Source organism: Camelus ferus, chromosome 29, assembly GCF_009834535.1.
Source record: "Camelus ferus isolate YT-003-E chromosome 29, BCGSAC_Cfer_1.0, whole genome shotgun sequence".
NCBI lineage: Eukaryota > Metazoa > Chordata > Mammalia > Artiodactyla > Camelidae > Camelus > Camelus ferus.
Window position 1 is genome coordinate 1516824 of NC_045724.1, and position 144179 is coordinate 1661002.

General features: G+C 38.3%; 2 protein-coding genes, 1 long non-coding RNA gene and 3 pseudogenes across 3 annotated transcripts; 2 read left to right on the plus strand and 4 right to left on the minus strand.

The window, feature by feature from the left end:
- Nucleotides 1–36895: 36895 nt before the first annotated feature.
- Nucleotides 36896–40908, plus strand: LOC116660476 (rab11 family-interacting protein 4-like). The gene is given in 3 exon segments (XM_032470040.1): nucleotides 36896–39321; nucleotides 39324–39364; nucleotides 39366–40908. Coding segments are annotated over 3 exon segments (1746 nt in total). The 5' UTR covers nucleotides 36896–38702; the 3' UTR covers nucleotides 40452–40908.
- A 5141-nt stretch (nucleotides 40909–46049) lies between these two features.
- On the minus strand, nucleotides 46050–74099 carry RIPK2 (receptor interacting serine/threonine kinase 2). The gene is made up of 11 exons (XM_032469853.1): nucleotides 73750–74099; nucleotides 68656–68809; nucleotides 66207–66362; nucleotides 58688–58845; nucleotides 57915–57964; nucleotides 56932–57093; nucleotides 52654–52739; nucleotides 50875–50964; nucleotides 49529–49622; nucleotides 47684–47839; nucleotides 46050–47100 (listed from the first exon to the last, which is right to left on the minus strand). The coding sequence occupies exons 1-11, from the start codon at nucleotides 73920–73922 to the stop codon at nucleotides 46763–46765; spliced, it is 1617 nt and encodes a 538-aa protein (XP_032325744.1). The 5' UTR covers nucleotides 73923–74099; the 3' UTR covers nucleotides 46050–46762.
- LOC106730113 lies at nucleotides 64144–66192 on the minus strand (annotated as a pseudogene).
- A 5295-nt stretch (nucleotides 74100–79394) lies between the features above and the next one.
- LOC116660419 lies at nucleotides 79395–86909 on the minus strand. The gene is made up of 3 exons (XR_004315917.1): nucleotides 86874–86909; nucleotides 84751–84756; nucleotides 79395–79542 (listed from the first exon to the last, which is right to left on the minus strand). It is a non-coding gene; the product is annotated as an uncharacterized LOC116660419 (long non-coding RNA).
- A 1623-nt stretch (nucleotides 86910–88532) lies between these two features.
- LOC102504944 lies at nucleotides 88533–91676 on the minus strand (annotated as a pseudogene).
- Nucleotides 91677–136827: 45151 nt separating this feature from the next.
- On the plus strand, nucleotides 136828–137836 carry LOC102505209 (annotated as a pseudogene).
- The last annotated feature ends 6343 nt before the right edge of the window (nucleotides 137837–144179 follow it).

The following is a 144179-nucleotide window of genomic DNA, read 5'->3' on the forward strand; positions in this document are numbered from 1 at the left end:
GAGCTGTAAGTGATCGTGGATGAGAATCAGAGAAGCATACTTCGCTTTCTCCTTTTTCTAGGTACCAGTGAGCCACTGACGAGAGGTCTTTTCATTGGGACTCTATGTGAATCATTATTCACTTTGAATGGTCCAAGGAAGATCTTGAATCAAAATCCAAGTTGGATTAGATGTTTCTGCATCTTGTTTGACTCTCTTTGCTATTGTTCAGCAAAGACGGAGGGGTGGTCTGACCTCCAGGAAAGGGATAGGTTTCCTCTGATACGGCACAGTCTCTGTCCTGCTATGCTTAGTAGAGGATTGACTTCCGGGAGATTAATCATGAATTAATTATTTAAAAAAGGGAAAATATTCTTCAGAAGGTTAAGAATGTACACATTCATATAGGTGTTCCTCAAACACTAACTAAACACCTATTACATGCCAGATTCTGGAAATATAGTTATAATGGAAACAGCCCTGCTCTCAAGGAGCTTATAGGTCAATGAGGGACAAAACACAGTAATAATAACCATTTATTAAATGCTTACGCTATGTGGAACTTGTCTACATTTGACATTACTTAATGTTTACAACAACTCTATGATGTGGTTAGTATTTATTTTCACTTTCTAGATATGGTAACTAAAGCACAGAATGGTTAAGTTGCTTCTCTAGATTTTCACAGCTGGCAAGTGACAGGAGTGGAAATGTGAATCCAGGGAGTGGAATACCAAAACCTTTGCCCTTAGCCTCTTTTTTATTTTTCTTCCCAAACAGTGCTTCACTAATTTCCTGGGAGAGATGACATTGATTGCTTTTAGTGTACCAGCTTTGTTGTGGGCTCTGTGGATACCTGGTGGCTAGGATTCCTTACAAAGATGGAGGCCAACAGATAGTTACACAGCAGTGTGGTAAGTGGTAGCAGAAGTCAGCATAGAAGCCTGGTGAGGGGTTTGGCCAAGAAAAGCCTCTGTGAGAGTTGATACCTGACTTGAGCCCTGATAGGTGCATAGGGACCAGGCAGGCAGAGGCAGAGAAATGTATCTTTCAGGCAGTGGAAGCTGGATGTTTGAATGCTTGAAAGACCTTAGTTTGCTGAGAGAGTGCAAGTAATCAATATAATATGGGGCAGGGGCTACAGTGAGGAGAAGAGAGAGGAGACAATGCAAAGCTGAATAGGGCAAAGCCAGAAAATGAAGAGTCTTTTTATTAAATACTGTTAATATTTATTGTTTGTATAAAAGTGAACATTTTTTGAAAAGGATTTAAATATTGTATGTATTATAATAATACATAAAAGTACAAAGAGGTAAGAATCACCTGAGATCATCTCACTGAGATTACAACTGTTGACATCTTATTGAACATCCAGCATATTTCTATGCTGTAGATATGTATGTAATTTTATGCACATTGTTCTGTAACTTCCCTCCATTTATGTATCAAATGGTAAGAATCTTGGGCTTTATTCTAAAGAGGATAAGTGAATGATTTTCAACAATAAGATAACATAATCACATTGTAAATTTGAGGCAATATGGCGGCGGGAATACCAAGGAAACCAGCGAAGAAATGATGTTGACATGAGCCAGACAATGGTGGTGAGATGGGAAAAAAAGGATAAATTCAGATGGTACAGGAGCCAGCTCTGCTTTCTTCTGTGACTGTGAAGAGTTGTCAAGTGGTGGGAGGTGGAGGGAGAGAGAGAGAAGGAATCTCCAGTGAGTCCCAGGTTGCTGCATCATTAACTGGCAGTTGGGGGGGCCTGTGAGATGTTCAATTTAAGAGAGGAGGCAAGCACTTAAATAAAAGGTCTGAAGCTCAAGGTGGATCTCAGGGGTGAACCAGAATACTGGACATCATCAATGGTTAAAACCAAGAGAACTAAGGGACTGAATAATCGGTGACAGCAAAATGCACAGGCCAGGCAGGGCGCTTTGAGTAGGGACTTCATTTAGTTCATTGTTGTATCCTCAGAGCAGCACGTAGTAGGCTCAAAAACATTTCTTGAATGAGCAAATGAACAATAATAAACATTCATTTCTATTTCAACAGGAAAGCTCCTTATTTTTGGCAGCATAATGTTCCATCAAGTAAATACATTACAACTTGCTTATCTAGTTTCTTATTTTTCCAATTATTGATGACTGTGTAACAACCCATCCCAAATCTATTAGCATAGGAAACTACGTGGTTATGCCCACAGATTTTGGGGGTCAGGGATCTTAAAAGGCATAGAAGGCTGGCTTGTGTATTCCCCACAATGTGTGGGACCTGACCTGGGAAGATTTGAAGGTGATGACTTGGTGCCTAAGGCCAGGAGCGTTGGAAAGGTGATTTACTCATATATGTGGCAGTTCATGCTGGCTGTTAACTGAAACCTCACCAGAGCTGTCCATGGAGCATCTTAATTTCAAGAGCATGTGTCCTAAAAGAACCTGGTAGAAGCTGTATGGCCTCCTATGAATCTAGCCTAGGAAGCCAGAAGGTGGTGTTTCTGCCCTAGTAACAAACTCGGTTTCAAGTGGAGGGAATATAGACCCTCCCCCTCTGTGGGAGGAGTGTTAAGAGTCAAAGGCACATTATAAAAAGGGCAGGTGGGATGAGAGCTATGGTCATGGTCATCTTTGTAAAACACAATCTGCCACAACTCTCCAGTGTCCCTCATTATTTGTCCATTACTATGGCTTTTTAACTACCTCTCCTGACAGCCATGTTACAGTGTTGACAACACTAAGCAGGCATTTAGCTAAAGCCCCTACTTTGTCCTCCAAAGAACTGAGAAGCTGGCTACTCCCCTTTCATCTCATACTTACTTTTAAAACACAGGCTTTGTGTTAATCACTATTAAATTTAATTATCATTCAATAAATGTTTGTTGAGAATCTGTCATTTTCTAAATATCTCCTAGACAATGAGCATAGACTGAATACAATACAGGGGAAAAAAATGGTTCTTTCTCTCAAGAACTTCACAATCAATAGGAAAAAAAATAATTAAATCAGTGATTTGCTTAATAAGTGGCAGAAATTTTGTTAGCTTGCTGTTCCATCAGTCACTGGTAGGATATAATTTGTTTTCAGGGTATTGTATCATGAAAAATTTTCTTTAATGCCTTGCTGGACTCCAGACAGACACACCATGTCACGGGCATTCCCCGATCCACTGGTCTGATGAACTCCCGAAAAAGGAAGTGAAGTGATAAAGGCGTGACCTGTGCATCATGAGTTCACACTGACTTGGAGTGATCACTGCTTCCCTTTTTTTCCCCTTCTTTTTTATACTATTCTTATTTGAATAATCATAAACACCTTCTTAAATGTTTAGCATTTATTTGTATTTCATTTTTTAATAAGTTCAGAACTCCCTAGCATCTCTTGGAAGTTAATAATATGCTTATCTTAGCTCTTTGCTGTGTTCCTATACTGTGTTTCCTTGGGGTTAGATCTGTTTGTTGAGTTTGGTGCTTTTCCTTTTATCTTCTTGGTTATTTGATGATTCTTGGTTGTTTTGGCCCTATTTGTAGGCAAGATCCTAACTTGGTGGCTGGGGGGTAAGTACTCCTGTTTGCCTGGCTGGAAGCTCAAGTCTGGATTAAATCGGCTTCAACTCAAGTGGTTCTGAGTGGCACAGGGAAGGCGGGCTTTCCTGTAGCATATGAGCTTGGCTGGTTTGAGGGGTATGAAATTCTCCTTTGCCTGGGACAAGGCCCTGATTCTCTGGACCTATGGTCCATTCTGAGTGTCTCTTATGTAACTACTCCTACTTTTCACAGCTTAGGACACAGGACTGGCTCTGCCTTTGCTGGTCACCTGGCCCCTGCTCAGGGCTCACTTCCTCTTACCAACTTCTGCTTATTTTGACTGTTAAGGCTTTTGCAGAATTCTGTTGGAAAATTTGTGTTTTTGAAGTTCTCTTTCATGGGTCTGGACTCGTGGGTTGCTTATCGCTGTTGCATTTTAGCATTAGTATATCTCAGAAGTACTGGTTAACTATCAGTAACCCCCTTCTGAATTTTCTAAAACTTATTTTTTCAATTTAATTTTACTCTTCTGACATTTCTGATGTTTTTGGGAAGAGAGGTACATGCCTGTATTCAGTCAGCCAGCTTTGGTGGGGGGGCCACCCATTCCCTTCCACGGTAACCAGCAGAGTTCTGCTGGGAATCACACCAATGTCTGCCAGTGTGTGACTTCCAGAAGACAGTTTTTCCTTTGTTCTTAAAGTAGGGCAGCCCTATATCCATATCACTTGAATCTTTCCCATTCTCTGCAATTTTTCAAAGATGACTGCCAGCAGTCCTTTTGCTGAGATTGACAACTCCTTTTACTGCTCTGAAAAGTATTTCACTGGAACACTGAAAAAGGCTAAGTGGTTTTTATCATTCCTCACCTATTCAAATGAACTCCAGTTCTCTCTAAAATGTGATTGTTTTATCTTTTCAAATGCTGGAACTTTTCATTGAAGATTTTTTTTTTTTCTTGATAGAAAGAAGAAAGTCAGATGGAAGTTGCAGAGTTCAACTTTTAAAAAATATTTTTCACCTGTTAAACATAACACCATCATTACTAAGGATAAGGAATCATTTTTTGTCTTCATTATCTCTGACCTTTAATTTTTTTTTCCTCAAGGCTAAAGTCATTTAAAACTTTGGCATTCCTGGCATTATTCATAGAGGCCTGGTCACGACTCTAAATTTGTTCATGGTTTTGTACCTCTGCTACTACTTTTTGTACCTGTCCTTTTAAAGTCTGAGTGTTTGGAATAATTTCCCACACCATGTTAGCAGCTCAGGGGCATTAAATGTACAGAAAGAAATTAAAGATCAGAGAATAAGGAGTGAATTATTGGTGATGAAATATAAGCAGTATGAATAACAAATCCTGAAGAATGTGCTAGTAAAATATTCACGTACAATAGCTCCCCTGCTGAGGTGGTGGATTCCATCTGTCACCTCTGACCTGTGTGGTAATAACACTTTGCCACTAACAAGACATGAATGAGTCATCTAGACCCGCAGGTTTTACCTGACTTTCACCATGCGCAGACTTTTACAGATTCCAAAGCGCTTTTATGTATGGGATCACATTTCAACTTTCTTTCTATTGTCAAAACAAGTCTTTGAAAGGAAGGAGGGAGCTAGTAGCCAGTGGAGAATTGACTGTATTTTCAGGTCCAGAAGAAGGAGCTGGGAGGGAAGGCAAGGTGAAGTCATCCACGGGGACACGCGGCAAGTGCCCTCCTTCCCTGGCTCTCTGTCTGTAACCACTTTTTCCCCTCTTTGAAACTCTGTCCCTGGCTTCATTAATACTACATTCTCTTGATTTTCCTCTTATTTTTCTGGTCTATCTCAGGCTGGCTTCTTCTTCTTCTTCTTTTTCTTTTTTTTTTTTTTATTAAAAGTTGTCATCTTTTTGAAAAGACAAAAAGTTGAAATGGCCAAAGTGTTATTTTTTTAATGGCACTTAATTAATCAGAACATTATTTTTGCCGTGTGAGAATTACATATAGATTGTTCAATATGAAAGCTGAAATTGGAGAGGAAAGAAAAGCAACCAGAGGCTCTAAGGGTGAAAATGTGCTGAGATGGCTCCTCACAGCTCCAGAATAAAAGGGGGTTCTTAACTAAGGGCAGAAATACTCTGATGTTTTCTCGAATCTATTTAAAAATATGCTAAATATGCTTCTTATTGTATTTTAAAACAGTTTTGCTATGTTAAATTAGTGAATAAAATTCAGAATAATAATAGCCATTTGTAATAAAATCAGGGAATCTAATTGGAAGTGCTAAGAACTACCTGGTGATGTGCAAACGGTAGACCATTACCTCCCCACCAAGTCGTGTCTGTCTATCTTGTTATTGACATAAAGGGGTCGGATCTGGTAGGTCTAATTTCTGTATCTATTAAAGTCTGCTTTAATTTCATTTGAAATGAATTTTATTGTCTACCTTCCATAGGCCACTTAGCTAGTCTGGTTGACCTTTTAGACTGAGTGTGGGGGTAGGGAAAAGGAGCAGAGATATGTGTATGTGTGTAGTTGGCAGGGCAAGGGGGTTGGGCAGGCAGTGGTTGTTGCTACAGCCTGTTCCCCAATCTCGACCAGTTCTTTTAAAAAACATGTTATTTTTCCATTAACAGATGACTAGATAAAGAAGATGTGGTACATATATACAATGGAACACTACTCAGCCATAAAAAAGAATAAAATAATGCTATTGGCAGCAATATGGATGGACTTGAAGACTGCCATTGTAAGTGAAGTAGGCCAGAAAAAGAAAGAAAAATGCCATATGATATCATTTATATGAGGAATCTAAAAAATAATGACAATAATAATGACACAAATGAACTAATTATTATTTTGATTTCTTGAATATGTGTTAAGCATACCTGACTGTCCTTTATGATTGGATTACCACATTCTGTTGTTTCTTATTTTGCAGTTGGCTTTATTCCTTTGATAACTGTGTAAGTTAAAAAAGCTAGAGATCTAATCTGTTCTTAGAAGTAATAATTTGTACATATGTGAAAACTAAAAAAAATGTGCAGTATACTGTATATATGTATTTACATGCAATGTAATGTGTATGTGTGGTCAAACTGTAATAATTCTACATAATAAACCTGAAAAGGTAGAATAATGTTATTTTTCCATCAGGAAGAGGGAAAATAGAATAAATACCTTAGGGAACCCTACATCAGTATGTCATAAAGAATTAGAACACATCCTTCTAAATGTAATTGAATGTATTTTTTATAATTAAAAAAACCAATTTTTTCTCATGATGAAAGTTATCCATATTCATTTATTTAACTTAGAAGACACAGATAGGCAAATGGAAGAAATAGCACTTATAATCCTATCTCCCACAGAAATCCTTTGCATGTCCTTCCATTTTTCCTGTACCAAATGGTATCATATTATATACCATATTTGTAACATTTTTTTCACATAGCAGTGTTGTTAATATCCTTTGATATCAATCAATATTTATCAAACCATAAAAAGTGATAATTCTTAAAATTCTAGCTTTCATTCCTTTGAAACTAATGATATAACCTTCAAGGCCACTCACACACCCTTGAACAGGCTACTAATGTATTCACATGTTTATGATAAGTTTCTTGTAAAATTTGCAGAAATCAAGTATTTAAAATTTTTTAACTTAAAGAGAGCCCTCTCAAATTTTATAAGCTTCAAGTCTCACAAAATCTGCATCAAGTGATGAGTTCTTTTCTTCCTAATTTTAATTCATTCAACAAATATTTTTAATACTTACTATTAAGTATTAAAAAGCCATGCACTGTTCCAGGGACTTGGGACACATTAGTGAACAAAACAGAAGGAAACCCTTGCTTTTCAGCAGCTTCTGCTGTAGTGAGGAGAGGTGGACAGTAAACATAAGAAGCAAGTAAATTATATGGCATTTTAGGAGGTGATAAGTACTATGGAAAAATAACAGGGAAGAGGACAAAGGAAATCAAGAATTTGGCAAATGGGGGGCAGTCAGGCAGAACTGAAAGGGATGAGTCAGTTCTCATAAAGAGGAGGCTATTTGTGCAAAGACTTGGAGCTCATATTTTTCTGAGAACATTTACACATCCTTTAAATTAGATTAGCTTTACAAGAAGCTGTGAGTTCTTCATAATGAGACACTACTTTTCAAACTACATAACTTTATCGACTATCTGTATTTAAATCCTGAAATTCTTTGCCTGTTAATAGATAAAGGTCTATGTTTAACTTCTGATTAATGTGATGAATAAAACAGCATTATGAAGCTCCATCTCTGGATTAAATGCATAAAAACTGTATCTGTAACCAGTATTAAATACATGTATGCATATACATGTGCATGTATACATACAGTTTAAAATTTTGTTGAAATGCATTTTTGCTTGGTAACAACCTTATAGTTCCACTGACTTAAAAGGAATAGATTTTAAATGGAAATTAGATAAATGACTATTCTGATTTCTTGACCCTTTCCCAATAATCTACAAGAAATTGTATAACTTTGATTTAAAAAATACACAATTTAAGACTTGTCTAGCAAGCACAACTCACAGATAGTAAAATCTGATACTTTTCAGAACTGCAGGAGTACACATTTGAATGACACAGAGGTTCCCAAATTTACAGGCCATTGGTGTACATCTTGAAAAACAAAGGAACCTTTCATCAGCTTAATGCAATTTCTACTAAACCTAAAAATTGATGACACTTTTGAATAAGCCTGATTTTTTTTAAAGGCATCTATTTGTGTATAGATTTATGTATAAAAAGCCTGGAATAATGAGCAGCAGAATAAGAGCACTTATTTTTGTGCGTATCTGTAGTGAGCTTATTTTGTGATTATCTGTACCTTTTCCATAATGTGCTTGTATTACTTGAATAAAGATACAATTTTTTATGTTTTGAATGCATCCATATTTAACCTTCTTTTTTTCTATGCAGCCTCAGCTGTAATCCTCACTGCAGAACTTTATTGGAAAGTACCAAGGCAGTGTCTTTCTCTTAGCTTCTTGGTGACACTTTTGAACAATTCTGCTCCTTCTATCTTTCAACAACCTGTCCTCGAGTCATATCACTTCCATTAGTCTCGGCTGACTCTGACCTTGGGGAAAAGAGGTGACCATAAGGACACCGGGATACCCTATGACATTTCTCCTTTTGTTGATATGCTCAGCCTTAACCAACTGTCTGTTCTTTATTTTCACACCTCACAGTGGAGCTTTCTGTGTCCAACAAGGCAACCCAAATGATACAGGAGAGAACCCAGAGTAGGCACGTTTTTTCTTTTTCCAGTTCTATTGTGTAGAATTATTACAGTTTGACTGCACATACACAGTATATTGCATGTAAATACATATAAACAGTATACTGCACATTTTTTTTAGTTTTCGTATATGTACTAATTACTGTTTCTAAGAACAGATTAGATCTTTAGCTTTTTAAACTTACATAGTTATCAAAGGAATAAAGCCAACTACAAAATAAGAATCAACAGAATGCAGTAATCCAATCATAAAGAACAGTCAGCTGTGCTCACACATATTCAAGAAATCAACCATCTTACTTATAAATAATAAGTAGCTCATTTGTGTCATTATTATTGTTATTTTTTAGATTCCTTGTATAAATTATGTCATATGGCATTTTTCTTTCTCTTTCTGGCCCACTTCCCTTTGAATGACAGTCTTCAGGTCCATCCATGTTGCTGCCAATGCCATTATTTTATTCTTTTTTATGGCTGAATAGTGTTCCATTGTATACATGTACCACATCTTCTTTATCCAGTCATCTGTTGATGGACATTTGAGTTGCTTCCATATCTTGACTATCATAAATAGTGCTGCTATGAACATTGGGGCCCATGTGTCTTTTTGAATTTTATTTTTCTCTGGATATATGCCCAGGAGTGGGATTGCTGGATCACCTGGTAAGTCTATTTTCAGTTTTTTAAGGAGCCTCCATACTGTCCTCCATAGTGGCTGCACCAATCTACACTCCCACCAACAGTGTAGGAGGATTCCCTTTTCTCCACACCCTCTCAAGCATCAATCATTTGTAGACTTTTCAATGATTTGTCATTCTGGCTGGTGTGAGGTGATACCTCATTGTAGTTTTGATCTGCATTTCTCTGACAATTAGCGATGCTGAGCATTTTTTCATGTGCCTACTGGCCATTTGGATGTCTTCATTGGAGAATTGCTTGTTTAGGTCTTCTGCCCATTTTTGGATTGAAATGGGCACATTTTTTCTTTTCCCTTTGAGATGATACATTTGGATTTATGAATTCTTGTCAAGTGTAATATTCCCAATCTCTAATGGGAGAAATTTTAGGCAACTTCAGAGAGTTAAGTAAAGCCTGTGAATTAAGGAAATGTCCAAGGTCACATTTCTGGACAAAGTCAGGACCAGAATCCAGTCTCCGATCCCAGTGTTCATGTCTCTAAATCATGTCATGGATGTGAAACCTATTTGAAAAGCAATCTCCATGACGTACTCTTGACTTACTCAGAGAAGTAAGGAAAAATGTGCCACATAGTTCTCTTTTAATGTTCAAGTTCCTCTTCCTAAAGGGTTTACTGAATGACAGCTAACACTCAAGTTGGATGATTCAGAAAGATTGTTGCAGTGTTTAAAAAGAAATGCCCTGGGGGTTTTCATAGAAACTTCTACTTTCCTGAAAGTCTTTTATGACCTCATCTTTCTCGTTCTGCCCATACACACAAGGGTCACAGTTGATATGAATCAACACTAGATCAGTAAATTGGAAACAAGTGGAACAATGTCATTGTTGTTAGTATTAACAAAACATTAGCAAAAGAAATTGATGTTGCTTTACTGTGAGCTACTGAAAGCAATAACTACTCGAGGGTAGAGCTATAGTTTCATCTACTTATTGACTTTTATGATTGTAATGCTACTTAGCAAGTTGTTAATTAACTCCTTAAAATCGTTAAGTGTATGCCCTTGATGTTAGGTAGGCATCCTCCAGCCCAAATGATAGATTTGCATGTAAATTCCCTGTAAATTTCACATAAAAATAAAGAAAAATAAGTATAGAAGTAAACATATTTGACAAAATTGCTGGTCAAATATCTTAAAAATTCCATGTGAAAATAAAGAAAATTTAATGTAAAAATAAAGAAAAATTGGTATAGAAAAAAAATGACATGTAAAAATAAATTTTCATGTAAAAATAAGGAAAAATAAGTATAGAAATAAAAATATTTAACAAAATAGCTAGTCAGATATTTTAAAAATTCCACCAGTAGAAAAAAATAAAAATAAATAAATAAATAAATAAATAAAGCCGAGCAGAGATGGAATACTCACAGTATTATAAAAAAGGAACTGATGGAGAATCTAGGCTATACTAAATTCAAGCCATTTTTGAAAATAGCACATGAGTGTAAAAACCCATTGACTTCCACTTAGATTTTTCCTTTTTCTTGTCCATCTTCCAAATTCCTTAGGCAACAGTAGCATAGTAACTGAATGTATTTTGTTGTTGGAGCTACAACATACACAAAAAAACAAAACATGGGAAGTCACATTAATGAAATACAATTTTGGGAAATATTTACTCTAAATATTTTTAACAACGGTTCCTAGAGGCATTCTGATGGAGGTTCTCCCCATCATACTGTGTGATGTGACAGATTTTTTTATTAAAAATCCCAAGGAAAAATTTTCATTATTTCCCTTTGGGGAAAACCCCCCACTATTTTAGTAACCTTATTGTGCAAAGTGCTTCCATCCTTCATCTTACATGGTGACATTTTCTCCTTCCTCTTTGGAAGTAGAAACGATCTGGTTATTACCTTTTGTAACTATTTAAGGTTGTCTTTTAGAGAAACTAAGAGCAATAAGTAGAATCACATTCCTGAGCTACAGCTCAAGACAATCATTTGCCCTTAAAAATCATGAAACTATTTCCTTGTTTTAAGTAAAAACCTATGATTTATTACTTGACATGCTCACAAGTAAGTTATCACACTTTCACTTTGAATATAAAAATTATCCCACACTTTCCTGGACTGAATTAATACCAACATTCATAAATAAGACCAACAGTAGAAGTGGAAATAATAAATCATTAACCTTGTGAGTAGAAATTGTTCATTGTTTTTCCCTGTTGTGGTCATTAGCTAGAGTTTTCTTATCTGTAAAAATCACAAGTACACTGTGTATTGTGTTTCATGGGATAAAATGACTTTCTAAAACAATATCTTGGGTTAACTCTCACAACACCTCTGTTCGAAATGCATGATCACCCCCACTTTTACTGATGAGCAAAGTCATTCCCAAGAAGATAAGCAAGTAGTAGAAAGATGATTTCAACTTATCATCTTGACTCCAAACTGTAGGCTTTTCCCACAATGTCATAGTATTTCCTTCCTTTTCAAAATTTTGTGTTCTTCCTCTCAACACCTGTCATTTCCAATTCTGAGGCAAAACAGTTGCACGAATATATTCCATGATGATTATTCCTTGTCTCCTCTTTTGAGGATCTCCAAAGCTGAGGGAGGAAGGATGTTTCTGATCAGTTTTTTCTATGTTACATAGCATTTCCTTTCCCCTAACCTCAAGAAATCCCACAAACAAGAAATGAAAGCTTACCCTCCACTTTTCTTACCCTTTATCTCCTCTTCCTCCTCCCCCTTCTCCATTCTGGTATTGGAAAAGAAATGGAGAGCACAGCCTTACAGACATAGTCTTTTTTTAGTGTGTCCTTTACATTTTTTTTTTAATTTGGTAAAAATCATGTAATAGAAAATCTACCCTCTTAGCCAGTTTTAAGTGTACAGAAGTGTTCACTGTATTCACATTGCTGTGTAACAAATGTCTAGGACATTTCATTCTTCCAAAACTGAAACCCTATACCCATTGAGCATCTCTATTTCACCCTCCCCCCAGCCCCTGGCAACTAACTACCCTTCTGCTGTCTATTTCCATGACTTTGACTCCTCTAGACATTTCATAAAATTGGAATTATGCAGTATTTGCCCTTTTGTGACTGGCTTGTTTTACTCAGCATTTTGTCCTCAAGTTTTATTTGCATTGTAGCATGTGATAGAATTTCCTTATTTATTTTTTTTAAGGTGTGTGTGTATAACATTTTTTCTTTATTCACTTGTCAGTGGACATTTGGCTATCTCTTGGCTATTGTGAATAATGCTGCAATGAACATGGATGTGCAAATACCTTTTTGAGATCTTGCCTTAAATTATTTTGGATATACACCAGAAGTGGGATTGCTGGATCAAAAGGCAATTCTGTTTTCAGTGTTTTGAGGAACGTCTATACTATTTTCCACAGATGTTGTGCTATTTTATATTCCTAACAGCAGTGCACAAGGGTTCAATTTTTCTACATCCTTGTCAATACTTAACTATTTTGTGTTTTTCTGATAGTGCCCTTCCTAATGGCTCATTGTGATTTTGTTTTGTATTTCTCTAAGGATTAGTGAGGTTGCCCTGTTTTTTAAATTTAAAATGTTTTCTTTTTATCATTAAGTATATATTAAGTGCTAGGCACTGTGTTAAGTGCTTTGCATGCAATAGCTCATTGCTTTTTAAAAGCCATCCTATGTCCTAGCCATCTTTACCTGATGGATATGAGGAAATTGAGAATTTGAGTTTAAGTAATTTTCCAAAGACAGAGAGTTGCTAAATGATGAAGCCAGAATTCAAAACCAGATCTGACACCAAATCTTGTATTTCTAACTACTGATCTATTCTCTCTCCACCTTTTGTTTTCCCCATCAATTCCCTAAGTCCATGATTGGTAACTGATACACAGTCTTACACAAAAGAAAGGGAAAGTAACGTTCACTAAGTGCCCATTTTGTGCTGCACATTGCTACATGCTTTCAAATGTGTGTATGTGTTTTGGAGGGAAGTCCTCGCATTTTTACACATACAAGCATTTATTTCATTTACATGGTTAGCATTGTAAGTCAAATAGTGCAATGGGAAGAAAATTGAGTTGGACTTCTTACCACAGTCTTTGCAAACTTGAAGGCCTTTTTGCCCCCCACTAGTAAATATACGGCCAGAAACTCCAAAAAGAAATTCCAATTCTAATTAAGGAGTTGATTATATAAAGAAGGAATATCATCAGGAAGAGGGTGCATAAAAACAAACTACAGGAAAGAAGATAATTAACCAGGAATAAAAGGAAAAATGATAAATGATTATGTAAATATAGGAGCTACCAGTTGGCCTGTTCTCTCTGACACTTGCTTTATTCCTGGTGTAAGATGCTTACAACTGCTCCCAGACAGTCTTTCTTGTTCCCCTCTATTGTGTGGCTGCACATCTTATTAGCTCTAAGAGAAATAGGTCAAGAATTAAAGATGTCATTTTGCTTATGTAAGTGACAAATTTAGAGCTGATTGTGACATTAATGGCGACCATAAACCCAAGAAAATTGGGCCATGTAAGATATGATTCTTAACTGTCTATAAGAAGCCCTCAGTACTGAAATCTTTAGCCCAATCTTCATTTAGTCATGAAAAGCATCAAGAGAATAGGAAACCAAAAAAAATTATACGTACGTTTATTATTCAATCCATTTCATCTGTTTTCTCTACAAACTTTTTTTCATTCATTTTGCTTTCTTTTCCTCTTCTGTGTGATTTATTAGTTCCTTCTTTCATACGCTACCTCTCAAGTTTTTGAATGTAATGTCATGATATCTTTTTTTTCTTTTAAAGAAAATGGCTTATGATGGCAAATAAGAATGCAGTGCAAGTGAATGAAATAAGAACCATAGCTTCTCTGAGCACTTTATTTCTCTTGCTTAGTCTTAGTTCATTTTCACGTGTGAATAAAAAATACTGCAAACAACATTGGTAAACAAGGAATGCTGAAGCCATCAAGTCATCAGCAGCTGCCACCACCCCCCGCAGTGAGGACAAGTAGGCAGCCCGGCCTCTGCAGCCTGAGTGGACTCAGGATGTAAAATGGCAGGACACTGGCCCTGGATAGCTAGGTGCTTGTCACAGGAATGAATTCAGTGAGCCCAAATGTTTGCTTCCTCCCATGCATAGGAAAGCATTAAATTCTTTTAACTTGAGATGCCTGGTTTTCTTCAGTTACCAAGTAATCTTTTAATGTTCCAACCACCCGTTCTTTGTTGTAAAGCTCCTGTATATCCTGGCTCCTCCCCTACCTCTTGGGAGCAGTCCCTCAGGGAGATCTGAGAGGCTGTCATCCCAGCTCGAATCCTCCTGCCAAATAAAACATAACTCTCAACTTTCAGGCTGCGCATTTATTTCAGTCAATACTTTCGGCGACCTCACGAAGGGACCCAGAGCAGACTTCTCTCCTTCCACCTGACCTCTACAAGGAACCAGAGCCTTGGCACCAGCAGAGGCCCTTTGCGCCCATCTGCCTCTTTGGGGAGTCCAGGTGACTTTGAGTCTCTCCTGGTTCTCAGATCTTCCATATTTGTTGAAGATCCTTATTTGGCCGTGTATCCAAGGTACCTGGCCCTCCTGTTGAAAGATACTGGGGTAAATACCTACCCAGTGGAGATGAGCTGGGTGGGGCCTGGCTGAAAGATACTGGCATCTGGACTGAGTGGTTAGGTAAGAGGCTGGTCTAATGCTTCCCTCAATTTGGCTACCTCTGTTGAATTTGTTGGGATAAAAGTAAAATCTTAAGAGAAGCCATTCGATTCCAAAGATGGAGCCCCTCCTCTTGGCCAGCAGGGCTTTCTCAGGGGACTAGGAAACTTGAGGAGTGGTAGAGGCAAGGACCTCATGCCCTGCAGCTGCCCCTGTGGGGAAATCCACTAGCGATTTTATTCTGACAACCTGACTTTAGAATGGGGACTGGAGCTTTCAAAAGAAAAGAAAAAGAAATGAGAGATTACCAGCCTCCAACTAATACCCCAGCCAGGTTTATGTACATACAAAACTTACAACTTAATTGGGAATTAAAGACAATCTCACCCTGAAAATAACCAAGCCAGGGCTCTTTTATTGCATATGCAGTTAAGTTAAAAGACTCTGGCCTGATAAAAACAATTAAAAAAAAAATTCTGACCTTACAAATACAAAAGCCCTTTTAGGGGTGTTGACTGAAATAAATGTGCAGCCTAAAAGTTGAGAGTTATGTTTTGTTTGGCGGGAGGACTTGAGCCGGGATGACAGCCTCCCAGATCTCCCTGAGGGACTGCTCCCAAGAGGTAGGGAAGGAGCTAGGATGTATAGGAGCTTTACAACAAAGACCAGGTAGTTGGAACATTAAAAGATTACTTGTTAACTGAAGACATTTCAAGTTAAAGAATTTAACGCTTTACTATGTATGGGAGCCGCTGATGACTTGATGGCTTCAGCATTCTCTGTTTACTGATATGGTTTGCAGTATTTTTCATTCACAGTGCTCCCTCTTGGTCCTAATTCGACCAATATTTTGGGAGGAATTTCATGACCAATTTTGTCCCACGGTGCTAGCAAGGCTCATTCCTAGATCAGGCAAAGATTCTGTTGACATGCCACTCAGTGCTAATTTTGGGATCAGGCCCTGTTGATACTCAAAAATTCTCTGGATCTCCTATCTTTCTAGTCTATTATGATCCAGGAAATATTTTTCTCTCATTGCTCATTCCCATACCTAGAATCACACTATTACGATTATTCTATAATGTGATTTTTTTTTCCCTAAGATATTTAGCCATCTTGTCAGAGGCCTAGTTACACATTGGGAAATATAAGAAACAATAATTTTATAAAATAGAATAAGTAATATTGTTAGTAACGTTAATAAAGTCATAAAAGCATAACAATTTAGAAACAAAGAACCCATTAAAACAATGATTAGTATAATTTAGTTGTAATCTGGTTGCAATAACCATCAAGTCCACAGGGGATCCAGCTGGGGAAGTTAAATTCTAAAAGGATCAGGTAGAGAGAGGAAGATAGATGTTCCATCCTTGTTTACAAAGGCGTACTTCATCAACTTGTAGATCATACCATAAGAGTAAAGGTTTTTGTTTGTTTGTCTGGAAAATAAAGAGTAAAGGCCAGTATGTTTCTCAAAAATCTCAAAGAAAACATAAGATTATCATTCATATTTATCAGTTCATTCAGTTTTATATAATTAATTTCTATATAATTAATTTCTATTATCTGGATGAAGTCATCAGGTTTCCATTAAAGTTTCATAGTTTACCCAGTTCAGTGATATGATCTAAAAGTTATCAAGAACATATTTGCTTAAAAGTCCCTTTTTTATGAATCTACCTGAAGATCTTCATTTTATAAAAACATCAGAGTACAACAATGACTTTATATAAATGACAAGACTTAAAATGGCACAGTTAAAGATTTGATTATAATGCAATTAACAAGCAAATTGGATATTTCTGAGATACAACATTTTAAGATAATAATTAGCATTATGACTGATACCAGGACATATTAGATTCTTAGGAATTTTATACAAATTTTAGAATAGCTATATTAGTGACTTTTCCCCCACAATATAACCTAAGTGTTATCCCCAATTACTTGACAATTTTTTAAGTAAGTCATTTAATATACCACATATGCCTAGTTAGTTTAATAACTTTGGAATGTTTCAGGGACCCTGTGAAGCATCCCAAAGTTAGGTGGAAGTCAAAAGAACTTTAATCAAAATTTGATATTTGGGAAGCTTGTTAACAAGTTTTAAAATACTTGGTCAGATAAAATTACAGGTCACTGTGAAATAATAGTTATTCACTTAACCAAAGTGATAATGGTTTTAAAAACAGATACAAATCATTTAAAGCACACTCACATAATCTGTTATCAAAAGCAGCACTCTTAGGAACTTTGTTTTCTTAACATAGAGGATCAAAACCCAGTCTTATAGCAGCCTACTTGTAACAAAATCCATTTAGTCAATCCTGACCATACACAAAACTCTTTTCTCAGAATTTCTTCTCCACAACCTTCTATCACTTTCTGTATCCGTATTATTTTAACCCTTAATTCTCCCATTGAGAAACTACCAACTCTAAGTAGCAAAATGCAGTTTTATCTTTTATACCTTTTTTGCTGAAAACATGCATTTTATTTTTCTGCTGTATACCAAAACGTTTTCTTCATTATTTATAGTGGCTTTAATTATATATTTAAATTAGAACACTTAACTCTTAAAATCCTTAATTTCCAGTGAAAACTAGGAAATAAGCAACTATGAGCTGGTCTCTACAGTAGTGTTCTACAGATTGACAAACATAAATACCAATAATAATTTCTAAAATCATGTGCTTCTTTATAGGAAATCTCTTAGGGTGGCACCAAACATATTTATCAATGGTCCCAAATATCTTTAGCTTCTCTGTAAAGGAAAACTAACATTTAGTAATTAATTCTGTCTGCTGTCTGATTGGGTGACTTCTGTTATCCTCTCTTCTAAGTCACTCATTCATTCCTCTGCAAGGTCTAGTCAGCTTTTGACAACCGTTAGCTTGGCTCTTATCTCTGCCACCGAGTTTTCTGTTTTTAATTGGTTCCTCTTTATAGTTTCAGTTTCCTTTTTGAAGTATTCTCTGTCTCTATTCACAATCTCTCTTAGTTCCTTCAGTGCTTTGATCACTCTCTTTTTCTACTAGATCTTTTTCATGGTCTAGTAGACTGGCAAGGCCTATTGCATTGATCAGGGGATTTCAGGGGATTTCTCTTGTTCTTTTAATTGGAAGTAGCTCTTCTGCTTCTTCATTTTACTTCTATCTCTCTGGCTCTATGGATTATGGACAAAGTCTATTTTTGACCTAACATACCATACTATTAATATTATATTGTATTATGTTATTTTCATTTAAATAGTTTGTCATAAACTATTTCTCTAATAAAGATATCATTTTTTAAATCTTTTTTTTTTTTTGCTTAAGGTATAGTCAGTTTACAATGTTGTGTTGATTTCCGGTGCATGGCATCATTTTTGGGGTATAATTTTTATATGGATATCATTTTTATTAGCTATACAACTCTCCATCAAGTTGATGAATATTTTCTTTTGTTACTTGTGTTTGCTCTTACAAATAAAGGTGTAGTTGACATTGTCAAATATATCTTTTCATCCTTATTAAATTTCATCCTTAGGATAAATTCCTAGATATATAAGTGTTTAGTAAAGAATAATTTTTTAAAGTTGTCTTTGTTTCTGATAGGTTATTTCTTTTATTTAAAACATTTTCACAAAAATGCAAGTGATGCATAAATACATACCAGTTGAAAAATCTTTGAGCAACATAGTGAGGCACCTCCAAATAGTGTATATTTTACTTATTCTGGCTGGCCTTCATCTTTCAGGCTGTGTTTTCCTTAAGTATATTAACCCTATAGTGGAGAAACTGACACAGAACTAGTAACTGAAGAAATGATAGTTAATGAGTTGAACAATATCTTCTATCAAAAGATACATCATAGCTACGATGCCCTACTAAGAAAAAAGTACATATACTGTTATACAGATGAAATTTGAAAATAATTGGTATATTTTTCTAGGATTTCACAGTGAATACATTTGCAAAGAATACAGTCATGTTTGCTATGTTAGGATCCTTTCTTAAGGACCTGTAATAATTTAGCTCTTCATGAATTATAATTTGTATCTTCATCAACTCAGCTTTCTATTCTGGAAAGCCCTTAAACTAATCTTATTTCTCCTGATCATGAGCACTCCTCAGCTTTCTCACTCTCATGATGGTTGTTCATCCATTTATCCAACAGAGTTAAGTCTCTTCTAGATGCTGAGAATGTAGCAGTGTCTAAGAGACAGATAAAATCTCTCTTTCCAAAGAGCTTATATTATTGTTGAAGGAGACAGATAGTACAAGGCAGATAGGTGGACATTGTTAGGTTGTAATAAATACTATGAGATAGTAAAACAGGAAGACAGAGACATTACTTGGGCCATAGGTTGGGGAAAGAGGGCTGTAATTTTAGGGTGCTAATGAGGAGGCAAAAGATTTGTCCTGTAAAGTAGAAAGGTGACCAGAGGGACTTGGGTATAGTAGATGGGCAGAGACTAGCCTGCAGAAATTGTTGGGGCCTGATCAGGTTGGGCACCATGGGTTATGCTAAGAAATTGGATTATATTTTGTTTGCAAAGGCAACTTTACTTGTTAAGTAGGAGAGTGAAATAATGTGCTTTACTTTTTAAAAAGGTCATCTGGCTGCTGTATGTCTTGTCCAAAGTCAGTGATGTCTCGTGATGACATCCAGTGTGTAACATATATTAAATGCTGAACAACTGATTATCCATTCTAAGTCCAGTATCTGCTCCTATATAGTTTCTCCTACTTAACTGTGTCTTTTACCCACTCCCCTTACCACAAGGAAAATTCCTATTCTTAAAACTCAGCTGGAGCATTACCATTCTGGGAAGCCTTCCTAGTCTACGGGGCTGAGTGAAGTACCCTCCTCTGTACAGCTTTTGGATTTCGTGTTCACTCTGTTATAACATGACTATGCCTTATTGTAATTGTTACTTGTTGGATGTCCCTCCCTCTATACAATGCTTAGCCTGTTTCTTTTTCTCAATGTTTATAGACTATGTCAGATGATCTGCACATATTCTGTTCCATCTAAACTGCCTTTAACTGTCAGTGTATTTCATTATTTACCCAACTTTGAAGCTGACTCTAGAGAAGGCGACCTCTCTAGAGAATCTTTCTGGATCAGCTCAACCCAACTATGTACCCCTTTGACACTATTATAGCTTCACTCTAGATGATTCTTATTTTCTACTAAACAGTTGGCTTCTAACTACCTCCAAATTAAACCTATTTTTATTATTAGACATGAGTTATTTGAAGAAAGAATTACATCTTACCTATCTCTGAGCTCCTGGTCCCTATTGCTATGTCTGGCCCTTAGCAAACACTCAATAAGTGGTAATTATTGTGAATCTGAGATTCTTAGAGCAGTGATCACTGATATTTTCCATAAAGACAAACTAAATCATGAGAGATTTAGTTTCTCCATTCATAGTGTTTCCAAGGAACAAATACTTTTTAATTAGAAAGTATACTTCTACCTTTGCAATGATTCATAGAAATAAATCTTCACATGTGAAAAACTGGATAGTCTAGAAAGTTTAGTCTTATACACTAGAAAAAACAAATAACCTCTTTTTAGTAGTTGCTAAGAGCAATATATCTAATTTTTCCTAACTGGCAGTGATTTTGGTGATGATGTTCAAATGTAAATGCATAGAAATGAGTTTTCCTGCCTGTGCTAGAAGGTCCATCTCTCAGACTTGGAAGTTCAAGAAGAGTTCAAAGGGACTGAAGTGAAAATTAGAAATGTTCACACAGAGATGAGTCTGCGTTTTTAAAATTTTTTTATTTTTGAATACATGGACAGGCATAATAGGAAATTCAAAATTCAGCCAAATGTATGTCTGCACTGTCCCCCTTTCTGGTTAAAGGAGAAGCAGCTGAATGGCCCTCTGGGCAGGAGATCGGCATCCCGGCACCCACTTCCCTTTCCCTCACTCTCACATTCCTAAACCAGCAACAACCACAACCACAAAACAAGTGTAACTGGAAAGGATAACAACTAAACCAGTGCGCTGGCAGGGGAAGATGGGATTTTCAATCACAGTTATTGGAGAGAGACCAATGCTGGCATGGCCATGCTATAAGCTTACAAATCAAACACTCTTGAAATCTTAAAAAAATACTCAAGAATAGCAGAGGTGACCTTGCTTCCTTAATGTTCCATCAAAGGGGAGTGCAGAGGACCTGAGAAAGTCTGTGTTGGTTCAGGATTCATTTCTTCTGTCTCTGGTCAGTCTCTAGTCCTGAGTCTTAGGTCCTTCACAGGTTAAGGTGCTTATGCTTTAAGGAAGCATAAGGTGCCCGGTCTTCTCTGGCACTAACCAAGGCATAAGCCTCTGCATTCTTTCCATTAACACTGGGTGGACGCGTGTGAATATTCTCAAACAAATGAATATATAAATGAGTGGGACAAGAGAGGAATTCTTGCCAGTGCCAGTTCCTGTAAGATACACTTACGATTTCATTACACTGAAGAGACAAGCAGGGACTCGTGTGAATCACTCCATGTGATCATGCTTAAACTGCACCAGGGGTGTCTTTATTGTGAGACCACACAAAGAGCCTGAAAAATGGGTGTGAAGAATGAGAGGCTTTACTTGTCATCAGCCAGATGCTCTACAAACACAAAAAGTGGTATTTCTAATGTAAATCTGCATGGCAGGAAAGAGAGAGAAACTTAGAAGGAACATGTTATAGGTACTTTTTTTTTTTTTTTTCTGATTACTCCAGCAAAAAACAAAGACCACATAGGAACAAGATAGTAGGACAACAATTCCTCCAGACTTGCAATTTTGCTCAGTCACTTATTAGGAGTAAGAAGAGTGGGATACTGGTCGACAGGAGCAAGTGTGGCCAGCTGAGATTTAGCACAACCGGCAGACCAGATAACCAGAGAAAATGATGAACTGCAGCCCAATTATCTTAAACTGAACAGAAGTAGATCTCCAGTCACCACTGGCAAGAGGAAGCGTGATGAGGTAGAAAAGCCATGGAGGCTGGAGTCACAAGACAAGATTGAGTCCTGAGCTCTGCTACTTACTACGATCTTGGGTAAATCTGGCAGGTCACTTTGAGCTGGTTTATTCAACTCAAAGGAAAGGCTAATGATGCCATTAGCAGCAATACCGTTACAGGGTTGCCTATAGGAAATGTGATAAAATGAGCAAGGCTAATTTGTTATTACCATTTCAGTAAAAATAGATTCCACTCAAATGATCATAAGAACTGCTGCATCACTATGACTCACAGTCCCAAATTAGAAACATTTACCCCAAATCTTCTTGCAAGCACACCCACACCCTAAACTCTTCTTCTCCCTTTGCAGTTAGTTTGCTGAACAGCTGTCTGATTTCCCACCATGATTCTAGCCAGCTGTTAAGCCAGCTAAGACAGCCAATCAGGGGATCTGAAGTCTAGGACAGGACGGAACTTCAAGTACTTTGGGAAAGGCGATGTGTGTTAGTATTGACTTTTCACAGCCTGTTTTCCTGTGCTCATCAGTTGGCTCTTTCCCCCGTGGATTCATCCCCAGAGCACTTTTCCACATTTGTACTTCGCTTTGCAATTATCCTGACTAACAACTATGTGTAGTATGTGACTTTGCTGAGCTGCCTGCATGTAAACCTTGCTTTCCCACATCTTGGAAAAGATTGACTCTTTTTAGAGTCAATTTTAAAAAGATCATATTGACACATAACTAGTGGAAGACAAACATGACCAGAGTCCCTATTTTACATTTGAAACCCTTGAACTAGGTTTATGGTTAAAAGCAAGACCAAGAGATAATCAAAAACACTTGGCAGCTGTGCGTTAGCGCCTCTGAATATAGGAAACTGTCGAGTTCCCATAGCTTTGAAAACAGCCCACAACAATTCGATTCCTAACCAGATGCCATAATGATTGATGAGTTCAGTTCACTGAAACAAGGCATGGCCACTTTAATAGGAATTAGCCCTGAACATGGCCAAGGACCTTATTACCAAATGTCTGGGGTGAAAAAGTAGGGAGCAAGGAGAATAAGAAAAGAAAATGACTGTAAAAAATGTTTTCATCTAGATCAGACATGCCACATGACCCTGAAAACTCATTGAACTAAAAGTTAATGGGAAACATATCATAGCAGTAAAAATACTTTCAAAGCAATATAGAAAAGTATAGAAGTGGTACAGAAAACAGCATAGTTCTTGTTCTATTTTAATAAAAGAAAAATATCTATTCTTAATAGCCAATACAAGGAAACCATCTCAATGTCTGTCAATGAATGAATAAAGATGTAATATACATACTGAATATTATACACATATACAATGTTCTGATTGGTAAAGTGCAGGAAAGTAAATCCATATTTTATTCAATCTTTTTATGTTCTTTTCCAACAATCAGAACATCTGGTCATTTAAAGCATATTCTCACTCTAACCACATAAATCAGTAAAGACTCATGTATTTGAAAGACAAATGAAGACTTCACAGAGCAAATACATTAGATATGCCACTTAGTTTTACGAAAAGCTATTAGAAATTCCAGAAAGGAAAGATATAAAGCCTTGTGCTTTTCTCTCTGTTCAAACAATCGAAGAGTTCTGCGGCTGTGACTAGTAACTGATAGATACAGTCAAATTTCCTCCGGGGGAAATTCCAGGCCTGACCCCTCTGCCTCTTCTAGTTTGAGAATGCCATTAGCAGAGTCAGTTAGCAGTCCTGTGTCAACAGGAAGTTCTCTGATTAGCTGAAATGGAGCTCTCTTCTCAGGCTTGACTTGAGCAAACCATAGTTTCCACCTATGATGTTGCTGGAAAGCCCAGACCGTTGTATCTAATTGCTTGGCATTGTTCCAGTAAAACAGGGCATATGGAATCTTGTATTTATATTTAAGGAGAAAGGGTGAGAAAGAGTGGTTGTGGTTTGGGATGGGAAATAAGGAAAGAAGATATGAATTTTCCCTGCGGGAAACAGTTTTGGTTAGGGAAACATCTTAACCAGTGTGAAAGTAGTTGTCAAGTTATTTCCTTGGGAATTGAAATCTTCTTCCCTTGCCTGATTAAACGATGTACTAACCTCCCTTTTTCCTTTCTGTAGCTTCAGCTCTGTCTTAGTCCTTCTGTATTGACTTCTAAAAGCCAAAGCTCCTTTTGAGGCTGGTAAATATGGCTAGCATTGCTTAAGGGTACTTTACTCTGAAATGGACTAATTCTATTCCCTAATGATTGTTACATGTGCACAAGATAAAAGATATTAGCAAAGAGGGAGGTTCTTTAAACAACTGCAACGGAGGAGATTTCTTTTTCTCTGCTGTTAAAGGGATACCAATTCTTAAAGAGTTTATCTGAAAGGCATTGATCATTTCTCACCATGAAGAAACTACTACATCTACTTGATATTCCTTTGGTAGAATTCTTACATTATCTTAGTAAAGGATGTGTTCATTCTTTGCCCATCACCCATGACCACACAAAATATTTAAAAGAGAACTAAATGGCAGGGTACAAATCAGGGGTAGAGCATATGACTGAAAAAGAGAACTGAAAAAAATGGAGCTTTTCAAATTTCATCTCCCCCCACCACTGGAAATGAATGTCCCCTCCTTACTTACATAGTTTTTTTTTTCTTATGAAGAGTAAGCTGTTACAAATAATATCATTCTCCATTTTAAATTTCCTGATATAGTTCCAGAATCCTGGCTAACTTAAACTTTTTAAAATAACTTATAGATACAAAAGTATATATTGTAGAAAGGGGAGTAATCTTCAGGTTTGTCCATTTATTATTCTTTGGTTAGTCATTATCTGCTTACTGTCTTTCAGTAACATTTTCTTTATCTAGTCTTCTCTTTTCTTGTTCTTGGTGATCTCATCAATTTTTATAATTTTAAATAATGTCTATATGCCCTCTCTATTTTGATGACTCTCAAATTTATTTATCCAGCTCACATTTCTCTAATCACAGACTTGCGCTTGATATTTTGGACGTCTTGTTGCAATCTCAAACTCTTGGTATTTTTCATGCCAAACCTGGTTGTTCTCAGTTTTTTGTATATCAAAAAATGACAATATTATTTGACTACATTTAAAAGCTAAAAACTTGAGGCTCACCTTGACCCCTCCTTCCCCCCATTCCCATAATTCCATAGTCACTATGGGGACAAGACTTTTTGTTCTATCTCCAAAATATATCTTGACTCTGCCACTTCCCCCTATCTCCACCACCAAGACCCTCATCCAGGTCACACAGCCTCCCACCTAGACTACTGTATTGTAATAGCCTCCTAGCTCCACCTCCCTTCCTTCACTCTTGATCTCCTAAAAAATCTATATTTGCATGGAGTAGCCTGTGTGATTTGAAAAATAATTCAAATCATTGCATGACTACTCTTCTAAAAACCCTCAGAAGAGTTCCCTTTGCATTTAGGATTATACACACACAAACACACACACACGCCTTTCCATGGCCTGTATTGGGGCCCAGGGTAGGCCACCCCGAAATATGTACAATTAATGTTACTTAGAAAATGACTAATGCAAGAGGGACACTTTACCTTCCTTTCTGTCTCCTTGAAACAGGAAATAAACCTCCCAAATGAAAGGCACACTCCCTGCATCTGGAGGTGGAAACCCTTTATCACCAGAGGTAGGAATTTGGGGCAGAAAAGCCTGTATAAACAAACCTTGTTATTTCTTTACTAATTTGCTACCTGTTGCCGAGTCCAAACTCATTCTGCTCACTGCATGACAGGCCAATAAATCAGGAGATGAGGTGTTGGGACAAGGAATAGTGACTTTAGTCAGAAAGCTAGCAGACCGAGAGGATGGCAGACTAATGTCTTGGAGAACCATCCTGCTCTAGTCAGAATACAGGCTCCTTTTATACAAAAAAAAACAAACAAACAAAAAAAAAACAAAGGAGAGGGCGAGGTTGGTTGTTGCAATCTTCTTGCTGCGGGCGTTCTTTGTTCTTGCAGCTGATCCTGTGGGCCAGGTCATGGTGTCCCTGTAAACCTCCAACAAAACAAAGGTTACTCTCTACCACACACCCAAGCCCAGACTCTGCTTCAGCCCCTTACTAAGTCAGCAATTAAAGCCAAAGTGTCTTTGTTCTCATAAAGTAATTTTTCCTTTGTCTAAAACGTGTAAAAGCTCCCTGTTTTCATCACTTCTCGGGCCCCATTTCTGTAAGATCTGTGTGCACGCAATTAAAATTTGTTTCTTTATCTCTTGTTATTCTTTCTTGTGTCAATTTTTACTATCAGTCTGGCCACAAGAATTCAAGAGGGGTAGAGGGAGAAATTTCCACCTTCCTGACACTTGTAAAATCCTATATGATCTTGGCTTCCCCACCCCATCTTTTATAGTTTCAGTCACACTGACCCCCTTCCCACTGCTTACTTAGAAAAGGCCATGATTTTGCCATCTCAGAGATTTTGCATTTCTTACTGTCTCAGGCTGAATGATCATATCCTAGCAAGGCTGGTCCCTGCTTCTCATTTAGGATTCAATTTCAATGATGCCTTTTTATCAGTTACTCTAAGATAAGTTTCCACTGCTAACTCATTATTACTATTTCCTTTTGACCATCAAAGCTCATAACAATCTGTAATTATTTAATATATTTATTTGGTTGTCTTTTTGCCCCACTATAATGTAAGCACGCTAAGGATGGATATGATGCCTCTCCTTATTACCACTGAAACTTATAAGCTCTAGTAATAAATAATAGGCACTAAATAAATCTCTCTTAATATGAGCACTCTCACTTTGTTAAGTATTTAGGTAATGGGGATCCCCAGGCAGAGAAGGTGGAGGAAGGGGAGGATGGTCCAGAAGATGGTGGTATGCTCTCCCTCAGCATAAAGAGGTTTTCCTTCCTCTAAATGAATGCCAGCAAGAAACCAGTTAGAGCCCAACAGACGCAACTGGGCGGTAGTGCAGCTGCATGGTACGGACAAGGACCTAACCTGACATGATGCATATACAGTTAGCATCGCAGTTTAGCCCCTCCATGGATTTTCCTGTGTGCATCATGGGTAAGGACATGCACAAAATGGGATGAGCATGACTAAACACTCCAGGGACAAGAGCTGTCAATCAATCAAGAGTCCATCTCTAAGCAAGGCTGTAAGAGGAGGGGGAATGCTGACCCCTCCTCTCTGCCCTTGGAATCAGCCTGCCTCCCTTTCTTGGGGGTGAACTTTCTCTTTGCTAATTAATCCTTTAAAATCTTTTGCTACTGAACGCTTCATCTCCCGTCTGAATTCTTATTTTTGGGGTATGACGAGAACTGGGGTCTTTTCACTTCTGTTTTCAGGGTAACAACTTCACACCAAAGTCTTGGTTATTTGGGTTGGTTTTTCAGCACAGTAAATTTATTGCCAAAGGCAATTCTATGTACCCGATGTACTGTGAGGCCGAACAAAACAAAATGTTGGAGTTTGGAGCAGAGAAAAGTTTATTGCAGGGCTAAACAAAGAGGACAGGTTGACTCATGCCTCAAAAAATCTTGAACTGCCTAAAGGATTTCAGCAAAACGTATTTAAAGGCCAGGTTCCTTTGGGAGGTTCTGAGGGGATGATCAGTTTCTTTGCCTTTCAGCTTCTAGGACTGCATTCTTTGTGTTTCTTGGCTTGTGGCTCCTTCCTCCATTTAAAAGCTAGCAGCAGAACATCTTCAAATGTCTCTGCTTCCTTGGTCACATACTTTCTTTTCTTCTGCAGTAAAATCTCTGTGTTACTTCCTCTTTAAAGATGCTTGTGATTATGTTTAAGGCCCTCTACGAAATTCAAGGTAGTCTCCCTGTCTCAGGATACTCAGTTTAATTGCATTTGCAAAGTCCCTTTTGCCATTTGAGGCAACATTTCCAGGTCCCAGGGATTGGGATTGGGGTATCTGCAGCAGCTGTCATCCAGCAGTAGGGGGCCCATGGGAGGAGACTTAAGCCTGGGGGCCAGGGAAGGCTGGTTGCAGTGGGAGATGCCAAAGATGAGACCTTCCAGAGAAGGCTCGATTAGCTAGTAAAGGGGAAGAGAAGAATGGTCTTTTTAAAGTAAAATAAATCAGAGAAAGCTGAGGCCCAGAGGACAGCTTGGGTTTATGGGAACTCTTGGTAGCTTGGGTTGATCAAGTTGAACAAGAAGAATTTGGGGAGAGGAGGGAAAGAAAAATAGAGGCCATAATGTGAAGAGCTTGTGTCCTGGGGTAACGGAAAAATAATCAAAGTGTTTCAGAGGGGGGAGGGACAGACCCAGCTTGTGCTCTAGAAAGATAACTCTGGTTCCAGTTTGGGAAATGTACTGGGGAAGGAGCAATCATTCATTTATTCAATACTCAACAAACATTTTTTCCCAAACTACTAGGTTTTCAGCTGGATTTATAAAATCTATTTTAGTAGGGATAAGACAAAAAGAGGGTGATAAATAATTAAAGCAAATGTTTACAGTTTGAGAAATGGTACAAAAGGAATATATGGAGTGATGTAAGAGAGACTAACTCGGAACCCAGCTGTGGGTATGGTGCTAAGGGAAGGCTTTTCCAAGGAGATGAGATATGATCTAAGATTGGAAGGGTAAGAAGATGCCAGAAGATACCTGTCAAGAAAGACATTATTTGTGAAAGAAAGAGAATGGATGCCAGTAAAGCCAGCAAGAAGGAGAAGCCAGTGTGTGTTTTAAGTCAAAGAGTGACTTGGATCTGTTGACTTTTAAAATACTCGATAAATGTATAGAGAGATGCAGTTTATCTGATATATGATAATGCAATGAGGATGGAAAAAAAATCAGATTAAAAATATACCTTTGGAAATAGAATTGACAAGACATGATTAACAGGATATAAATGGTGGGGGGTTCAAGAATAGAGTAAGGAGAAAGCTAGGGACAGAAAAGTAAAGCTTATCTGAATAGATGGTGGTGTGATTCACTGAGATACGAAAGCCAAGAAAGAAAGCGAAGTAGGTTTTGGGTACATGGTGCCATGAGGAAAGCAAAGGCCAGTTTTGGAATGTGAAGTTTTCTGGGGAGCATTCAAGTGGGCAGGCCTACTATGAAGCAAGTCTGGAGTTTAGGAGAAAGGGCTGGCTTTGAGAGTCACTGATATCTAGATGACAATGAAGACCATGGATGGGGGATGAGGTAGGACAGAGGAGGGGTACAGCATAAGAAGATAACAAGGCCCAGACTGAACTGAGTAAGAACTTGACAATGAGAGGACCAAATGCAGGAGAAAAATAAGGGATGTGTGATGTCACAAAAGGGAAGAGGACCCCTCTAAAAGGAGGGAAGGGTGAGCCACATCAAACAGAAGGACTGAAAAACTCCCCCTGGAATCAGAAACTAAGATGTGCTAGTCATTTTTGGCAAGAGACATTTCAGAAGAGTGGTTAAGACAGAAGCCAGATTAAATGGGCTAAAAAAGTGACTAGACAATGACTATGGAGATAAAAACAAACAAGAATTGCTTATACTTTTAAGAAGTCTGGCCACACTAACTTAAACTATTGGTGGGAGTGTAAATTGGTACAGATGCTCAGGAGGGAATTTGGCAATATTTACTAACACTTACAATGTTCATACTCTTTGATCCAAGTAGTTCAGTTTCTGGACATAATACTTAAAAATTGTGTGGAAGTAAATATATCTTTTCACATTGTTTCCAATAGCAGAAATTTGGAAAAAATTAAGAATCCATCAATAGGGAATAGAATAGATATTGGTACATTGCATAATGGAATATCATACAGTGGTTTAACATAATGATGTAAATTGATAAATACTGACATAAAAATGTTTATGAAGCAAGTTCCAAAACAGTATGTGTAAGTAGTTTATGGGAAAAAACAAAATCTGGAAACCGAATCCTGGACTGTGAACTGTGGTTATTTGGGTGGGGTGGGGGGGGGTGGGGGGATCACTGCGTTCTCTCACTTTGTATACTGCATATGACTGGAATTCTTTATTTTTACCTGGTTACTTTAGAAAACAGGAGGAAAAAAAAGAAATTTGGCTGTAATGGAAAGAGAAAGGGGAAAGAAAAAGGTAGATGGAAAGGGAAAAAAACTTTAAATATATGAGAAAGTCTTGAGCCAGTTTAAGTCATGTGGGAAGGAACCTGTAGATGTGAGCAGTGGGAGTATGGTGTGAAGGAAAGCCACTCCAACAGGCAGGAGGAGAAACACAGAAACAAAAAATTGTTCTTAGGAGGAGGAGTGCTTCTGATATCATATTGAGAGAGTAAGAAGACAAAAAAAAAAAGGGTTTGATTTAAAATTGTCTGAGTTATCACCTAAAAGCATGAGGGTCATTTAATGATATCCTCCATTATTTAATATTTTTATGTTGTTTCGCACTTTTTATTGTTTTGGGCCAGCATTTCTCAAAGTGTGCCACTGAGACTTCCTGTGACCCTTTCAGGGGAGCGCATGAGGTCAGACATATTTTCACTATAATTCTAAGATATTCTTGCATTTCTCACTCTTATTCCCTCACAGGTGAACAATGGAATTTTCCAGGGGCTACATAGCACATAACTGCAACTGACTGAATGCATACACAAGAACCCACCTCTCTTCTATTTACTTTCTTTAAGCATTTAAACATTTGCAAAAATGTCATTCTAAGTGAAGTAAGCCAGAAAGAGAAAGAAAAATACCATGAGATTGCTCATATGTGGAATCTAAAAAAAAAAAGAAGAAAAAGAAAGAAAAGAAAAAGACAAATGAACATAAATACAAAACAGAAACAGATTCATAGACATAGAATACAAAGTTGTGGTTGCCCGGGGGGAGGGGGGAAGGGACAGACTGCGAGTTTGAAATTTGTAGATACTAACAGGCTTATGTAGAATAGATAAACAAGATTATACTGTATAGCACAGGGAAATATATACAAGATCTTGTGGTAGCTCATGGTGAAAAAGAATGCAACAATGAATATATGTATGTTCATGTATAACTGAAAAATGGTGCTCTACATTGGAATTTGACACAACATTGCAAACTGACTATAACTCAATAAAATAGAATAAAAAACAAAAAGAAGATTTTTTTAAACTAAACCTATTCATAAACTGGAAATCTTCTGAAATAAATGCTGTTTTATCTCAACTGAAAGAATAAAAACATTTTGCAAAAATGTAAAACAATACCACTCTTCTCACCATTTTTTTTTTTCATTTTGGAAAATATAGTTATTTTTCATAGAGATGTAACAGGCATATTACTGTAATTCTAAAATAAATGGATAAATATTTAAACTTTTTCTCAGTTTTAGATTCTACTGTGGATTGGTGAACATCACTGTGGAGACTTCTGCCTATGATTACTACCTTAGAGTATTGTTGGATGTTGCATTACTGAGTCAAAAAGTGCGGAGACAGAACTAAGTGTAATGTGGTATTCTGGATGAGATCATGAAGCAGCAAAAGGACATTAGGTAAAAACTAAGGAAATCTGGATCAAGAATGAATATTAGTTAATAATAATGTATCACATTGGTTCATGAGTTGTACCAAACGTACCATACTGATGTCAGATGTTAATAGTAGGGAATACTGAGGACTGAGGATAAGGGAATCTATATACCAGTTTCTAAATTTTTCTAGAAATCATAAACTATTATAAAAAAAATAAAGTTTGTTTTTCAAAATGAAGTGTATTAGTGCCCTAGGGCTGACACTAACACATTACCATAAATTTGCTGGTTTAGGACCAAAATAGAAATTTATTCTTTCATAGTTCTGGAGGCCAGGGGTCCAAGATTATGTTGTTCAGAAGCCTACATTCCCTCCAAACGCTATCAGGGAGAATCCTTGTTTGCTCTCCCAGCTTTTGGTGGCTTCTGGCATCCTTGGCTTATGGCTGCATCATTCCAGTTTCGGCTTCTGTCTTCACATGGTCTGCTCCTCTTCTATCCGTGTCTTCTCTTCTGTCTTTTATAAGGACACCTTGTCATTGGATTTAGGGCTTACCAAATTAATCCAGGATGGGCCTCATCTCAACTTCCTTAATTTAATGACATCTGTAAAGATCTTTTTTTTCTAAATAAGGTCACACTCACAGGTTCCAAAGTTTAGGGCTTCAGCATATCTTTGTTTTAGTCCACCATTTGACACAATTCATGAAGCAATAACAATAATATAAAAGAATGTACCAGTCAAAAGCTGGGGAATAGTGCAAAAATAAGTTTGGTTTTAGAATGTACAATCTGGGTTCTTCTTTCTTACTGTACTTTGCCCACTGGGCTCTTTGCCCCAGAGGAGCACTCAGATTTAAATGTAACTTTCTTATACATGTACTTTTATAAATGTAAATTCTTTTACATTTACTTTGGTAAAAGACCTGGGAAGAGGGAATGGGCTGTAAGAGATTAAAAAGACTAAAGAGATTAGTGCACGTGTGTATTGTTTCCTGATGTACCTCTATGCTAAGTCCTGAATTGTGGCTGGAACACAAAGGATTTCAGTAAATTTTGTGACTCAGTGGTATGTCTCTGCCACTCTTTGGCATATGTATCTCTACATCTATCTATGAATCTATCTATGTATCCATCATCATCATTTTTAACTGTCCTAGAGGTATATATTTTCCTCTAAAACTAGAGTATAAGCAACTTGAGAACACAGGTCCACGATCATAATTCTTTCTAGACTGCACAGTCCCAACACATACATTTCTGCACGATGGGCCCAATAAAGATGGATTAATTCTGATATCACCCATGACTGATTCATCTGTGAGTCTTGCTCGTAGTTGGTATTCCCCCTTTTGGTTGGGATGACATTTCTTTTAGTGTAAAAGAATACAGTGTTGAGTTTCTTATAGAAGCTGCTCAAATGTGTTATCAGGGATTTGGCAGAAGAGAAAGGAAGAATCTATTTAGTAAGAGAAAGAGTTCCAGAGCTAATTAAGGAAGTCAGGGTGGTCAGAGCATCTCTGTTTGACACAGCAGACTTCTTCCTACACTGTGCAAATTAATACCTCGGGAGGCCTAGGGGAAATCACTTAGACCTCCATAACCTCCCCTAATCTCAGCTTCCTCATCTATATGGTAGGGATAATAATAGTTCTACCCTCATAGTGTTTTCAGAATTAATGATATTTGCTCAAACACTTGGTAGGGTAAACCTAGTACAGAGTAAGCATTCAAAAAATGTAGCTACTATATTACTGTTAACCAATTCCAGTTACAAAAATTACCTCTCTGCTAAAGACTCTCACATTTAAATCTCATGTCTGGTGTTCTTTCATGATTTTCAGACCACTGCCTACTTGATATCTACAACTGGATGTTCAAAAGACTTTTCAAATTTATTATATCCGAAACAGAGCTCTTTATTCCATTCCCTCCAAACCAAGCATTAATCAAAACCAAACTGAATCAAAACAAAATTTCTTCCTACTCTCTTTCCTATCTACTAAACCACTCAGGTTCAAAACCTAGCAGTAACCCTTTATTTTTCCCTCCCCTCATATCTAATCCATTACTAAACTGTATTGGTTCTAATCCTAAAGTGCATGTTGAATCTATTCATCTCTGTCTAAACCATCCCACTCGAGTCCTCACCTTCTAAGTGGAATCTCATTCTTGCCCCTCCCTTCCTCCACAACACACTCTTCACAGAACCATCAAGTGTGCATACATTTCTCTTAAAAACTCTTCAGCCATTTTCCATCATGTTTGGAATAAAATTAAACTCCTAAAGGCACTTCAGGTTTTGGACTGTGTTTGATCTTCAATCATCTCCTATCACTCTTCTCCACAGCCTTCTAGCCATATTGCCCCCAGCTCTTCTTTTTGCCTGGAATGTTCTTGCCTCACTCATCAGCATGGCTGGCTCATTTTCCTCCATAATATTGAAGTGGGAGGGAAGGGGGCAGGCACAGCCATTGAAGGAATGTCACAGCCATTGAGGACAGGACAAACTGGTTGGGACCAAGATGGCAGAAGATCTGACTTCCAGTAGACCTTGAGCCTCATGGTGCTCCCACAGGGCCATGACAGTTCCTAGGCTGACCACAGAAGGTCAAAAAGTGGGCAGGAGGGCATTTCCTGGAAATCCTCATCCCTTCCTCAAAGTAGTTGGAATAATCCTGCTACTCACTAGCATGTGAAATTACTGAGCCCATAAAACCTAATAAATCTACACCTCTCAGTCTCGCTCCCTCTCACCTTTCTGAGATGGCCCACATTCAGCCCATGGAGTGTGTATCTAAGCCATTTTCCCTTCTGAGTGAGACAGACTGCACTCCGCCCATGGAGGGTGTACCTCTCTAAATAAACTGACTTTCACTTTACCAGGCCTTGCCCTTGAATTCTTTCCTGCGTGAGGCAAGAACCTATTCTGTTCCAACAATATTGCATGGTGAAGTGTCACTTGCTACAGTGCTTCCTACCACCCCAAGCAAATTAATTCTTTCCATCTCTCAAATCCTTTCTCTCTTGAGACTTTGTTCATTTAATTTTTGGCTCTTTCTATAATATGTAATTATCTTCTTTTTTAATTTGTTTGTTTGCTAAATCATTGTTTTACTCAGTCATGAAAAGCTGATTTTTTCTTTTTTTAGTTAAGGTTTGAATTAGGTTTTCAAAAATGCCTAATTTTGGGTAATTAGTATCAGGACAAATACAGATTTAAGAAAAAGATGCTTCTCACTGTTGGAGATAATTTCCTCCCTTCCTTTTCTTTTTTTAACTCAGAGCATTTACTTTAGAAAATTTTCATTGTAATTACTTTCTCATTACTTTAGAATGTATTTAAATCCTTTTGGAGACTAGATAGGCCGTTGGTCATCTCTCGAATGCAGAAGTGTTTTTCTCAAGAGCTGGGGGGCCATCTCTTAGAAATGCAACACCAAGGAAGACAGTGTCCTTCCTATCTCTTAGTTTCTGTGAAAGGATCAGGGCCTAGTCTGGGGAGTTGGGTGCCTGGCTCCAAGTTGCTAAACTATCTTGTGTCATAAAGATATAAAAAGTTTATTTCTTCCTTTGGGTAAGAGCAATTAGCTAACACTTTTACCAGGTGAGTTCAGGACGATACATGTATGACAAACTGTGCTGTCAAGTCCTCTCACTTGAGAACTAGTTAATGTTTATCTTGAGAACATATATGAATAGGTTGTATTTGTTCGGCTGCATAGAAGGGTAACACTTATTTCTGTCTTCTAGCCAGCAGCCTGTGACACTTATTGCATTGTGATTTAATGCTTATCCAAAACTAAACTATTGTTTTTCTACTACGTTTGTGGGGAAAACTTGTGGGCTGAGAAAAGATTTTATTTTTAATTCTATTTCCCCAACATCAGTGGTAAATATACTTTAAATTTAAAGAAAAAATTAATTTTTAAAAAATATTTTATTTATTTATTATTGTATTATTTTTATTTTGGCAGGGGGGGAGGTAATTAGGCTTATTTATCTTTCGAGGAGGTACTGGGGATTGAACCCAGGACCTTGTGCATGATAAGCATGCGCTTTACCACTTGATCTGTACCCTCCCTCCAAGAGAAAAATTAATTGTTAAGTGATTAATAAAGTTACATCACCATTGGCAAATATGTAGTTAATTTTTTTTTTAGAAGTTCTAATTATCTTTTGTGGTGACACAACAGCTTCAAGGCAATTTTCAGTGTTCCAATCAATTTTCTTTTCTTTTCCCATTCTTTCATAGAAAATGCCTGTGCAGGTATAGTTCTTTAATTTCATTTGGCAATCAGTAAAATAATAAAAATTAACCCATAATAGCATTAGGAAAAGTGGTTTATGAATTAGTGACAAAATAAATCTTCTAAAGTAGTTTTATTTAAAGAGCATATTTACTAGTAAATAAACTAGTACAGAGATATCTGACTTTCTCCACATTTGCTTTCATCACAGAAATATAGTAGACAGTTCACTTTATTCATTTAACAGCATAATTTTCTTTACACAATGATAGTGGCAAGACTGATAATACGACTTCCAATGGAGAAAAAAGTAATCTAAAAGAAATTTTATGTAGATTAGTGATTAGGAAATAGCATACCTCAGATAGACATTAATTTAGGAGTAAAGTAACTGGGTTATCTCACAGAACTTTAAAATCAACACCTTGTAAGGGAGGAAAAAGTTTTCCTTAACCTTCTTTGTTTTTTGTTTTTATTTTGTTTTTGGTTTTTTTTTTTGCCCATAATAGTATCACTATTTCATTCAATTATTATTATTATTATTATTATTATTATTATTATTTATTGAGTTATAGTCAGTTTACAATGTGTCAGTTTCTGGTGGACAGCACAATTTTTCAGTCATACATAAATATACATATATTAATTTTCATATTCTTTTTTACTGTGAGCTACTACAAGATCTTGAATACATTTCCCTGTGCTATATATAAACTTGTTTATCTATTCTATATATACCTGTCAGTATCTACAAATCTCTGACTCCCAGTCTTTCCCTTCCCACCCACCTCCTTTCCTCAGCCTTCTTATGGCTGGATCTGAACATTAAACTGACAAACATGGTTTAATAGGAGAAAAGCATACCAAGTCTATTAAATTGTTACATGTACATGGGAACCTTCTCAAGAGACTGAAGCACTGAAGAAGTGACCAGAACAGTGAGATTTCATACCTTTTAACAACAACAACAAAAAAAAGTGAAAAAGTGATAAGAGTTTGGGTTAAGAGTAATAAATGGTGAAGAGAAGACAACAGTCAGTTTAATGTCTGGTTTGTATAGATTTTTTGGTCCCCAACTCCCTGTCTCTGGTGAGAGGCCCTTCCTTCCTCCTGGTACAGGGAAGATGCATTTTATGTGGGAGTTTTGTGACCTGTTTCAGCAAAGAAGGGTGAGGCCTTCAGAGTGACCTTCCTGCATCTGCTGTTTGCTCCGACTGCTTCCGTTGAAGATACTCACTACGCTGTATTTTAGAGTAGCGTGTCCTGAACCCCATCCACCTAAAACCAGAAGCCTCTAAAGTCTGCATCTCCTGCAGGTTCAGAATTTTAAAAACTGTCTTTTTTCCCCTCCAACACTGCTCAAGGGGGAAAAAAAATCCCTGGGATTGATTATGCTGTCAAAGACTGAGAATAACCTGTAATAGAGGCTATTTCTTTCCCAGGATTTTATTTACTCCTGAAACTGTCTGTTTACTGATGTAAAAGATGAAACATTTCTTTTTGTCAAAAAGGCTTTTCTCCAGTAAGCTTCTGTATCAGGAGGGATTTTATCTATAACATTCAGGAACAAGGTACAGCTATTCATGTTTCTAAATTAATTGAACTGGCTCAGGCTCTTACCGGAGAGGGTTGGTGGGAATTCTGAATCTCGCTCACCCTTCAGAGCCCTAAATGCTTGTGCCCAGCCTGGCAGGTGGAATGGCGGGAACGCTCAGGCTCCAAGGACCACATCTGTACCACATCTGCGGTACTCACTTGCTCTTTCGCTACCTGAAGTGAACAAGCCCAACTGTCCACTGCTATCAGCTCCTCCTATCCCCACCCCTCATCCTGGCAACTCTCGAGGGCTGTGCCTGCGTGGGTCCACTCTTTTCAACCCAAGAAAACTTCTCAAACCACTGTCTACCCTCAGAGCATCAGGAAAACTGCTTCTCAATTGGGGCTTAAGACTTTCATGGGCATCGTCCTACCAAAAAAAAAAAAAAAAAAAAAAAAAAAATTAGAAAATGTGTATTTTACAGCTACATTTTTACAAAGATTGGTATAATCCTAGATGTATATGTTGCTGTTATATTTACTTTTTTTCCTCCTAATTTTAAAAGACATTAAAGTTCAAGCATCGTCATGGGCCTCAGGCTCTGAGCTGGCAGGTAACAGATAAGTGGATCAGGCTCCAGGAATCGGGATCGTTTCCATCTTCTTCCCTTAGGATAGATTCAGCTCCATGGCTCATGATGAGCCTAAAATTCTAAACTGTTGAACTCACTTCTGGGAGTAAAAGATACTTTGAGTTTTGAGTATTTTTAACCTTTGTGGGAGGCCTGGGTGAAATATCTCTCCTTTGTTTGTGACAAAGTTATCCCCCCCAAAACTTGAGACAATTTTTCAAAAAATTTCCCCTTTAATCCTCATGCCATTCTGCTAAGCGGGAGAGGTGGAAACAAAGGGGGTGGCCATCTGCCAGCTGAGACCTTTCCTAGCGATTGCATCCTTTTTTCAACCCTTCTCACTGAGTGTTGAAAAACTACTAGGAAGAGAGCCTTGGAGGCAAATGTGAGGGAGGGAGGGGTAAGGTGAGAACTCAGTGGCCTTAGTGAGGGGGAAGAAACTTCAGACTGGAAGTGAAACATACTTGTGGTTGTTTTGTTGATAGGGTCCCTGTTCACCGAGGGTCTCTAAAGACCCTCAAAAAGGAATCAACCAAAGATTAGGGGAGTTAGAACTTCGGACAGTTTATCCACCATAACAAACAGCCTAGGTTAGCAGTTGAGAAAGAAGTGAGACAGTTTTCAAGAATGAACAGTTACTGGATTATTTCTGCAGCAGGACGTCCAGTTCTCCGAGGACGCCGTGAGGCTACCAGAAATCCTACCGATAAGCCCATCGTGAAGATCCGGGTTCACCTTTATAATAAAGATGGTTGTGTGATTTAAAAAAAAAAAAAAAAAAAGCGGCAACGGGAGCGGGTGGGGGCGGGGCCGGCGCCTTCAACCAATGCCCAGTCCAGCGAGCAGCCGCGGCTCGGACTGGACTGTTCCTGCGCCTTTCGCGCCGCCGGCTGTGTCTCCGTCTGCCCCGCCGACCCGCGCCCGCCGGCTTCTTTCCGCAGCGCACCGACCTGCGGCCGGACGGGGGATGCGCACCCCGCCGGCCTCCGTGGGCCAGGGCAGCGAGGTGCCAGACCCCACCTCTGCTGACGGCGAGCTCCTCCTCAGGGATCCCGGCTTCTTTCCCGAGGACGAGGACGAGGCTATGACGCTCGCCCCACCCGAGGGTCCCCAAGAGTCGGACATGGACGGCCCCATGGAGAGCACCCAGGGCCTGGAGGGGGCGGTCAGGATTCCTGCCGAGGAGAAGGACGCGGGCCTCGGGGCCCTGTTCCTGCCGGAGGACAAGTCCCTGGTCCACACTCCGTCTATGACGACGTCAGACCTCTCCACGCACTCCACCACCTCGCTCATCAGCAACGAGGAGCAGTTTGAAGACTATGGGGAGGCGGATGATGTGGACTGTGCCCTCAGCAGCCCCTGCCCCGACGACGAGACCAGGACCAATGTCTACTCGGACCTGGGGTAGTCCGTGTCCTCCAGCGCGGGGCAGACGCCTAGGAAAATGCGCATGCGTACAACAGCTTACTGCTGGATGTTTACTGCTCTCCAGTGCTGTGAGAATATCAACCTGCTCAATGACCTGGAAGCCCGACTCAAAAACCTGGAGGCCAATAGCCCCAAACGAAAGATCTCTAGCACAGCCTTCGGACGGCAGCTCACGCACAGCAGCAACTTCCGCAGCGGTAACGGCAGCACTGAGGACCTCTTCCGGGACAGCATCAACTCCTGTGACAACGACATCACAGAGAAGGTGAGCTTCCTGGAAAAAAAGGTGACAGAGCTGAAGAATGACAGCCCTACCAATGGGGACCTGAAGAGCAAGCTGAAGCAGGAGAACACGCAGCTGGTGCACAGGGTGCACGAGCTGGAGGAGATGGTGAAGGATCAAGAGACCAAGGCTGAGCACGCCCTGGAGGAGGCCCGGCGCCACCGTGAGGCCTACAGCTGGCTGGAGCGGGAGCGGGGCACGGAGATCGAGCTGCTCAACACCAGGGTGAAGCAGTTAGAAGAAGAGAACACTGAGCTTAGAACGACAGTGACTCGACTCAAGTCACAAACAGAGAAACTGGATGAGGAGCGGCAGCGCATGTCTGACCGGCTGGAGGACACCAGCCTGCGGCTCAAGGATGAGATGGACCTGTACAAGCGTGTGATGGACAAGCTGACGCAGAACCGCCTTGAGTTCCAGAAGGAGCGGGAGGCGACGCAGGAGCTCATCGAGGACCTGCGGAAGGAGCTGGAGCACCTGCAGATGTACAAGCTGGACTGCGAGCGGCCAGGCAGGGGCCGCGGCTCGTCCTCAGGCCTGGGCGAGTTCAGTGCCCGGGCCCGAGAGTTGGAGCTGGAACACGAGATCAAGCGGCTCAAGCAGGAGAATCACAAACTGCGAGATCAGAATGATGACTTGAACGGGCAGATCTTGAGCCTCAGCCTCTACGAGGCAAAGAACCTCTTTGCCACCCAGACCAAAGCCCAGTCTCTGGCTGCGGAGATTGACACGGCCTCTCGCGATGAGCTCATGGAAGCCCTAAAGGAGCAGGAAGAGATCAACTTCCGGCTGAGGCAGTATATGGACAAGATTATCCTTGCCATCCTGGACCACAACCCCTCCATCCTTGAGATCAAACACTGAGGCGAGGGGGCTGGCTGCAGAGTGGCCTCAGGACCCCTGGACCCTGGGATTCAGGGGCAGACCCCGCATCAGAATGCGGCCCGGGTCAGGCCTCACACACACACACTGTAAATGTTTTGAGGATCACAGTTTAAAATTTTTCTAGTAGTTTCTATTTCATAGTAACTTCTAGTTTTAAAGATATACCTACCCAAATCTCTCTATGGGTATTATTTATACTTATTTTAAGGTTGTCTTCTGTTTAGTCTTTAATTTTCTTAGTTTTTTTTTCTCCAGATGTTAAATTTGGGGATCCTTTATACAACTGGTATCCTTAAATGTAAGACTTTGGTGGGTATAGTGCCTTGCACCAAGATTTTGTAAGCAGGGCCTGAGCAATACCATACTGTTTCTATGTAAGGAGAGAAGACATGTCTCTTATAATATTTTACTGTACTTCTTGCCAAGAAAAAAAAAGGTGTGCTTACATTGAAATACACATTTTAGCTTGAAAAAACAAAAGCCAATGCTTTAAAAACAGACCTGGACATAGAAATTATTTTGGTTAAACTTGTAGATTTCATATTTTTTCATAATAAATGATGTGTAAATACTTAAAAATATTTCAGTTATGTTCCTTAGTGACTAGGTGAATGGCTGTACCTAAATAGCGATGATTAATTGAGTTTCATCAAGTTGAAGGGAGGAAGCCTCTGGTATTTTGTAGGCTTTTTCCCTGGCCCAGCACCATTCAACATTTTAATTAGTAACTTAGAGGAAATCACAAAAGGTAACTTTGTCAAATTTGTGGACGACAAGCTGGGAGATTCCAGATTTAGGAATCAAAACTGCACACTGAATGACTGGAACTAGAGATAAAGTTAGGAAAACTAAGAGTGATGAAGGCGAAATGTTATACATGGGCCTAAAAACCCAAGGAGGAATAAGGCAAAACAGCATAGATATAAAATACAGAGGGTTTTTAGCTAAGGGTTATGTATCGATTCAGCAGTGAAATGTGACTGCTAAAAATGGGCTTTTAGTGTGTTAACAATGAGGGAAGAGCTGTCTCTACTGTGCTGCTAAGACCTAGCTGGATTGGCAGCACTGTGTGCAGTTCTGGGTACCATACTTTGAGAGGAATGGAGATTATGCCTCTTAAATAGCCACTGAAGGAAGGAGGGATTATTCTGCAGCAGGAAAAAATAAAATAAAATCATCAGAAACAGAAGTTTCCTGGAATCATGGGAAGTGCTGCCATATGGAAGAGGGGTTAGATTTACTCAACAGCAAAACTCACCTGAGTGTATTTTAAAGATCTAATTAGTTTTATTAAGTGATTCAAGAGTGGGGCAGCATCCCACCTAGTTAATAAAAGGGGCTTCAAAGGGCTACAGAAAAGGGGGAAGGTTTTTAAAGGCAGGACAAGGAAGTTGTAAACAAAAAGGGTTGTTTTGGGTGAGGTCATTTCTTTTTGGGGGACAAAAGGGGTGTATGTGAGGGACAAAAAGCAGACGGGGGAGGTCTATATGGCAGATTACCTCACTGGTGCTGACCAGACAATTCCAGATGGACATTTCTAGAGAAGGCTGGGACTGCAATTAGGTTAGGTATTAAGCCCAGTTTGGTGATGTGAGCCGGGCTCAAGTGACTGTTTTGGGCCTTTGGTTTTCTTTTTAACAAAACTATCCCAAGGTTTGGACTAGGACCAATAGAGACATACAACAGGGAAATAAATGTTTAAATCAGTGTAGATGTTGGTGCCATCAAAAAAAAAAAAAAATCAATAGTCAATCTAAGAGAGAAATGGAAAATTTTATTTTAGCCAACCTGAGGATTATAACTTGGGAGACAGTCTTCCAGAAAGCCCTGAGGACTGTCCTGTCTGTTAGAGGTCAAAGCATAATCATAGTAAGCTTTTGAGACAAAGGGTTATACATCAAAGTTACATATTGAGAGTTTACATAGTCTAACAAGGCAAGTATTGTGTCATCACGACCCCTTACAGGATTGGGAAAGGAATATTATCTCCTAAGAAGTTACTTTGTGGGCCCCAGGAGAAAATAATAATAATACTAAAATAAATAAATAATAATCATAATAATTATTATTATTTGGAGAGTAGGCATTCCTGTGTCTTCTAAGGAGATCGAGTTACTGTACAATGCAGATGCATAATTCATAGTACAGGGGAGGGGGTAGTGGCTCAAATGATCAAAGAGATAATTTTATGTTTAAAAAATTTCTTGTCTTGCCTTAAAAATAATTGTATTTCATATAGGAAAGAACTATCTGGTAGAACTACCTGGAGATGAAGTACATTACCTTGACAGGCAATAAATTCCCCCATCATCAATGAAAGTTTTGATCACAAGATAAATGTCCAATTTAACATCATTATTGTAGAGGAATTTGAGGCATATCTGATGAACAATTATTCCTTTCAACCCAGAGATTCACTGATTCTGACATCAAATTTTAAATGGTTAAGAACAAAGTTGGCAACAAGGGTAGAGGCAGTGTAGAATAATTTTTCAGAAAAAAGGATTAGAAGGGAGAACAGGTCAAGCAAAGGAATTTTGTTGTTAAAGGAAATCTGGGTGTAGGGATTGGACAAAAAAGATCCGCTGGAAAGAGAGAGAAAAGCAGGAGGTAGTTTGGGAAGGAGGCTCTGTGGGAGACGGGAGGCACAATTTTAGGGAAGAAACACATTTCTGAAACCAATGTTTGTGAGGGGGCTAAGCATGAAAGAAGTCTCCTGTTCTCCCATTGGTCCTACTTTTTCTTCATAAATTAGTAAATTGAGTAGTTATGTTGCTGAAAGATCAGCCCCTGTCCCAGATGGGCCAAATAACCGAGAGACAAGGTTTGGAGCTTAGAAGAAAAGAGGCAGCAGCTTTATTGCTTTGCCGGGCAAAGGGGACTCACCGCAGGCTGGTGCCTTCAACACTGTGAGCCCACCTAGGGGATGGGGTGGGGTGGGTGTAGAGCCAGAGCTCAAACAATAGAGCATCGATAACAATCAGCAGAATCATTTTCTCATTAGATGACTTAGAGTGGCGTCATGATGGCTCCAGGCCACCAAGTCTATAGAGGCTAGTGGTTGTCACTTTTTCAATCTCTTTACCTCATAAACACTCAAGGCGTGGTCTTCTTGGTGTTTAGCCTACTTTGTAAGGTTACAGTTCTGTGCCCTTCTCCCTGGAGATCGACTCAGATTCCTAGTATGGTTATTACTTTTGATTACTGAAATAAAGTAGAAACAGTAAGATTAATAGCTTTAGTTTCAACAATGGGCCGGGAGCTGTGAGTAGCAACAGGTTGGTCTTGTCAGTTGACCGTTTTAAGGGCAAGCCTAAGAATGAGCAATCTGTTAGCCTAAGTGTGGCCATCTTATTAACCTTCCTTCAAAAGTTGACCAAGGGAGAGTAAGGGCAGGCAGAGGATTAATGAGAGAGGGAAATAAAAGCCACCTTCTTCTTTACTATAACTTTCAGCATAATTTAGTCTTGCTTCTTGTCTCGCCCCACATCAGCTCAGCTCTTCCACCGTTAGAATTCGTTTGTCTCTTCTGAAGTTCTTCCTTAAAGAGCTGAGTTGTAGATTCTGATCTACTGATCTGATTGCTATGTTTAAGTGAAGTGATCATTTCAAAATGCAAAATGTGACTAAAATTGTTCTGGAAATTGAAGTTGGATGAAAAAAAAGTAAACATTTCTAGTTAAACTTCAGTCCTGAAGCTAGATTCTGAAGACGTGACAATCAGACAGAAGGAAACAGATCTTTGAACCTAAAGAGAAATTATTTCACTCAATTCTGTCGAGTTTCTTGAAATAAAGGACCTTAAACTTTAGCATGCATAAATGGCCTGGAGGGTTTGTTAAAACAGATTCCTGGACTCACTACCAGATTGATTTAAAAGGTCCGAGATAGGGGCCACGAGTTTGCATTTCTCACAAGCTCCAGGAGATGCTAATGCAGTTGCTTTGTGGACTACTCTGGGTAGCACTGTCTTAAAATACAGTGCAAAATGTGCCATCTTTACCATTATCTATCATTGTCTAGTTAAAAAAAAATACTATAAAATTTTGTTTTCTTCCTAGAGTGATTGAATCTTAAAATCATTCTCTTACTACTTCTGTGGCTCACATTCAGGTGTACTACCTATAATTTAGTACTTCAAATTGTCTTTTTATTTGAACACTACAAAATAAAAACTTTACATACTATAGAGATGTAGGTCACTTTCAAATGAAATACAATGAAAAGAACTGTAAAATTCTTGCAGAATATTTTTCTGTCTTCTTGTTAATAACAGATGATAAAGGGGATAAAGGATGATAACACAACTCCTTTACTTAATTAGAAGGCTCAGAATTAAAAAGAGCTTCCTTACTAGGTGACTCAAATGTTAATTTAGTGGTTTGCATATTGCCTACAACAATCCTATTTACTAGCTCTAATTTGCTTTACATCTTGAATATGATTTCAAGTATCTTCCTCCTCCCTTCAGCTTTCATTCCACTGAACCATTAATTAAAGAGATTCTTAGAAAGTGTCTGTGCCAAGCCCTATTCCATACTGACAGATCATACTCGGAATACCCTGTTGCAACTCCCCCTAAACATCGTGTTGTCAAACATGGGTTACAATGAAAACTGGCTGCTGAGATGGCAGCAGTTCTGTATTGGATGGGAGCTCACTGTAGATTCATCTTGATCCTTCACACCACCTTCTCCATCAATACATTGATGTTATCTGTGCAGGTAAAGTTGGCAGAGCTGAAACAAAGGATGGCTACATCTATGCCTCTCTTATATTAAGTTATGGGAGAAAGTGGCTGGCATGCATGGAGCCACAGGCATATAGGCTGACTGGAAACCTGTCTTTCTAGAGCTGGGCAAAGAAAACGGAAAAAACTGGGCAGAGCTCACTTTATCTAAATCCAGATACCATGTCATCAAACTGATATAAAAATCAATTTGAAACCATCAAGATTCAAAATAATTTAAAAAAATGTATAAAGGGGAAAACCTCCAAAAGAGGTTTTTTCCCTCATTTGCCAAATTAAATCTTTATCCAAACACTTTAAAAACAAGCTATGATAAAAGATAACTCATATACTTAGTTTCTGTCTTTCCCTATTAATTTCCATATTTCTCAGAGGAGCAGTAATGATGCACCACAGGTTAATACCCAGCTCCAAAATGGAGATTACAATAGTTACTTAAAAAAATATTTAATTGCCTCAAGGCCATTTACTCATTTTTATTTTTTCATACTATGGGTCATACTGTAGAGCCCAACTTGAAAGTCTGCACTTTCAAATGTATCCTGTATCACACGTTGTACTGACAGACATTTTCAGAAAAGGGCTATTATTCCTTCTAACTTTTCACTTTAGTGGCATAACCCACTAACCAGAAAAAAGAACTCACACTATATCTTTATTATTGGCATGAACAAGTTAAAATTTAAAAAGCAGTTCCGATAGTATTACGCAGCAATTAAAAAGGAGGAGTTATATCTGGACATGATCTGGAAGGCTGCATATGATGCAAAAATCAGGCTGCAGGATGATACAATGATGATAATATTAAGAAAAGATCTTTTCCCAAATGAACGTATACTTTGTTTTTATTCTTTTTTTTTATACACTTTAAATATGAGCCAGGAAAAAAGGAATAGAACCATACACATCTGCTGTTAACTTTGGTTACCTTGGCTGTTAGCTGAGGCTAGAAATGGGGGTAGAAACATATATAGAAAGATTAATTTTTTTCTTTATATACTTTGTATGGCTTTATCTTGGAAACAATTTTAAATAATTCAATAAATAACATTTAGAAGTGTAATGTGGATAACAGTTTAATGAACAATGCTTTTGGGAGGACTGGAACCAAGGACTATAGGGGAGGAATGCTGTACTAACATTTATTTAAGTATATAAAAGGTACATGTCAAAAAGCCAATTATCCTAGGAAAGTAATAAATAATCCACAAAGAAAGTGAATATGAAAATGGCTTCCTGAAAAACACATGAAACCTAAAGACACTGTTATGTACAAGAAAAATATAATTATTATATTAAAAAGATAGTTTCAATTAACCAGACAAAATAATTGAACTATGTAGCAAAATGTAAACTTTCTACTGTGTTAACTTAAAAAAAATACTATAATGTCATGAAAAGAGACTAATATTTATCTGAAGAAGAAATTTCATTCAAGTTTTTAATACTCATGTGGATCTTATATAAACAATATGATCAAGGCAATAAAAATACAAAATACACTTTTATAAACTGAATTTTCTTCTTGAAAAAGAGTCACTTATAAGCTTTTATTCTGAAATAAATTTAAAGATGATAATTGAGAAACCACAAGTATCTCTGGGTAAGGCTGAAGACCCATTTGCTTGTTGTCCTTCAACTTCTGTACTATAACCTTGGCAAATTCTTCCCCTTGGATGTCACTGGTGTCCAGCAGTTGTCTGACTTTTGAGGTCCTTGTAGGTTTAGTACTAATGAGCTCATAGTCCTCCTTCATGATCAGATCCCTGGACAGAAGGGCATCCAGTGACTGGTTAAGGCAGGCTTCAGTCATCTGGCTCACAATGTCTTCTCTCTTACTCTGAATCCACTGCTGGGCTATACCAGTCTGAAATCGCTCTGTGGGAGGGCAAGGGATGACAAGCAAAAAGGTGGGGACATGTATACGGCTATGAGTAAAATCAGATGAAAAATGAAATAATAAAGCATAAAATCTAATTTTACTAAGATTGTGCTAATATGGAACATTACCAATATTTTGGCGGATGCTATTAATTTTCAGGAAACATTCAGATACCTGGGTTACCTCCTCCCTTCCCCTCCAAGAGAAAGCACAGCCTTTTTATATGCTATAAATCATGGGGGCAAATATCAAGATTTTTTCAAGTCTTTTTTTTTTTGAAACATAAAGGATACCTGCACATTTGTTAAATAAAAGTATATTTACCTTCAGTAACATATTAAGTCACATCTCCTCTTAGCACTCCCTTCCTAAACAGAGGTTCATGGAATACCATTTAGCCCTATTATTACATGTCAACACTCACATCTTTTGGAGTTGGAGATGCTTTTCTGCTTATGGTACATATTTATCATACTGAAGAATTAAAAACAAACTGATTGCATGGCAAATCTATAAACCTACTGAACATATAGCTGTGAGGTGGCACCATTTATGAAGGGTTTCACAGTAGATATCTACCTGAATTTCCCTCAGCTGAGAGTGGATTTATTATTGCTAAAGAACACGGGGCAGTCTTGTGATCACAGCATGCTGCCCTCTGAGCCACAGAAATGTTACTGTTCCAACTGTGATTTACTGGACACTGACGCAGCACAGAAAAATCTTGCGTTTTTCCTGTAAAACAAAAACATCTTCCTTAGGGGGTAGTGTAATCCCTTAGCTATTACTATTGGCTAAAATATAAACAGCTGAGTCATACAGAAGGTAATATTCAGTGTCTTTAATTTTTCACTGCATAAGCTGGTTCATAAACCTAATTCTACAAGTAAATATTTTTTTAGAACAAAAAAGGGTTTATGCTGAATGTTTTTACCATACTCCTGTCTATGCCTGCCTGTCCTATGTACATCATAAACCATGGAACTTCACTTCTTCCTCTAGTCCCATATTTTTTCCTTGTGTCATCTTCATCTTTTGCATTTTGAATGTATCCTCTAAATTTATATACATGACACGTGTCTTTCCATACTCTCTTTTGGTCATCTTATTTAACCTCAGGGCCTCAAATCACCTCTCTTCCCAAATCCATGGAATTAGATTTTCTGTCTTCACTGAACCTTAGTCTTACATTTTTCAACAGCCCACTGGCCATCACCCTCATATGTGCTGCTGAGCACCTCAAATTAAAAAAGAAACATTAAATTATTCACTAATTATTCATTAAACATTAATTATTCATCTTAACCCTAAACCTGTTTCAACTCCTATTTCTATTAATAACATCAGTGTTCTCCCAGTCACCAGGCTAAACAACTTGTTCAGCTTTATCTTTTTGTCTCTCTTTCGTCCTGCAAGTGAAAAATCATCAAGTCCTATCAGTGTGTCCTTGTAACATCCCTTACACCATTCTCACCTTTCGGACTCTGGGGCAGGTCTCATGACCTCTCACCTGCACCACAGTAATAGACCAACAGTCTCCTAACTGCTCTCCTCACCTCGGGTCTCCTTTTCTTTCCAAAATATCCTACGTATTCCAGCCAGGATGAATCTTCTTAAAGCAAAACATTTTAACACATCACACCCTTGCTCAAAAATTTGCAATAGTTGCTCCCTACCCCGAGCAAAAGAGCCGGAATGGCTTAGCCTCGCGTCCTAGAATTCACAATGCTATGACTCCACCCTCTTGATCTTTTATCTCCTTCCATTTACCCTCTTCACCAGCTAAACCCAACTACTCACTGTTCTCTGTGTTTTCTTGCTTCTTTGCCTCTATGTTGTTCGTTCTGCCTGGAAAGCCCATCCTGTATAACTACAGGATGTCCAACCTTCAGCCAGATATAACTTCTTCATGATGACAACATGGTGTAGTAGAGTGACATGAAAATATTTATCAAAAGACCTGGCTTCGAGTCTTGGATTTGCCAGCTACTAACTATGATCCAGAAGTCTTGATCCTAAGAATCTGTAAAATGAGGAATATCTCCCTCACAAGGTTGTTGTGAAAGTACTTTGTAAAAACTGTCACTGTCTCACTGTATCACCATAGTCCTGTATCCTTACCCCTTTCACAACACATTGCTTGCTATTTCATACTATAATTACTTTGAAATGTTTCTCTTCTTTCTTACAAGAGATTCTTTTTATATCTTTCTGTAGTGTCTAACATAATGATCTTTATATTTAAATGTATTTGTTTAACATTGCACTACTATTTCCACATCTTTAGACTGTCATTTTTTAAAAATGAGTTATGAATGCAAATGAAAGACATGTTCCACACAAACCATGACTGTTTGCCAAGAATATGACCTTGAAAGAAAATGAAAAACTTGCAAGTAATACTGATTGGAAAAATTTACATACTAGGTAAAAAATCATTGTCTTGAGGAGCTGACAGGAACCCCGAGGTTCTAGGAGAACCAGTAGTTTTACGGAGCTGAGAGGAGTCACATGATTCCTAAAGTAAATGGAAGACAAATGATTCAGGTTAATGAGAAATCATTTTTAAAGTAATGCAGCTTTCATTTTTAAAAGGTTCTTTTGGCTCATTATAAACAAAGAATTAAAACTACTAGAAATTAGACCTTACAAAATTAAAGAAACACACATATAAAATGACAAACAAAAATGAACTTGATTTATCAAGTCAAGTTAGGGAGGGTGGGGCAGTGATTAAATATATTAGAAATCATTATTTTTAATATTTTATACATAATCTCAGAGGCTCTGTCCAGCCAAAGAGAAATTTGCAACCTGCAACTCTGATTGCCTGCCAATTTAGAGCAAATGCCTATTATCAATGCCTTGGTTTCCTTTAATATCCAGGAGTGAGAATCCATGGAAAAAGTAATGCAGAACTTGGCCCCAAGCCTAGCTCTGTCCTGGATATACTGCCTAAGCTTTGACAAGGCATTTAAACTCTCTGGCTCTCAGGTTCTTTTTCTGTAATATCTATCTAAAAACATGCACGTGTGGGTCAAGGATCCAATGAGATACATAGAAGGATGTATACATAGAAGGATGATTCAAAGACTGTGTACTGTGCTTTAAGGTTCATTTTGAAGGTATTATGACTTTTCTAGAATCTGTAAAGAGGACATATCTTAAAAAAAAATCATTAATGTGAAATAAATGTGAATGAAAGCTACTAAAGAGATCTTTCTTTTTGGATATTAATCATCGGAAGAGGTAAGAACAAGGCAGGTATTTTAGCTCTTTTACATTTGGATAAGAAGGTATAAATACAGTGGCCGAACTGTAATCAATGACTTGCCTACGTAGCATCCTGAACACCATCCATTATATAAAACAAAGACAGGGACAGAAGTCAATGCCTAACAAAGAAGCAAGAACTGCGATTAGTGAGATGAACAATGAACTGAGAATTAAAGAGAGCTGGATTTCAGACTCACAGACACAGGACACAGACTTGTGGTTACCCTGGGGGAAGGGGGTTCGAAGGGATAAACTGGGAGTTCAAGATTTGCAGATACTGACAGGTACATATAAAACAGATATACAAGTTTATACTGTATAGCATACGGAAAGGTATTCACTATCTTGTAGTAGCTCACATTGAAAAAGAATATGAAAATCAATATATGTATATTCATGTATGACTGAACTATTGTGCTGTACACCAGAAATTGATACAACATTGTAAACTGACTATAATTCAATGAGTTTATTTATAACATAATTTTTTTTACCTCCTGTGGACCATGATTTACAGATATGTTCATAGATGACTCCATTTTCTTCTTGTCACAAAGGGGAATGGTACTTGAAGCACTCTGTAACTGGAATGAATGCACACATGTATGTACTTGAATTAGAGGTGATTAGAAAATATATGAGTGAAATACAATCTGCTTAACATATTTTATATGTTTATACAAAATCAATAGAAAGAAAATGTCAATCAGTTCAGAATATAATATATAACTTAAAGGTAGAGACAGTGTAGAATAGGGGAAGTAACTTTAGTGACACAGGCTTTGAACCCTGCCTCATATTAATTGGTTACCTTGAGCAAATTTTTCTCTTAAAATGGAATAATATCCACATGCAGGATCGGTCTAGAGATTGAGATAATGAGTATACAGTACCTGGTTCAAACAAGGTACTTAATAAATTTCAATCCGTGTAGCCACCCATAATTACTAAGCATTTACTTTACTTTAGGTACTGTGATTGTATGTACTATTATTATTTTTCTTTTTCTAGATAATAAATTGAGGAAGCGGAGTGCCTCAATGGAATGATGGGTGCCAGTAAGATCTGGTTTAGAATCCCACGATATCTAACTGTTTGTTTTTGGACATGAGACCTAATCTTAGTTTATTTATCTGTAAACTGGAGATAAGAATGCCAATTTTACAAGATTCCTATAAAGAGGATTAGAAGTAATATATGCAAAAAGGCCCTAAGATTACTTTGTAAGCATTAGATAAATTATAGCTATTAAGCAGCTGATTTATTTAAATATTATACCTTTGAATTAAAATTGTTTAGTGATTTACTCCGGTCTCTATAAACCAGGCTTGAATTAGCTGCCATCACTATTGAGTGATTTGAAACAAACCCACCTGTATGCTTTTCTTCCCCAAACCAACATAACGTCAACTTCTCTACAGAACTTTAGAAGCTGGCTGTGTAGGGTGTTGTGTAATGTACTTCCCTATACTTCAGCATCTTGTCTATAAAACGGAGATGGGCGGTATTCTCTCCCTAACAGCTTTACAGAATTGACACAAGGATTCAAAAAAGAAAAAAAAAACAACAAAAACTACAACAACTCTGACTGAAAACAATACAGCAACTTAAAAACACTGACTGATGAAAGTAATGCTACTGTTAAGTGGTATTCAAGTACTTGAGAACATCCATCTTAAAATACTTAATTTAAAAAGCAAACGTTTCTCCCCCAAATTAAGTTTTAAACAGAGACCCTAGTATTTAAATTGGTTGGGGACAAAAAAGGAACTGAACTGTTTCCTCTTGCATTTTATAACCAAAGTACACACTGGGCCTCTATTATTAATAAAAGTTCTACAGCCTAACATGGCAATAAACCTTAGAAAAACCCAAGATAACTGAATAAAGAGAAATCCAATAATCCAGATGGCTTTTACTCCGTGTATATCAAGGCTTTAGGGAAATAAACAAAGATTTAAAAAGAAAAAAACCCAAAACTAGTGACTTAGGGCATTCATTGTACACAACTGGCATTTGTTACATATTTTAAATCTACATTTGACATATGGGAGGTCTGGAAATGTCTCTGAAATCTAGAGGTGGCCATTTGAATGAAATGGAAAAACTCTTTGGAGACAGATTAAAGACAGTATTCACAATCTCTGGTGAACGTGACTGCCCCAGTTCTGTAGCCTGTATCTGTGGAAGGCATATGGATAAAAACTATAAACTAAACCAAAAATCTCCATGGTTTACCATTCTAACTTTCAGCATTCCATTTACCAATTTACCTTTGTTTTCTTTAGCTGAATAACAGCTTCAAGAAAAGTTATCTCTTCAAATGTTCTCATAACGGGTTCAAGTTCTATTAAACATTCTAAATAAGAAAAAAAAAAGTTAAGTTCAGATTGCTTCTAGCCATTAAAATGAAAAACATAAATGTTAATATTTAACTGATAAGGCCCTAAGTCAATTTTGCCCCAAACTGATGACATTCCATTGTCTTCAGACCTTTATTACAGGTATACAGATGGAAATATAAACCAATGGACTAGAATTGAAAGTCTAAAAATAAATTACGGTCAGTTGTTTTTTGACAAAGCTGTTAAGGCAATGCAATGGGGGAAAGGACACTCTTTTCAACACATGGTACTAGGACAGTTGGATATCCACATGAAAACAGATAAATTTACTCTTACCTCACACCGTACACACAATTAACTTGAAATAGACTGTACATGTAAATGTAAATATAGGAGAAAATCTTCATGGCCTTGGGTTAGGCATGATTCTTAGATATGACTTCAGAAACAGGATCCATAAAAATTTTTTTGTAATTGGGCTTGAAAAAAAATGGAAAACTTTTGCACTTCAAAAGATGTTATTAAGGAAAATGAAAAGACAAGCCCCAGACTAGGAGAATACTTTCATGTGTCATGAATCTGCTAGAGCACTTATATCCAGAATATAAAAAGAACTCTGAAAACTTAATAAAAAATTACCCAATTTAAAAATGGACAAAAAACTGAATTTCACCAAAGGAGATACACAAATGGGTATATGTAGCCATGATCTGGACTGGATCATCTAAGGCGGGGGGGGGGTTGAGATAACAAACAGTAAAAGACCCTTATCAGAGCTCTGAGGCATCCCAACAATTAGAAATTAAGTAGAGCAAGAGAAAAAGAGATTGAGGAAGACAGAGTAATAGGGAGTGTAGTCTCTCAAGTCTTGGAAGCCATCAGAGGGAAAGTTCTAAGGAGGGAAGAGTCAGCCACATCTATCTACTCTGTGGAGAGACTGAGATAAGCAGGATTTTCCAACATTCCCATCCTCAGTAACTCGAACAAATGCAGCTTTAGGGGAGATAGGAAAACAGAAGACTGATGTAAGTTTGTCAAAAAATGCATTAGAGGGGAAGAAGTAGAGACAACAAGTATAGACAATTCCTACAAGGTGTTCAGATCTACACAGAAGTAGAAAAATGAGGTGGCAGCTGACGGACAATGTGGGGTCAAGAATTTTTTTCCTACATGAAGATAGGAGATAATAATAGAATACATCTGAATGACGGCTGAATGACACAGTAGACAGGCAATACAAGAGCAGACATAAAGAACAGAATGATGGAAAGAGGAAGAGAGAGGTGTCCAGAGCACATGTAACACTGTTCACATTTGTGTTAAGTATACAAACACCTTTTTCCACTGTAAAGAGATAAGGCAAGAAAAAGATGGATCAATTATAACTAGTAAGTTTGTAACCAGCATAACTATGAGGGAGTTCTCTTTTGTGGTTTCTATTTTCTCAAAGCTCAAAAGAAATATGGCGCATGGGGTGCAGGAGGTTTAAGAAGGGAGCATGAAAGACAGTATGTGTTACCCCTGTCTTCTCTTCTGAAGTTCAGAATCCATCAAGAAAAGTCACAGAATGACAGCCGGTGATCAAAGCATCACCTTTATTACTGATAGAGCTAACTGGAATACGCCCCTGGTTTCGATGTCCAGCCAGGGGCTTGGTAACGCTTTGCTCTTGCAGGGAACAGCGTCACTCACTCAGCCACCGGCCTCACCTGCTTCCATATGAAGGAGCAGAAAATGTGTGCGTCCCTTGACAAGTCTACTTCTAAAAGCAGGAGAAAACTGAGAAAGAACTAGATAAGAATGCTCAGTTTTGCTCCAAAATTAACACATAAGGAGGAGTGCTGAGGGGCAGAGGGAAGCTGGAAATGTTCTTCCCACACTTTTCTTCTTGGGGATTGAAAAGGAATTTCACCTTCACTTTGGAAACATGAAGAATGGGGCTGTATCACCGACAGCAGCATAAGCTGATTGTCTAAGATAGCAGTTCTCAAACTTGCAGGACTTTAAGGTCTCAGAATCCTTCAAAATTAGTAAGTACCCTTTTGTATATGTCAATCATATCTAGTGATATTTACTAGATTAGAAATTAAAGCTGAGAAAACTTAAAAACGTCATTGTGTAAGAGAACACATCCTGTTGGAACAATGATATTGCCACCACACCTCATTTAGTCTGTTTTTCCAGAGGATGAGAGTAAAAAGAGAAGATAGTATCTTAGTATTTATTATTTTGAAAACAGCTTTGATTTTGTGAACCCCTTATAAAAGTCTCAGGGACTAACCCTGCCCTCTATCCCCCCACCCAGGGGGCCCTGCATTGTGTCTTAAGAACAGCTGATCTATGAGAATGGAATAGATGTATTTGAGAAGTGTAACAGGATTGCCAAGAATTGTTTAGCACCTGGTTTTAGCCATTAATGTAAAGAGAAATCAATGAATTCCACTTCTGGCCAAGACGAAGCAACCAGGACCATTTTACCCTCCTGCCTGAAGCAACTGTTATATTAGCAAGACAAGATACATGAAACAGTGTTTTTGAAGACACTAGATATCAGGCAACCAAGGACAGTGATCTCTGAGTGACAGGAGACAATTGAGGTGAGCCGTATGATAGCCGATTGCCCATGCTTACTGCCTTGAGAGTTTCCAGCTATACCACAGGGAGAGGGAAATAACATGGGGCCCAGTGGATGCTCAGAGTTGAGGAGACAAGGCTGAGAGTTTGGACAGACCAAGACAGAGTGCATAGGACAGAGTACCAAAGAAAAGAGGTCCACAGAGAGAGACTGCACAGGGTTCCTCTCAAATATTCAGCAGTACTGAGCAATGCAGGGTGGAGAAGTCAGTAAGCCAAAATCCAGCATCTTCAATGAATAGGGGAAAACCAGGAAGTCTGTAGAGAAGTAAGTATTGTCTAATGGTATGGTATGATCTCCAGAAGAGCTAGAATTTTCAGAGAATGGAGAAGAAATTACAATTTGGAAGTGACTCTGGGGACAAATCCTCTTACATGGCTCTGGGAAATAGATAAAATGTTACTCCATTATTATAGCAACTTCCGATTTTTTAAAATACAATGCCGATGAGCACTGGACATAACTTTTGAATGCAAAGTATATTTCATTGCTTTTTCAGTTGGAAAGATTCCCAGTCTATAGCTTGTCTTTTAATTTTTAAAAGCATCTTTTGGAATAAAATAACGCCATTTGCAGCAATATGGATGGACCTAGAGATCGTCATTCTAACTGAAGTGAGCCAGAAAAAGAAAGAAAAATAGCCATATGATATCACTTATGTGTGGAATCTAAAAAGAAAGAAAAAAAGGACATTATGAACTCATCTACAAAACAGAAATAGACTCACAGACATAGTAAAGAATCTTATGGTTACTGGGGAAAGGGGTTGGGAAGGGATAAATTTGGGAGTTTGAGATTTATAAATACTATATATAAAAATAGATTAAAAAAGAAAACAAGTTTCTTCTGCAGCACAGAGAGCTATAATCAATATCTTGTAATATCTTGAAAAAGAATATGGAAATGAATACATGTATGTACATGCATGACTGGGACATTGTGCTGTACACCAGAAATTGACACATTGTAACTGACTATTTCAATTTTTAAAAAAAGCATCTTTTGAAGTGCAAATATTTTCCAATTTTTTCAGAAGCCTAATTATCAAATTTTTAAGAAATGGATCTTGTTTTCGATCTCATATATAAGAGCTCTTTGCTTAACCCAGTCATGAAGATTTTCTCCTACATTTATACTTAGCTGACGATCCATTCTACCTCTAAAATAAATCTTAATTCTACCTGCTTTTTCTATCTCTAGGATTACCACCTTAATCAGAAAACTCCTACAAGAGTCTCCTAGCTGGTCTCTGAGTCTACGTTTTTCTCCAGTCAATATCCACGTAGCAACAAGAGTGGTGCATCCTAAACTTAAATGAAATCATGCCATTTCCCTGAAAAACTCACTTTAATGGCTTTCCATTGCACCTGGAATAAATTTCTAACCTTTTTATGACAGCCAACAGCCTTGCCTACTGCTCTAATCTCATCTCATAAAATAAAAACAGCACTGAATTAAAAAAACCTTTGAACTTGTCATCCAACTTGTGTAATATTTCAAGAAATATTATATTCACAGCATATTCACTATTTTTAAAATTCAAAACATCCAGATTAAAACTGTACACTAACTTAAGAAAGACGGTCTTTCATCTGGATTTTGTGCCCATCCGCTTTCTATTAGAGAGACCATCAATGCTCGATGAGGTATATCACACGGCAAAGTTTCTTCCTTCGTGTCAGGTCGATGTCCTTGTGACACACTATACATAATCTGTAAAGGATTGGTGACTTCTGTCAAAAAAAATATATTTCATTCATTAGCAGTATATTATGATCTAATATATTAAATACATTCTAAAGCCAACTGAATGAAAATGAGAGAATCTTAAGATCTTAGGAATAATTCATTACTTCCCTTTCTGTCAAAGGAATAAATATATCTCACCCACTGCCAGACTTGCTGCCTCTTGTGGGAGGAATTTTTATGTCTTTGATTTTGGGCTTGGCCATGTGACTTGATTTGGCCAGTGGAGTATCAAGAGGGCAAAGCAAAGCAGAGTTTAGAAGGGCTGAGCAGAACCTAGCAAAGCCAAGAAGGGCCACAGCAACTAATATCTAATGTGAATGAGAAAGAAATGTTTAGTTTGTAAGTGACTGAGATTTTGAGGTTGTCACACAGCAAACTGACCTAAACAAACCTCAAAATAGATAGCCAATATTATCAGAAAAATTAAAAATTATTCTTCAGCTGGTCTTATAGAAGTACTAATTAAATGTTCATATAAAGAATTTTATAGGTGGACTGAATCTTAGAAATAAGAATTCAAAATTCTTATTTTGCAGATGAAAAAATGAGGACTTAAGAAATTTAGTGGCAGAACAGAGCTAATTATCACAAGAAGAATCTACAGTTTTCTGATTCTTAATCCAGTACTTTCCAATATATGGTAGATTCACAGTGATACAGAATTCACACTGATAAGCTTTTCTAGTGTGTTTTCCACAAAATGAATGGTAGGCAGATTTAAGATAAGTGATCTTTATTTAGATAGTTCTGAGCATGGCTTGCTAAGGTTATATCACCTAGAACAGGGAAGTCAAAGTATATTTACCTTCAAAAGGGTGTTTTCTGGATAAGACTTCCCATGTGATAACTGCATAGCTGTTTAAGATAAAAATACACAATTTTTACATTATAAATTAAGTATGCATAATAAAACTACAATAGTACTGATTTTAAAAGCTGACTCTGGAGATACCATTTTTGAAAGTAGCAAGGCAGTGAAATGCTGCTTAAAGAACCACCATGTAGATCCAAAATGATGACTGTTCATATACAGCTTTGTTTTGAAAGGGAATTAATACAATTTGAAAAATTAGGAAATTACTGTAATAAAAACTTGAAGTTCTAGGCTAGGATAACTTATTGTGGATTCTTCAACACCTAGATAAGCTGTGCCCTCTAACACATGATTTTATTATTCACATAAAATAAAGACTAATAAAAAAGACTGTCTCCTGTAACCCTGTTCTGTTCTTCCTGGTGCAAGTACAGTCTCCTTTAGCAGTGTTACGTGTCATCGTCACCTTTTTTTCTCCTCCCCCCATCAAGGTCAAATATGATAAAAACCCTTGAGTATTATAAACTGATAGGACAATAAGATACGCTTTTATACTTCTTAAGGATGTAAAAGTTGCTTTAAAGCAAGACATCTTTAAATTTAAAGATTTAATATTTAAAAATATTAACCATTATCTCTAATTCATTTTCACCACACTTATGAGAAGCATAAAAATCATAAAGTGCATTTTCAAAATTCTGATTGATTAATCTTTTTCTTTTTTTAAGACAAGATTAACGCTGAGCAAAAGTAACATACTGTACCTGTATATATCATGCTTGACACTAGCCCTTGATTTTTGTCCAGGTTCATAGTTTTCAGGTGGCATGTAAATAATTGTCCCTCCTTCTGGGGCGGATTTACTACTTTGTGATTGGGAAAGGGACATCAAGCGCCATTTTGATAAACCAAAATCTGCAATCTGCAAGGGAAAAAAGAAAGTCATTTAATAATTTTCTCCTTAAAAAAGTCCAAGAATTGGTTGTCATTTAAAATTTTTCTCCTTAAAAAAAAATCCAAGAATTGTCTTTTTTATATTCATTGTATTTAGATGAGACCAGAGCAAATGTTATATATTAATATTTTATTTCTGTACATTCCATCAGTTTCTTAACAAATTGGGTCCCACAGTGCTGACCCCAGTAACTAGAAGCAATACACACTGACCTGAAGTTCAGCAAAATATCATAAATTTTAAGAGGGAGACTAAGTTTTGAGAAACGAGTATTTTTTGTCCTTTATTCTGAATGAGCATACACACCGAATACTTTTTATGACAAGTAGCTTTATAGCATGTGCTTTCAAAATTGACCTCTATCTCACAGAACTGCTAAACGACTCATTTCTAATATGATTGTCGTGGCGTGTTGTTTTACAACTCAAGTTTATACATTCTTATTTACAGTGCTACAAACAGTATCCTTAATTCTGAAATAAGTAAAATCCCATAAATCATTATCATGTAACTGATAACCCACCACCAAAAGAATCCCTGTTGACAATACTCTAGTTAGCATATGAAGCATACGTCCACACAGGGAGCACTTAGAGAACTACCAGTGACAAACATTCGGGATTTTTGATATGTCCTTTGTAGTTTTATTTCACTTATAAATTTTATGCAGATATTATACATTATCTTATAGCGTTCTAAATGTCTAAAACACCCCCCCCTTTTTTTTAAAAAGAAAGACAAAAATGTAAGGACAGAAACAATATTTAGTGGACAAAGGAGTATAGGAAAACTTTGAAGACATTTATTTTAAATTACGTAGACCTTTGCACCGCATAACTTAGGAACCAACAGAGTAGAATCAGCTCCATCTAACACACCGTTTGTGTTTCAATCATTTAACTCTTAAATATTTAATAATTTTAACAGAAAAAATAATTTGTTTACTCTTTAGATAAGTTTGAGATAAAAAAAAATTGTGGTCCCACTCCAAAAAGGGAGGGAGTAGCCTAAAAGAATCTTTCCTACATTAGCAAAATGAAAGGGTAAGTCTCAGAAAAAAATTAGAAAAGACCATGAGGGAACATGGTGCCTGTACATGGAGGGCTAAGCTGAACTGATTTCTAAGGGCAATACAGCATGGACTCTGGAAGAGGGGTTCTGGCGGCCTGGTTATTTAGAGTGATGCTCTAATTCTACCAGTTAATAAGCTGTGCGACCTTGAGCAAGTTTTCTAATTTCTCTGGGCCTCACATTACCCATCTGTAAACTGGGGATAGTAACAGTGTCTATATCACAGTGCTGTACTGAGAAAATTAAACTCGATTTTCTAAGCAAAGCACTTAGAACAGTACCTGGCACATAGTAAGTGACCCATTTATGTCGGTATTATTAATGTTTCATACGTAGGAATCAACCTCTAAAGGTTGCTCTCATTCATGTAAAGCCAGCGAGCACAGTGTGCAGTTTCAGGGCCTTTAATCACTTTTACGTGGTATTAAGACTCTGAGGACCTTATATCCCGCACTCCTACTTGCCAGTCCAAACTCTATTCCTTCCACCCATCCTCTAAAAACAAAACAGTACTCCAGCTGCACATCTGCTAGAATACTAAGCATCACTTTGAGAAGAAAAGTTTATTTATTGAAAAATGCTAAAAAAAACTTAGATGTGGTCTCATCTTATACCTGAATCATAAATTCCAAACTATTGGGCAATTCAAGCTACTGGTTTGAATATGGTATTGGACAAAAAGTATTCTGAGCTGGCTTCCTTATGCGCTCCTTTGACTTCACCTAAGGGCGTCATTCATGTGTTTTCAAGCCTCACCTAGAAAACTTCATCAGAATCCCCCCTATTAGCTAATTTAGTCTGGCTTTCACATGGAACAACATTTCTCCCCTTTCTCTATTATAAACACGATATACAAGAGACATGATTCATTAAATCTGGATGTTCGATAGAAGAAAAAACTGAAGACGGTGATGAGAGGAATACGAGTTCTGTGATTTCTTGAGGGGCTTGATAAATGTATCATTCAGCAATGAAGACAGAATAGGAGCCTTTCCATTCTGCACAAATCTTAATATGCATTTCAAAGCTAAAGGCTTTCTTTTTAATAAAAAAGACAACAAAAGCAATAAGGATTTACTGCATAGCACAGGGAATTATATTCAATATCTGGTAATAACCTATAATGGAAAATAATCTGAAAAAATACAGCTGAATCACTGCTGTATACCTGAAACTAACACAGTATTGTAAATCAACTGTGCTTCAATTAAAAAAAGATAAAAAATTAGAAGACATTAAAACACACTACTCATAAAAATCATCCATAATCTTATCACCCTACCAGAACAGCTATTTTAACACACATAATACTATCCATTTATGTAAAACTATAAACTTATCATCAATAAGAACCCATAAAGAATAACCTCTAAGTATTTTGGTTTCCACACAGGACTGACAGAATAGTAGAGAAAGTAAATATTGTACATATAAATATTTTCATTTCAAAGAAGACTACCACTGGCTCATTTCTAAGATACACTAACGGACACCTGACCAGCAGATGACCAAACTGAATGTATTCTTTTTAAAGTAGGAAAATCTCAGTTGATCTTAATTGGTGGTAAATGTTTTGCTTTTAGATACTGTGTTTCTGGTTAGCATTCCAGTAAAAAAACTTACTTCAGAAAACTACAGCAAGGTGTGAATTCCCATTTAATTTCATTAAGTATTTTTAAAGATTTTTTTGCATTTCATTTAAAGGCCTTTCCAAGAAGACAGGTAGACCAGAAAACTGGTACTTCTTCATGAGTCACTGATACATTTTGACTTTTAAGGGACATTTATAAAATAAAAAGGAGAGACACATAGGACACATGTATAAGTGTCAGTAATTTATAAGAAGGGTATCAGAAAGGTCACAGTTGTGTATGTGCTAAAATTAATAAAAATAAAAAAAAACCACAAAGCCAAACTATTTTAGATTCTATTCATTTCAAAGAAAAGACCAAGGGTACCCAACTGATGAATGAAAATGAGAAAGTAAGGACCATCACCCATTACTTTGCTTCTGTGCTCTCCACCACGAATAGTTTCTGAACTGAGATGAAGAAAAGGAAGTCAAAGGAGACTGAAAAGTTTCTAAAGTACAAATCTCAGGTCATTTAGAACATATGCAAATGCCTCCACGGTGATGCAGCGGGTACTAAAGGATATGAGGAAAGCAAACGTCATTCTGGTTTTTAAAAAGGGGAAAAACGTTGACTTTCGTAAATCTACACACTGGGAGAGGCTATCCATTAATTTCAGGTTGAGAAAATTTAGAAAGTTTATTTAATGAAAGGAATACTTTATGAGTAATTAATGAAAGAGCCAGAAAGACTGAAGGAAAAACAAATTGTATCATATGAGGGGTCAATTTCAGAGCTCATGTGACATTTCTCAAGTGCTCCGCACGTCCAGCACATCACTGTTGCTCCACAAAGTATTTACTGAAAAAAGGAATGATGAGTTTCATTTCCTTTTTTGAGAGCAGGACTGCTGTCAGAGAGTAAATGTTGAAACAGTTTGTGTATTATAAAGTGTTCTGAGGTACTTTAATAATAATACACTTGACTGTTAAGTGGTCAGACCTACCTAGTATATACAGAAGGTGTGGAACTCATTCATTTGTTCATTCAACAAATACTTATTGAATGCTTCTATATGGCATGTGCTGAACAGATGGTAGTTTAAAATAGACTAAATTTCAGTCTTCACGAAGCTTATATATTCTAATTGGGGGAGATGGTCAATAAACACATTAATAAAAATGTTATGTCGAGGGGGGAGGGTACAGCTCAGTGGTAGAGTGCGTGCCTAGCAGGCATGCGGTCCTGGGTTCAATCCCCAGCACCTCTATTAAATAGATAAATAAAATAAAATTACCTCCCCCCACCAAAAAAATGAAGTAAAATAAAATGTTATGTCAGATGATGAAAAATACTATGGGGAAGCATTTATCAAGGAATGAGGACGCAGAGGAACCGGGTGACTTGTCAGGAAAAGCCATTTGGATACTGAGGCTGACAAAGGTGAGGGAGTAAGCCACAAGGACAACTGGCAAAGCAGTCAAGCAATGACTTTTGCAATATTCTTAAGGACAAATGGAGAAATAGGGGCTGTATGACAACTCTTTTACGAGTATTCCAAACAAAATGAATGCTTATTCTCCCAAAGTGCTAATTAATAAAAGGACTGATACTGGCCTGAAGGGAGGTTTTTAGCATCATTTTGTATAGCTCTGATTAGAGCTCTGTAGTGGTTAGTATTTAATAATGACTTGAAAATACAAAAAGCCAGTGAATTAAATCTGAAGATGACACAAAGCTGGAAGACAAAGTTGAGATCCTTGGACTACAGAAATAACATTCAAAGAAGTCTTAAGAGCTGAAGTTATCACCCAAATCTAACAAGATAAACTGGTGATGTCCAGAAAGTATTCTGTAAGGTACATGGTAAGGATGTATGACTTAAGTAACAATACGTTAGAAAAAGAAACCTCTTAAATGCTTTTTGCTGACACTGAGCCCTGTCTGTTGTTACAGGATTGCTCCCCAAGAGATGAATTATTAAGGAACTATGAAGTGAAGTACGTAGGACCAGGGAAATGATACCCCCATTCAATTCTATATTCACCAGACCACATAAAGGGTACTTTGTTTTGTCCTGGAAATACAAATTTAAGACACATTTGAACACAGATGCGTGTACATAGCACCTGGGATTAAAACTCATGTAATAAGAAAATTGTGTGAATGAACTAAGTATGTTTAGAAGGAAGATGGACAATACACTAGTATGTGCGAGGGTCAGAAGGGCTGTCAGGGGAAATAAAACTGAACTTTGAACTCAGTTTATCACACAGAATAGAACTAGGACCGAAGGGCAGAAGCAGCAGGGAAGAAGTTTTGACTGATCATATAAAAAAGTCAGTCATTCAGGTCTGGATGTTTAAGACTCCCCGCCACAGACTAACCGCCTTGGGAGAGGAGGGATGTCTAAGTGTTAAAAACCATTAAACGCAAGAATGCAGATAAACTTTGTTTTTTAAATGGTATTATTTAATTGTTTTATTTTGGTAGAGGGGGAGGTAAATTAGGTTTATTTATTTTTGGAGGAGGTACTGGGGACTGAACCCAGGACCTTATGCATGCTAAGCATGCGCTCTATACCACTTGAGCTATACCCCACCCCCTAAATTTTTTTTTTTCAGTCTGTACTGGTTTAATCCATGTCAAATCTAGTTTACAAAGGGAAAGGACAAGTACCTTTGTATAGAATATACAGACACAGCATCACACCATGGGGCCCACGAGAGGGGCAAGGGAGACAACACTTTTCCTTGGGAACGGCAGCTCTAATCCCAGGAAAGGTTCTCGGCAGAAGGCTGGGCAGCCAGAAGCACCCTCATCCAGCCCGTCTCAGCCCCTGCTTCAGCTCGGCTCCCATCTCCTGTGCCTCCCCCCTCCCCCAACTCCTTACGAAGAGCCCCAGGAGCTAAGACTAAGGAGAGGATCATGTCCCTTGGGGCGTGTGCTCCATGTCAGGGAGAAGAAATATACACCACTGAACACCGAGCACATGGGAGAGGGAAGGGACACCAGAGAGAGGGAGTGGGAGAGGCAGGCACCCCAAGAGGTGGGTGGGCCGAGCCCCCAGCCAGCCCTGAAGGAGGCACTGCTTCCAGGTGTTGGTAACAAAAGAAGAAAATCATACAACCGGGGGAGGGAGAGGGCCAGCTGTCCCATTTACACACAACACTGTAAACATGCACGGCCTGTGGTACATGAGCTTCAGTCTGGTGTTTGCATGTCTGTCTGTCCATCTGTCAGTCTAGGGGCTGGATCTCAGGAGCCTTGCCGGGCTACTCCCCACCCCCGCCTCCATGCTGCACCCTGGAAACAGAACCTGAAACAGGTATGGTCCCCAATCTTGGTGGGAGCCAGCAGGCAGGGCCTGGGCCTCAGCCCCCACTCTGGCTTAGAGTCTTGTGTGTGTGCATGTGTGTGTGTGTGTGTGTGTGCATGTATGTACACGGGGAGCCTGTGTGCAAGTATGTACAAGGAGGGGTCATGTCACAGGCGGAGCAGGTGGGGCTCAAGGCAGGCCTGCCTGGGGTGGCTAGCTCACAAGCAGATTCTCCGTACGTCTCCAGGTGCTGTGATGGTGTTGCACTGAGGGCAGAGCTTCTTGGCACCCAGGGTCCGCAGTCAGCACTCCTCACAGTGCACGTGCCAACACTGGATGGATGTTAGGGGCATCGAGTATGAGTCCATGCAGATGAGGGATTTGTAACGGTCCCCACGGGAGAGCTGCCCTTCGAGTTCCCTGACCCTAGCCTTCAAGGGCCTCAAACGTGGTCACAGCTGAATCTTCAGTGATTTTCTCGATGTCGCTGTTCTTGCAGGTCTTCTGCATGGCCCCTGCTTGCAGGTCTCACCGTTGCTGGTAGATGGCATCTCATCACTGGCCCATTTCGAGAACTCAGGCGTGATGCGTGTGCTGGGAAGGCCGCCATTTAGGACTGCGCCCCGGAGTGCCTCTCGCTCCTTGGCTTCGCCAGGCTCCTCGCCCGGGCAGGGGATGACGTCAGCCTCCGTGTACTGTGGCTTCGCGTACTCTGGAGTGTCATCCCCATCCACATCCAAGGCAGCATCACTGTCCGGATTCTCCTTGCCACCGCACATGAAGCCAGAGCCTCGGAACCCACCTTCCAGGACAGTGGTGGCCCGTATCCGCTTCTGTCCACACCACTCATACTCCTCAGAGCGGTTGCAGTTCTCATGCTGGATGTCCGCGGCATCGTCCTCAGCCACGCAGGAGCCTTCCCTCTTAAAAAGGCAATGCTCCACTTGCCTACTCATCTCCTGCTCCGATCCTGCCAGGGGCGGCTGCACAGTGGACATACCTGCCCTTCATCTTGCTTCCTCCGTTTCATTTTCCCAATCCAAGCATTCAGTCGGGTCTGCCGGTTGGCTCGCACTCGCAGGAAGGTCTACTCCCTCCCTCCCGCCGGCCCGCCTGCTCCGCCGGCTGCTCCAGGGCCCTCGGCATAGCCGCCTTCGACTGCTCTAGCGGGACGCCGTGGCCGCCGCGCGGTGCCGCCCCAGCCCCGGCCTCCGGCACTGCGGGCCCCGCGGCCGCCCGGCCTGCGAGGGCGGCGATACGGGCGGATTGCCCCCGGCTGCCCGGCGGCGGCGGCGGCACCTCAGCTCCTAGCGGCGGCGGTGGCCATGCTGTCTCTGCCTAAATTTTTTTTTTTTTAAAGTAATTACCTTAACATGAAATTCATTATCCAACAAGATATTTTGAGTCTTCAGGTCGTGATGAAGTAGAGGAGGATTCATATTGTGCAAGTAATTTACACCTAGCGCAATTTCATGCAGGATGCGGAATCTCAATGGCCAAGGAACATCAGGGTATTCATTTTTCTTCACATACATAAAAGAAACAAAATAGAAATTAGTGGCCCACTTTCACTGCATTTCCACTTAGGAAAAGAAATAGTCCATGAGGAAATATAGTATAAATATTTAGTATAACTAAAGATAGGTCAAAATATACGCTCTTTTTTATTACATAGTATCAATTTGACATTGTTTAACATCCTTATATCTCATTTTCCTCAAGTTTTGGAGAAAATAATGATGACTTTACAGTACTAATAGATCCTCTTAGTTTATATTGGTAACTACATGGTATGCATATTTCTTTGGGTGACAGTTTTTAATTATATTTCATCTGTGTAATACACAGACACATGTAATTATACTCATACCCATCTCCCCATTCCATGGCTTCTGTCAAGTAACTTGTGCCCATGCACGCACACCTGAACACATACATGTACACAATTTGTTCTTATTGAAAATTTATATTTTAATTTTCCTATTAATATAAAACCAAACTTTATTATATAATAATCATTGCATCAATTAAAATTATGACTATGTTATATATTTACTAAGCATTAATATCTCATACTTTTAAATCATAAAATGAATTTATTTGCATTCCAGCTTGAAAAATTAGCCTTTGGGAGTTTTGTTTTTGAGAAGGAGACAAAGATCATCTTCATTTCTAAGTGTATATAACACAGAAACATTAAAAATGTAATGTTCTCTATTTCTTGGTACCTACAAGTGAGAGTCATCTGAACTTTCTTAAATGTTTTCTGAACATACAAGTTACTACAGCTTCCCAGGAGAATGAACACACTCAGAAAAATGAGATGATGTGGGAAAATCTCACAATGAATCATCAGGGACCATGCTACTGGGTACATTTTTCTAAATGAAAAAGTATGCTTCTACTGGAAGTTCAAAACTGTTCTTGAGAATTTGTTTTGTTTGCAAATTGGTCAGCCTACTGTTCACCGATTAACTCACTTGGTAGGGGAATAACTCAAAATACTTTGTGTTTACACTGTATTTTGATTTTTTCCAACAATCTTTTGTGAGGTTGGGGGAGGGCGCTTCAAGACAAATCCTACCCTAATAATACAATACAGGACACCAAAAGAAACACAAAACATACATGTTGACCATTACTTCCTCTTGTATATATGGATCTCCATCCTGTGGACTAATTAAATCTTTCAATCTGTGAAAAGGTATTTTTGCTGAAAATGATGCAGTTTAAAGGAGTAACAAGCAGGATCTCTCTGCTAGAGTGTTACATGGAAGCTTTTGATCATGGGTCCAAGCAGAAGAACACTCACTCTGTATTTTATGATTCCTTCTAGGAGGTAGCAAGCCCCCTGAAGGAGGCTCTAGAATTTCTACTGAGCTCCAAATTTGGGTACCAGACTATCTGCTGGGGTGCTGGGTATGACAGCATTACATACAATGTTTGCTTATATTCATAAAAAGTGGGAAATTGTGTTTAATTAGTATTTGTATCTTGACTGTTTTGGTTACACAAATCTTACACATTGACACTAGTCACTTTACTTGGTCCTTGTTTTAGGTGGTCCAGTCACAAACAGAATGTGATGTATCCTGAAATAAAGAGGAAGTCACTTCATGACTGGGTGACTGTAGCAGCCAGTCTCCCTAGTTTGCTTAGAGAATGTTGTGACGAGTCAGAATTTAGGAGTGTCCAGTGATTGGGTTTTATAGATTATGTTCCCCAGTTTCAACTAAACCAACTCTCACAAAATAGATTGAGTTATTTGAAAAATATTTCATGAGAGAAACTGCAGGGTGGAGATAATAAGATCAAACAGCAGATGAACACATACATTTTGAGAATGAGAAGCCCCCGAATTTGTTTACTGATGGGGTTTGCAGTCAAAGCCAGAGTAACTGGTACCTTGAGAGAAAGGTAAATGGCTCACGCTATTGTCTATTACAGGAAAAGTTCAAGTATTTGATACTCAGAGATAGATCTATGTGTTCTACTTACTCAGAACTTCATTACCTTGTATTACTAACATCTGATTTGAATCCTAAACTGCCTTTAACATAAAATAAAAGCTGGCTTAATACACAATAAATTGTATAGTGTGCAGAGTTTAGGTCCTTTAGAATGCAGGGGCTGACTCGTTATTTTTAACAACACAAAAGAAGCTATAAATGGTGAACCTTTACCACTGCATTTGGTTTTCATTATTCTTATTTTGATTCATTTATATATCCCCAAATAATCTGACCATATATAAAACCAAAGCACCACATAGCTTGAATAATAGAATTACAGCCACTGAAAATGTACAATACTTACCCTATGCAGGAGTTCATTTAATGATCCATTTGGCATATATTCAGTAACTATTCCCAAAAATTCAGGCTCATTGCAAATTCCCAAAATTGGAAGAATGTAACTAAATCTAGCTTTGTGTAAAATTTCAGCTTCTCTTAAGACATCAATTCTTTCACTAAAGAAAGAAAATGCAAAATTATTTCAAAGTAATGAAAAACACATAATTATTATGCCCCTAATATTAATTCACCCTGGATTTTTTTCATTCTGTAGCTTTTGGCCTCATGTAAATTACACAACTTGTCTGTCTTAGTTTCTTTGTATTTCAAGCAGGGACAGTATCTACCCTCTATATTCCACAGGTCTGTTTAGAGACCAAAATAACTTCTAAAAGCCACTGACAGAAAAAAGTGCTATGTACAGATTATTATACTTTTCCTAGAAAAGGGAAAGAACACAATACTTAACTAAGTTTATAAAGTCTATCTATATTAGAATGACAGGTGCTTGAACTAATTACACTAAGTTTATGTTGTTATTAGAATGATCAAATTTGATTAGAGAAAAGAATCAAGTTTGATATTAAATGTTTTCATTGTATGGTTGCACACCCTGGAGCTTAAAACACTTAAAGGTTGTAGATTTTAATGACTAGCTGATAACAGTTGTGTAAGGGACAATATTGCTTAGAAATTATGCATTGGAACTCAGGAAAAGTACACTGAGAACAGGTAAATGCTGTTTTAATCTGTTATAACAGATCCCTGGTTTATTTGCTTATTCACTCATAAAACAAACAAATATTGAACTTCTACTATGAATAAAGAACTGTGCACAGCTATTAAGACTATTAAGTTAAAAAAAACAAACATAGTTTGTGACCTCAAGCTGTCAGAAATCTTTTTAAGAAAACTAGATACTCATTGTGGTTTTGATTTACATTTTCCCAGTGATTAGTGAAGTTGAGCACCTTTGCATATTTCCTACTGGTCATCTGCACGTCTTTGGATGTGTTAATTATACTGACCTTGGTAATCATTTCATGATGATGTGTATGTATATCTAATACTCATGTTGTGCATTTTAAACATATATAATTATATTTGTCATGTATTCCTCAATAAAGTTTAAAAAAAAGGAAAGCAAATAAAAAATGAAAGAAAACTAAATAGTCAAAATATAAGATGGAATATGATAAGTGCCGTCAAAAACAAAAACAAAAAATAAGCAAGTAAGTAACCAAGTAAATAAATAAATACAGAACTGTAAGGAGATCAGAGAACTAGTAACTTTGGGCTAAGGATTTCTACAGTCTTGAAGGAGCTATTTCAACAGGACTTCAAGGATGGATAGAATTTCAATCATCAAAAAGCACGCATCCAAGGTGGATGTGCATTTCTTTTTCATCTGTGTATCCCCAGGATCTGGAACAGTGCCAGGCACACAGAATAGTCTCATAGATACCGTATCAAATGTATTCGAAGCAGTTAAAGTGAGGGCTATACCTGGAAAATGGCAAATTGTTTAATATAATCAATGTGTAACAGTATGTAAAGGAAGTGAAGGTGGATAGGGCAGGGTATGGCCTCACCTTAGAGCCTTAAAACTGGGTGAGGGTGTTCACACTTTATTTGGTAGTCACTGAGTTGCGACTCAAGTTGCAGGTTTTTGAGCAGGGGAGTGACATGAGTGGAACAAACTTTCAGGGTGATTACTTTGGCAGCAAGGTGTAGAATCAGCAGAAAGAGGCAGAGTTTGAAAGCCAGGTGTTAGAGGATTATAATATTGGTTAAAATGTGAAGCACTGAGAATCTGGAACCATAAAGGCTGCAGTGGAAATGGAAAGAAAAATACCAGCTGAACAGAATGCCAGGCTGTGGTGACTGACTGACTGACAGAGGCGGTTTATTTGCATACATATGTTAAAAAAAAGGGAGGGAATTGGATTTGTCATCAATTTTTACTGCAGATGACTTGGTGTTGGTAGCAGCAATGATAGAAATAGAAACATCTCTAGGAGGAGCTTATTAGGTAAGTGATGATGTAATGTAAGTTAGTTGGTGCTTAAACCACCCAAGCTCTTGATGAATGGCTGCTGGAAAAAAAAAAAAAAAAAGCAACAGATATTCCAGACCAGACTATGAGGCCTGCTTTAAAAACATACAAAACCAAAACAACAACAACAACAACAACAAAACAAACAAACAAACAAACAAAAAAAACTCAGTCATCTATATTTTGAATAGGTAGTATATTCACATTTCAAAATTCAGGAGTTGCAAAATGTATAAAGTAAAAAGCTTCTCTCCTCCTCCCTCTTCTTCAGTTACTTAAATACCCCAACTGTGAGACAACCAACTCTCTCTCTGTTTAAATTTATATTCTCTAAGCAGAAACAGTTCAGTGTTCGCCTCAAGAGATGTGGTCAGCAACACAGTTACTGAGAAGCACCTTTGCAGGGAGGCAGAGGATGGACCTGGAGGTTCCTGGAGACTCTGAGGAAGAACGCTTCAGAAGGCAAGCCGGGGGCATCTCAGTGATACTAAATGTACTCACTCCTCCTCCCATCAAGAGGCTGAGGCATCTTCCTTCTACTGTGATTCTGTTATGTGCCGGCCACTTTAAGTGGACTATCACCCTAAGATCAACCATCCAAAGCTGGTTTCACTATCTCCACTTTACACACGAGGGCTCAGGTAAACTAACAATTTTCTAATGGTCACACCAACAACAGGTGACTGGGCTGGAGCCAGATCTGAGTTGTAACTGGGGGACTCTAACTGTGGGACTCTTAATGCCTTTGTTCTTTCCATTCACTGATCAGAGAAGGAAAAGTTCTTGAAGTCAGATTGCAGGAAGAATGAGTGAGAGTGGGAAGACAGAAAAGCCAGAACAGTTTAAAAAAAAAAAAAGGTTTTTGTATTTTTAAAAATAAAAACAAAATACAGCTTCTATAGGCATATGACTAAAATTATCCAAATCAAAATTTCGGTTACAAAACAGGTATGCTGTCTACACAGGGTGTCTGAACAATTAGTCAGACATCTCATAGCTGGGAGACTGCTGGGGAAGGTCTACTTACTGGGCAGAAGTCAGGTTACAGAGAATGACTAAATCACTAAAATAAGAACACGTAACAGCACATAAACCTAATTTTCTTTCGGGCGATCCCAAAGAACAATGCAATCATCGTCCACACCAGAGCCCAAGAAGTGTATGTGTTGCTCTTCCCACTTTATAAGTGAGGAAACAGACACACTGAGAGTCAACTGCAGAGCCCAGCCCCACGCTCAGACTACATAAATGCTGCTAACGTTAACGTTCTAGGTGACAAGCGTGAGAAAAAAACGTGATGTCGTAATACCAGTGTTTCACTGGTTCTTAAATGGCTTCTTTGATGACAAAATTAATTTCCTACCCAATTTAGTGAAGAATTTTAGATTATGAAAATTGTTGGTGAATATGGAAAGGGATCTCCCTCTTCATTTCTTGGCCCCAAATGGCACAACACTTCGATAAATTAAAATCTTCAGAAGCAGCATCCAAAATGGAGGGATTAGCTGGCCTTAAAATACCTAATGAGCCCCTCAGTGCTAGATTTCCATGTATTTTCATACTTGATTCTAAAATACATCCACCGTCTCTAATAAACCTGCACCCTTCAAAGCTGACTACATACACATACTTGCCTAGAACTTGCTCCACAGAATTCCAAGCCCGGGGTAAACAGACACCACACCCTGAATGGTAACTAGACCTGGATTATGATACCCAAAAAGTGGGGACAATTTTTAGAAGTGTCTCAAATTTACTGTGAGATGTAGCCCATCCAAACCTGACAGGAAGAGAACAAAGAAAAGCCACAGGCACATTAAAGTCCAGTAACACCCAGGGCTGAAGCTGAGGAACTGATCGGATATTGGATACTGACAGCCTCCCGGCCAATCAGGCAGCGAGCATGATATGTTTTCACTTTAGACGGAGGGGGAGGAGAGGACAATGTTGCAATCATGGATGTTAACTCACTAAGAACTCAATACAGGTCCCAGTTAAATCCCTACTGGAAAGAAAGTACACAAAAATAGACTCACTGACTAATACATTTGGTCCAAAGGTTTTTCTAGAAACAGAAACTAAGTCTAGCCCTCCCTTAAAACTCCGACATTACACTAAAACTGTTCCAGGATGTGAGTGACGTTCAAATCTTTTGGCCATTTAACAGTCTTTTGATTCAGTTTATTGTTAGCAAAAATAATACACACTTCCTCTGGGGACCGGCTTCCCTGTGAGAGGAGAAACTAAACTGACTTGAGTTTGGTATCTAAACTTTCATGACTACACTGTAATAAACCAAAAACAACAGAAAGCACAAACCAAAACATTCCAGACACTAGAGTACTGCTGTTCAACAAAAATATAACATGAATCACATACACAATTTTAAATTTTCTAGTGGTCACATTAAAGAGTAAAAAGAAACACGTAAAATGAACTTTAACAATATCTTGTATGTATCCTAATGGATTAAAAAAATCAACTCAGCATATCAGTACAAAAGTGTTAATGAGGCATTGTAATTCTTTTCTTTCTTTCTTTCTTTTTTTTTTTTTTTTTTGTAGTACAAAATGCTAGAGACCTGGTGTGTATTTCACAACTGGAGTACATTTTAGTTCGGGCATCCACATTTCAAGCGCTCAACAGCCTCCTGTGGCTAACAGCTTCTTATTGGTCAATGCAATCCTAGAGACCGACCCCCCCTCCCCAAAAGGGCCAAAAAAAAAAAAAAAAATCACAGCAAATAAAACCCAATTTCAATAAAGAGGGCGTTTAGAGTTGGGCTGTGATGGCTGATTTTGAGTATCTGCAGAGAGGAAGTCCAGAAGTAAGAAAACAGGGCAGTGAAAAGAGAGGGCTGCATCTCCAGAGAAGCCAGCTCTGCCCACCAGGCCAGCCCCACGCCTGAAAGACGGCCTGGAGGTGTGGCGGGATGGGGTCGACCCCACAAGTGATCGCGGTCGTTTGGGCTCCAGAGCCCGCTTCCCCCCGGGGCTGGAGCCAGCGGCGTGGGGGGACTCAGACTTGGTGGCTTCGAGAGGGAAGCGCCCGGGCGCCTACCTGTCGAGCAGCGGGGTGTGGATGTGCAGGTGCTTCACGGCCACCTGAACGCGCCAGTCCGCGTGGCGGGCGGACGACACGGTGCCGGACGCGCCGCGGCTCAGGTAGCGCAGGTCGGCCAGCTTGTGGTAGGGGATGCTGGGCAGGGCGCTGCAGATGGCCTCGTGGTCCATGGTGGCGCGCGGCGCGGGAGCTCGGGGCCCGCGGGCCGGGTTCCGGCTGTGCCAGCCGCCCCCCGCGGCTCCGCCCCTGAGCGCGCGGGGCCGGCCAGGCCCTCCCGGCCGCAGGGCACTGGGTCACGAGGCCGCCATGCCCCGCGCAGCCCGCGCCCAGCCGCCGCTCTTCCGCAGCCGGACGGACGCCGCTCGTCTGGAGCCTGGGGCCCCTCTGCGGCGGCGCAAGCTCCCTCCCCAGGGCCCGCCCGGCCGAGCTCCTCCCTCCCCCGCCTTCTCAGGCGACGTCAGCGGTGGCCGCCAGGGCGGGCATGAGGGCCCCGCGCCCGCGGTCCTCCCAGCGGCTCCTGCCTGGCCCGAGGACGGGATCTCCGCCTGGTGGCGCGGCCCCGGCGATCTGTCCCCGCGATCGCGGGGCTCCCAGGTGCGGAAGGGAGCCAGGGGCGCCCACTTCGTCTTCTCCACCCCTCCGCTAGATTTGGAAAAGTTTTCTTTGGAGGAAAGTTGCTCTCAGCAGCCTCCTACCTGGCCAGCAAGCTCTCACCGAGGAGAGAAATCTCCTCTGGGCCGGGGCTTTCCCGAGAGGGGCCATCGGGGGGCTGGCGGGGTGGCAGGGGCGGCCAACGAGTACTGACTCCACCCCTGGGCAGAAAGCCGCCCTTGGTGAGCCCAGTGCTAAGCTCCGGTGCCTATCTGGGCTCCAGTGTCCCCCCACTTCCAGATGCTTTAGTCCTGACAGGGTGGGTGATAAACCCTGTCAGAGTTGTGAACAAAAAAATTCTGCAAACCAAACCCGTGAACAAAGAATGCTGAAGCCATCAAGTCATCAGTGGCTGCCGCCACCGCCCAGTGAAGACAAGCCTGCAGCCCCGCCTCTGCAGCCACTCACAGTGGTTGCCTCTGAGGGGACTCAGAATAAGAAAGGACAGGACACTGGCCCTACATAGCTAGGTGCTTGTCAGAGGAATGAATTCTATGAGCCCAAATGTTTGCTTTCTCTCATGCATAGAAAAGCGCTAAATTCTTTAACTTGAGATGTCTGATTTTCTTCAGTTAACAAGTAAACTTTTAATGTTCCAACTACCTGGTCTTTGTTGTAAAGCTCCTGTATATCCTAGATCCTCCCCTACCTTTTGGGAGCAGTCCCTCAGGGAGATCTGAGAGGCTGTCATCCCAGCTCGAATCCTCCTGCCAAATAAAACATAACTCTCAAATTTTAGGCTGTGCATTTATTTCAGTCGACAGAGTTTAGCCCTGTCAAAAAGTTCAGATGTTAGTTCCAGTTGAGTGCTCCTCTGCTAAGGATCCATTTTCCTCCCTTCTCTCTGAAATCCATAATTTTAGACAGAGATTGAAAAATAAGCTTGAGATAGTCCATCCTTGTGATGCCAGGTAAGACTGCAAAAATTTCTTTCTTGTAGACCTGGGAAGAATGCAATCAGTGTTTAACACCAAAACAGAACAAAACAAAACCAAAAAACTACCAACATCTCTTCATCTTTTTACCTTAAACAGACACCTTTCCCCTGAAATGACCATTTTCCAGAGTGTGAGTGCAAATATTTTGCAATACCAAGTCAATATCAAGCATTTAATGAATTCTAAGGCAACAATAATAAGGAATGCTTGACTTACTTCTGCCCGCAGAGGGGGATTTCTGCCTATAGAGAATCAATGCATCCTATATTTTTGAGTTATCTGAAATGAGAGTAGCAATGTTACATTTTACAATGAAGGGAAGTTGTAATGAAAGAGTGTGTTTTAAATTTTGATCGTTTAAAATAAAATGTTTAGCTTTAAAGATATGGTCTGATAATCTGTGCTTTATTGCTTAAGCTTTTTACTACAAAGAGTGCTGAGAAAACTTTCCCTACTCATTCATTCATCTCATCAGTTAACAAACTAAGAGTTCCAGAAAAAGAGAGCAAAAAGTAAGTAGGGAGGAAATGATCAAAATAATAACTCAAGAAATTTTGCCAGGACCAGAGAACAAAGGTCTTCATATTGAAATGGCCCACCAGCTACCTACAGTGAATGAAATAAGACCTATATTAAAGCATGTCATTAAAAAGATCAGAACACTAAGACTAAAGAGAAGATTCTAAAAATTTTCAAGGGAAGAAGCAATACATGGATGAGAATTAGAATGGCATTAGATTTCTCGATAGTAACACTTTTATGCTAAAACACTGCAGTGAAATTTCTTCAAGTTTGAAGGGCAATAACTTCCAACCTCAAATTCCATAATCAAACTATCCATCAAGTTATAAGAGTGGAATAAAAATATTTTCACATATACAAGGATGCCAACATTTATTTCCTGTCCACCATCCATCCACTTTTTTCTTTTTCAAGGAAGCTACGAGAGAATGTGCTCCAACAAAACATGAGAGTAAGTTAAGAAAGAGAAAGACATGGGATCCAGAAAACAGGACCAGGAGAATGGGAAGAGGAATCCCAGGATTAAAGATATGTAGTGGATTTAGAGAGCTGTCCATTTTCACCTCAGCAGGAAGATGGCAAGATCCAAGAAAAAAACTAGTTAAAATGATTTGAGTATTTGGATAGTTATATTGATAGGTATTTGATAGATCTAATGAAATACGTGATAAAATTGGAGAGAGAACTTAAAAAAATTAAGCAAATGAAAAAAGGGAGGCAATTATTAATTCCATAAAAAATAAAAATTATACAAGAATAGAAAAAGCATTTCTCCAAAGTGTTCTGTGGTGGTGAAAAGTTTAAGAATTTTCAGAGCTTCTGAAACACTAGTATTCAGAACATGCATCATAGAACTCTATAAAATTTATATTTTAATTACATTACTTTTAAATTTACTTAAAAATAGGTATTATATTCATGTTTCAAAATTTAAAAGTATAAAAGACAGATAATCCAATAGAAAAATAGGCAGAAAACCTAGATACCTCACTGAAAGTAACATCAAAATAGAAATAGTGAGTGAGGGTGAAAAGTGCTTGACATCATTAATTGTCAGAGAATTGAAAATTAAAACCACAGTGCAATATCACTACATGAATACAAGAATAACTAAAATTAAAAACAAAAAAACCAAATAAGAGAATACATCAAGTGCGGATGTGGTCTTGTAGCAATTGGAATTCCTGTACATTGCTGGTGGGAGTGTCAGTTGGTACAACCAATGTTACAAAGTGCGTGGCAGTATCTATTAAAATTGCAGACATGCAGGTCCTATGACTCAGCAATTCCTTCTCTAGGTGTGTGGACATGCATGTGCATATACTAGAATGTTCATAGTAGTGCTGTTTTATGCTTCAAACTGGAAATTACCCAAATATCCATAAATAGTAGAATGGGTAAATAATTTGTGGCCCATATACACAATGGAATACTAAATAGTAATGATATGGAACAGTATAATATTGATGAATCACACAAATAAAATATTGGATAAAAAAAGCTAGACACAGAAGAGTGTACACTTTATGAGTCAATTTCTATTAAGCACAAAAATAAGCAAAACTAACCCATGCTTTTAGAAATCAGAATAATGGCTACTCTTGTAGAGTGGACATAGTGATTAAATGGAACATGAAGAGGTTTCTAGGGTGATAATAATGTTGTTTCTTGATCTAGGACCTAGACGCTAGGTGCAAGTTACATAGGTATATTCCATTATGAAATTCTTTGAGGTTCTACAATGTGAACTTTTCTGTATGTATGTTATATTTCAATAAAAATTTCATAGGTTTAAATATAAAATAAATATATGTAGATATACACTGTCTCTTACTTTTTTGTAATTAATATGGTACTATAAGCCTGTTTACCTTGCCTGTCTTTTACTTAGCAGCCTCTCTTGGGTATCTTTCCATATGAATGTATAAGAAGTTAACTCTGTATCTTTTTTATTTTTTTTTAAATAATGGATTTACCATAATTTATCTCCTATTGGTGGACACTTATGTGACCAACCAGGGTTCCTGGCCTCCTTAATCAATGGAAATTGAAAAGAGAGACAAGAAATTCAGGCAAAGCTTTATTGGGACTTCCAGCATGAGGGATCAGAAACAAGTAACACATTCCCTTGCTCACTCTCTAGGTGGGGAGGTGAGCTGTTCCCTTTAATGGGGTGGGAGTAGGTGGGGGTCTGGGGATCGGGCTGGAGGGGTGGCTTAGGTGGTCTGCCCACCCCTTGGTCATGCTGTATGCAGGGATCATGCACAGTATCTTACTTCTGCTCAGGGTACCCTGCTTTCCTTCTAACATCTCAGAAGTGGCTGTTGTTCTTTGATCATTTTGTATCTTATTGCTCATAACTAACCCCACCTGCACCCTAACTGCTCATGCACAGTTATTTTTAGTCCTTTATAATGTCTTTGTTTCTGTTATTTGGTCCAGGTGCAAGCATTGCAGCCCAGGGTCCCAGGTCCCAGGTCCCAGGTCCCAAGTCCCAGCCTATCTCACTTAGATGGTTTCCACAATTTGCTATTATAAATAATGCTGCAATAAATAATCATGTCATTTCATACATGAGCAAGTATATCTACGTATGTAAGTCCAGAAGCCCGAATTGCTGGACCAAAGTGTTATGTTCATTTTGTAGTTTTTGGTTTGTATTATTGAATTGCTGTTCACTGAAGTTGTTCCTTTTTTTTTTTTTTTCTTTCTGCAGGCAAATGGAAGTGTTATTTCTCCACATACCTGCCTTTATTTCTTTTTGAGATAGATAGCACAGTGTTGGTCTGCTGGTTCCTGGAGTTTGGTGCTTCTAAACTCATTTAAATCTTAAAATTCTTTTTATTATAGCAAACCTTTTAAATATTTGGCTTCAATTTGTTTATCGAAACTTCAAAACTTTAGGTTTTATGAGTTTCACTGTTATACATGTTAAAAACATGTATTCTCAGTCATATTTATATTGTTTAATTAATGCCTATAATGAATGGCTAAAGACAGAACACTTGAGGAATACTGATGCTGAAATACATCAACTAAATGAGAAACAAAAAAATGAGAATAATAATGCAAATTAGACTAAAAAAAACCCAAACATCACATTTATATGTTGAATTCATCTATTTGAAATTCTGTAAAATCATATTAAGATACATTTTTCCATTTATTGAGAATAAAGTTTGTTTTTACCTGCATGTGCCACTTTAGGGACACAGCAGCTTGAAATGACATACTTGAAATCTACCATAGTCTTGTTACCAAGTCCAATCTCATTCTGCTCGCCATGCAACAGGCCAATAAATTGGGAGACGAGGTGTTGGGGCAAGGAATAATGACTATTTGGAAAGCTGACAGACCAAGAAGATGGCAGACTAACGTCCTGGAGAACCACTTTCCCAAGTCAGGATTCAGGCTCCTTTCATACTAAAAAGGGGAGGGGGTGTGCTTGGTTGTTGCAAACTTCATGGTGTAGGAATTCTTTGTTCTTGGAATCCTGTGTTCTTATAGCTGTCCATGTGGGTCAGATCATGGTGTCCCCATAAACTTCCAACAAAACAAATGTTATTTTCTATTCTGTAACTTGTTATCTTTGTATGAATGCAAAAGTATTAATATCCTTAAAGGTCAGAGCCTTGAGAATAGGCTCTCCTGTATATGTCAGGTTATAGGCAACATTCTTCTACAAACGGTGCAGAGCTAGCAAAACAGCCTAGGAGACAGAGTACAGGGTTAAAGCCAAAGGAACAGATCTAATATGGAGTCAGATTTGTTCTTTTCTATTACATTAGGGGTTGAATTGTATACTCAAAAAGGTGTTGAAGTCTTTACCCTCCAGTTCCTGTGACTATGACCATATTGGGAAACAAGGTCTTTGCAGTTGGTGAAGTTTAAGATGAGGTAATTAGGATGAGGCCTAATCCAATATGACTAGTGTCTCTATAAGAAGGGGAAATTGGACATAGAGACAATCAAGCTTTAAGGGAAGATATTGTGAAGACATGGGGAGAAAGCCATCTACGAGCCAAGGAACGCCGGAGGCTATCAGAAGCTGGAAGAGAAGGATGGAGAAGTCAGTTCCTTCTGAGGAACTGACTGTTAACATCTTGATTTCAGGCTTCCAGCCTCCAGAACTGTGAGACAATAAATTTCCATTGTTCAAGCCACCGAGTGTGTGGTTCTTTGTTATGGCAGCCCCAAGAAACTAACACACTTAGGTACAACTTTTAAAAACTTTTAATTTGGAGATAATAGTAGATTCACAGAAAGTTGAAAAAATAGTATAGAGAGGTCCCACATATCCTTCACCCAGTTTCCCCCAATGATTGCATCTTACATGATTATAATACAATACCAAAACCTGTAATTCATCCAATGTGTGTACATCATTCTGTGCAATTTTCCCATGTGCTACTAACTCAGTCAAAATGCAGAACTATTCCATCACCTCAAAAATTGCCCTCCTACCTACCCTCCAGTATCCTTAACCCCTGACAACCATCAATCTGATTTCCATTTCTGTAATTTTGTTATTTCAAGAATGTTATGTTAGTGAAAGTATGTGATATCATGAGATTGGTTTTGTTCATTGAGGTCCACCCAAGTTTTATTCTTGTATCAATGATTGATTTTTCTTTTTTCTTTTCCATTATAGTTTATTACAAGATATTGACTATAGTTCCCTGTGTTATGCAGTAGGATCTTGTTTATTTATTTTGTATATAGTAGTTTTTATCTGCTAATCCCAAACTCTTAATTTATCCTTTTCTCATTCCCTTTCTTCTTTGATAACCATAAGTTTGTTTTCTATGTCTGTGAGTGTTTGTGTTCTGTAAATGAGTTGATTTGTATCATATCTTAGATTCCACATATAAGTGATATCATGTGATATTTGTCTATCTCTGTCTGACTTACTTTACTTAGTATGATAACTTCTAGGTCCATCTGCGTTGTTGCGAATGACATTATTTCATTCTTCTTTATGGCTGAGTTGTATTCCATTGTAAATATACACCACATCTTGTTGATTGTTTTCTTAATAATGGATAGTATTCCATGGTAAGAGTGTACCAAAGTCGTTGAACAATTTAACTACTGAAGGACATTTTGGTTGGTTCCAGGTTCTGGTTATTACAAATAAAACTGCTAGGAACAATTGTGTACCATTTTTTGTGTGGACATATACTTGAGTTTCTCTGAGATGAATGTCCAGGGCTGTAATTGCTGGGTCACATGGTAAGGAACTATTACACTATTTTTCAAAATGAAGTATGCAATATATGAGAGATTGCCTTTCTCTGCATTACTTACCAGCATTTAGTACTGCCATTGGGTTTTATTTTGCTTATCTAATAAGTGTGTAGTAATACCTCATTTGTAGGCCCATGTTTAATTTTTGGATTCAATCATATTAAGTTTTTTTCCATATTTCTGTAGGTCCATTCTTCTAGCCTTTCATGATTCTCTTAAATCTGTATTTTGCTATATTGGCTGTCTTTTCCAGAAAGCACAATGTTCAGAATAATATAATACCTGTGTGTGTGTGTGTATATATATATATATATATATATATATGAATAATACATACCTGACTTCAGACTTCTGCTTCATCATTTATGAACTGTGACTTTGGCAGCCTGCTTAACTTCTTTGAACCCTACTTTCTCCCTCTGTGAAATTTTTACTTTAACTAATACTGTAAATATGAAATAAGATAATTTGTGTGTAGTGTTTAGTATAAGGCATGCTTTCAGTAGATGCTGTTTTTTTCTCCCCCTTCTGTGTTTTCAACTGAACCAAAATGTGGACCAGAACAAAACAGGGTCAGAATCTAGAGGTAAATACTGAAGACTTCTCTTCATTAATTAACCAGATAAATTAGTACCTGGAATATATTTTTCACTTAGGTAGTAAAACTTCAGGAAAGTTTTCCTTCACCTTTGAGGTTATAGCCTGGGCAAATTGCTCATTTTATTTGCTCACTGAAACAAATCATGTTGTTAAGCCTTTAAAATTGGTAACATAGAGAATAATCAGTCAGAAAACATGCAATTGATATATCAGTTCTGACTCAAATCATTTTACATCAGTGTGATCTGAATTATGTAGCTAAAGAAACAAAAGTCCTTTGGAAAGATTAAAAGATTTTAAAAGGTCATTTAGAGTAAGATGATCAGGAGCTAAAATCCTCAGAAATACTCCATGCAGAGAAACTTGCTTGCTAAAAAGTTCAAATTGGTAATGGATGGAGGCATTGTGGTGTTATTTGATGGCATTAGACCAAGGTACTCAGGATTAGCCACATCCTGTCTCAATCCCCCAGCCTCCTGCTGACAAGGTGCCCTGATAGATCTACACACACAAGTAAAAGTGGTGAAAGAAGGAAAACTAGTAGCATATTTTTAAGGCTCTGATTAGCTGACCAGAGCATTAGGCAAAAGGCCCAAGGAAGCTTCCCTCTTGCAACTGTCCTCTATCTAACTTTAACTGGGAAGTTTTGGATTTAAGATAGAATTGGCTGGACTATCAATTTTTCATAATAATAAAAAAAAACTACATCCAAATGAAATTACACTTTAATTCTCAAGTTACACATATGGTTTATTACGTAGAAGAAGACAGAGAAAATGATTTTCCTTAAACTGAGATACTTTGATCCCTATTAAAGAAGCTAGTATTCAGTGCCTACTATTCCATTGTCTAATATTTACTTACAAGAAACATCTTATCTTTCTTCTCTTCATGTAAATATGATCTTTTAAAAAAAGAAATACATGTACCAAATTAGCATGGTAAAACATTCAAGAATTCTAAAAAGGAAAGTAAATGCTAAGTAAGCCTTCCTGATTCTTCAGACCTCCAGTCCACCTCCCTCAAGACAACAAATAAATTCAACAAATACTATGCACCATAATGCTAGGTGCTAGAAATACAAGAATAGCAAAATATGTATGATCTCTGTCCTTAAAATGCTTTAAGTGTTCTAAGGGAGATAGAAACCTGAACATGCAATTACAGTAGAGTATGACAAGCATTCTGATAGGGAAGTCTGGGGCACCTTGGATATTAGGGGAGAGGACCATAAATGGTAATTTAATGAAAAGTAAGAGAGGTAAGGCAAATCAGCCAATGTCACACAGTGTATAAATCACAGAGGCAGGGTTCCTGCACAAATCTATTTGAATTAAGCTTATATTCTTTCCAGAAACTGCTTACTCTATCAGTAGGATATTTCATTTTCAGTTTCACTTTATATAATGACTCAGCAGAGGAATTCAGTGGCAAGGGGGGATTTCCCAGCTACAGAAAACAGTGCTGGACAGAAGTTTATTATTAAGAGACATTTCCTGGGAAGTTCCATTTGCTTTTCACATTTTACCTGGCAGGTTTCCAAGAATGTAGAAAGACAGGTTACTAGTAGCTGGGCCTGCACTTAAAAATTTTAGCCCCTGAATTTAGCAGGATATTTTGCTTTTTAAAATGTCTTCAGAGCTCAAAATCATTTTCTCCATCTGTCCCTCTCAGATTGTAAGCTAAGGTATATATATTTTTAAGCAATACACGCACAGACACACACAGAGTACTGAGAGATGGGTGTGAATGATTTGATACAGTTCAATACACTATTACATGAAAAGTTATTTTATATGTGAGCAAGGGAATCTTTTAAATAAGTCGAGTCTAGCAATGTTAAAGTATTTGATGTATCTTTAACAATGGTTTCTGTTAGAAATAATCCAAACTTTATAGAAATAATTCCATTGATTATAATTTGCTTTTTCTTTTACCTTTTTAGTATTACAGATAGGAGGAAAGTTGTCCCCTGAGACTTTTGGGTACAGTTTAGAGAGGACTATGAAGTCCAAGAATGAGAACCATGTCTTTTAGGACCACTGGTGGGTCTGCAGGCTGCAAAGGAGTAATGACATGCTGAATGAAGTCTGTACCCTGCTACATTCTGGGACAATAAAAGGTTTGAAGAGTCGGGTACTGTAATATGAGTTTGTAATATCTACATCTATAATTTGTGGGTAGATAGCAAAGGCTCTAAAAATCTGCATGATTTGTGCTTGGCTTAATCACACATATAAAACCGTGTTAATAGGATCACACTTGGTTTCAACCTCAGCCTCTATTTTAGTCTCCACATTGTTTATCCTTACTGAAACTTGCTTTTCTCACTCATAAGGGTTATGGGAAGAATGAATGAGAGAACACACTTGGAAGTGCTTTATGAACTGTGACACATTAATTAATTTCAGTTCTGAATAGTGAGTCTTCCCTAAGGTTTTCTTTTTTCCTGTTGTGTCATTTGAAGGTGTACATTGTGCTGGGCACAAATGGAAAAACACAGGTATTTCCTGCCTTCCAGGAGTTTCAAGAGAAAACAGAATGGTTTTTAGAGGCTTAGCACTTTCTCCACCCTTGGCTGTTTTCCTGCTAACGTGGTTTCTAAAATTACTCTTCTGTGTTGCAGCTCAACAAATATTTCTCCACTGACTAACATAAGACAGGCAGATCATTTAGTTAGATGAAACATTTTCATTCACACAACATAGCATGTCATCTTACACATGCTTGCACATCTTACAATGAAAATTGGCAAAAATGTGTAAAGAGTAACCAAACTGGCTTTTAGGATCTAGCCATGCCCGTCAGTTTTGGCTTATCTCTCCTAGACCTGCTGGAACTTGTGCTTGTTTATATAGTCATCGTTTGTAGCTTCTAAACTGTCTTTAGGGACTTGACATTATGGCTTTGAATGGAGTAAAGTCAAAACATAATTGAGAAATCATCTTCTTTTTTTTTAGCTCATGATGAAAAAACATGAAAATGAATATATGTATATTTATGTATGACTGAAGAATTGTGCTCTACACCAGAAATTGACACAAAACTGTAAACTGACTATAACTCAATAAAAAAAAATTACAGAAAATAAAATAAAAAGAATAACAACAAAAAAAAAGTAATTGTCTTCTAATGCAACTCTTCCTAAACTTCAAAACATTTAAAGAATTATTGAGTTCTCCATTTGCCTCAGGTACCACTCAGCACTAATGCAGCAGACTGGGTGCCTAGGCATTAGGAGCGCCTGCTTTGAGCACTGGGCTTTCTAATACTACAAATACAGCATTGATTATTCAGAAAGTGCTAAACTCAACATCTTTTCACAAAAACATTGATGGAATTATTTCATTAGTTAGCTCTTACAAAACAAAACAAGTGGGTAACAATAGGATGCCTGTTGAACTATGAGATGAAAATTCCCTTTGAACTGCATGCTAATTTGAATAGAGGAATATTGGTGCAAATACACTGGTGATAAAGTGGAGCCTATGGTGTGGGGATGAGGCCAGTGGGCAGGCGTTGTCTGAGTCAGGGCCCTGTGCTGGGTTAAGATGTGTAGGCCTTACGGATTTATTACTCATCATTGATTCTGGCAGTGAATGGCAATATCCTTTGAGATTTCTGAGTCAGTTCTGAAGTAAGTTCTCGTCTAAGTTGGGCAAACATGTAAGAGTAATGTAAAATGCTTGGGCCCTGGCCCAACCTGGAGTTGATTCTTTAGGATAAGGTAGGTGGCCAGAGACCAAGGAGCAATTTTTTAAGCCAATGAGAAAGTTGCTGAAGTAGCTTTACTTGGGGCACAGGTGAGATAACGAGGGGGAAGAATTGAGGAATGTTTTATAGTGAGCTCTTAAGTGTACTAAAAGTAGATGCCTAGTTTTACTGCGTGGTATTCTGTGTCAGTAATGATAGCCTTATATACATGTCTATCTATAATATTACATTTATATATGATACATACCACACACATAGATCTGTATATTACATTAGCTTGTACATGTGCATCATATACAATTTAGAAGAATCAAAAGGGGATAGAGTGAAAAGTTAGCTTCCACCTCTTTCCATGCCTCCAGCCACCCATTTCCCCCTCCCGGAATCACAGTTGCCAGTCTCTTACTTCCTCCTTTCTTGCTCTTTGTTCTACCTGATTAACCTCCCCAAGCCCAAGAACTGCTGCTCAGAAAGTTTCCAGTTTCTGTGTTTTCCTGTCTGGTTAAATTTATTTACCTTTCTTTCAAAGCCTCAACTCTTTATTTATTCTCCTTTAATCTCATTCTTTGTCTGGAACTATATAAATCCAAAAAGAGGCAAAGAGATTAGCTCAAAGCTATCAGAAGTTACAGTTATCTTTGACTAATGAAAAAAAAAAATCAACAGAATAAACCTTTCAAAATAAGGTCCCTAAGGGAAAAGAGAAAAAGGAGTACACGCTGGGAAGAAATTGCAAACCACAAAATGTTCATACGTCTAGTACTTATTTATTTAGTGAAGTGGTTGAGAGCATGATCTTTGAAGTCCGGGCAGACATGGGTTTGACACTATCTGTATGACTTCAGGCAATTTGCTTTATTTCTTGGAGCCTTTGTCTCTTGACAGGAAAGTAAACTGAGGCAAGTAAAGCACTCAGCACAACTCCTGCTGTAGAGTAAATGATCAATAAATGTCCTATGTTGTTATTGTTGTTGTTATATTTTATTTGCTAGTTTGTACTGTTTGTCTCCTGTGTTAGGCAGAATAGTTGCCCCTCCCCCACCTCAATGTCCACATCCTAATTCCCAGAGCCTCTGAATGTTACCTCACATGGCAAAAGGGACTTTGCAGGTGTGGTTAAATTAAAAGTCTTAAAATAGGGAATTTATCCTGGATTATTCAGGTACACCCAATGTAATCACAAGAGTCCTTTAAAAATTGAAGAGGAAGACAGAAGATTTAGGGAAGAAAATGAGACCACAGAGTCAGTGTCAGAGTTAAGAATGATTTGATGTGAGAAAGATTTAGCCTACTGTTGCAGTCTTTGAAGATGGAGGAAGAGGCCATGAGCCAAGGAAGCTGCAGGCATTCTTTGTTCTTGCAGCCATCCACGTGGGTCAGGTCATGGTGTCCCTGTAAACCTCCAATAAAACAAAGGTTATTCTCTATTCTGCAACTTGTTATCTTTACGAGAGTGCAGAGCTAGCAAGACTAAGCCTAGGGAACAGGGCGCAGGGTTAAAGCCAAAGGAACAGATCGAATATGGAGTCAGATTTGTTTTTTTCTGTTACAAACACAGGTGAATAAACTGGGTTTCCTACGGCTCCAGCAGAGAGACCCAGCAATTTGTCAGTTGCCCTTTCTAGTGGAGAAGAGGAAACCAGAGTTAGCCACAAGCCAATTCTCTTTCTAAATTGTGGATTTTCATTACACACAAGTTAAAAATACAGGGGAAAGTCCCTCTCTCACTGCCAGGGACAGATCCTAACTGGCAAGAAATTCATCTATAGCCAGTCAGATTTTCCCCTCAGTGTCCCTGCCTCCCATAGTTACTACTAGTTTAAAAGATCGGTAATAATCACTACCCTGTATTAAGTACACAGTGTGTGTCAGCCATTGTGCTAAGTGTTTCGCACACATTATTATATTTAATTACTATGGTGGTGGAAAGAAATGTAGTGCCTTGTTTTTTAAAGTTCAGCTCATGACCCTCAGTGTAAATTGAAATCAGTTTGGAAGGAGTGACCAGCAATTTTAAACAATAAAATACAATAGAAAATATTGGTAAATTGCATGAAATATGTTTTCAAAAAACTTTGGTTTCAATTACACATAAAGTGACTCTCTTAAGTTATAAGTAAGTTTTAATTGATAAAATATTGAGATTATATACATATACTTTTTTTTCTTTTTCTTCTTTTTAAATATATATACTTAAGTTATAAGTTAGTCTTAATTGATAAAATGCATGTTCTGGGTTGTGTTGCAGAACGCATCTCTTACTATGGGTCATAGTGAAAATATTTTAAAAAAACTCTTTTAATCCAATATTTTATTTTATTTGTTTTTTTTTCTGTTTGTCTTTGGTGTGTATGTGTGGGGAGGGAATTAGGCTTATTTAATTTTAGAGGAGTTACAGGGGATACAAGGGAAAAATATTTCTTCTTTTTTCCTTCCAGTGACAGATTCTTTTTTATATTTAAAAACAAAATCAACCTCCCCCCAAGTAGCCCCCCCAAACAAACAAAAAATCAGATTAAATAAAATTTACAGTGAATATACCCAGCAAACATCTGTATGTGCAATTAAATACTGTGTCTGTTACTGCGGCACAAACCTCAAACAAACAATATACAAGTGTTCTGGGGGTGGAGGGAGGCCCAAGTTTTGACTCTGTGGGGCTTGGGGAGACAGAGTGGGGTGAGAGAAGGGGAAATCAATTTCATTTTTCTTAATCTGTCCATATAAATATATTCATAAAGACCAAAAAAGAAAGGAGAGTTTGGGATGGCAAGGAAATAGGAGAACAGGGGAGTTTGGGATCCTCTCAATTCTATCTGACCAAAAATTATGAAAGAAATGAGTTTTGTGGTGAGAGAAGAGATAAAAAATGATAGAAGAGGACAGGAAGGAGAGGGAAGCAACGTGGGGCCAACCAGGGAGAAAGGGGGCCCTTGACAGAGGAGTGAGAGTCCAATGAGAATGTCAGTGTCTGTCTGTTTCCATCTTCATCCCTACTGTCTTAGGCTTCAGTTTAGTGTCTGTCACCTCCCTTTCTGCCTCTGTGGCCTGTCAGGACCCTGCGACCCCCTTCACCCTGCCCCACGCCCCACGCCATGCTGGTCCCTTCTCCTCTTCCGTTCATTGGGAGCTGGCTTGCTCCAGGATCCTCATGTCATAGTTCTTTTTGGTCACTTGAAGTTTGAAGTGACTCACGGAGTTGTTGAGGTGAAGGGAGGCATTCTGGGCAGCCAGGGGGCTGGGGAACACAGCCACGATGGTGCACAAGGCAGCGAGGTCCGCGTGGCAGCTGTTCTCGGCAGTCCCACCGCTGTCTCCCCCCCCACCAGGCAGCCCCTGAGCATCCTTGAGCCACTGGATCTTGGTGCTGGACATGGCAAGCTGAGTGAAGAGCTTGTCCACGTCAGTGATGCCCTCAGGGAGATCTGTCACCTCCAGCACCCGCCCCAGGACATCTGTTGTCCCCAGGTCAGTGGGGGCAGACTTGAGTGCTCGCCTCTTGCTCCAGTTTCCATGCTTCAGTCCACTCTGTCCCTTGTGCCCCGTGTAAGCTGACTGGCCATGGAGCAAGGGAGGGCAGATGGACAGATTGTACTGCAATGGCTGGCCCAAAAGGGAGTAGCGCCCATCACCCTGTGCTGGACCCCCAGGCTGGGGGAACTGTGTGAGGACAGGAAGGGGACTGAGTCCTGTGCAGACACTGCTGAGGCTGGTGACAGGAGAAGGTGCTGGAGACTGGGTGGGAGATGTGACAGGGCTGCTGCTCATCTGTGTGTTGGCCTGGGGGCTGCTGTCAGGGCTATACAGGTCTCCAGGCTTCTGCCCCCACTGGTCCATGTTGTAGTATTTACAGTGACTCCACTGGACCATGGATGGGTTCTGAGGGACCTGTGCTCCACTAAGGACATTCAGCTGCATGACCACCACACCTGGTCCAGAAGGTGACACTCCTGAGTACTGTTGTGGCATCTGTGGTGGACTGCAGGGAGAGGGAAGCTGAGGCATCTGGTACTGCTCAGAACCAGGAGGCTGCAGAAACCCCGCAGAAGGGCTCGTACCGTTCTGCTGAGCTGGTGGAATCATGCTGTAGTACACTGGTACGCTCCCTGCTGGAGCCCCCTGTACAGATTGGCTCACAGGGACCAGCATGGGTTGCTGGAAAGGTGGCTGGACCATGTTTTGTGAATCATTACCCACTGGGACTTGGTAAGAAGGCAGTGGAGTGTACTGAACCACCAGGCCTTGCATCTGGCCCCCAATGCTGCTCCTCTGGTTGCTGAGCAGGCCCTGGTTCTGTGGCTGCTGGACCCCAATCATGCCTTGGTAAGCCGCCTGCTACTTGTTAGGCATCATGGGCTGTAAACCAGGCTGCTGGGATGGCTGAGGCAGCTGTTGACTGCACTGGGGGCTGTAGGCCACCGGGTGAGAGAGAGGTCGATATTGCTGGTTGGAGTTAGGATACTGTCCGGGGGGTAGTAAGAAACCTGGATCTGCTGAGGGGGCTGCATGTAGCCCTGGGGTGGCAGGACTTGCGGAGTAGGTGGTGCATGGCTAGAAGTGGAATAGCTGGAAGTGGGGAGGGGCTGCCCCGTAGAAGCCATGATGAAGCCAGTCTGCTGAGGCTGCTGGGAGATAAGTGGGGGCTGGAACAGAGCTGAGGATGGGTCAGCTGCTTCAGCAGAACTTTGGCGGCTAAGGCTCATTTGTCCAAAGGGATTGCTGAGGTCATCTGCCATGTTGTACTGCTGGGGTGGAGAGACTGGCAGAAGGACTTGGGGACAGGAGCCTGGCGAGAACGGAACAGGCTGTGGAGAGGGCTTCAGAGCCGGGACTGGCTGTGAGATCATGTGATTATTCAAGGGTGGCTGTTGCTGAGGCATGGGTGGGAGAGCAGGAAGCTGCTGCTGCTGCTGGGCAGTACAAGGAAGAAGACCCCGGACAGACTGGGATGAGGTGACCTAGTTGCACACTTCTGGGGCACCAAGTGCCGTACCTGGCCTGGAGAGCCTTCCTGCACTGCCACCTTTACTGCTCCCAATGCTGTCACCCCGGGTGAGGGTAGCGATTCCACTGAAGCTGCTGGCTTTGGTGACAGGGGGCTGCATGTTCTGGACGGAGCTGTCAGAGTCCGTGCTGCTCCAGGGCTGAGGCTCCAGGGACTTGAGCTCGCTGTCTGTGCTGCTCTGGCGGCTGCTTGAGGTGCGGCTCAGCCCCTCCCTCTGATGTCATTTAGATATCCGTTCTGGCCAGTCTGGTTATCATCTCGGTCCATAATGTCATCATCTCTCTTAAGAATGAATCTCTGCTGAAATTCTGTATTCTTCTCATCCTTTATATGTTCTGAGAACCTCTGTTCAGAGATTCTTGTGTTACTGGTTTTGCTGATGATGACAGCTTTTCCAGTTTGATCAACATTGTGGTCCATTCCGAAATAGGCAGCCACCCGGTGTAATAGCATTCAGTGATATGAGGTCATCTGTGGGAACTTGAACTGGTAGTTGTCATTAATAAATTCCAGAATCTCCTGTGTTAAATTTAGCAGCATCATTCTGTCCCTTGGGTTCTTTTTCAGTGTATTTACAAGAAATTCATGTAGGTCTATTCCAGTGGAGTCCGTATATTCTTGGCTGGCGTCTCTAGACAGCATCTTCCTTGGGAAATTTTCTTTGTTTTTATCCTTGTCTTCCTTTTCAGAGACATCCTTTGTGTACTTTTCTTCCTCCTTGTCAGAGGGGCAGCTGATGTGCAATGGAATTATATCCTCGGCTTCTAGTGGTCCATCAGTAAATGCAGAGGACTCCTCACACACGGCAAGGCTGTGCACCAACTTCAGCTTAGCTCTTGACTTGGCTCTTTTCCTGGCATGACCGTGGTTGGATGTCCGCCTCTGTGTCTCGTGACGCAAACTGGTTATCTTCACTCTCTTTCTCAGTTTCTTCCTTGCTTGGAGCCTTAGATACAAACTTGTTCTTGTTTACAGATTCTCCCACCAGTTTTTTTTTTTTTCTGATTCTTTCATTATTTCCAGGGTCTCTTGAGTAGTGTTACTGTTAGACATCTTCTTCATAGGACGCAGCTGCCTCTATGGACTCCTGAATACATGTTCAGCCTCCAAGAGCCCAGGGCTGGAATGGCATCACATGTAAGTAACAAGTCTAACCTCACATGGGCGCAGCGGGGAGGGCGCCCGCGTCTCCGCCCGCCGCCCGGGCCCACGTTCGGCTGCGGCTCGGCCCCAGTGGCCCTTGGGGGCGGGGCGCTTCTGGGGGCGGGCTCTTCTCGGTGGGGGTTTCCCCTGGGCGGGGGAGGGGAAAGGGGTTTGGGAAGGAGGGGGGAGAAGGGAAGAAAAAGGTGGGAAACCAAACCCGGAAAGGGAGAAAAGAGGGGAGGGGGAAAATCAGAAGGGGAAGAAAGCGAAAAATATTTCTTATAGTGGGTTACATTAAACAATTTTAAACCCACCAATGAAGAGGTTAAGGGTAGAGGCTCTAGCAAAAAGGTTCCCTTGGTTTAATCCCAGTCCTTTTCCTTGGCGGGGATGTGGGTGCAGGGCATAATCTCCTTTACTTGAAGTTAACTGATGATGGATGTTAACCACATCTCCAAAATACCTTCGTGGCAATACCTAGATTAGTGTTTAATTAAATCACTGGGCCCTGTAGCCTAACCAAATTGACACAGAAAATTAACCATCACGAGGGCCATGGCTTTCCTCCCTCCTCTAGCCAGAAGCACTCCCAACCCCCATCCAGGTCTCAGTGTCCCCAGGAAGACTCCTGTGAGGCCCTCTTCCTCAGCCAGAATCCCAGTTCTTTATCTTCCCAGCTCTGAGTTCCTTATTCTCTCACTCAGTTCCCTCATCTCCCAAGGTCCCACCTCATAGGGTCTTTTTGAGGATTCAATGGGTTAATCCAAATAAAGCAGTTTGAATAGTGCCTTAGCTGCAAATGCTCAGTTACTGTTACTTTCCCAATGTTAATATGGTTAGCAGGTGGCAGAACTGGGCAGTTTCCTGCTCTGTCTCACAGTCTAGTCTGGAGTTTGAAATCTAAGGCAATTTCATGGTAACTTATGTTTTCCCTCAAAACAAACAAATAAAAATGACAAAATAAGTCTCCCTTTACAATAAATTACCAGCAAATTAAAAACATGGGGACCCACATCTTCTCAGAAGGTTGGCCAAGGCTGGTGGAGTCTTGTCTTTGAGATAGTGTAGCTTTGTGACATGTTCTGCTCTGAGTTTCAACAGAAGGATATGTGGAAGGCACTAGGCTATCTGATATACAGAACCAGTTGATGACTCACTCAAAACTTTACCGCAGGGGTACTGTATAAATTCTTACATCTAAAGAGAATCAGGTAAGGGAGGAAATCCTGTGAGAATCTGAAAGGAGGCCTGTTGTCTAGAAACTTAAGAGGTGACTGGGGTTCTAGTTGTTACTCCTGTTTTGTTTTGTTTTGTTTTTTCATTCCTGCTCTGTTTCCTCCCTCTGCTCCAGCAGGGAATTCAGGCATTTTATCAATCTCTTAAAAAACATTTTGATCCTACCTCCTGTTAAGTGCTTTGAGTGTTGATTAAAACCAAGACATGGAAACAGCCTAAATGTCCATCAACAGATGACTGGATAAAGGAGATGTGGTATATGTATACAATGGAATACTATTCAGCCATAAAAATGACAATGTAACACCATTTTCAGCAACATGGATGTCCCTGGAGAATGTCATTCTAAGTGAAGTAAGCCAGAAAGAGAAAGAGAAATTCTGTATGAGATTGCTTATATGTGGAATCCAAAAAAAAAGAAAAGAAAAAAAAAAAGAAAAGAAAAAGACAAATGAACATAAATACAAAACAAAAACAGACTCATAGACATAGAATACAAACTACTTGTGGTTGATAGGGTCTGGGGGTGGGAAGGGACAGACAGAATTTGTAGATTCTGACAGGTATATGTAGAATAGATAAACAAGATTATACTGTATAGCACAGGGAAATATATACAAGATCCTGTGGGAGCTCATGGTGAAAAAGAATGTGACAATGAATATCTGTATGTTCATGTATAACTGAAAATTGTGCTCTACACTGGAAATTGACACAACATTGTAAACTGATTATAACTTAATAAAATAAAATTTAAAAAAACAAACAACTCCCCCACAACACACACACACACAAATATATATATATATAGCCAGGCTATGTTGCATTCATAGGCTCTGAATGTTTATGAATTTGAAAAGCTAATAACTCTCTTAAGTTATAGATAAGTATTAACTGATAAAAATTATTCTGGGCCTTTAAAATATTGATTTTAATATTCAGCTGGCCACTGATTTAAAAATTAATTCCATACTACCTCCAATTTGCTTGACTGTAAAGTGATTTTATTGCTAGTTAAGATTTTCTTGGAAAATGTATTTCTAGGTTTTAAGATTTGGGAAGGGTGTGAATCCAACCTCTCTACCAGTATCTGGTGGGAGATGGCAGTGTTTTGAACCAGCAAGGAAAGAAAGGAGGTATATTCAGCACCCTGGCCCCCATCTCAACACATCCATTTCCCCATCTTAGCAATGGTAATCTTTCATTTGTTACTTTGGTTTGAATGTTTGTAGCATGTGGCCCTAACACCTTAGAGCTCTAAGTAGAAGAGAAAATGGTACCCTGACAGAGATGTGCTTCCCAACTCCCTGCCTTTGTTCTTGAAGAATATTTTTCTTTCACTATTTATATAGACTTTTTTTTTTTTTAGAGCAATTTGAGATTCACAGCAAAATTGAGGGGAAGATACAGGAATTTCCCATATGCTCATGACTCCTGCCATGAATAGCCTCCCCCATTATCAACATGCCCCCAGTGGAGTGATACATTTGCTACAGTTGATGAACATACATTGACAGATACGTCATAATCACCCAGGGTCCACAGTGTACATTACAGTTCATTCTTGATGTTGTACATTGGTTTGGACAAATGTATATAATGGCATATATCCATCACTATAGTATCATATAAAATAGTTTCACTGCCCCCTAAATGTCCTGTGTTCCACCTATTCATCCTTTTTCTCAACTCCAAACCGTTGGTAACCGCTAATCTTTTACTATCTCTATGGTTTTGCTTTTTCCAGAATGTCATATTGTTGGAATCATACAGTATGTAGTGTTTTTGGATTGGCTTCTTTCACTTAGTAATATACATTTAAGTTCCCTTCACATCTTTTCACAGTTTGATAGCTCATTTGTTATTAGTGCAGAGTAATATTCCATTGTCTAGATATGCCTCGGTTTATTTATCCCTCCACTTATGGAAGAACATCTTGGTTGCCTCCAAGTTTTAAAAATTTATGAATAAAACTGCTGTAAACATCTATGTGTAGGTTTTGTGTGGACACATGTTTTCCAGCAGCTTTGGGTAAATACCAAAAAGAGAAACTAGTAGGCTGAATGGAAAGAGTATGTTTAGTTTTGGAAGAAGCAGTCAAACTCTCTTCCTAAGTGGCTGTACATCTCTCTCTCTTTGATTAAGCCTATGAATAATCCTTGAGGTCAACAGTGGCATGAATGAATAAACATGTGCGTGTGTGGTTACCTGGTGGGTGTTGTTCAGCAAGGTACCCCGTGGAGCTAGTTATTAACCTCTGGGCATGAGATTCCAGCAGCTAACCCCAAGCTTCTGCAACCCCATCTAAGACGTATTTGTGAAAGGTCTAGAGTTGCTGAGCTGTGTGTCCCGCTGGCCTCCAATGGGCAGGTACGTGGAAATTGCAGCAAAGACTGGGGAAGCAGCCTCAGTAAGATGAATGTGGAGGTCTCTGATCCTCTGAAATAAGGTGAATGGTTATTGGCTTTGGGAAAACAAAGGAAAAACAGAAATATGTTGGCCTTTTAGGGATAACTCAGTGTTCCTTCATGTCAACACATTACCCTTTCATACCTGCCTTCTCAAGGCAGGGACATTTTTTTGGCCCACAGACACTCTGAGAGGAAAGGAGTTAAAAGCTAGAGCCCATGTTGGATGGTCACTGAGGACACTCTACCAGCCAACGTGGGTAAATGTAACAAGTGGAAGCCTTTCCCAGTTCTCAAAGTATTACTCCTTCCACTCCCTACAAGGTAACCATTGCTAACATTTTATGTTAATATCAATAATTACCTAATCAATATCAATGTGTTTTTCTGTGAACATAGAACATACATGGTATGTATATTTAATCATTTAAAATATTTGCTAGGTGTAAACATGGAAAAATAAAGTAGAAAAAAAAAGAAAATGAATGTGTGGACCCTTTAGGTATCCTTCTTAAATATAACTACTTCAGAGTACTCTTTTTCTTAGCTTTCATTTTTCTTTCTAATATCAGAAGACGAAAAACTCTAACATTTTAATTTTTTTGCATCTACTGTGATCATAGGTCTTAAAAGGTTTTGCATCTTTTCTTTATTCATTTATTAAGTACCCAATATTCACCAGATACTGTATAAGTTACTGGAAATGAAAAGATGAATCAGTGTTAATGTCTTTAAGAGTTCACATCTGCATTATCTTGTGCTCCCAGAAAAACTGCTCCCAGGGGCTGATAATAGCCCTTCAGTGACTCTCCTGTAATGTGCCTGATTCAGAGTTGTTTCCTGGGATGGTGTCCTGACAGCCCACTAATTAGCTGCTGCTTCTCTTGAAGTCAGGGTGACTTAAATCTCTCTAAGTCCATGTCTCCTATACATCATATTCTGTGATCTCTTTTCTTGCTCTCAAAGACAGAAGGATAGTGAAGAAATGCCACTTCATTTCTCTCTCCCTCTGAACTAGGAAGGAGTTACGTATTGGGATTACAGTACTAGCTTACCTCTTAACAGTTGAATTGTTTGAATCAGGTGAAAGGTTATTTTGTATAGAACAAATAAAAATTGCTCTTTAACTAGGATTCCAAATATTCCAACTTTTGACATAATCTACTTTGTAAAGGGTGGGCATAGTAACTTTCTTCCTGAAATAAGATGCATCAAAAATTTGTCCTTTTTTCTGTAATACCAAGTGTGGGTTTTAGTTTGACAGAAAAACTGGATTTTCCCTTGTGGAAAATTAAGGAATTGCTTTAAAGAATTGGAATGACATGCCAGAAAGGATGTCCTTACAATGGGAACTAATATTAAGTAGAATGGATTTTTTTAAACTTTTTTTTTATTGAGTTACAGTCATTTTACAATGTTGTGTCAAATTCCAGTGTAGAGCACAATTTTTCAGTTATACATGAACATACATATATTCATTGTCACATTTTTTTTTCGCTGTGAGTTACCAAAAGATCTTGTATGTATTTCCCTGTGCTATACAGTATAATCTTATCTATAGCATGGATGTTTTTGACAAACAGGATGATGGATTATGATTTATAGTTGTAGTCATACATCAAGGACTAAATGTACATTCTTTAGTTTCTCAGAACTGAGCAGAGGAAGAAGCAGGGAAACAACAGATGCCAAACGAAACCACTCAGGGTGACTGGTTTGCTTACTCGGCACCCTTTGGAATGTGGACTGAGAACACGCCCCTTCCCAGGGATCTTCCCTCCCCCCAGATCTCCTGCCAATTCTGCCTTCATTTTGTTACTTTCTTTCTCCTCCTGCTCCCATTCCATTGTGCCACCTGGCATCTGTGAAACTTACATTTTTGTCTTTAATTTCTTATTCCAACTCATTGCTTGTACATCTTTCCTTCATTTTGCTACCTCCTCTTCAGTAAGCTTTTCCCTACTTCAAGAAAGAGTACTCTAAAAATATCTAAAATAGTAAAATAAATTATGTATGTGCATATCTTTATAAGGACAAGATCTTTGACTACTTTCATTTTGGTTAAATGTGTCCAGCGTGATCTGCAACAGGGACTCATTGAGGATGCTAGGGAGGCAGATTTACTTGGACCACAGTATCTACTGAGACTCCTCACAGCTTTTTTTCTGTGCCTCTGTAACTGTGGTGCATGAGCCAGCGGCACTGGCATCACCTGGGAGCTTGTTAGATCTGTAGCATCTGGAGATCTACCCTTTCTCATTGAATCAGAAGTTCCCAGGTGATTCACATATGTCATAAAGTTTAAGAAACAACATACAGAAACTTGAGGCTTTTCTGCTATTGGACTACCAATGTCCAGAATTTCATAATTAAATGCTACTAATTTAGTATATCAGAGCTTAGAACTAAAGTCTATCTCGGTGTCCTCAAAGGGTTAATGTTATGTAGTACAAATTACAACCTAAGATGGTGACTTAGGCACAAAGGGACAGTTTTAGTGGGGGATGGGGGTCATGAATATTTTGATACATTTCAGTAAAGGGTACCTGCTGTTACAGCCCTGTGCCAATGTGCATAAACAAATGTATTTCCTTCGTCTTTATTTGAAATGTCTGACTAGTTGGAGAAGTTAGGCATGTCTGACCAGTTTAGTCTTAACAATCAAGTTCAGAACATACTACGTAGACTTCCGCCCAGTTTCTTTTCTACATAAGGCTTCTCACTGATCTGTGTAATGCTACAGGCTTCAAGAAGTTGGTAGGAGTCCAAAATTCTCTGGTTACCTTTGTGAATCACTTCTGATTCATATATGTTCCTTCACATAGTAGCTTTGAATAAATGAGGGATATTTAGAGATGAAAAGATGAGAGTGAACCTATTAAATTGTAGGTTGTCATCTTTTATTTTTTTCTGGCATGTCATTCCAATTCCTTAAAGTAATAAATTAAAGAATGAAGGATTTATTTTCCTGGTACAATGTGTTTTCTTCACTGTTTTTTGTTTTTTGTTTTCCTCCCATAAAGCTAGAGTACTGCCCTTTATTCTGAAAATGTGGACTTCTGGGGGGGGGTATACAAAAGTCCCTTATTTCGTGAAAAAATGGCAATTTTTTTAATGTGCAATTTTAAGAAAACTTTAAAAAATTGAGTTATAGTCACTTTACAATGTTGATTCTTCACTGTTTTTAATACCATTTTTGGCTTAGACATTGAGACCTCTATTCATGAGAAATCTGATGAAGTCCTTCAGCTATGTCGCTCTGTAAATAGGAAGCACAAGGTACTGCTTAGTATTCTCCTCCAGCCACGTCCCTGTTAGTGAGTAAAGGGTAGAATTTAGGCCATGATTCAGGTGATCCAGGCTTTATTTTCAAGTAACTTGACTGAAAGACTGTGGTTTTGAATGAGTAGGGAAATGCCCTCCTCTTTTTGTGAGGAGATTTTTTTTTTCAAAAATATGATCCCACGGAGAACACAGAGGATGCTAAAAATGAAGAGTTTGCATCAATCTTTAAGAGATTTTGTAAAGAACCAGGGCTGTGATGGTCCTTACAAAGAAACCTATGAGCTTCCTTATGCTTTGATCCTCCTCGGTCAGCAACAGTGTGAGGATACGTGGGGGAAGGGACACCTGGACCTGACACACAGGGCTTCTGTCCTTGATCCCTTGAAGATCTCGCTAATCACCATTGCCACAACCACCCCTGGCCCCCACGGAAGATGATGCATCACCCTCTTTAGCACCCAGGCCCAGCTAAAGCCCGGGTTAGAACTGACCACAGTGCAGCTGAGACCACTGCAGCCCCTTACTGATGTTACCAGAGGCTCACAGATAACAACAGAGACTTACAATAGAATAAGTTACCAGTAACTACTCACTAGATGTGACTTGCTCTTGAGAGCATAAAGAACCCACCCTTACCTCACAGGAGGGCTGGAAAGAGGAGAGCAATTTGGGAAAGCCTCTTCACTTTAGTCTTCCCAGGCTGCTGCCCCTTCTGTCTGTCTGGCTTGGAGGAGGAGGTTCTCTGATGACTAAGCAATCACTTCTTCACTGCCTTGAGCTGGAGGCTAACCTGACCCGAGGGGAAGAGCCTAAAAAGATTGCATCATGGGAACTGTTGAAACAGTTATTTCAGTAGAAACACGTCAAACAGTACGTGTTGAAATAAAATGCCTTGAGAGTTGAGTTTCCTATAAATGCCATTCTTGAAAGGAAAACTTTATAGGCTACTGATATTTAAAAAAAGCAAGCAAACAATGAAACAACAAACATCTAAAAAAAAAATTCCAGAATATTCTGTAAACCAGCGCTTTCACATACTAAAGTGTCATAATGAAAGGATTTCTCAGAATGAGTGTTATATCATGTGATGTTAGAGGTCCAGGTAGGGATAGTAGCTGTGATATATGTGCCCTTTCTCCTATTTATTCTCTTAAACTTTCATTTGCCTTTTTGTGTCATCTTCATTGGCAGCTAAAGGCCAATATGCTGAATAATATAACTCTGTAATTCATATGAGTGTACTTGGTTACATATTTCTGGAATTAGGTGTTGTGCACGCCATCTTCTGGCCATTATTGAGAAAGCACCTAAAATGAAATTGGAAAACAGGACGATCAGAGAAACTTTCACTTGGAGCCATGCTTTCTGAAGCCTGATTCCGCAACCACACCATAAGAAACTTCTGCTTTCTCTCCCCTCCCAAACTCCGTGTCTCTGTTGCTGCCAGTTCTCTTGCCTGAAGGGAAGCTAAAGTTGTCTGTGTGTCTTCTCAGTAGCACCAAAGCTCTTATTGTCTTGAAAGCATAAGACACCATGGTAAACCCAGCTCCCTGGCTTAATTTTAGTATCATAATAAAAATGTAAAAAGTTTTATGTTACATTTTTTAACTTAATTTCCTTTAAACTTCACAAAGCACCTTCATATACTTTATTTCATTGGCCCACACAGTTTACTTTCTATAGACTTCCTTATATGTATGAGACATGCATGTTAAAATTGAAGAAACTTCAATTTTATACATTGAATATGGGATTGAAAAGTAGGGATTGACCTCCTCCTCTAAATTATCAAATGTCCTAATGTGTACTCTTTCTAGAGGTTCCTAGATTGTATAATTCCTGTTTTTATAAGTTTTAAATTTGCAGTGAGTTCCTCAAAGATATTTTTTCTTACTAATTAAAAACTCCATAAGGTGTTTTTGTTTTTGTTTTTGTTTTTTTTTTGAGTGCTCCCCTGGGATTCTTGAACTTCATCAGTCTAGATATGGTCTCCGGGATTCAAAGGATAGATGCAGATTGAAAATCAGACTTGTCTTGGTAGGATGGCCGGTGTTCCCTGTTGAGAGGATTTATTCTAATAATGGAGCAAGCTTGTTTGTTCTAGCTTATTGTTAATTGATTCCATAAGTATTTATTGAGTGCCCATTATATACATGCACAAAGGGATACAGAAGTGAATAAAACATACAAAAATGATCAGCTCTCCTAGAGTTCACATTTTAGTGGGAGGAGACAGACAATAAACAAAAAATAGAATACATGCTATCGAGAAAACTGATGTAGAGAGGATGGCTAGGGAGTGTTGAAATGCCTGAAAGGAGAAGTAGGGCACTCTGGGAAGGCACACTAAGAAGGTGATATTTGAGCAAAGATCTGAAAGAGACAAGAGACATCTGGGGGGAGTAATGTTTCAGATAAGGGCTTTGCAATGCAAAAGCCCTGAGGAAGGAATCTGCATGGCCTGTCTCAGGTTAGTAGGGAGGCCTGCGTTACTGAGGCTGAGAGAGTGAGGGGGCACGAGTAGAAATGAAATCAAAGAAGTGACTGAGTGCCGGAATGATCATGGAATTACAGGCCATTGTATGAACTCTCAGTGAAATGGGTAGTTACATTAAAAGTTTTTTGTTTGTTTTTTGGGGGGAGGTAATTTAATTTATTTATTTTTAGTGGAGGTACCATGGATTGAACCCAGAACCTCCTGCATGCTAACATATACTCTACCATTCCAGCTATACCCTCCCCCCATTTAAACATATTTTTATTGAAGTGTAGTTGATTTACAGTGTCAGTTTCAGGTGTACAGCAAAGCAATTCAGTTATACATATATATACATTTTTTTTCTTTTCAGATTCTTCTCCAGTATATGTTATTATAAGAAATTGAATATAGTTCCCCGTGATATACAGTAGGTTCTTGTTGTATGTTAACTACTTCTTTCTTTTTTTTTTTTTTATTGAAGTATAGTCAGTTACAATACATCAATTTCTGGTGTACAGCATAATGTTCAGTCATATATATATGTGTGTATGTATATAAAAATATATATATATTTGCTTTCATATTCTTTCTCATTAGAGGTTACTACAAGACATTCAGTATAGTTCCCTGTGCTATACAGAAGAAATTTGTTTTTATCTATTTTATATATGGTAGTTAATATTTGCAAACCTCAAACTCCCATTCTATCCCTTCCCACCATTTTTCTCCCTGGTAACCATAAGTTTGTTTACTACATCTGTGAGTCTGTAACTGTTTTGTAGATAAGTTCATTAGTGTCTTTTTTATTTTTTTAAGATTCCACATATAAGTGACATCATATGGTATTTTTCTTTCTCTTTCTGGTTTACTTCACTTAGAATGACAATTTCCAGATCCATCCATGTTGTGCAAATGACATTATTTTATTATTTTTTATGGCTGAGTAGTATTCCATTGTATAAGTATATCAGAGCTTCTTTATCCAGTCACCTGTCAATGGACATTTGGGTTGTTTCCATGTCTGGGATATTGTATAAGTGCTGCTGTGAATATTGGAGTGCACATATCTTTTTGAATTTGAGGTTCTTCAAGATATATGTTCAGGAGTGGGATTGCTGGATCATAGGGTAAGTCTATTTTTAGTTTTCTGAAGAATCTTCATACTGTTTTCCAAAAATGGCTGCACCAAACTGCATTCCCACCAACAGTGTAGGAGAGTTCCCTTCTCTCCATACCCTTTCCAGCAGTTATCATTTATGGAGTATTTTTTTTTCATTTTTATTAGGTAGAATTGTTATAATTTGACTGCACATATACAATGTATTACATGTAAATACATATACACAATATACTGCACATATTTTTAAAATGTACACATATGTATTGCTCATTGTTTCTAAGAACATTTAGAGCTTTAGCTTTTTAAACTTACATAGATATCAAAGGAATAAAGCGAACTACAAAATAATAATTAATTCAAAAAATACATACACTGTGCTATTAACAGCAACATTATTTATAATTGGCAAGATATGGCAGCATCATTAAGTGCACATCAATAGATGAATGGATAAAGAAGATGCAGCATATGTATGTAATGGAATACAACTCACCATAAAAAAGATATTTTGCCATTTGCAGTCTTTCATTCACTTTTTTTTCCATTTCAAAAGCCAGAATTCTGTAAGTGGCATATACATTTCCATTGCATGAAAAAGAACAAAATACCTAGAAATAAACCTAACCAAGGAAGTTACCTATGCTCTGAAAACCATAAAACACTGATGAAGGAAATCAGAGATAATACAAAGAAATGTGCTCTTGGATTGGAAGAATCAACATTATCAAAATCTAACCAAAGCTATCTACAGATCCAATACAACCCCTGTCAAAGTACTTATGAAAATTTTCACACAGCTAGAACAAACAATTCCAGAATTTATACTGAACCATAAAAGAGCTCAAACTGCCAAAGCAATCTTTTGTAGGCTTTTTTTTTTTTTTTTTCTCTTTCTTCTTTTTGTTCTCTTTTCTTATGGCTTGATGACTAGAGAAGTTCTTTAACATTTGTTGTAAAGCTGGTTTGGTGGTACTGAATTCTTTTAGCTTTTATTCATCTGTGAAGCTTTTGATTTCTCCACCAAATCTGAATGAGAGCCTTGCTAGATAGAGTATTCTTCATTGTACATTTTTCTCTTTCATCACTTTAAATATATCTTGCCATTCCCTCCTGGCCTGTAGAGTTTCTGCTGAAAAATCAGCTGATACCTTATGAGAGCTCCCCTGTATGCTATTTGTTGCTTTTCTCTTGCTAATTTTAATATTTTCTCCTTATCCTTAATTTTTTTCAATTTGATGACTATGTGCCTTGGTGTGTTCCTCTTTGGGTTGATCCTGTGTGGAACTCTCCGCACTTCCTGGACTTGGGTGACTGTTTCCTTTTCCAAGTGGGTTAAGTTTTCAGTTATTATCTCTCCAGAAATGTTCTCAGGTCCTTTTTCTCTCTCTTCTCTTTCTGGGACCCCTATAATGTGAATGTTAGTGTGCTTCATGTTGTCCCAGAGTTCTCTTAAACTATCCTCATTTCTTTTCATTCTTTTTATTTTGTTTTTCTGTTCTGCAGTAGTGATTTCCAATAACCTGTCTTCTAGCTCACTGATCCGTTCTTCTGCCTCATTTAGTCTATTCTTGGTTCGTTCTAGTGTGTTACTCATGTCAGTGATTTTATTCTTCAGCTCTGTTTGGGTATTCTTCATGTTTTCCAACTCTTTGTTAAAGACTTAGCTCTGTGCATCTGTACTCCTCCTGAGTTCCCTGAACATCTTCACCATCATTACTTTAAACCCTTTCTCAGATAAATTGCCTATCACCTCATCACTTATTTCTTCTTCTGGGGTTTTATCTTGTGCCTTGACCTGGGAGATATTAAACCTTTGTCAGTTGCATCATTTGCAAATATTTTCTCCCATTCTATAGGTTGTTGTTTTGTTTGGCTTATGATTTCCTTTGCTTGCAAAAGTTTGTTAAGTTTAATTAGGTCCCATTTGTTTATTTTTGCTTCTATTTCCATTGCCTGGGTAGACTGTCCTAGGAGAAAATTGCTGAGATATATATCAGAGAACGTTTTGCCTATGTTTTCTTCAATGACGTTTATAGTGTATTGTCTTTTATTTAAGTCTTTAAACCATTTTGAGTTTATTTTTGTGTGTGGTATGAGGGAGTGTTCTAACTTCATTGATTTACATGCAGCTGTCCAGTTTTCCCAACACCACTTGTTGAAGAGACTGTTTTGACTCCATTTATATCCTTGCCTCCTTTGTCAAAGACTAATTTAATTAATTACAGTAAGTCTGTGGGTTTGTTTCTCGGCTGTCTATTCTGTCCCATTGATCTACATGCCTATTTTTGTGCCAGGAACATGTTGTTTTGATTACTGTCACTCTGTAGTATTGTCTGAAGTCTGGGAGTCCGGCTTCATTCTTTTTCTTCAGTAATGCTTTGGCAATTCTGGGTCTTTGGTGATTCCATATAAATTTTAGGATTATTTGTTTTAGTTCTGTGAAAAATGTTCTGGGTAATTTGATAAGAATCACATTAAATCTGTAGATTGCTTTGCATAGTATAGCCATTTCAACAATACTAATTCTTCTAATCCAAGAGCATGAGATATCTTTCCATGTCTTTAAATCATCTCTAATTTCCTTAATCAGTGTTTTGTAGCTCTCTGCATATGAGTCTTTCACTTCCTTGGTCAGATTTATTCCTAAGTATTTTATTTTTTGGACGCAATTTTAAAAGGAATCGTTTCTTTACTTTCTTTTTCTGACATGTCATTGTTAGTGTAAAGAAGCATAACATTTCTTATTTTTTTGTGTCCTTTCTGTTTTCTTGCTAGGGAGTCTGGCCAGAGGTTTGTCAGTTTTGTTTACTTTTTCAAAAAGCCAGCTCTTGGTTTGATTGAGTTTTTTCTTCTTCTTTTATTTAATCTCTGTTTTACTCATTTCCTCCCTGATCTTTATTATTTCTTTCCTTCTGCTGACTTTAGGTTTTGTTTGTTCTTCTTTTTCTAATTATTTTAGGTGGTAGGTTAGGTTGTTTATTTGAGATTATTCTTGTTTTTTGAGGAAGGCCTGTATGTATCACTATGAACTTCTCTCTTAAGACTACTTTTGCTGTATCCCTATACATTTTTTGTCATTGTGTTTTCATTGTCATTTGTCTCAGAGTATTTTTTAAATTTGTTCTTTGATTTCATTGTTGACACACTGGTTTTTTAGTAGCATGTTGTTTAGTATCCATGTCATCTTTTTTTCTGTGGTTGATTTCTAGTTTCATACCATTGTGGCCAGCAAAAATGCTTGAAATAATTTCTATTCTCTTAAATTCGTGGAGGCTTCTTTTGTGCCTGAGTATGTTGTCTATCCTAGTGAACATTCCATGAGCACTTGAAAAGAATGTATATTCTGTTTTTTGGTGATGGAATTTCCTAAAAATATCAACCAAGTCCAAATGTTCTATTGTGTCATTTAGTATCTCCATTGCCTTACTGATTTTCTGTCTTGAAGACCCGTCCAATGATGTTAGTGGGATGTTAAAATCTACTATTATTGTGTCCCCGTTAATGTCTCCCACTATGTCTGTTAGTATTTGTTTTATATATTTGTGTGCTTCTGTATTGGGTGCATATATGTTAACAAGTATAATATCCTCACCTTGTATTGCTCCTTTGATCTTTATATAGTGTTCTTCATCTTTCTTTATAGCTTTTGTTTTAAAGTCTATTTTGTCTGAAATCAGTTTTGCTGCTCCTGCTTTCTTGTCATTTCCATTTGCATGAAATATCTTTTCCCAACCTCTTACTTTCAGTGTATCTGTGTCATTCACCCTTAAGTGGATCTCTTTTAGCTTATTGTAGGCTCTTGTTTATTATCCAATCTGCCAGTCTGTGTCTTTTGATTGGAACATTTAGGCCATTGACATTTACAGTAATTATTGCCAGATATGTATTTATTGCCATTTTTAACTTTGTTTTCCAGTTGCTTTGATATTTCTTCTTTTTGTTTTTCTTTTTGTGGTTTGATAGTCTTCTTTTGTATTAGCTTGGTTTCTTTTTGGTTTTTGTGATTCTATTGTATGCTTTTGATTTGTGGTTACCCTGTTTTTAAAATTTGTTAACCCATTATATTATCTATTTTCTTTAGAGTGGTAGTCACATAGGCTCAAGCACATCCTAAAAAGAAACAAAAAGAAAGGAAGTCTACATTTTTGCTCCTCCCTCTCACCTTCTATGATTTTGATGCCCTCTTTTACATCATCATGTTTTTTCTCTTTCAGCTTATTGTAGTTACCACATTTCCATTTATGTTTTTCTCTTTTCTGTAGTTTCCTACTTCTTTTCTTTTTATGGAGTGAGACTCTGCAACTCTAGGCAGAAGTCCAATTTCATTTTGTTCTGTATAGGTACTATAGAGATAGAGGGCCTGAGAAGCCCTCAGGCATCCAATGATACAGCAGGGAAGCAGGACAAAGCAATTTTTCCTTATTTCTCTCAGCTTGCTCTGCAGAAGACTTTATGATTCTGAAGCCAAATTACTACTGAAAAATCTGGTCTCCAGATTTTTGGTTTCATTTTGGGTGAGTTATTTGATCCTTCTGAACTAGTTTTCTTATACATAAAATGGTATCAACCACATAAGGATATTGCAAGAATTAAAGTATTCAACATACAAAAACCATATACTACAACATATGGAAGACTTAAAGTCCAAAACGTCTTTGTCAGAGAGGTGGGGATTAATATTTGTCCTTGCAGTAATCTTCTAACAATATCAAAAGCTTAAGTAGTCAATCCTTTAAAAATTACATTGTAGTGTTCTGTGGCTGGTGAACATAGGGATCTGTTTACACTGCTCCCTCAGATACAAAAAGCTAATATGTTAATTTTGTGTACTGCTTCACAGCTAAATTCAACTTGACATACTATATTGGTTTCTTATTGATTTTATAAAAGAATTACCAAACTTAGTGACTTAGCACAAATTTATTGTCTCACAGTTCTTGAGGTTAAAAATCTGAAATCAGTTTCACTGGGCTGGAGTGAAGAGGTCACAAGGCTGGTTCCTTCTCAAAGCTCAAACAAGGAGAATCCTTCTTTGCCTTTTTTTTTTTTTTCAGCTTCTAGTGGCTGTCTGTATTCCTTAGCTTGTGACCCCTTTCTCCATCTTTAAAGTGCATCACTCCAACTTTTGTTTCCATCATTAGATCACCTTCTTCACTGACTTTGAGACCTCCTGCATTCCTCTTAGCTTGCTTTGTTTGTTTTGTGAAGGTAAGGTAATTAGTTTTCTTCATTGATTTCCAGTTGGAGGAAGTACTGAGGATTTAATCCAAGACCTCCTGGGGGCTGAGCATGTGCTCTACCACTTGAGCTTTACCCTTCTCCCTTTCTGCACCCCTCTTAGAAGTACTTCTGGTATTACATTAAGCCCACCCATGTAATTAGGATAATCTCCCTATTTCAAGATCCTAAACTTGATCACTTCTAGAAAATCCCTTTCGTCATATACCATAACATGTACAGAGTCTAGAGAGTAGGACATTGAGGCAATTATTCAGTCTATCACACATACATTTTTAAATTTTATTCTTACACCAGGAAGAAGTAGGCACTCTCCATTTTAGGATGTCCAGCTTTAAGCTGTGGCTTAAAGAGGTTTGGTGACTAATTGTAGTGCAGAGCTTACTTTTTGTAAACTCAGGAAGACTTGAATTGAAGCATTTGTCTAGTTAATAACAATATATATATTTATAATACTTTACAGTTTACAAAACACCTAGCTTCACACTATCTCATTTATTTCTTAAAATAATCTTATGAATTAGATTGTATTTATAAGGTTTAATTCACATTCAGTTTTTTGGGCGGGGAGGTAATTAGGTCTATTTATTCATTTTTTAGTGGAGGTACTGGGGATTGGACCCAGGACCTTATGCATGCTAGGCATGCACTCTACCACTGAGCTATAACCTCCCCCACACTAATTCAATATTTTCATTGAGCCTCTGTGATAGACCAGGCCTAGTGATGGGTGGGGATACCACAGAGACCTGAGATAGGCATGATCCTTATCTTTGCACAGTTCATATTCTACTGAGAGAGGTGGACAAAAGCACAAATAATTGCAAACTGTGATTAAGCTTCAGGGTAACACATGAGGAAATGGAAGCTCAGAGTGGTCAAGCAATTGTCACGTCTTATAATAATAAACCAGGTCCGAATTTATCCTTTTTGAAAACTTTCACTTCATGATTTTAGATTTTTGTAGATTTTAGGACAAATTAGTCCAAAATGAGGTGTACCCTGCATATGCAGCATTTTTTGGCTTAATTTGTAATAAGATATAATAGAGTCGCTTCAATGGGAACCATTGTTCATATGGCTTATGATTGGGACAATTTATATACATAGGCATGATTGTAGTTGTTTCCCTTGTGATAGCTGTGATGCTAGCGCTTCTTGTTGCTCTGTTCAGTCCTGAGCAGACTTGGTTAGTATCAGAGTAGGCCCTTATTTTTCTTCTTAGAATCATGTACTCAATAGTGTCTACCTGTCAAGAAGAAAATCTATAGCTAAATTACTGACATAATGCTCATGTAAGCAAAATTTTATGAATTATGTGTTCTGAATGATTTGTTACAGCCTTACAGTGTTGGCTGTGGCATATTTTATCCACATTTAAAATTTTGTTTAAAATAATAGCAAGCTAGAGTGCAGCTCTAGTAGGAGCTGTAGATCACTTGATTGAAAAGAAAATGTTTAGTAAGTTCTGTACACATTCACCTTGTTTTTTAAACCGATCTTAGAATGAGTACTAGGTGAGTTCTTTGTCCTTAGGAATGACACTGTTTGTTGAGATTAGCTGTTTCTGTCTAGAAGAAGCTAAATAGAGTTAAATGCAGCTGGCATTTACATATTGTGTGCTCTTGAGTATGAGGCCAGTACTCACTGCAGAACTTTGTTTTGTTATTTTGTTTTTTTCACATTTTTGTTTGCAAAGACTTGCCACTTTTCTGAGAATTTCTCTCCATGCTTGTCTGTTGAAAGCTTGGGTTCACTGAATACATACAGAGAACAGGCAGATGTAGCAATAAGGTAAATGACCCTAGAGAAGTCATAAAAGTACTTATGCACTATGACCTCAGGGCCCCAGAGATAGTCCAGCCCTCTGAAATACTCTTCTTCATACTCATTAAGATCTGAAATTATTTTACAGTGAGGTCTTATTTCACATGAAGGGATATTTCAGTTGGAAATACTTTAAGAAATTGCTTTATTAATCATGTGTGAAATAGCATGAATTTATTTTTTATTAAATATCAGAATGTAGGACCATTTCTGGCATTGGTTTGGTGGCTTAATAATGTCTAGCTCTGAAGCAGTGTCTCTGTTTTACTTGGTTTTCTCTTCATGATGGCAAGATAGCAGCTCTAGGTACCATGTCAAAGGCAAAACAAACAAACAAACAAACAAACAAAAACCCAAACTACTCTTATGGCAGCCTTTTATGAGGGAGAAAAATATTCCCTAGAAGTCTTCTTTACACTGTCAAGCTTTCTCTTATGTCTCACTGTCCAGAACTTGTTACCTGTTTGTTTTAGTCTAAGGGTCAGGTCCGCCTTCTCTGTGATGAAGGGGTACCTTGATACCTAATCAGAATCTTGATTCTGATAGCAATGGGGGAGGGGGAAGATGCCTTTTTGGGAGGCAAAAAACTACCTGCCACAGAAAGATGTGTATGGATACATATATTTGTGAAAATATAGATACATATACATAATAAACAGATAAATATATACATAGCAGATACTCAAATTTTAGTTGAATGAATGAATGAATAAAAAAAATGCAGTCTATTTTAGAGCAGTAACTTGTTAAGATTTATTTTTATAAAAGGTAAAAAATGACACCACAATTAAATTCAAGGGCAGTTGTGATAAAGAGGCTTGCTCCCTGACTTAATATAAAATAAAGTACATTTGTGAGTATGTGTGTGTACATGTGTGCAGTGCTAACAGAGAACAGAGACAGACAAAAGGCAACAGAAAAAGAAAGGAAAAAAGAAAATTTAAAACAAGGTAAAAAAGCTTTGTAATTTTGCTCAAGATAGGAAGAGATAAACAAACAAGACCTAATTAAACTTATAAACTTTTGTGGAGCAAAAGAAACCATAAACAAAAAGAAAAGACAACCTGCAGAATGGGAGAATATATTTGCAAACAATGCAATTGACAAGAGCTCAAATTCCAGAATATACAAATAGCTTATACAGCTGAATATCAAAACGAACAAACAAAAAAAAAACCAAACAACAAACCAACTGAAAAACTAAACAAGACATACAGATGGCCAATAGGCACATGAAAAGATGCTCAATATCACTAATTATCAGAGAAATGCAAATCAAGACTACAATGAGCTATCACCTCACACTGGTCAGAATGGCCATCATTAAAAAGTCCACAAACAATGCTGCAGAAAGTGTGGAGAAAGGGGAATCCCTCTTATACTATTGGTGGGAATGTTAACTGGTGCAGCCACTATGGAAAACAGCGTGGAGATTCCTTAAAAACTGAAAATAGACTTATGCTATGATCCAGCAACCTCACTTCTGGGCATATATCCAGAAGAAACTCTAATTTGAAAAGATATATGCACCTCAGTGTTCATAGCAGAACTATTTACAATAGCCAAGACACAGAAACAACCTAAGTGTCCATTGACAGATGAGTCGATAAAGAAGTTGTGAGATTATACATATATATATATATATGTATATATATATGTGTGTATTATATATATAATACACACACATGTACATACACAATGAAATACTGTTCAGTCATGAAAAGAAAGAAATAATGTCATTTGCAGCAACATGGATGGACCTAGAGATGAATATGCTAGGTGAAGTAAGCCAGAAAGAGAAAGATAAATACCATATGATATCACTTACATGTAAGATCTTAAAAAAAAATGACACAAATGAACTTATTTACAGAACAGAAACAGACTCACAGACATAGAAAACAAACTTATGGTTACTAGTGATGGAGGGAAAGGAAAAATTCGGAGTTCGGGATTAGCATATGCAATACATATATAAAATAGATAAACAACAAGATCCTACTGTATAGCACAGGGAACTATATTCAATATACTCTAATAACCTATAATCAAAAAGAATGAGAAAGAATATGTATACATGTGTATACATATAAACATATATATGTATGACTAAATCACTGTGCTGTACGTCAGAAACTAACTCATCATTGTAAATCAACTATACTTCAATATAAAAAAGGTACAAAGAGATGAGAAACAGTAGGTGCGGGGAGCATGAATTCTGATATAACATTGGAGTCAGCAATACACCACTGCATGGTTCATGGTGGTGCCATTTGCTTCATATTCTATGTAAATACTACACTCTGGAGTTGTGCGCTGCTGAATCTTGGAGAAAGAAAAGATCTTGAAAGCCTAGAGTTAAATTTAACTTTTCTATTGTGGTTTCAAATTAGAACTTACTAATTCTTTAGTATTTTTCTGAGAAGTTAATGTAAAAATGAAAATTTCTACTTAAATATGCTTTATCTTTAAAATGTGATACAGCTCTGTGACAAAACTACATGGATTATGGTCTCAGAATTTCCCCCTTGTATTGTATCTGCTTCCAAAGTCTTCAAGTATTCCCTTTTTAAAGTAGATGGTAAAATTTTGGGGGGCAGCTGATATATTTTCTTTTCATTTGTATCTTCCATGTTACTGAGCACAGTGCTACTTGCTTAGTAATTTTTTAAAAATTCATTAGCTCTTTATTATAAAATACTAAGAAAGAATGATTAACTTCTTTATTCTGGAATAAACTGAGATGATTAGCATAATTAATTTTGTCTGAATAAATTTTCTGAAACAAAAATCACCACCACCCACCTTCCAAAAACCTTTATATATTAAGTCACTGTAGGCATACAGCAAAGGATTTAACACATAAATAAAACAGACTTCTCCACAGGTTAATACACTTCTTAGGAGAAAGTCATACTTAAAAGAGGAAATAAACATTTTAGATTAATGGGGTGTCATTTTTGGCATTTTTAAACATTACTTCTTCCTTAAACCATCCACTTCCTTTCAAAGAGTGGTTTTGACATTGGGGAATTTGTCTCAATGTAACACTGACCAAAAAAAAAAAAAAAAAAAAAAAAAAAGGAGAAAGTACTGAGAATACCGTGTGAGAGTGTTTGAAAGGGTCAATAAATTATAGTGAGAAAAGTATTTATATTTCAAAATGGAATTAGAAATTATTTACTGCATACTGATTTTGTTAAAGAAGAAATTTAAAATTAATACTAAGTCATTAGTTTTCCAAGAGAATAATTAATTAAAAGAGGGAGTAGACTATTAAGAAGAGTAATTGAAAGTAGCGATATGTGTAAATTTAAAAAAGAGTACACAAAGTGTACTGAATACTCTGGGTAGACACACTGAATCATCAGCATTCCTGCCAAGTATCAGAAGCATAGAAAGAGCACATGGAAAGTAATTTTCATCTTATGTTCTCCGCTTTAGGGAAAAATTTAGGAACATTATTTCCCTAACAAAGCTGAAAAATGGTTATAGACCAATGCACACTAAAACTTAATTTTCATCATTATTTGAAAACTTATTCTTAGTAGATAATGCAATTGTTTCAGTCCTTCTGTAATACACCCCACAGCATCTCAGACCTGCCAAAATTAAATGATATGGACATGATATTTACTTGAAAATAATGTCAGTAGCTGCAGGAATTCTAAAACAAGTCCTAATGAGTTACCTGGAAATCTTTCCAAGAAGAGAGACGGAACTTTTTAGAAGTCTGCAAAGCCTTTTGATCAACATGTGGAATGTAAAGAAGGTGTCAAAATATTTCAAATATAACAACATCTACAGCATCCCAAGAAGTGATATAAAAACACAGTGTTCAGCGCATTTCTCTCTTGCTAATGACATCTTTGCCATTAGAGTACAGTGCTGGTACAGGGGGCGGCGCTTAGAGAGGCAATACCTCTTGGGGTAAAATGGAAGAAATTGAATCTGTCATACATCTACCTTAGAAAAAGCGATCAGAGTCTCTATCATACAATTTCCTCAATGTGATCTGTAAGCTGTTCCTTGAAATCAATATTTTATGTGGCCATTCAGGTTTGGAATGTGCTGTGATAGCACAACGCGTATTAAAGACTCTGAGAAACAAGTTTCCCTTCACATAACAAGAGTTCTCCCAAACTTTCTGAGCTCTGAGGCAAGGTTCCTGACCTGTAAAACTAGTGTTTCTGGTTTGGAACAATCTCTGAGAGATGTTGCTATGTTCTGTATTCACCTTCATTCTTATACCCTTAGTGGAACTGACCCCTAGAACCCTCTAAGCAAGTTTGGAAGTCTTAAGAAAATATTAAGGTCTTGAGGAAGTACCTAAAACTCCAGAACTTCTCTATAATGGATGTTGGTTTGAGTTTGATATTTCAAGTATGATTAATAGCTTTCCTTCTGCTTCTGGTTTACAAAAATGTTTCCAATGGAAATAGTCATTTTAACAATTTTTTTCTTATTGAATCAACTATTTTGATTTATATTGATAATTTTTCTACTATTAAAGCATGACTGCCTTTATGGGATAATACATACTTCCTTGGTTGATAGTTTTATTTTTCAGCTTACCAATATTTTACTTGGCTTTTGAAATTCATATTCCTATGTGAGTTTGGACTAGAGCAGTGATCACTCATGTGCAGCCACTGCATTCGGGCTAAGAAGTCGCTCTGCAGAGAGCATCTTTACTTTTATTGGCTTTATGAGTTGGTCTCCCACATACGATTTCAAGTGAACAAGGTTCCAAGGCTATATAAATGGTTGAATAACTGCAAGTTTATAATCTTTTTTTCTTTTTATGCTTTTTCAGGTTTTGTTTTCAGAGTTAATACCAGCTTCCAATGAATTGGATAGTTTTCCATTTTTTAATGGTCAGAAATATTTGTTCTGACATGGGGATTAGGTTTCTTAATGGTTTTAAACAACTCAGCAGACAAATTCTCTAGCTACTTTAAAGAAGTAATTCCTTAATCACGTTTAATTTTTATGTTTTGTTTTGTTTTGTTTACTTCTTTTTGAATCATTCAGTTATTCATATTTTCCAGATACAGTTCCATTTTAGGTAAATCAGTGCTTTTTGAAGTGTAGTTTCCATATGAACAGCATCTTTATCCCAGATTTTTCTGTGTAACACCCCAGACTAACTGAGCCATAAAATCTTGTTTTAACAAGTTCTGTAAGGGATTCTGATACATGTTAAAGGTCTAGATCTTTAAAATTATTAGATTAAATTTTGCATTCATATCTTATGCTTCAAAAATGATGTGCCTTCCAGATTTTTCACTATATTCTCTAATTTTTTTATTGAAGTATAGTCGATTTACAATGTTGTCATAGTTTCTGGTGTACATCACAGTGATTCACTTATACATATATATTCCTTTTTATATTCTTTTTGATTATAGGTTATTAGAAGATATTGAATATGTGCTATGCAATAAGATCTTGCTGTTTATCTATTTTATGCATTGTAATTAGATTTGCAAATTTGGAACTCCAGTTTATCCCTCCCCTATCCTTTCCCCCTGATAACCATACCTTTGTTTTCTATGTCTGGGAGTCTGTTTTTGTTCTGTAAATAAGTTCATTTTTTAAAGATCCTACATGTAAGTGATATCATATGATATTTGTCTTTCTCTTTCTGGCTTACTTCACCTGCTGTGACCATATCTAAATCCATCCATGTTGCTGCAAATGACATTATTTCATTCTTTTTATAGCTGAGTAGTATTTCATTTTATATATACACACACACATATAATATACATATATATATAATATATATATATATCTTTATATATATATATCTCACAACTTCTTTATCCAATCATCTGTCAATGGACGCTTAGGTTGCTTCCATGCCTTGGCTGTTGTAAATAGCTCTGCTATAAACATTAGAGTGCATGTACCTTTTCAAATTATAGCTTCTTCTGGATATATGCCGAGAAGTGAGGTTGCTGGATCATAGCATAAGTCTATTTTCAGTTTTTAAGGAATCTCCACGCTGTTTTCCGTAGTGGCTGCACCAGTTAACATTCCCACCAATAGTATAAGAGGGTTCCCTTTTCTCCACACTTTCTGCAGCATTTATTGTTTGTGGACTTTTTAATGATGGCCATTCTGACCAGTGTGAGGTGATACCTCACTGTCATTTTGATTTGCATTTCTCTGATAGTGACATTGAGCATCTTGTGACTCCCTTCTGGCCTGCAGTGTTTGTGTAGCAAAATCAGCTGAAAGCCTCATGGAGGTTCTTTCTGTTGTGTCTATTGTAACTAACTTTTTGTTTTTCTATTGCTGCCTTTAGGATGATTTCTTTATCTTTAGCCTTGGCCATCTTAATGATAATATATCTTGGTGTATGTCTATTTGGATTCTTCCTGTTGGGGAGCCTCTGAGCCTCCTGTACTTGGATATCTGATTCCTTCTTTATGCTTAGGAATTTTTCAGTCATGATATCTTCAAATACCTTTTTAAACTCCTTTGCCCTTTCTTCTCCTTCTGGTACCCCTATTATGCATAGGTTGGCATGCTTTATATTATCAAATATGCCCCTTATATTGCTTTCATTGTTTTTTATCTTCTTTCCGTCTGCTGTTCTGGTTGGTGACGTCTGTTGTCGTGGCTTCTAGGCCACTTATTTGTTCCTCTGCACTGTGTAGTCTGCTTTCGACTGCCTTAGCTCAGCCCCTAGCTCAGCCATTGAGTTTTCCGCTTTTAAATGGCTCCTCATTATATTTTCAATTTCATTTTTAAAATATTCTCTGTCTCTATTCATAGTCTCTTTTAGTTCCTTCAGTGTTTTGATCATTCCCTTTTTCAATGCATGATCCAGTAGACTATCGAGCTCTATTTCATTGTCATTCTTTCAGGGGATTTCTCTTGTTCCTTTAATTAGAAGTAGCTCTTCTGCTTCTTCATTTTACTTATATCTCTCTGGCTCTATGGATTATGGAGTATCAGTTATCTATGGTGGTCTTTTCTATGTTTTTTATATTTTTATTGAAGTATAGTCAGTCTACAATGTTGTGTCAATTTCTGCCATACAGCACAATATTTCAGTTAGATATAGGAACATACATATATTTGTTTTCATATTCTTTTTCACCATAGGTTACTATAAGATATTGAATATAGTTCTCTGTGCTGTACAGTATAAACATGTTGTTTATTTATTTTATGTATATTAGTTAGTATCTGAAAATCTAGAACTCCTAATGATTGTCTTCCCACCCTCTTTCCTCCTGGTAACCATAGTTTTTTGTCTGTGTCTGTGAGGCTGTTTCTGTTTTGTAAGTAAGTTCCTTTTTTTTTTTTTTTCAGATTCCACATATAAATGATATAATAGGGTATTTTTCTTTCTATTTCTGGCTTACTTCACTTAGAATGACATTCTCCAGACAATACTACAGAGCTCAAAACAGCATGGTATTGGTACAAAAACAGACATATGGGTCAATGGAACAGAATAGAGAGCCCAGAAATAAACCCACAAACAGTTGGTCAATTAATCTTTGACAAAGGAGGCAAGAACATACAATGGAGTAAAGGCAGTCTCTTCAGAAAATGGTGTTGGGAAAACTGGACAGTTGCATGCAAATCAACAAAGTTAGAATACTCCCTCACACTGTACACAAAAATAAACTCAAAATGGCTTAAAGTCTTAAACATAAGACAAGACACTACAAACCACTTAGAAGACAGCACTGGCATATCTGACATAAATCTCAGCAATGTTCTCCTAGGGCAGTCTACCCAAGCAATAGAAATAAAAGCAAAAATAAATAAATGGGACCTAATTAAGCTTATAAGCTTTTGCACAGCAAAGGAAACCATAAGCAATACAAAAAGACAATCTAAGGAATGGGAGACAATATTTGCAAAAGATGAGACTGACAAGTGCTTAATCTCCATCATCTCTGGATAATGAGTCTAATAGTCACTCTTTGCATTTTTTGTTTTGCTAAGCTATATTTTCTAATTTTCTAAAGTGAATGAATATTATCTGAATGTAATGAAATAATATTACATTTTTCAAAGAGATATTCTGCTTAGTTGCAATAGCTTTGCTTTCGTTTTACTTACAGGTTTTAGGTAAATTATTATCTCTTTTCCAAATTTTGCTCAACACTGAAAAATTTGAATTCCTGGAAATAAGAAGTACCCTTCTTAGTCCAGACACTTTTTTTTTAAAAAAGCCTTTGGGTACCACCTGAAGTAGATCACTCTACATCTCTCTATTTTTAGCAGAGTATTGGGAATTATATGTGAGGCCCTTTGCTACACTCTAAGGAGGATTTCTAGTAGGAATTGGAGCCTCCAAGCCTGGCACTTTTTGCCCTAACTTTATTTCATTTAGACCATGGCCCTTAAAGGAGATGAGAATTTTCAGGAGCCACATGAAGGCATTCTTCAGTTGAATCCATGGTGGAGGACAAATATCCTTTCTTACTCACTGTAAAATTGGTGGAAAGCTCTTTTTTACTGATTTATCAAGGCATAACAGTCAGCCCAAATGTTGAAATCCTGTGCCAAATTCTCTCATTGCATAAGGAATAGATTGTTGAGACGCAAGCAAAGATGAATTCTTGTAACTCATGTGTGTTAGTAAAGCTTGTGGGTTGGAGAATCACTTCTTTTGGTGAATAAACCAACAGATGATTTTCTGCGCCCCACATTACAGTACTTAAAAGTGAACAGAGCACATGCATATCAGTCTCATATAAAGAGGGTCACTGACAGCAGAGTTGTCAAGTCTTTCTTGAGGACATTCTTGCTCCCCTTACAACTGTGGCATCCTTCATGTGTGCCCTAGTTTCCAAAGGAGAAGTGAGCCTGACATAATTTAGATTCTATACGAGGTCCTGTAGTTTCAAGATTGCCTTTACCAAAGCCTTATGTGTTTAATCAGTTTTCATTTTAGCAAATATTTTATTCTCTGCAGTCTAGAGATTAACCGCGGTGATTGTATTTTTGCCTTTTCAAGTACAGCAACTTATTAGAGATTTTTTATTATTATCCTCTAAATTCCTCAGACTTGCATTTTGTGGCATTAGCTATGCAGTCTACATTTTGTGAGCTCTTTTAATTGCTTCTTTGAAGTGTGGACTTATTCTGAGAGAAGGTCACAGAAGTTTTCATTAATCCAATGTTACTTTTAGTATCTCTTGGCTTTCATTCATATCCAAAATTCCATTAGCTTTTCCTTAATTATTTCATCAAATGAGTTGTGTTTCCATTTTGTAAGGAGTCTTTCCTTTATAAAAGGTCAGCCCCACTGACACATTTTCATTTCATTTCATTTTATGGACTGTAAGTAGACGATCTCACAGCCAGCTAAGGATGGGAGGAGAGAGGCAGTAATTCTGCAGTATCTGTGGTGTCCAGTCTGTTGACTTCCTTTCCTTCATATCCCTTAACTATTGGACATCTTATTCATCTCCTGTTTTTTTATTTGAAAAAGTGTGGAATCTTGGAGATCAAGTGAAATGTCAGAGAGTTGACATTTTAGATTAAAATGAACCTTTCAGATTCTTTGTGGAATATATGCTATGCTTGTTTCGAGATAACATAATTAAGACAAATTAAAATAAAAACATTGAGAATCTGTTCTATGCACTGAAGGTAAAAAAATAAAAGTTTTTTTCCCCCCAGAGGTTTACAATATAGTGGGGAGTTATCTTCTTAATTTGTTTGTGTTTTGAATATTTTAGAACAACAGGATGGGAACATTTACTACTGTGGCAGTAAATAACCTTGATTATTTATTTAGACCCCTGTCTGTAGCTTGCCTAAAGTCCTCTGGACATCACTCTAGCTTGTGTTTGAAGGTCTTGCACCAAGTAGCTGCTACTTTCAAAAGACATGCTGGTATAAGAAATGCTCAGAGAAGAGCCAAATCAATCAATGTTAGAGTTATTTCCACATGTGGACTGATAGAAAAAGTGATGATGTAAGGGAAATATAGTTGCTGTTTCTCCACTCCCTGGATACACTCCAAACTGGGTACAAACTGGCACACCAAATACGTGTGATTTGAATATAAAGAAGCACACCAAATTTTAGAAGACTGATGTTTGCAAATCTTAAAGCTTGAAGGAGTCACTTCAGGACAAATAACAGCAAATGCTACTTTTCACAACAGATAACGGGAATCCATCAGGCTGAGACAATAAAAGGGCCTTTTGAGGCTGATGTCACGTAGGGCAACTGCCACGCTCATCTGTTAAGCATCCTTTGCCCCTACTGCTAGTGTTAGGATGTGGTACTGAATGAATATATATTATCGTTCATTCTTAGGGTTGCTATCTTTAAATGAGTTGAAAAGCACCCTTGAAAGAGTATTCTTAGATGTCTCAGCATATACCACGTTTAAATATGTTATTCAAAAGAACCAATTTAATGTGTCCTTTGTACACAACACACTCAGAGCTAGCTGAGGAAAATGTTATTTTGCCAAATACGTAGCAAACAATAACTGTTATGTTTTGCAATTTATGATACTGCATGATTGTCTAATAGAGGAATTACTTTTTCCCTAAGCACTTTCGAGGTAATTCAAAGTGTTACGCTTGATCAGTAGGTAATTATGCTTCCCCACCAAGCTTGTAATAATGGCAATGCCAGGTATGCTCCTCTTTAATAGTATGGTTCTGAAAATACTTGCTGAATGAATGAGTGAGTGAAGGGACACAGGAACATGACTGGGGTCAACATCTTTGCCCTCTTCTGCTCTATGCTCATTGAGATTAATGGACTAACCATGTGCGCAACTGGGTATTAACGGACCATGAATGACGTCCTTCATTCTTAATGACATACATGTGAGCTTTTAAAAACTGAACTCTTACTAGGAGTGGCTAAATACTAAAATATATCTTATAGGTAGTATTAAGTAAGCATTATAGTTCATTCTAAAGAATGTTGAGATATATACAAACATTATTCTTACTGTTATTATTATTATTATGCTAACAGTACTGCATAACTTCAAGGTTACCACCAATAGGCATGGAGAACACTGGTCTCCTTGTAAACTTGAGAATCTTTATTTTCTGGTCTACAGGGAACTTTATCCTTAATTTCTCCAAATGATTGAAAGACAGTTATTTGCACAGCTTGCAATCAATTTTCAAGAATGTAGTTTTCAAAAAGTTCTATCTGTAGCTAGATAAATGCCAAGATTAGTCAAATTAATTCAGAGCCCTGTTCTGTAGATTGCAGGATGGGGGTCACACAAAGCTGTGAAGGATTTACCCAGATCTGTGTGGACAAGAGTCCTCCACAGTGATTTGTATGTGATGCTGCCACAAAGTGGCTCTATGCAAGAATTAGTCCCAAGTGCCCATCACAGATCAAGTCTTATCACGTTTTTTAGCCTTTGAGCCCCTTGCCTGTTTTCCAGCTGTTGCAGAGGTTGCTGGCTTCCAATAGGGGTTGTGGTTTCCATTCAGACATTCAAGGGCTCCCTTCTAGTGAACAATGATGGAGGCACATTCTAGCAACACTTAAATCTGTGTATTCCTTTGGATGACTGCTTCTGGTCCATATTGGAGTGGGAATGGGATCAACATTTTAACATTTTTTTCTTGAGTGATGTTGTGTTGTTAATGTGATGGCTTTGATTTTTAAAACTGCTCTTAATTCCATACTTCCAAATCCACCAAATTAGTTAATTTGCAGTTGGTTTCCTATTCATTGATGCTTGTCATTCAGGTCTTCTGGTTTTCTTTCTTTAGTGTAATAAATAAACTATATTGAGATTAGTAATTTATTCCAAACATCTAAGAATTAAAAATTATGCAACATAGTACCTTTCTTTCATTTTGCTTCTCCTCAGGTAGTAAAGACATGCTTTTGGAGGGACAAACATTTTTTAAAAACTAAAGATGTGTATTGTACATGTGTTTCCTTAGTGTTTCGCAGATTTCCTTTGAATTCTTTCACATCATTTAATGGATTCTCAGCAGGTAGAGAATAGTAGTATTTTGAAAGAGAGAATGAAGTACCATGATTATTTGTTTACAAATTAAAAATTTTTTTTCTTTACGTTTTTGTGTTTTGTTTCTAATGTTTCCACTTAGTGGAAAATATTGTTTACATACAGTATGGGCAATATATCTTAGTATAAATATCTGATTTAATGAACCATCTGACATAGACACTGTATGTAAGTATAATACACTTATGAAGGACTGATTTAAGAAACAACATCGTCAGTAAACGGTGTCAATTCCAAACTTTGGCCACCCTTCCCAGATTTCAGAAACATTCCCAAGGTAGTTAGGATTAATGGTTGTTAAAACTGTGATTCAGGGAGCACTGATGCTCAGACTTTGTCAGTCCAAGGCTTACATCCATGTAACAGGCTACACATTATTCTTAGAATACGATCCTTTAGCATAGATCTTTAGTAATCTTGCTGGTCATGACCCCAACTGTCTCATCTCCTTTTGCTCTCCCCTCATTTACTGTGCTTCTGCCACACAGGCTTTCCTTTAGCTCTTGCTAAATTCATTCCAGAACCCAAAGACTTACAGTTACCCTTCCTTCTCTCCGGGGTGCTCTCCCTTCAGATCTTACAGGGCTTTCTCCTGTACGCAACTCAGATCTCAAGTTTAAATATCACCTCCTTAGAGAAGTCTTCCCTCATGACCCCTTTCAAAAGAATCCTGCTTTCCTCCACTCTTCTCATTCCATTATCTATCCCCTTATCTTGTTCTATGTTTTCAAATCCTTATCATTTTCTGAAACTATATTATGTATTTGTTTACTTATTTATTGTCCATCTCTTCCCTAGAATGTGAATTCCACGAGGGAAGAGACCTTTTCTGAATTGCTCATTGGTGAATTCCCAAGACCAAGAATAGGGTCTGGCCCAGATCGGGTCTCAAGAAACATTTCTTACATGAATGAATGTGCATAAGAAGGTATAGACTGATTACCCTGAGGCACTGAAATAGAAGAATTCTGTTTCCTCCATTTAGTGCATGTGACTATATAAGATAATTATCACCACTTCCTATTAAAAAGAAACCTGGGAAGCAGAGTGTTTAATTCTAGAATCATATAGTTTGCAACTGGTAGACCTGGGATTCAAGACTGGGTGTGCTGGATTTGTTTTAATTTGTTTAATTCAAAATGAAATATATTATTTCTGTTCAGAAGAAAGCAGGATGGAGGGCTCTGCTTTCTGTAGGAAGGTTTGCTTTTTTAAAACTTGCATCTTGGCCTTTGGCATCTAGCCTCAAGTTGTTAATTAAATTGCCAAGTCAAGTTTATAGCATTGTTTTCAAATATGCAATTATAAAAAAAAATTGACAGATACAACTAAAAGCAAATCTGGTTCAGTTTCTTACCCTTATTGGATTAAGGTTTGCTATAAAATCTCTGCATTTTTTTGGCCTAGAAAAATTTGAAAATTAAAAAAAGTCTCTCTTTGAAGATTATTTCTCCTAGAACTATTTTCCTGTAATATTTTATTTTATACTTTGTTTATCTTTCTCTTTAGACTACGAAAAAGCTAACCTTTTTAACCAAGTGACTCTGGGTACCTTCCCCTGCAGTCTTTTTTTCTTTTCTTTCTTTCCTTTTTTGATACTTAACATTCTTTGTTGTGGTGAGTATCCAAGAAGCTGAAATTTCTTTAGTTTGGCAAATTCCCAAACCTAGTTTGCTTTTCACTATTTTGATGCCAACAACCATTAACCTCAGGAAACATGCCAGGATCTGTGTTTATTTCTATTATTATGAAAAAAATGTGTCATTTATGTAGAGATAAAGTAAGATAGAGATGCTGGTCAGTCTGCTATTATTAAATATTTTATAAACTTGAAGTATTAGTATTGTGACATTAAAACACAGTGTTAAAAAAAGACAGCTATTTCTAAATTTATAAACCACATGTTACTGTTGGTTTATGGAGTATTTCTGTAAAATATCTGCAGTAGCAACATGTTGATATATATATTTTGTCCCCCAACTTCTGTAGCAAGTTCTCTGGACTTTTCCTTTTGTTATGTGCTCTGATATTATAGGAGTTGAAAAATGATTTTTTGAAAATTATTGTAATTGCATGTGTTCCTAATTTTTAAGAATGATTTTGGCTTTTTGACATTGAGGGATTTTATAAATATTTGTTAGGATCTTTTTATTGGTATTTAGAATGGATGAAACCCCTACGAAAAAGCAGGGCATGTTCAAGCACTTTATACATGTTAATTGCTTCCTCAGCCATCTTGCTTTCTTCCTCCTGCTTTGTAACCCCCCTAAAAAAAGTTCTTTTATGATGGTTGGGAATATGTTTTCAAATAAAGGAATAATAATTATTTTTGCATCAACTTTTATTCTCTGTAATGCTATTCTTTAATATTCTTGGTTACTATTGATTTTTCTATTAATAACAGCAGTGGTTTCTGATCATATTGGCAGTCTTCTCTAATCATCAGTTCCTTGAAAGCTACCATCTCACTCTCTTTCATTTTCTTGTCTGCTCTATTTCTACTAGACATAGAGTCAGTGATTTACACACAGCAAAGAATGTTCTGAAAATACCCCATGGCTGAAACATGGCTCCATTTTCCTCTAAAATCAATCTAGACATTGAGAATTTTAAGCACATTTCCTGTGGATTGAAGCTGGCCACTCGATGTGTTTTGCTTGATTAATACACTGTTATGAAGCATTGAATTCAAAGTTTTTAGATGGAACCCATACTCTCCAGTTGTGCCACGGACCTTACCATTTCCTGTCGTTTTGACAGCAGAGTATCTTTTATTTATCTGCCTGACTCTGGAAGTCTTTCCAGGTCTGACCCTTGCTTTGAGTCTTGAGGGTGAACTGACCATGTAAATGAGCACAATGATGTGCATGTTTTGGATAGTAGTTCTACTCTAGAATTCAAACCTGAAGCTGAATCTGGCTTTAGCAATAGCTATGAAGATTAGTTATGTATCTTCTGTGAGTCTCAGTTTCCTTATTTATAAGAAATAAAATAATAATAAGAGTAAAGAAATAAAATAAGTAAAACTAAATAAAAAATAATTTTATTTGTAATACTTGTAACAATGCCTTTTACCTACTAAGGTTGTTGTCATGATTAAATTAAAGGATGTCTGGTATATATTAAATGTTCCATAATGAAAGTTGTTACTGTTATCACCCTAATTTTTATAGTCTATCAAGTAAGCTTTCAAATACTCATGATTGAGATAGAAAGGTAATGGGAATACTTTTATAAAAATAAACATTTATTGCATAATATATATGGTTGTTACAGTTATTTACCTCAATAAATAATGACAGAAAAATATTTTGGATGGTTTTCACTTTCAGAAACCCACTTTCTAAGAAGTGTTTCTAGAAATAACTTCTCAGCAGGGAATGTGGTGTATGGTTTCTGGCCTCATTGTCCTGATTCCTGGGAGTGTCATCTGTTACAGGTGACAAGTGCCCAGGATCCAGACACATGGGATTCTGTTAAGCATTTGAAAGGGCTAAAGGAAGATATATTTTTTGGCAGCTTAACACTGTAACCAATTACTGTATCATTATTACATGCTATGGTTGATATATTTTTTGGCCTGGATTTTTATAGAAACATGGTTTACCAAATGACTTTACCTCTGTGCCCTATTAGTGGCACAGCTAAGGATGCAAACAGCAGTATGAGAGAGCAAATATCTGTTATGTATCTGAATTTAGTGGCTTCAGTAGATCCCATAAACAAACACATAGGCAGTAACCAGTCTGCTTCTTTTAAATAAAATATCTTTGTCTTTTAATAATGAATGACTTTTCATGTAGGTAGATTTGAATTGCATTTAATAATTCAGGAAATTCAGGAGACCAATGAATTTCATAAGCACAGATATTCCCATTGGGATAATGTCATACTAATACATAAACTCTTCCCATGGAGTGGCACTGAGTACTTCAACAATCTTGCAAAAAATGTTCATCTGAGTGCAAAATAGCAGCACAGAGAACGAGTAAATAGACAATAGGAACTTTCAGACTCTTCATTGTTTCAAGACGGAAGGTGAAAGATAGTAAAGTATAAAATGAAATGTATTTTGCAATCAGAAAAACCTAGCTTTGGAGGCATAGTTCTAATTTATACTCTATGAATCTTCATTTCACTACTCTTCTTACAGGCACAGCATGAGTACTGTGCCACCATTTTTTCAGATGCAGAAACTGAGGACTGGGAAGGGTAAGTAAATTTGCCAAAGTCATGTAGCTGATTATGACCTGAGCCAGGATTTCAAACCCTCGATTGTCTGATGTCAAAGCCTGAACTCTGTCCATTATGATACCCTGCCTCATTATGACATGTTTTTTTTTTTTAATTACAAGTTATTATTATTATGGAATTGAGAACAGGTGTCCACCTCTAACCCTCTGTGACTAGAATCAGGAAGGCTTGACCCAGGAAATGACAGAAAACTCTCCCCATGGCTGCCTCTGAAAGCAGCTCACAAGACAGGGCCCTGAGGCACAGTCTGAGGGGGCAGCTAACAGATAATTAATCAGCTTGACAAATGGCTGCACATGGAAAAGGAAACCAGCTGTGAATTAAGGAGGCTAGAAAAGCAGGGCGACCCACAAGGCTAATGCAGATTTGGCTGAAGCAGGAAGAAAGTTGGAAAAGGAAGAGAAGGCAGAAGCAGCTTGGACCAGGCTGGAAGACTCTAACCCCTGCTACATTTTTACATGATCTTGGGAAGATTCTTGCTGGGAGGATGTAAGAGGGCTGGACCATTCTGCACCACAGACATCTGGGTATGGTAGGGGAGTGCTCCTGGAATAATTTAACTGGGGCAGCGGGCAGGGCAGAGAGGAAGCAAGAACCACACTGTGGAGAGACCAGCATCAGACAGTAGGCTAGATTCTCACTTTTATGTGCAGACTAGCACAACTCAGTTTCTTACCATGTATGGATACTTCCAGGGATCGATGGAGGGCTGACCAATGAGATTGGCTATCTGTCTCAGTCTTGCTGACACCTGATCTTATGTTTTAACCTGATTGGGGAAAAAAAATCTCTTCGATGAATGTAACAATCCGAATCTTAAGAGCAGATGTGGAGGGTGTGGAGTAAGCTAAGAAGTAGAAAAATGAACTGGGGGAGACCTCGGACAGGTCCAGCAGCACCCTCCTCACTCCTTCCTGTCCCCAATTTATACTTATTGAACGAGCTTTTCAATACATGCGTGGGGAAGAGCTAAATTTTGCAGTTGCATACTCTGAAAGTGTCATAACAATATGAAAACGGTAATTTCCCATAGGAAGTTAGGTTTTATGGGCTTGAAGCTTGCATACGCTTTTTGCATTCTTTTTTTTTTTTTTAGTGACATTTTCTCATCTTTGTATTTTATTAGCATTGTGGAACCAACCATTGGTGTGAAACAGAGCTGTCAAACACAATACAGAATTCTATAAAACTCAGAAAATTGAGACCCTTAGTCATTACGTGGTGCCCAATTTCGGGGACATTACATGCTCTGTCATATCCAGTAAGACTGTGTTCCAAGCTCTGTCACTTACAGCTCCGTGTCCCACATATCACTCAGTTGCTGCAATATTTTTACTTTTTTTTTCTTAATTTATCCAATGGCATTGGTGGTGAAAAATGATGAGAATGACAGCCCTCAGCAATGCCAAAAACATTCAGGAAGTTTAATACCAATTCCAAATGCATAAGTTTGACTTCCGCACAGACACTGGGAATATTAAAGGGCTGGGGAAGATGGTGTTAAAAGCTTCTAGTCATGTAATAGCAGGGGCACAAAGAAGCTTAGCTATAGACAGGAGAATTCTTTTTAAAAGCTTCATGTGAAGATATGAAAGCAGGCAGTGAATTTAAGGGTCTTTTCTGTAACATCTGCCTACTTTTCAGTACCAATTGAATAGAAAATTATACTGCCATTTACTCTGAGAAAAGAATTAATCATAGAATCTGATGATACTTTTGTTTCTAATTATTGAATAAAATCTCTTTATTGAGGCCTACTGTGTGCCAAGGACTTAAATCTTAAAGTGTTTTGGTGTCTTGTGGTTTCACAAAACTGGAAATAATGTTTGAGGATATCCATGTAACCTGTTTTTCAACTGAGGGTGTTACGGTGATTATGTTCCTAACTTTTTCTACCCTCTCCCTGTGAAGTCTCATTTAATTGGGTATTTTCACAAAGCCCATCCTCCCTTCTATCACTGGTTCTTGGGCAGGGCTAACCATATTCATTTGATATTGAGTGTCTCCACTTTTCAGGATACCAACCCAAGAGTATGAATGGGACACGCTTTTACTAAAAATTATTGCGTGGTTATCTGAAATTCAAATTCACCTGGCTGTGCTGTATTTTTATTTACTAAATTTGGCAACATCCATATTTCCTTTCTGAAAAAAGATGAAGTATTAAATGCGCATTAGTGCACATGCACTTACATACACATACCCGTTAGTTCATCTTTCAAGAAAGTTAATTTCCAAGGTAACGTTTGGAGTTAGTACTCACACCACATTGTGTTCTGCATTTCTGAGCTGAAGTACCTTCTCTCAAGTGATTCTCTTACCTTCTGGAAAACCTCTTTTTCCCCTTTCTCTATGTAGATGACAGTGTCCTTTCATCAGTTAATATGATTCAATCTTATGTATTCTTCATTGAAGCAGGAACTACACATCTATTTCATTAGCCTGGAGTTTGTTGATGAGTGTGAAGGAGGGATAACCCTTATTTCAATGTATATATCAGGATGATTTAGAAAGACTTAAGTCTTAGGCCTAAAATATCTTCACAATCATACGTCAATAATAAATGTATTAGCTAAAAATGTACTGAATGCCCTATTTCACATGGATTGTCTCATTTAACCTATAGATGGGCATTATTATTGTTATTCCCATTTTACAGATAATGAAACTGTTTAGAAAGTAACTTATTCAAGTTTCATACCTGCAGGTGGTGGATTCACACTCAGGCACAGCGGCTTCAACAGTCTATGTTCTTAACCATTCATTATTCTATATTAACAATTCTGCATATTGGCTTCAGGTCACACTTTACCATTAAGTTTTTCATAACATTTAACTCTGAATTCTAAGCATAAGCAATATCACAGAAATTGCCTCTTTAATATTGTGATGAGCTTAGAACTCTTATGCTATTCCTTCAGATGAATCAACTTTCCTCCAAACTCTGCTTAATAGCATTTCATATTTTGAAAAACACTCTGGTCCATTAGTTGAATCAATGAGGTAACAATAAGGAGAAGGAAGACGCTAAAAATATTAACAGACAGTAACCTTACTTCCTCGGGGTGAGTTCTTCAATATTATAGCAGTAGAATCTATCTTCAGCTAAGCATATAGTTCTGAAATTAACTCACTAAACATAGGAAAAGATGATTAAAAAAACCCCAAAATGCTTTTCATTCCTCCATGAATTAGCCTGTGCTGTGTAAGTAAGGAGGAGAAATTATCTTTGGAAGGCCCTAGGTGATGGTGTTTTTTAAGTCATGAGAAATTTCAAGATTGGCAAATGCTAAAACAATCAATTCACTTTTATTCTTTTAAAATCAGGTGAACTTGATTCACTGGCAGCTGTCAGGACAATAGTAAGTGTTGCCAAAATAGATACATTTGAACATCCATGTAAGACAATTCAGGTTGGCTTTGCTCATTCATTTAGTTGTCATACTCTCATTGGTCATCTGCTTGGTGTCAGGCTTTGCATTATGTTCTTGGTTTACAGGACGTGCTTTTCAGGAGGTCACAGTTTTGGGACTGGCTTAATGGAGGTGGATGGGAGAACAAAACTAAACAAAGAATTTATAGTGGAGAATGCTATAACAAGCATATAGACAAAACATGACTGAGAAAGAGATCAGCTCTTCTGGGGGGAGGTACCCAAAGTCTTCCTGGAGTGACATTTGGACTGGATTGTAGAGGATGAGTGAGGTTTTGACTTCAATCTGGGTTCACTGGCGAGCTACACTTCTTTGGCTTCAAAGTTTTGAGTCTTTCTCAAGCTGCTTTTGTTAGTCTTCTCTGATGTTTCTTATTTCAAAATACCAAATGACTCATTGGAAAATACTTGTCAATAAATTAAATGCATTTGCTTATATGTAAATTTATATTTATTTTCAGCACACTTTGAACACATGATAGGGAAACACATTCATCTTCTTACTGAGAACTGATCATATAATTGCTTGGTACATAATGCTCAACAATATTTAGTTGATTAAAAAAAATGACCAATACTGTGACCAGCTGCCCTTTTGATGTCAAATAATGTAGAGGATTATACCCAGTGCAGATCCATTAGCTACTTCCAGGGCTAGCTCCTATCAAGTCACGTACAGATAGTCATTTTCTCTTTCGGAATGAGGCTAACTGTTTGAAGCTTTGCTATTAGCTTGAGAAAAAAAGGAATTCACATTTCAAGAGGACTCTGTACCTAGCTTTGATGAATTTGATTAATCCAAGATACAAGATATCAGATAAACTTTCTGACATTTTGAACATGTATCATTGGTCTAATGAATCGGATCACGGGTCTCTGTGACAGGATCAGTGCGTATGATTGCAATATTATGTCAATTCTCTCTTACTCACGCATCTCTCAATATATGTATTAATTTGTCTCTCATATTTCAAACCTCATTTCTAACTTTTTACCAATTCCTGTCCTTAATTTGCTTACCTGATAGTCTTTACCTTGTTTTTTCCTCCCAACCATATCTGTCTATGATCTGTCTTCTCCCATTTGTTGTGGTGTGTGTTTTAGATTTCTCATGTACTGTGTCAAATTTAACTCATGTCAGCCTTTCTCCTATGGACAGATCTGACATTAAAGTGTTTTTCTGTTGCTTATTTTGAATTCTAGAAATGATGTCCCACAACCTGTGAACTCTGCTTCTACTGGTGCTCTTACTAATATGCCTTTTATAAACAATTAATGAGCCACTTACCCCATTTATTGAGTGTCAAGTATGTGTGAGATATTTTGTTATAATTTAATTTTTTAAAATAATTTAAACTGTTACTGATTTTCTCCAAACTCAGTAGGTGTTATTTTCACTGTTCTGCAAACAGCTGAGTGAGACTTGCCCAAATTATCACAATTGTCACTGGTCAGAATTCTTTCTATTCCAAATGAGAGAAATCCAACTCAAATTAGCTGAAACAAGAATTTTGATGGTCTCATATTCTTGGAAAGTTGAAAAAGTTAAGTTGTAAGCATTATTGGATCCATGGATTCAAACCAACATCAGCAATTTGTCTCTTTCTTCACATCTCTTAGATTTCCCTCCATGTTGGATTTATTTTCCTGGCAGCTACTTCCCACGCAGTAACAAAAATGGTTTCTGGTGGCTCCAAGCTTACATTTTACTTGTAAAAGATCCCAAAGAATAATACATGGATTGAACTGCTCTAGGAAAAAGCCCTAGGAATGAGTCTGAATTGACTTCATTTGAATTCTATAACAATCCATGAACAAACCATTGTGGCCAGTGAGGTTGGATTCTCTGAGTAACCTGTCCTGTTGTTGCTACCCTTGGAGCTGGAAGGTAAAGACAGTCTCCTGAGTCATTTGGACTGCGACTACAGACAGGAGGTTCTCCAAAATATGTTGGGAAGCAAGAAAGGACATGTTCATTATAGGCCTGTAGATGGCTGAGTCAGAATTTCAGCCTAGGTTTGTGTGAGTTAGAATATCAGTGTGAAAATGTGGTTATTTATTCAGTCAACAAACATTTAGGCACTTTTCAAAATTATAAATGCAGTGATGAACAAGAAAGATGATGTGCTTGCCCTAAGTCAAGGCATAAAATAAAATACTCAAAAATAAAGGCATAAGATAATTTCAGTTAGCAGTAAGTTCTATAAAGAAAACAAAAAACACACTAGCGTGTTAAAGAGTGACTGAGCTGACTGATTGAGTGGTTCATTTAGCTAGTGAGGTCAAGAAAGTGACATTTGTTCAGGGACAGAATGAAGGGACGTTCGGTGCTTTAGGAAGATCCCAGGGAAGAACATTTCCATAAGATGGACAGTGAAGGCTAGGAGATGATTTATATGTCTAGGATTCTCTTTTCACTTAATTTCTCTCCTTCTCCCCTTTTTAGGTGCCATATATCTGGCATTCTATCCATTGCCTTTAAGAGTAAATCTGGACTGGTTAGTACATGGGTTCTTAATTTTTGTTCTTGGAAGTAGTTCCTGTAATGGTGATTGAATGATGAACATTTAATTTTGGAGTCATGCTAGACTTCAGAGCGGTATTAGCACTTCTATCTCCATTGTTAAATCTATTCTTTTGTCAGTGTGACAGCTGTTTGTCACCTCCAATGCCTCTATTCTCCCCTACCACTTCTTCTGCTTGTCTCCTTGGCTGCTTGCCATTTGCTTATTTTTTCTGGTTTCTTCTCTCTCCTATATCTTTCTCTGTTGCTTGGCCCAGACAGCCTAGATTTTGCACATTGGCTTGTCTTTTATCGTCATTACCATTCAGAGAATATTCTTTATTCTACATAACAAATCCGCACCAATCATTGCACATTCCCTGTACTTCTCAGCTCTTCTGTTCTTAACGATTTTGCTGTTACTCTCTTTTCCTCTGCTAGGTACTTACCCCCTGCTTGATGGGGGTGCTACTCTGAAAGCTTGAGGCAGCAGGATAGCTGATCTATCAGAGCCATTATTCTATTTTGTTTTCTTCTTGCTCTTTGCAGCCTGCATTCACATGAAAGCCTAACACCAGCATATTGCTATTTGCCAAATTCTTTAAATTTAATCTTAGCATCATCCAATTTTTTTCCTTATTCTTTCAGCATGACCAGCATAATTCAGACTCTTACAGTCTCATACCTGAACTAATGTAGCAACCTTCACTTGGTCATGTTTATCTCTATCCTTCCTTCTCTATCTTTCACATTTCTGCCAATATTAGTCCTCAAATACTGCTTTTGTAGTGTCATCACTATGAACTAAATCTTTCAAAATCTAATTGATGAATAGAATGAAGTACTAACTCTTTAGTCTCACTTCCAGCATAGTTCATGGTAAGTTATGAGTCGACACTAATTCAGCACTGTCTCTGGGTATTGAACTGTCTTGACCTCACATTTTTCCCTAAATTTGACTCCTCCCCCAGGCCCTGAAAATTTCCCTGTTCTTTGCATATATCAAATAATCAATTTAAAAAAATACAGTTCATAATCCCTAACTATTTGGGAGTCCTCTGTAATGATCCAAGTTGGAATATCTAATATTGTTAATTACTTTTTAACGTGAGCATAATTTCTCTACCAACTTGCTTGCGTTTTTCAACATTCTTGTATTTCTTTCTGTCCTTCCTAGTTCCTGCCTAATATTTTCTTCAATATATACATATTGACTGTTTTTTCTTATTATTATAGTTTTGTGATAATGTGGAAGACCAGGCAGGGGGGCTAAGCTTAGATAAAGATATCTATATTCATGCAGATGTCATCATGTATTTTCATCTATATCTCTAAATGAAATTACTTCAAATAAATAAGAATGCTGGTAGCCATGAAATCTGTCTTTTCAGGAAGTTCCCTTGACTCTCTACTTTTAATAGTTCATCCTTGAGATGCTAGAAAAGATCTCCAAATCTGAGATTCTTTTCCATTTTAGTTCTAATAATGTTTGAATTTGTTGCTATTTACAGCCCACTTTTAACTATGTTAAGATATTTACAGTTGGCAGTATGCTCTGATGACCATCGTGATTAATGTTTTTTTGCTTCATGGTTTCTATGTGATACTTTATTTCTGGATTTTTAAATTATTGTAGCTGTGTATATTTTCTAAAAAGCATGTTTTTGCACGAGTGAAAATTGTGCTGTTGGTTTGATCAGGTATATGGTGTTAATCATTTTATGGTTACATCCTGCTTGGAGTATTGGGGCAAGGATTGCAGAGGGGGAGCATGGATATTCAGAGGTTTTCCCTTATATGTGACTTTATCATTCCTCAAATGTCCCCTTTTCCCTTTTAAAATTCATGCTATTTTTCATGTGTCCAAGTATCCGTAGGTGACCCTAGGTTGGGCTCTGGCCTCTGGAGTCTGAATGCTTTGGGTTTAATATTTCCAGCTGCCGCTAACTAGCTGTTTCACCTAGGGCAAATAACTTGACATCTCGTGCCTCAGTTTCCTGGTTTACAACACGAAGTTGTAGGACTTCAGGATTTTAATTGTGAGCATTAAGCAAGAAATGTTTGTAAAGCAGTTAGCATGGCCTGGTCGCATAGAAAGCAGTCAATACACTTTAGCTAATAATGTTAGCCAGCTCCTGACCTAGACAGCTTTAGGTAATTGTTGAATTTGTTTCATCAAGATGAAAACTGAAGAAGATGTCTTAACAATACTGATATTAACAATGTGAGGAAGACATCACCTTTCCATTTCCAGAGAACTGCAGGGACAGGGCAGCCACTTAGAGCCCTGAAGCGAACTTAAATGCAAGTTTCTTAGACTCTGTGAAGTGGGCCTAGTGTCCTCTAAGGGTCCTTTCTAGTCCTTAAAAGAGAAAAAAAAATTAGAATTTAAAATTTATTAAATAAAGTGAGCATAAATGCGTCCATAGGCTATTATTAATACTATTTAAAATATACACTTTAGTATTATTCTGAACACCTTGGAGTAGACATTCTACCATTTTTTTAAAGAGAGACTTTTTATTTGTTTATTAATTTTTAAATATATAGAGTATTTTTTTAACAATATATAGAGTATTTTTTTTAACTTTATTTTCTTTTGGTGGGGGGAGGGTGATTAGGTTTATTTATTTTTTTTAGTGGAGGTCCTGGAGATTGAACCCAAGACATCCTGCATGCTAGGCATGAACTCTACCACTGAGCTATACCGTCTTCCCGCAGCATTCTACTATTTTAATACTGCATTTCAAATTTACAAGATTTACTAAGCTGTAAAAATGTCTTAAGTTTTCTAGGCTTAGTATTAAAAGTATTGGAATTATTCTTTACTATGCCTTATATGTACATATGTAATATGAATATAGGTAAGTGTATATATGTAGACAGATCTGGCAATGTAATTTTATTATGCCAATAACATAATAGTATTTGATAATACCACTTATACATGTTTCAAGGTGTATAAATTATATATTTTTAACCTTCCTAAATATTATAATTCATAAGTTAAACCACTAAAATAAAAATCATAGTAGCAGACTTTTCATTAGAGCTTAAACATATTGTTATTTTCCAAATATTTCTAAAAACAAAGTATTGGCTGTAACAGTAGGTGTCACTATAGCAAAAGAAACCAGCCATTCAGAATTTGTTTTTTTTTTTCTCTAGGAAACATTACAGCATTACAAGAGACACTGAAGAAGTTCCATCTTCTTAAGTTTGAATCACTTATTCTTATTTAGTGTCCAGAAAAATAACTCATCAGATTATGTATTTTCTCACCAAAAAGTTTATTAATTACCTGAATTAGTTACCTGTTTATAAAATGAAAATATCCACCTTACAAAATTGATGGTGAACATGAAATGAAGGTAATGTAGGCATCCATTCATTTGTTTATTAAACAGGTTTAGTTGAGCACCTATTATGCACTGGGCATGGTAGTTATGAGACAATGTCTTTGCCCAGTTGGTGCTTGCAGATTTATACAGATTTCTACACATTATGAAGCTTGAATTACTATTCATGAGTAAGAAGTGTAAGTATTATTGAGTTCCTAGGTGTAACAAGTTGTGATAAAGCCATTTTCATCTTCTCTTTAAGAGAAATAATAGTAGGTATTATCAGTTATTTCCCACCCAATATTTATTTACTCTTCTGATAATACCTCCCTGATAATCCTCCACAATATCATCCCCTTTCACTTTCAGTTTATGTAGTTTCAATGACCCTGATTCCTCTCCAGCCTCCAGAGGTAGGCATGAGACTCGGGTCTAGTCATGGAGGCTTTTATATCCTCGGGTCTACAGTAGCTCACATATTAAACCCTTCATGAGCCCTCTCTTGCTTTCCACGTACGTTTACTCCCTTGTCACCACCTCCTCCACACACACCTACACTTGGTGTTTTTGTTTCTAAATTTCTGCTTATCGGGGTCTTTTTTCTTAGATGTCTCTTCTTCTGCCTCTTCCTTTGTCAAGTCTATCCATTCTTGAACACTGGGCTAAAAGTCTCTCTTGTGCTCCAGGGGGGACAAGTGCCCCATCTGCGAGCTTCCTCAGTCTCTACGCAGTTCTCTTATGTGAAATTATACATTGTTTTTCATAATTTGCTATCTGCGTGTCTATTCTTCACTTAGATGGTGCACTTCTGGATGTCTGAATCTGACTCCTCTATGAGTTTCTGGCACCTTGCCTGATGTCTGGGATATTGCTTGCTGTAGGTTTGTTGACTGAAAGCACTTAAGGCCACTGTGGCTGAAACCTGTCTTTCTGTAACCGGCATTTGGTGAATTGCAGGGTCCTGCAGAAGAGCAGTTCAAATGACGATGTGCTGAGTCATTCCAATAGCCCGCCCTTTGTGTCTCTGAGGGGAGAATTGCATTCATTAATTTCCTCAGCTTCACCTTAGGAAATGATACCCAGACTTCAGTCAATGAGTATTTATTGAGCTATGAAGGCTCCTTGGATCACACAAGCTTGCTGTGTTCTTTCCCTCCTCTGATCTCCAGCAGCATTTACAGCCTGAGCTGTTAAATTTGGCAATTAATCATGTACTATCTTGTGGCATTCCTTTTTTATGATGTACTTTTATGTAGTGGTTAGTCTATTATTTAATATTTTATATGCTTACATATAAGTAGGGACATTCATTCATTAGCATATTTATTATTTATTCATTATAATGTTTTTGGAAAATTTATTATAATTCATGTCATTTTTTAAATTTTTGCATAGCATATCTGTTGGAGTTCCAATGATGCTAACAAGAGAAATTGGTAAATTTAAAGACAAAACCAGCTTATTGGAGGGCCCCGAACAGAGGGGAGGTCTGAAGGATCAGGCTTGGGACAGAGGAGAAGCAGCCCCAGAAGCTGTCAATGGCAGGGGACTACAGAGCAATGTCACACAGGAACCACGGCTGCTGAGAGTGAAATTGCCTTCTCTCTTCCATTCTCTCTCACCTTGATGGAGACCCAGTGCCTTGGGAGATATGCCCGAATTCAGGCCACGGTCTCACTCCTTAGCTATGCTAGAGTCGTAAGTGGGAGGAACTGAAGAAAAAAGCCTCCAAGGATTCCTTGAGCTTCTAGCAGATCCCAGGGTTTATCAAGGCAGCTGGAGAACTCTCAGGAAAAGAATGAATCTTGGGTAATTAAAAAAATGATAAAATTTGCAGATACTGACTGGTATATATAAAATAGACAAGTTTATACTGTATAGCACAGGGAAATATATTCAATATCTTATAGTAGCTCACAGGGAAAAAGAATTTGTAAATGAATATATGTCTAGTCCTGTATGACAAGCATTGTGCTGTATACCAGACATTGACACAGCATTGGAGCCGCCGCGGACACCAGCGCCGGGAGCTCCATGGGCTTCTCCTGTGCGCCGCCCTGTGTCTGGCCGGGTCCAGGGAGCCATCTCTGCAGCGCGAGGCCGGGTCTGGGAGCTGGGGACTGGGGACCTGCCTCCGGCTTCACTTTGCCAGTGTGAACGGAACAGCTCTGATGCTTATCCCCGCCCATCGCCTCCGAGACATTGGCAGGAAGCCAGATACCTCCAGCCGGAGAAGCGCGTCCCACCGCTCCACCCCAGCCCTGTGGGAACCATGTGGTTTATCCGCGGCGGCTGTGGCACTGCCTGTGCCATCGTCACCTGGTTTCTGGTCCTCTATGCAGAGTTCGTGGTTCTCTTTGTCATGCTGATTCCATCCCGAGACTACGGGTACAGCGTCATTAATGGAGTTGCATTCAACCCGCTGGCCTTCTTGGCCCTGGCTTCCCACTGCCGGGCCATGCTGACGGACCCCGGGGCTGTGCCCAAAGGAAATGCCACCATAGAATTCACGGAGAGTTTACAGCGGAAGCCGGGGCAGGTGGTGTACGAGTGTCCCAAGTGCAGCAGCATCAAGCCCGACCGCGCCCACCCCTGCAGTGTCTGTCAGCCATGCATTCGGAAGACGGACCACCGCTGTCAGTAACTGCGTCGGTGAGAACAACCGGAAGGACTTCGTCCTGTTTGCAATGTACGGAGCTCTCATTTCCTTGCACGCCCTCAGCAGGGTGGGACCCCACTTCCTGCAGTGCTCCGAAGAAGGCTGGGCAGAGTGCAGCCCCGTCTCGCCGCCCACCCCGGTGATCCTCCTCACCCTGCTGTGCTCCGAGGGGGTGCGCTTCCTCATTTTCACGGCGGTGATGTTCGGGACCCAGCTGCACTCCATCTGCACGGACGAAACAGGAATAGAACAATTGAAAAAGGAAGAGAGAAGATGGGCTGAAAAAACAAAATGGATGAACATGAAAGCCGTTTTTGGCCACCCTTTCTCTCTAGGCTGGGCCAGCCCCTTTGCCTCACCGGATGAGGGCAGGCAGACCCGGACCAGTGTGTGGTCCGAAGGACCCCTGGCCAGCATTGCCACTCAGACACAAACCACGTCCCAGCACTACCCTCTGATCTGTTCTCATGAATGTTTAAACTGAAAAAGCAAAACAACTACTCTAAAACTCTTTTTTTTAATGTCTCAAGTTCAAGTAAAATGGCTGAGCCTTGCAGAGAGAGAGAGAGAAAAAAAACAACCCTATGTTTTATTTTTAAAAGATCATCCTTTCTATTTTCATGACTGAAGCTGCTCTTCTTTTTTCCTTTTTAAAAATCACTTCTTTGGCCTCTCGTTTCCTCTCTGCTGTCTGTCTGGCATGACAAACGTGGAGGGTGCTGTCTCCAGGCCATGCCCCCTTGTACTAACTGAGTCGTGACATTTGTGCATAGATGGACCGGGCCGGATGCCTGATTGGGGACGCATAGGAGAGCCAGGAGGACCCGGGACTCCCCCTGCCCAGGAGTGCAGTGGTGGGCACCCCTATGGGACTTAAAACCTCGCCCAAGACGGATGCTTACCGCTTGTGGCCTGAGAGGGCGGGGATCAGGGCTGGAAGCCCTAAGAAGGGCCCTGAACACGGCAGCCTCAGCCCCCATGTGAACATGACTCGCCTCCTAATTCCAAAAATCAACTGCCTGCCTTGTACTTTATGGGCCCCAGGGTGTGTAGAATGACTCTGGGGGTCGTGGGGTGGAGATGAAAGGGGTCTTATTTGTATTCTGAATCTCGAATTACATTCTGATTATTTGGAAGAATGTGAAGGAAAGAAGTTTTTCCAGTTCAAAATGCCTTACACAACAAAAGAAGAAAATTACGCAATTCCAGGCAAGCTACGTTTTCCTTTGCTACATCTGCTGATTCTCTTATCGCCCCCTCCCTCCCTTCCGTAGCGAGCGTGTTACTCCTCAGTGAAGCAGCCACAGTCCTACCGTCAGCCCCTTCCTCGTTTTGTAGATCTCTGCAGTGGGTTCACTTTCTGAGATTTTTAGACCCCAAAATGTGGACATAATCATGTCTGGTCTATATTGTAACCTGGGAGACTGCGGTCCTGGCGTGGGGCTGACCACGATGCGAAGAAGTTGAGAGAGGCCATCCTGTCCACTGGAGTCGGCAAGTTCACCTGAGCCCGCACCGCCCAGGCCGTGCTTCTCCATGTACACACCTGTACGTGGGGTCTCGTCTCGGGGAGGAAGGGCCTGAAGACGGCGCTGGGGGATGGAGGGTGAGGGGAGGCGGAGTGCGCATCAAATGCAGAAATCACGGAAGTCTGAATACTGACCCTCCGCGACTTCTCACGTGGATTTTTTTTTTTTTAAAGCCATCATCACAAACCTCTTTTTAATCCTTTGCTTGGGTAGGGTGGGGGTGAGGTTTATCAAATCAGCCCTGGGTGGGGAGAGAGCTCATTTAGCCTTGTGATCTTTCAGAAGTATAAGTGGAACATGCCACCTCTTTTCAATTCTGTACGTGCTTCCTTCCACATGGAAACAAAACGCAATAAAATTTTTCCAAATCCCCAAAGAAAAAAAAAAAAAAAGAAAAATTGACACAGCATTGTAAACTGACTATAACTCGATTAAAAATAAATAAATAAATAAATAAATAAATAAATAAATAATTAGCACTTGAAATTAGTTATTCACACAGACTTATTATCAAATCCCAGCATTGACAGTGATTAACTCCATGCCTTTATGCAAATTTCTCCATCTCTGTAGGTATCAATTTTTCTCCTCTATAAAGTGAGTATTCTAATATTCAATTTTATGTGGTGGTTTTAAGGATTAAATTAAATAAAGTATCATATGAAAGATGCCTACTATAGCATGCCACAGAATAGTTCTCCAATAAATCATAGTGTTTTTTATTAAAGTACAGTTGGTTTACAGTGTTGCGGTAATTTCTAATATACAGCATAGAGACTCAGCTGTACATACACATACATTCCTTTTTATGTTCTTTTTCATTATAGGCTGTTACAAGGTATTGAACATAGTTCCCTGTGCTCCAAAGTAGGACCTTGTTGTTTATCTATTTTATGTATAGTAGTTAGTATCTGCAAATCCCACTTTACCTCTCCACCTCTCCTTCCTTCCTTGGTAACCATAAATTTGTTTTTCTATATCTGTGAGTCTGTTTCTGTTTTGTAAATAAGTTCATTTGTGTCTTATTTTTGATTCATCATATATGATATCATATGGTATTTTTCTTTCTTTTTCTGGCTTAATTTCACTTGGTATGATGATCTCCAGGTCCATCCATATTGCTGCAAATGGCATTATTTCATTCTTTTTTTATAGCTGAGTAGTATTCCATTGCATATGTGTGTGTGTGTGTGTGTGTGTGTGTGTATACACACACACGTCAACTTCTTCATCCAATCATCTGTCAATGGACATTTGGGTTGCTTCTGTGACTTGGCTATTGTAAATAGTGCTGCAAATCATAGCTATGATGATTGATATCTACGCACATGGTATGAGGTTACCATATATAGATGAGGCAAAAAACTAGCCATTATTATGTCTGCCCTCGAACAGTTTGTAGTTTAATCTGAGAGAAAAACGCACAGGTAATTTAATCCTCAAACTACCTTGTGCCTTAGGCAGAGACATTTCATCATTCCTATTTTTCACGTGAGCAATCCGTGACTCAGAGACATTCAGCAGCTTGACAGTGGTCACACAACTCCTAAGAAGCAGAGCTGAGGCCGAGTTTTCCTGGATCTAATGCTCTCTATGCTTAGGAAGATAAGCGCAGCTCAGTGAAGGACAGAGCTGCTCAATTCAATTCCAATGAGAAACTTATACTGAACACCTACTATGACAGTCTGATATGCTAAATGCTGTGGAGGAATGTGGAATTAATACATAGTGCCTGGTCTCAAGAACTTTACAATCTAGGGAGAAAGACAGACATGTAGACATCTTAGTGAAATACCATATAATATATAATAAAAGCTGTGTTTTTCATTTACTTCTTTTAATAAACATTTATTGAATCCATCAGGCTCTATGTTAAGTATAGAATTTTCAGTGATAAAAGAATAAGCTACCCATCCTCAAGGGGCTTACATTTTGTTGGAAGGAGACAGACAGGAAATACAAAGCAAATATATATATATATATATATTTCATATATATATATGATAATTTTAGCTGTTGATAGCAATGCATACTAGAAAGAAAATGCAGAAAGTTTTGTGATACTGAGTTGGTGCTGGCTAATTTCATGAAGGCCTCCTGAAGGCCTGAAGAACCAGTCATGCTAAGATCTATGAAAAGAGTATTCCAGGCAGAGGGAATGGCAAGTGCCAAGACAGTGAGGTGGGGACGAACTGGGAGTTTTAAAGAGTAGCAATGAGACTCTGTGGCAGGAGCATAGAGAGATGGGAGAAACAAAGCAGGGTATCATGAGATCTGGAGACACAGGCAGGAGCCCAAAATGCAGAGCTTGGTACATTGTGGTTAGAAGTGTCTCATGACTCTAGTTTTGTGGAAGCAGCTACAGATTTAAGCAGGGAAGTGATATTATTTGACTTAAAAAAAAAATCACACTGTATGCTGTGAAGAACTATAGTGTTCACCTGGGCAGTAAGGAGAGAAAGAGTGATATAGTTTTGAAAAATTCAGGGCAGGCACCAGGAAAGAGAGGTGAGATAGGCTGTTTGGGGAATTCCAGGAAGAGAGGGTACCAGCATCAGAAAAAGTTTAGGACGCATGAAGCATGTTTGGGCAACATTGAGTTTTCTAGTGTGGCGTGATCATCTGACATGTGGGAAGGATGGAAAGGGATGGGATCAGAGAGGCAGGCAGGTGCTAGGTTAGAACTTGACTCCATTCTGTAGGCAGCTGGAAACTAGTCCGTATTTTAGAAAGATGACATTGGTGACTGTGTGAAGGATATTAGAGTGAGGTTTCTGCAGTAGGTCATTTGAGAGATGGCAGGGGCCAACCAGTGTGAATGGGAAGGAGGAGACGAGCAGGAGCCATTGACTGCAAAGTGGTGACAACGGCACTTCATGAGGAACTGCATACACGTAGTAAAGGGGAGGGGGAATCTGAACACATCTGCACAGCAAGCTGGGGGTGCCCTTTTCTGTGAGAAGAAGGCTGGGAGACAGGGTGGCAATTTCAGTTTTGAACAAGCTGAGTGTAAGGTTTTGGCAGGACTTCCACATGAGAATGCGGGAGAGACAGCTGGGAAAGCAGGGCTGGGACTCAGGAAGTCTGGCCTTTGAGAGCACACCTATTCCAACTAATTTCTTATAATCTGTGAAAAATCTTGTGAATTTTTAGATATTTGCTATTTTCAAGAAGACAGAAGTTTCGCAAGTGTTTGTCAGCACCAACTGGCATTTCTGCCAAAGGAAAGGGTTTGCTTCTTCAAAAAACAGAACGTTCAGTAAAGAGAAAGCTGGTTGGTGATTTCTCCTTTCTTCTTTTACTTTGGAAGCCATGAGATATCATACTTGTTTGGATTAACTTTAGGGAATATTGTACCAGGCTTAGCATTATAAGGAAAAAAGATCTTATTAAAAAATACAGCTGATAATGAAGGGATAGACTGTGTCTTGTGTTCCTAAAGAAAGTAATAGGAGAGAGTAGGAGTAAGCAAGATTTTTCTTAGAATTTATGTTTCATTATTTTGATAGTTCCAGCAAAGCATCAAACACAAAAGGGTAGGTCTGGGGGCAATTTCAATGGCTAAATGAGAAAAAAATAATGTCAATAAGAGAGAAAGGGACTCCTTTTATGAGAACTTAAAAAGTTCAAATTTTAAATAAACAGCTCTCTGCAGTGCTAAATTGAACAAACAAAAAGCAAAATAGAAGGTTTTAGCCCAGCCCAATCATCTCGGGTAAGAACCTTTCTCTCTGCTTCATCTTGTATCATCGTATCTTTCTCAGTAATCACATTTTCTTCTCAGGTACCAGGCAGTACCTTCGTTGCTGATACCGATGTGAAAGTAGGGCGCCAGGGGTGTGGGGATAGCTAATTCACCAACAAAGGTCATTTTTAATTGCTGTCTCCAGAGCCTCACGACTGCTGCATCACTCATCGACGTGACTCAGCCTTGGCGTGGGCACTGACTCACCGAGCTCTTAATGGATGAGTTAGTGTCACAGACAGACCAACCCACAGGAAGCCAGGGAAGAGAAGCGGGGCCGCCATCACTGAGTCCACATCTGACCTTAACAATCCAGGCTAGGAAAGACCTATTCTGAGGGAGGGCAGTTGAATTTGCAGGGTGCCTGTTGCTGGTGTTATTGCGGTGACCATTGCTTTCCTGTTTTGTATTTATTTATCCAAACGGATTTAGATGAAGGACTCCAGAGCTACAGAGAGAGATGCAACTCTTTGCAAAACCCACGACATTGCGGTAGGGCTACTCCGGGGCATGGCGATCCTGTTGGCTGGTGACTTGGGCAGCTCGCTTGACCTCTGATTGTTGGTTCCTCATCTACCTTTACATAGCCTCTGTCTTTACACTTTGGTCCAGGCGTGTTTACTTTTTATAGCAAGCTCAGGAGAAACATATCATTGCCATTGTTCTCATACATGAAGAAACTGTAAATTTTCCAAGGACACATTTCTAGTTAAGTAATGAGTTTGAAATTTTTACCATGTCCCCTTGGTGGAGGACGCCGTCCTCTCTGCCCACCCCGCCACCCCCTCATCCTGCCAGTCCCATCCCCTGATGCCTCCTGCCTGTGCCCCGTGCTTCTTCTCTGCAGCATTGCCACCTTTGTCATTTCTCACTCTCGTCTCCCCGTCCCTGGACCATATGCTCCAGGTGGGATAGATCCCCTGCCCTCTGGCCACCGACACCAAGCAGGCTCACAATAAATCTTGGTGGTTCTGAGAAAAAAAAATTCAATTATCTCTCCTGAAAGCCAGCCCTCCTTAACTACTCTCCTAAAATTCCTCTCATCTGTAAAATATGGATCATAATGACACCTGTCTTACAGGGTTGTTGTACAGATTAAATAGTAGAACTGTGAAATGTCTAGAAGCTGAGTATGCATTAGGCAATCAATAAATGGGTGGTTGTATTACTAAAAATAATAAAGAAAAATCTTCACTAAAGTATCCATACCAATGAAGTCCCTTGATTCTTCAGAGTAAATTAGCATGATGTTACCAGCACTGAAAGCAGGTGGTAAGGACTAAGACAGGAGGGAAGGGGGCAGGGCACAGCCATTCAAGGAATGACACAGCAATTAACATCAAAATGGTGAAAGATTCAACCCCCAGTTGGCTTTGAGGCTCAAGATGGTGGGAGATTTGACTTCTAGCAGGTCTTGATCTTCATTATATGCTCATGGTAATATATTAACATGGTGAATAACATGCCCATAGTCACCGTGGCAGTCCCAAGGCTAGCCACAACAGGTCAAAGGGTAGGAAATGGCCAACTTCCTGGGAAT

Excerpts from the sequence above, each read along its gene's own strand:
- RIPK2 (XM_032469853.1), bottom strand. The coding sequence starts at position 73,922 with ATGGACCACGAGGCCATCTGCAGCGCCCTGCCCAGCATCCCCTACCAC. Across the intron at positions 49,623-50,874 it reads TAAATCATGGTCCACAGGAG|GAATCATGTGACTCCTCTCA; the intron begins GTAAAAAAAATT and ends CATTTACTTTAG. Across the intron at positions 47,840-49,528 it reads AGACAATGATTTTTTACCTA|GAAAAACGCAAGATTTTTCT; the intron begins GTATGTAAATTT and ends TTTGTTTTACAG.